This window comes from Lissotriton vulgaris, unplaced genomic scaffold (genome assembly GCF_964263255.1).
Source record: "Lissotriton vulgaris unplaced genomic scaffold, aLisVul1.2 SCAFFOLD_383, whole genome shotgun sequence".
NCBI classification, from domain to species: domain Eukaryota; kingdom Metazoa; phylum Chordata; class Amphibia; order Caudata; family Salamandridae; genus Lissotriton; species Lissotriton vulgaris.
In genome coordinates this window covers 971,888-1,116,066 of record NW_028242037.1, presented here as the reverse complement: position 1 = coordinate 1,116,066, position 144,179 = coordinate 971,888, and the positions used below count along the sequence as shown (strand labels likewise).

The following is a 144,179-nucleotide window of genomic DNA, read 5'->3' as shown; positions in this document are numbered from 1 at the left end:
CACCAACACTTCACCTGGGTCCCCTTGCCTCACGGGGACCTAGGGCTTGGCGACGCTCTCCTCGCTCTGGCGGGCCGGCACCGACAGCGTGCCCCGGCCCCGCCTTCCCCACCGGCCCCTCGCGTGGGGCACAGACCAGCGGGGTGGCCTCCCGCGACGGTCGCTTCACTCGGGGTTCCCTCCTCGTCACGGGGGCCCCGCAACGGAGCTTCACCCGGGTCTCCTCCCTACCTCACGGGGACCCGGGGCTTCGATTTCCCTTCTCCCGGCCTTCTCGGCCGATAACCAATCCCTGCGCGGCCTTCAGGGGTCACGGCCGCGCAGGCCAATCAGTGCGTGGCGGGGCGGGCCGATGACGCGGTCAGGCCCCCGTCACGTGACGAGGTAGACGGCGGCTTCAGGGCCCAGCGCGGCCCTCACTCCACTTCGGCGGCCCTCTCCTGGCACCGGGGGCCGCCGCAACGAGGCCCTCAGCAGTGGGGGGGTCCCACACACGCCGGACCGCGGCGGTGAATCCCAGCGGCGATAAGGGGTAGGCTCCCTTGTAATTAATTAATTATATAGCGGACAGCGCGCCGAACCGAGGGTAGGCTCCTCAGCGCTAGTCCTCCTCACAGTTTCCTCAGCGCCCGCACAGCGCGATTCTCCTCAGCAGATGGCGCTATTTACAGCGCACTGCTCCTCCCTCTGCACGCAGCCAGAATAGAGACAGTTCAGTCAGGCTACACAGTACTTCAGCGCTTCACCGTGGTCGCAGTTCTCCTCACACAGCTGGCAAAGGGGCCACAGCTTCCTTGGGGGCACCAACCTCCCCAAAACAGCGCTTCCACAACACAGCGTCCGGTAGGCACACCTCACAGGGGCTCAATCCTCCCCAGGCGGCTCCACCCGGCCCAGCACTTCCAAGGGGGGGCCACAGCTCCTCCAGAGGGGGTAGACAGTCCCACTGCAGTTCCTCAGGGGCAAACTCCTCACCTCCTGGGGGGAATCCAATTAACTCCTTCCCTTCCCAGTGCTCTTTCAGCGCGGCGCTGGCATGGTTCAAGATCCCAACTGTGACAGGGACCTGGGTAGGGCCCTCCCTTGTCAGGGGCCCATGGGGACAGCAGCGGGGGGGGGTTTTAGGGGTGCAGGGCCCAGCTCACAGGCCCATGTGGCGGTCGCACCTCACAGCAGGTCCCCCTCCCTTCCTTGTCCCAGCGCTGACTAAAACTCTGGTGACACTTTCCCCTATTTATACCCTCCTCCCAGGCAGTGCCAGGACCTTCTAGAATGTTGGCACATCTAGCCTAAACTGGTTCTAGGGGAGGGGGTGAGCACCCTGGGTGCCAGGCTTTCCCTCCAAAAGCTAGGGGTAGCTGGGTAATGTTATCTAGACCGCTGACCTATGTCAGTCCAGTGGCAAAACCCATGGCCATGGCATCCATTTTAAAAACAATACATTTCAGTCAGGTACATTTCCAAAATGGGGGTGCAGTTTAAAATGGGGGATTTTACAAGTGCTCACATTATGTCAGGTAATTACATGTTTCAAAAGGGGTCTCACACCACTCATGGCCTATACAGGTTTAATCCCATGGGGGAGACATCCTAGGTAAGGGGGTCAAAAGCGAAAAATTTGGGGGAAAAAGGCCAAGTCCAACAGGCAGTCAATAGATGAAATGAGGATTTTAATATCATTCCAGAATTTAGGGTCAGGACGGACAGGACCATAGATATTGAGTAGCACCATAGTTTTGCTTTGTATAGACACTTTTGACATAACCCAACGACCCTCAGAATCCGATTGAGAGGATAAAATTTGAACATCGAGACCTTTACGGAATAAAATAGCAACCCCCCCTTTCTTATCAATCGCAGGAGAAAACACCACTTGACCCACCCAAAACCTTTTGAGTTTCAGCGATTCGACATCTGAACAATGCGTTTCTTGGAGAAAAGCAATCTGAGCATTCAATTTGGATAAGTGGGACAATACCTTTTGACGCTTAACTGGGTTGCCAAGACCACGAACATTCCACGTTACGAAGTTACACATGATGGGAGGTAAGGGAGGAGGGTAACAGTTGGGTCCGGTACACTGCAGGTAAGGAACTAAAGGGAGATACAAGGAAGACAAACATGTTAGAAATACAAATCGGGTAAATATAGGAGAACAAAATATGAAGGAACATCACAATCCATATAGCGAGGCATAAATAACCATGAGGAACACTAGAGACTACGAGATGAAAGACAAGAAGGGAAACAAAGATGATAACTGAACATGAATGAGCAAGGAATATGCAACATTGGCCTGTAAAAAGGGAGAAAAAGAGAAAAGAGGAAAAGAGAAGGAAACAGCTAAGAAACAGATCAAGGCAAGAATGCCAGACCTGAGAAACAAGAGAAGAGCTAAGTAAAGGAAGCATGGAGACGCCAACGCGGGCGCCTAGCCAACAGAGCTAGGAAAACGCGGGAAAATAAGTAAGATATATTCGATAAAAAGTGAAAGGTTTAGCAAGACAGGACAGGAAAGAAACCGGGACAAGGCCACAGCAGTCGTCAAGACATTAGAAAAACGATTGCAAAAAGTAGAAGAAAGTTAGTTTCAGTCATTGGTGTCCATCGTCGGTGAAGAGACGGTGAGAAGATAATCTCGAAGCTTCTGAGGATCATCAAAGGTACGGGTGCGACCATTATGGGTTATTTTGCAGAGGCAAGGGTGAAGAATGCCATATTGAATGTTGAGCTCTCTCATGCGAGGACGTAGATTAAGGAATTCCTTACGACGTGCATTGGTAGCATTCGAGAGGTCCTGGGATATATAGATGGTGTGGCCCGACCATATGAGGCGACGTTTTGCTCTTGCAGCCTTAAGGACAGTCATTAATTCGGTGAATTCCAGAAACAACAGAATGATACCTCTGGGTTTGGCCGGGTTGGACGTTGGTCGACCCAGACGGTGTGCACGCTGAATGTTTAGTGGGGTAGATTCAGGTTGAAGACCCAAAAGTTCATATAGGAGTTTGCGGACGAAGGTCACCATATCGCCCTCCCCATGGGACTCCGGTACACCATAAATTCGAAGGTTGTTTCGCCTGTTACGGTTTTCAAGGTCCTCAGTGTGAAGTTTCAGCTGCTGTATCTCCTTTTCGACGAGAGGAATTTTTGTGGATACGTCCTGGACATCACTAATACGTTGTTCCAGTTGCAGGACTTTGTTTTCCATGACAACCCATCTGTCTTCAATCTGTTTGAGCTTCTCATTAGTTGCCGTCATGAAAGGCTGTAGGCCACGAACCTCTTCCAGAATAGAGTCCAGCACCGGGTTTTGAGAGGTGCGAATTGGGGACGGAGGGTCATTCTTGAGGCGTTTTGGTTTCGTTCCGGTGACAGACGCTCTTGCATGGCCTGCGTCCTGAGACATGTTGCCAACAGAGGGGCAAACTAGGAGGACCGCAGGAATAGAAGCCAATTCAAAAATGCAAAGTAGTAAGACCCTAACAGTAAATAGGTAAAGAGTACTTGGTAAAGGAGGTCGTGGCCGGGGTAACAGGCAGCCCTGGAGAAGCACCAATTTTAATGCAGACGACAGGTGTCAAGAGGCATCAAAAGGCAGAAATTCACAGCCAAAAAGTCAACTAGGAATACATTGGAGAAGACAGCAGCATAGCGTCCATGAGGAATGGAAACGTGAGGGTCACTCCGTGAGCAGCGGGAGGCTAGTGGTGACAGAAACGAAGGTGCATCAGAAGTGCGCAGGTATGACCTCAAAATGGCCGCCGGGAGGCAGAGCTAATAGCACTAGAGACGCTGAGAAGAACTTTGGTGCCAAGGGTCATAGAAATGCAGAAGAAACATGATGCGCAATAGTTATGACATACCTTTGTCTGAATGCGACCTGTGGCAGCAATATATGAGCAGGGATATTGCTGGAATCGCCAGAAAAAAACGGAACGCGAGTGCGACGGCACAAAATGGCGGCCGCTCGCGTCCGTGAATGGAAACCAGAAGCTGCAGCTGAAAAAGATGTCAAAACGGCATTTTCAAACGCCGCTATCGCTCGCAAAGCACGGGGACCATGTTCCGCCGTGCGTGGGCAGCGTTTCCCGATGTCCGTAGAAGGAATGGAGGCAGAAATCCAAGAATGACTCCCGCGTCGTCATGGAGCTCAGCCGGGCAGCGCCATCACACGCCGGCGCGTAAGCCACGCCCTCGAGTTTTGCAGGTCTAAGCCGGATGGTCAAGGGCCCTACACATCAAGCCGGCCACATTTTGGACGGAATTTTTACTAACTTTGACTCATTCGAAATTAAGGAGATTCTACCAGCGATCTGGACTGATCATAGTGCCATTATCTTTGAGTTTGATCATTTATTTAAGGGCCAACCTAGCCTATCCAATCTGTCATCGAAATCCTACTGCAATTGGAAACAGGTAGACAAGAACCTGCTCAATTTCCAGCTCTCACGCTTACAAAGAAAACTACCTCAAAAAGCAGAACAAGCCTCTATTCATTTCAAGCAATGGCTCACATCGACTGCCTATAAGATAGCTCCCCTTAAAAATTCCTCGAGCAATAGGATCACTCCATCAGCCCCCTGGTTTTCGGATACCTTCGGATCGAAAAAACAGGAGTGTTGAAGACCGGAGAGATGTTGGAGAAGAAACTATGATGAACATGAACTTGTAAAGTACAAAATCCTATTAGCCGATCATAAAAAAACTGATCTTGTCTGAAAAGGGCTCCTACTTCTCTAATCAAATTAAGGAGGCAGAAAACTCCTCCAAAGAGCTCTTTCGATGGTGACTAAATTGTCCACACTCCCCGAAAGAAAGGGAAATTATCATTCTCAGGAATTCAGTAATTCACTAGCACAGCACTTCCAAAGCAAGGTGGAGCTAATCTTTAAAACTTTTGATAATAGGGAAAAATCGGATACTTATAATTAGGGCTCCCAGTTTTCAGTTTTTACTGATTTTTACAGATAAATACAAACAGAAAATAACTTTTTTCCTGTCAGTATTTATTATTAAATACAGAAAAATACGGAAAATATGTCTTCTTTGGATGTTTTTTCTACTGTCAATCATGAGTGCCAGGTCAGTAGGTGTACACATTTGGAGGTAGGGGAGATGAAAAAAGACAATACATTTCCTAATTAAGCCTAATTAAGTGCAGATCTACAGTTATTTGTGCTAAACTGCAATGCAAGTGTTTTGATAAACCTATTGCACTGTATACTGCTGAAACCTTTTAAACATTCAAATGCGAATGTACATTTATAAGTCAAATAAATGTGGAAAAATACCTATGGCAGCTTTATTTATACAGAAAAAACTAAATAGAAATGGATAAATACAGACAAAATTAGCAAAAAATAAATATGGATAAACACAGACGGAAATGTAGAAAAAATAAATACCATAAAACCGGGAGCCCTACTTATAATAACATGAGACTACAACACCCAAGTGCCCCCACCTTCTTAGAATTCAGAGCAGTAACTGTGGATGAGATACCTACCCATATTTTAAAAACAAAATTGGACTCTCCCCATGATCCTTTCCCTCTGATGATATTTAAACAAGCCCCTGAGACCCTAGGCTCAAGTTTAACCTCCAACTTTAACGTAATGTTAACAGAAGGTGTTTTCTTTCTATCTGGAAGAGAGCCTCGATGTTACCCCTTCAGAAAAAATCCAGCCTGATGCACTTGACCCAAGCAACTATAGGCCTATCTTGCGTCTTCCATTCCAGCTAAGTTGCTAGAAAAAGTTATGAATAACCAGCTCACATCATATTTACATGAACATAACTTGTTAGATGAGTCCCAATTTGGATTCAGGGCAGAACATAGCACTGAAACAATCCTTATAAAGGCCACCAATGAAATCACAGCAGTACTGGATGCGGGGGGCGCTGCAGCTCTTGTCCTGCTTGATCTGTCCAATAAATCAATGGGGTTCACCCACAGAATCAAAGGACCTGGGTATGAATAGTATAAAGAAAGATGGTCCTTGACTATGAATTACATAGACACTTAAATGAATTTCGTTTGTTTTTCTTATGCAGTTAAATTCGCATACATTGATTCAATCAAAACAATGGGAGAGATATAGTCAGTAGTAAACAAAACCCAAAGGGTTTGACATAAATGATTTAGAAAAACCCAGGGATTGCAAAAGCAATCAAAACATAACCACACTATGTGTATTTGTTATATCAAAAATTCAATTATTTATTTACAGTTAAATAAAACAGTTGTCTAAACGGCACAATAGACTATCAAGAGTATAGTCAGTGAAGAAGGTAAAGGGGTGCTCAAGTGAAAAGGAAATTTGGAGGAAAAGAGACAAAGCTAATGAACAGTTATATTATTTACACAGAACAAAGCGGGATAGCCTCCGCTGTCTCATATGCCTGTCCCCTATGGTTGTCAATTGGGGGGTATGGGGGGGGGTGGACACAGGGAGGGATACAGGCAGGTCAATTGGTAAGCGTCGACGTTTCTACCCTGATGCTCTTGGGGTACCCCATACCCCCCAATTGACAACCATAGGGGACAGGCATATGAGACAGCGGAGGCTATCCCGCTTTGTTCTGTGTAAATAATATAACTGTTCATTAGCTTTGTCTCTTTTCCTCCAAATTTCCTTTTCACTTGAGCACCCCTTTACCTTCTTCACTGACTATACTCTTGATAGTCTATTGCACTGTTTAGACAACTGTTTTATTTAACTGTAAATAAATAATTGAATTTTTGATATAACAAATACACATAGTGTGGTTATGTTTTGATTGCTTTTGCAATCCCTGGGTTTTTCTAAATCATTTATGTCAAACCCTTTGGGTTTTGTTTACTACTGACTATATCTCTCCCATTGTTTTGATTGAATCAATGTATGCGAATTTAACTGCATAAGAAAAACAAACGAAATTAATTTAAGTGTCTATGTAATTCATAGTCAAGGACCATCTTTCTTTATACTGCTTGATCTGTCAGCAGCATTCGACAAGGTAGACCATAAGACGCTGCTTAACTGTCTGAACTCTCTGGGCATTTCTGAAAAGGCATTGGCACTGGTCTCCTCTTTTTTAGTTGATAGGATTCAATCAGTTGCCCTGGGCGACTACACCTCTCCGTCCTTCACACTCCTCAGGGTTCCTCTTTGAGCCCTACACTCCTTAATATATATGTATCTCAACTGGCTGTATTAATAAGATGCTTCAGGATGGCACTAACAACCTACGGGGATGACACCCAAATTATTGTATCCATCTGTAAAAACACCCAACCGTCAGTAAAAAGATTTAGGGACTGCATGATAGCAGTCAACTCATGGATGAGATCCCACTGCCTTAATTTGAACTCAGGGAAGACCGAGGTAATACTGTTTGGTAATTACTCCCCCTCCTGGTCCCAGATCTGGTAGGCAGATGAACTGGGAACTGCGCCTATCCCACTCCCTAAAGCCAAAAATCTGGGTGTAATGATAGATGAGAGGCAGGACTTCGAAGCTCATGTAAAGGCAGTTTCATCATCCAGCTTCTTCATACTCAAATCGATTAAGAAAATCTTACCTTTGATTCCAACAGAAAGCAGGAAAGCTGAAGTTACAATCTTTGTCCTTTCCAAACTGCATTATTGCAATGGGCTATATCTTGGTATACAGGCGAACCACCTTCATAGGCTTCAGATGATCCAAAATGCAGCAGCAAGGCTCCTCCTAGGGATTTCAAAATTTCAGTCAGTGGGAAAGCACCTTCAGAGTCTGCATTGGCTGCCAGTCAAAAGTCCTATTAAGTTCAAGACCCTATGCATTACACATAAGGCACTACATGGTTCCGGCCCTCAGTTCTTGAAGCGGTCACTGCACTGGTAATCTCCAAACAGATGACTTCGATCACAAGGGGCAAAATTGATACTCTCTCAGAGATTTTTTAAATCAAACTGGGGCGGTTGAAGTTTTGTGGTGGGGGCTACAAAGCTCTGGAATACCCTCCCTATTACCATCAGAAATCTTCCCTCCTTGACATCCTTAAGGAAAGCCATTAAGACCTGGTTGTTCGTTGAATAGTGTTCCCGCTCGCTTCTTGATTGTTTAGCGCCAAAACACCATTGGTATTTGTGCACGGTATACATTTATAACATAACAATCGATTCAAGAGCATGGGAATCTTTGGCCTCTCCCAAATGGTCACAGACACAACACACATCGGTGGACACAACTTTGACCCCATATTCACAGCCAGCGACAGAATGAGTTACAGCCACGCCACCGAAATCGCCTGGTCTGACCACTCCATTGTCCACTTCCAAATCACAATTACCCCTTCCGCACCTGCCCCACCCTCGACTCCCCCTACAGCAGCTGGAGCAAAGTAACAGATTTCCTTTGGACCAACTCCCTCAATGCCTCTTCTCCTGATGCCACCACCTACCTCAAGGCCACAGTCAGAAACTTAAATTCATAGATCAACAAATGCACCTACAAAGTTGCTCCTCTCAAACCCACCAAAACTGGACAATCCTCCAAACATCACAACAGGTTCACAGCAGCGCTCAAGTCCTACAAGCGCACCTGTAACGACTTGAGAGGGTTTTGTGCACCAGCAAGACAAACATTGACCGTGACAACTTCAAATGTGCCCTCAACGGGTACCACCACCAACTCTAAACCACCCAAAAAATGCCCTGGCCTACAGACTGGACGCCAACACGAACCACAGTATGGAACTATTCTGCATAATCATAGGATTCTACAATCCCGCAGCCACTGAAAACACCATCACCTCCCTTCAGGAGCTCCTTGACACTCTTGCTGACTTCTTTTACACCAAAATCACCACCATCTATGAAAACTTTGACCCACAACCACCAGTAACCAAACTCAACAGACTCTTCAACAACACTGACCTCCACAAAGGCTTACTAAGCTCATGGGAGACTCTCTCTGAAAAAAAAAATTGTCACCATCATGTGCTCCATCCACTGGAGAGCCCCCAAGGATCCCTGCTCCCACCACATGTTTGACCTAGGAAAAAGCACCATCAGCAAGGAACACACCATAATCATCAACGCATCCATCACATCAGCCTCCTTCCATGAAGAATGGAAACATGCAGAAGTCAAATCAAATCAATTCAAAATTATCTTTATTTGGTTTTCATTTGATAGTACAAAAAAACCATAAAAGTACAATTTAAAACAATAATTTAGAAGAGTTTTACAATCTCATTATACATTCAAATTTAAAAATTACTGTGCAAATAACAAACTCATAGTTTCATTATTAAGCACCAAAAGCGAACAGGAAGTGGTAAAAAGAGGTAAAAGATGGACTTATTTGGTCTAGTAAATTCATAGTAGAAAACATTTTTCACATGTTTTTCCTATGCCTAATACTAGATTTCAGAAATTGTGCAATATTTCTCGTAAAACGTTCTGCATCCGAACATTGCAATGCGAGATAGGCTGGTCGACATTGTCTCATGTCCCACATTTTTAAAATAGGTTTCATCCATTTTTTCCTTATTTAGTTTTAATATTTACAAAAGAGAATCACATGCATCGATGATTGGGGTGATACCTCATCACAGGGACAGTTTGATAAGTTTTTAGCGCACTCATTCATTTTTGGGAAGCTGACCAAGCGATGAAATACGTTTAGCCTCAATCGTGCTAGTACGAATCTGTCGTGCCCACTTAAAATGTATGTGATATAGGGTTGAATACTGAGGCTAGTCTACATCATTAAATTATTTTGTACAGTTTGCTTAGTTGCCTCTACTGCAAATCTCAACTCCACCATGTGACTCATGCATTGTTTTTTAATCACCTTCCTGTGGATTTGGGCTAACGCAGTAGGATTACTATAATAATTTAGTAGTCCTAAATCAATCAGGAAGTTTTTTACATACTTGAGCCACCCAAGCTTAAGGACATTCTCGAGGCCTAAAACATCTTTCAAGGCCTCCCGGTCGAATGATGTTTTTGGGCATGACCAAATACGGTGCCATAATCGGACTGGTTGAATTTTTATTATATCTGTGATAAAAGGTATTCCCAGTTCTGTGTTACAGAGAAATGTTGAGGTGCCTTGTGGAACTGCCAATAAATACCTTATAAAGGCATTCTCAACTTTCTGTAGTTCATCCACAGGTCCGTATCGCCAGACTCCTGCCCCGTAGGTTGCTGTACTGACGCACTTGGCTTGATACATTCGGAGCATCTCCATCGGGGGTCTCTTGCCCAACCTCTGTAACAAATTGCCCAACAATGTCGTGGTCCTCATAAATTGTAACTTCCTAGCTTTAATAGCCTGACGACATGAGCCTTTATTGTCAATTAAGATTCCTAGATAGGGATACGTTTTGGTAAACGCCACCTTTTTCTTTTCAATAAAAATATCCTTCTGTTTGCTGAGACCTATTTCACATCTCATTACAAAGGTTTTCTTTTTTTTTTGAAAACCTTTATTTCACAATTTAGTCAAACAAGTACGGGCCTACAACCTACCGGCAGGCCTCAACATCATTTGAAGCACAATAGCAAGCAGTTGGGCGCCTCAGTAGCATATCAAGGCAAGCACGATCAATCTGAGTTACACTGTAAGTAGTTGCGCTACCAAGAAGTAGGAGAAGTGAAGGTTTAATTTTAAAGTTTTTAAAGAATGTCCAAAATAGTAAAAACTAAGTAGGATCTGAGTCCAAACAATCCATCTAGGACATAAGTGGGCAACGTTCCTCAAAGAAAGTCAGCGGGCATTATGTACCAAACAAATGGCTGAAGGCGAGTAGCACAGGAGAGATATCAAGCAAACAGTGTAATACGCCCCAGCCACCACCCACAACGCCTCAAACCACCCAATGACCCAGGGAAATAAGAGAAGAAAAGAGTAAAAGAAGGAAAGAAAAAATGAAGGCCCATAGGAACTGAAACGAACAAAGAAAACCCCCCCCGCCTCCCCCCACCCAACACGCATGCAGAGGCTACGGCCTACCCCCCCAAGCAGTGTGTCTGTCGCCCCAAAAGAGTACCCGAAATTCAGAAGCAGAAGAAAGAAGGAAAAAGAGAATCACATAAGACAGGAGGAGGGCCAGAGAAATGACCAAATCAACCAGCATGTGTACCCTCGGCCACCCATCCCCCGGACCCCGACCCTATACCAAACCAACGTGTACCTCCCATAACTGTCCATTACAGTCCCAGCAATGCACACAACGGGATGCAGCAGAAGGGGAGAAACTCCCTCAGCCTTGTCCCCTTCGATCCAGCATGTCAACGATGTCCAGTTCTAAAGCAGCCATCTTGGACGGAGAAAGCAAATGGAAGGTCCACAGTAGAGCAAGACACCATCCACAAAAGTCCGTCCACCTCAGAGCCAAATGGTAAGCGGGCATCCAAGAAAGAGCAATGCACGACAGCAATTCTTGAAGGGCAGACGGCCAAAACAGTAGCTGCAACTCCAGGATAGAACAGAAAGACCCACCACAAGGCCACGAAGCAGTCGTGAGGCGAGGCGTCCGGACACAAACCTCCAGCCGTTGCCAAGGTCCAAGATCCCCACTCGTCTCTCATCAGTAATGGGTAGCGCGGCAGCAACCATATCTCTCGTCCCCAGCGCTTCCACGTACATCTGGGCAGGCTGGTAATCACAGTCGAACAAAGGGTGTGGCGAGGTGCACAGCACAGGAGGATCAGCACGGCCATTCGAGGGCTCTGCAAGCGCAGCGGTATCCAGTCGGCTTTCTAGGTCCTGGGCCGTGTCACGTATAGCCACACGAAGATCACTCAGGGCGCCCAGAATATCAGCAAGCCTAAGGGACGCCTCAGGATGAGAGGGCGCTGCCGTCTTGCACACCCTAGGCTCGTAGTCACACCGGAGCCCTCGAGGCTGTTCGCCGACGGCCATCGTGAAGGCAGCCCACAAGTATCCAGCCCACAAAAACTTCCACTCCGGGGGTTACAATAGCAAGTCGGTCCTCTTCGCCTGCCACCCGGCTGCAGTGCAGCGCCAACCGCAATAGACACCCCAGATAGTCTCCAGGTTTCGAGAGTCCCAGGTGCCGAGCGCTCAGTTCAAGATGGCACCCATCGCAGCGCTGAAGAACAAGAAGACGATCAAAGCCATCCACAAGCCGGAAAGAGCGATACAATGTAGCACCGGCAGCATTGATAGAAGGCAGGCGTGGGAGCGTGCGGGGCAGGGCGGCTCGCTGTATCGAAGAAGTCAATGCAGTAATCGCTCTCCTTCAGCCAACCCCGCCCTGCTACAATGTCCGCTGTTGTTGCAATCTGGGACGGCCATCTCCGGAGAACAAAGACCCGGCCTCCACCATGCAACACTGAAGCGAAGACTGGGACTCCTTGCTTCTTCTGCCGCGGGGATCGAGCCGGGGAGCACACCGTTGGACACAGGAGCGCCACCCGGTTCCAGGACGCCGACAGGTTAGCAGGATAGCTTGCAGGATCAGCGGCGTTTTGGAAGGGGAACGGGAAGGTCGGCGGAGCCGAGGGATAAGGCGGCCATCATGGTCGCGGGCTAGGCTCCTCCCCCACAAAGGTTTTCTTAATATTTACTCTTAGGTCTAATTTTGCCATATATTTATGGTAGTTATTAAGGGCACGTTGTAACCCCAGCGATGTCCGAGCCATAATTACGGCATCGTCTGCATAGAGAAGGGCAGGTATATAGCGTTTCTGGAGGAGTGGTATGTCCTGCCACCCTTCCAACAAGGCTTGTTCCAGGCCATTTCTACAGAGTGTGAAAAGGAAGGGTGCCAGGACGCAACCCTGCCTGACCCCCCCTCTCCTCTTTGAACGGACCCGTATACTCCCCATTAGCGCCGAACCGCACCCTAGCGATAGCATTTCCATAGACTTCTCTTAGGAAGTTAATTATGGGGATCTCCACACCCATTTCTTCCAAAAACCCCCATAGCTTGGCATGGCTTACACTGTTAAGTCCCCCGTTTGCATTTACATATTTGCCCCTAAGAAGAGCAAGGTTGAGGCCTTGCTCAATAGATCGACAGTACATTTTTATCCTCAGCCCATTGTGGGAGACGGTTTAGGACTATACGGCCTGACACTTTGCCCGATGTGTCTAATAATGAGATGGGGCGGTAACAGGCCAGGTTCTGTTGGTCTTCCTTCTTGAATATCGGGACCAAAATTGACTCTGACCATGAATCGATAAGCCCAACAGTACAGGAAGCTTCTAACACCCTTGTTAGTATTGGGGTCCATAGGTCCATGCTATATTTGAAGAGATCAACTAGGACCTTGTTGGGTCCCGGAGCCTTTCCCCCTTCACTAGCCTTAGGGGTGAGCTCAACCTTGGTTAGAGTGTTGCGGGCTATAGGGAAGACTATCGGACTGGCACTGGAACTGATGTTAGCTGTATCTACTTTCGTGTGAGTCTCCTCAGTAGCCAGGCCAAATATGTGGGAAAAATGATCGACCCAAAGTATTTCGTCTATCGCAATTTCAATTGACGGGGGATCCTCGGCTACTGAGAAATGGGGTGCTGTTCTTAATAATACAGCTTTTATGCAACTCCTCCCAGGTTTCTTTTTTTAATTAGCTTTTTCTTGATTTGACTGCCTGGTTGTAGGCTTTTCTAAGCTGTCTAATCTCCAATACGTCCCTAGCCTTTTTATGTAGAGCTGATTTAAGGTCAGCATATGCTCTTGTGCAGTTCTTATTTGAACCATCCCTTTTGCTTGTTTTTCCTCGGTTTCATTTGGATTCTCAGAGTTTCCCTAATTACTTTAGTTATCTCCACATAGCTTCTTAGAACCTCGAAGTATGGAGTTGAAGGGCCTAAGCACTTCTTAATTGAGGTTAGAGATTTTTGTACCACTACTTTTGTAAACTCCTGTGGTTCAACTTTGTTCCATTTTAAGGAATAGCCATTTGTTTTGTCAATTTCCAAATTTTTTAGCCAATACAACCTCTTATTTTTGCTTCTGTTGGTCGTCTGAGGACAGGACAATGTCACACTAATTGGAGAATAGTCACTAATAGCAATTTTATGCGTACAGAATTTCAATAGGCGGGGGCCATACTGATTTGGTATTAAGATGAAATCTATAATTGTGCTTGCTCCTCTGCCATTAAATATCTGTGAAAATGGGATTGGTGGGGAGGACAGATCGTTCGCAAAACCCATTTCCAGGGCAAATAGCATCTCATTTAAACAGTCACCATTGGTTGTGTGAGGAAAATGAGATAAATTACTATTGTACTCATCAGTAACGCCACATGTTAGTGTATCATTTTTTGAACATAGTGATAAATTAACCCCCCCCCCCCCCCCGACAAATAATACATTTTTAGTACAGGTATTCTGGATTTCCATCAAAATATTTCTATGTTGTTTTAACACAACCACCAGATGTTCCTTTTTTACATTGTTGTAGAAATTGATCAGTACATATATATCTTGTTTATTCATAATAAGGGTTACTATTTGGAAATTAGGCTCCGATTTTGCAAAAGTAATTTCCTTTATTTTCAACAAATTGGAGATATATACTATTGAACCCCCCTTTGCCCCCCCAAAGGTGGACGGAATGGCTAGTGTAAAGTATGTCTTGTAACCCTCAATATGAATTTCAGTAGTGGCCCAAGACTCTTGAAAACAAAGGATGTTGAATTTCCCCACAGTCCTGCCATATATGATTGATCAATTTTGACCTCAAACCCGCTATATTCAAGAATAACATTTTAAAGGTTGATTTGTTAATGCTAACATTCTGTTTACAATCACTTATGATGCACCTAGGTAGGGATACAGCTGGATTCTTAACTGCAGCCACACTTATACTCTGTTCTACCTCTAAGCTAGAATTTACTATTGGCCCACTACTGATCAAAATGTTTACTGTGGTCATGGTCTGTAGTTCTAAAGGGTAAGCGTTTTCTAAGTGTGGTCCGGGTAGGCTAGAATGCAGAAGTCAAACCGCTCCTCATAAAACACAACTGCAGACCGCAAAGTATTCAGAAACGTCCGCCTCACATCCATACTGCCATTACTAGCCAAGATGCTAGAGAAAGCAATAAACCTCCAACTCACTTCCCAATTGGCAAAGAATAACCGACTGGAGCCTTCTCAATATAGATTTCGCTGAAATCACAACACCAAGACTGCCCTGATTACGGCCACAGATGACCCCAGCCCTGATCCTCCTCAATCTTTTTGCAGCATTTGACTCTATGTTCCACCAAACCCTCCTGCATTGTCTCCACCAAATGGGGATCCAACAGAAAGCCCTTAAATGGGTGTCATCCTTCCTATCCAGATGAAACCAAAGCATCCGCCTCTCACTTTTCAACTCAGGACTGAAAAACATTATGTGCAGCATCCCGCAAAGATCCTCTCTAAGTCCGACCCTTTTCAACACTTACATGGCATCTCTAGCCACCCTGGTCAGATCCCACAACATGAACATAATCTCCTCTGTGGACAACACTCAGCTCATCCTCTCACTCTCCTCAGACCTGGCTGACACCAAACCTAACTTCCACAGGTGCATGACCAGCGTCGCAAGCTGGATGCAAAGCAGATGCCTTAAGCTCAACACAGACAAAACAGAAATACTGATCTTCGGGTAAAACAACTCCCTGTGGGACAATTCCTGGTGGCCAACGAATTTTGGCCCCACACCCACATGCAAACCCAGAGAGCTCGCAAGAAACCTCTGAATACTGCTTGACAGCAAGCTCTTGATGGGAAAGCAGATAAACTCTGTCTCCTCCTCTTGCTTCCTCACCCTGCACTTGCTCATAGAAATCTTGACATGGCTCCCCCTTGAAGACGAACACACTATCACCCAGGCCCTCATCACTAGCCGCCTAGACTATGACAACTCTCTCTATGTGGGAATCCCTGCTCAGCTAATAAAAAGACTATAGACCACCCAGAATGCAGCAGCCAGGCTGCCAGGCTTGTCCATGACCCATGAACCGTACCCACATCCCCCCACCTCAAAGCTATACATTGGCTTCCCATCATCACATGGGGCCAGTTCAAGCTTGTCACCCATGCCTACAATGTCCTTCTCAACAAGGGACCAGCCTACCTCAACTATAGAGTGAATATCCAACAACCTACTCTCAAACTTCTCTCTTCATGCCTCTCCTTGGCCCACACACCTGCATTCCCAGAATCAAAAGCGGCGGCAATGCCTTCTCACACCTGGCAGCTAGGTTCTGGAACAGCCTCCCCATCCACCTCTTCACATCCTCAACCCTGCAGGAGTTTAGGAAGGACCTGGATACCTGGCTTTTTGGCTATTCTTCTCAGCAGCAACTTCCTCCATCTCCCCACCCACAAGCACCAGGATACTCGCATGGGTGATAAGCAGACCTTTAAAAATCCTGTTGGATTGATCGATTGATTAATTGATTGAGTGTATGATTGGTGTAGAGTGTCAATGAAAAGTAGTTATAATGAAAAGGATATGCACCTACAGTTTCAGCTCGAATTCTGTAAGTTCATCATTGTCTAGATCGCTTTGTGTTTCCAAATTATCTCCTGACACCGCCTTCCTGAGGCTAGTATATAGTTCTGTCTCCTCCAACATCATGGCTGTTTCTTTGGCTGCCTGATCCCAGGTTGAGTGGTCATGAAGTTTACAGTTTGCTCACTTTGTGTTCCTTACTCATGGAGTCCTTGCCCCAGGATGCAGTTGCTCATTTTGATACTAGTCACGTTTGTGCTTTTGTTGGTGTGGCAAAGAAATGTTCCTTGGTGTTGTCCATAACCAGTAGTTCTGCCGGGAACATTAAGCAGTAACAAATATTAATTTGCCTTTATTGCTTTTTAGTCTCTATCCATGATTCCCAGTGATGTTATACTTCTGTAGCGCAGTATGGAAACATTTTCACTTTCCAATTTTGTACTATCCAGAGGCCCTTGGAATGTGAGGTCTGTATGAAGTGGTCTCCATCGCGTTAGTTAAAAAGTCATCACACCACTGGTGTGGAAGAAGCTCCTAGGATTCATGGTGTGCTTGGACCTCTATTGTTTCATTCCACTAGGAAACATTTGGATTGTTTACCAGCAAGGACTGTGTCAACAAACCACAACACAAGAAATAGTTCCATTCTGGGGCCTTCCACACACTCTGGGAGGCAGAGATCTAGTGAAGTGAGACCTTATGCAAATTTGACACTCTTGGGGCCATTGTGTATATTTGTTGTATAGTATACAAGTAAAACGGTTCTCCTTTTGCTCACCATTGTGCCTGTGGGGGAGGAGAAAGCTTGGTTAAAGTGCCCCCCCCATCAGGCCCTATCTCACACTTCTGAGAATTCCAATCTCTGTTGTTGATGAAGGAATACATTAAGGGTCCATGCAATCTATCATGTGCATCCTCTTTCCCACAGTTCACACAACATCACAATGTAGTGACAGGGGTGGAGAATGTTGATTCTCAGAGGTTTCACTGCTTAGAGAATCGTGATTTTATTAGAGACAAGGATGTTAGCATTATGCATAAACCTTTATTTACCACTTCCAAGCAGCACCTTTAAAGAAACTCAAATAGAACTTTAAGAATCAAATAATGGAATAAAACCTACAGTCCAGTATAAGCCTCCTGCTCACCATCTTCTTCCTCTTTTGTTTTGATTCATTCTGTCAATCCTCTTCTCATCCTTTAATTTGACCTTTAATTCTCTGTGAAAGAACACAAAACACATCATCATTCCATTCTTTCTCAAGGCTTCAAAAACATTTATTAAAAACTTGTTATTATGTTTAACTATTTCTTTACTGCCTCAAATTCTAAGAAATTCTTTTGAACTAAAAACCTTTTTCAAACTAAAACAAGCAATTATTTAACAATATTTCCAATCTAACCACTTATATTCCTCATCCCTACACCTCATAATGCTAGCTTCCTTTTCTTGAATAAAATCTCGGTATTCTGTGCAGTGAAACCTCTGAGAATCGACATGTTTTGGTAAGACGGTAGGCTAGCTTTATGCATGTTCAAAGCTTTGTAACACCTTGTTTGAAACATGATCCTCTGGCCTGAAATAAATTACTCAACATTACTCAAGTCAGACACTTTCAGAATTAGTTTTGCTAACTATCTCACCTCTTACAGATTGAAGCATAAAATGTTGTGAATTCACTACAGCCTTCTTCATGACTTTTTTCACCCATCTTGCTATAGTAGCTGCTGTCACTCCACTATGTGGTTTCACATAGGAAATCAATAACTGATCCGTACCATGACTCCTATATTTACTCACTCTTGATTCCTAATGTCTTAGGCAAGCACACAACACATAACTTTAAATTCTCATAAAAAGAAGACAGACATGGTCTTTTTTCTTTTCCAAATCTCAAAAAGCACTCTTTCAGGTTGATAAAACCTTCTACTTACCTCCAAAGTGTACCTTACCCGGTGGGCCCACAGGTAGGTCCAATTCGTTTCCCTGCCTATTGTTCAACAAGGCTTAATTCCTTTAGAAATCAGATTTAGACACAGTGCGTGCCCTTAACAAATATAGCCGCCCACTCTAAGGCTATATTGCAGCCAAACCAGGCAAAATGCCTGCACTTTGAAGAAACTATGAGCACGAGACGCTGTCCTCAACCTCTGGCCTAGTAACAGCAATTAAACTCTCTAACTATACTTTAAATTCTTACAGTGTGACCTGTAAATACCTTAAACACTACAGGTCTTATTAACAAGCCCCATGAGCCGCGATTGTATTTTTTTTTTAAGCCCCGGTGGCGCAGTGTGCTGGCCTATATTTACAAGGTCACGCAAAGCAGCCCTGTGTGGCTTTTCATGGCCTTGTAAATATGTCCCCTTTTCACAAATCACTTTGTGTGAAGGGGCGGGCCATGGATATTGCTGAGGGTGTGACCAAGCAACATCCATGGATTCTACCGCATTCCCAGACTTTACAATGTTTCGTAAACCTGGGAATGCATCAGTATCCAACGCCTACCTTGGGGAGGTGTAAGGAGGCGCAACATGGAGAAATAATTTTACTTCTCCTCATTTTTTCCTCTTTCTATGTGCAGCACGCATAGAAAGAGGAAAATGCCATGAATTATTGTTTTTGTGCAGGAATGTCTTCCTTCCTGCACAAAAACAATCATCCTCACAACGTAGGCACCCTTGCAACATGACGCAACAGTGCCTGTGCTGGCCATGGCAGCCAACTGTGTGTCAGCACTGGGGAAAGCGCAGGATTGTATCATATGGTTGCTAATATGATGAATGCTTGTGCTATGGAAATGGAAGCGACGCAGTGGCATTGCAAGATGGCATTTTGTTGTAAATGAGGCCCTACCTAATTTGCTAGCACTAATCATCTTAAACCAAAAAACACTTATCACCTCATTAACTTGAAAACCCTTTAAACATAGTGGGCCTGATTCACAGAACTAATCTGAGACAACATCCGAAACGTACTACTTTTGGTATTCAGATTAGGCATTTAGTAGTACTAAAGTTAGGATTTTGTCTAAAGTTTGACTTAAGACAGACTTAAGACAGACTTAAGGCAGACTTAACACAAACTTAAGACAAACTTAGGACAGACTTAAGACTGACTTAAGAGAGACTTAAGATAGACTTAAGACAGACTTAAGACAAAAGCCTAACTTTACTACTACTAAATGCCTGTAGTAAATAGCAAAAGTAGTAAGTTTAGGATTTTGTTTCAGATTAGTTCTCTGAATCGGGCCCTATGTCTTATTTCTAACAACTACACCTAATATTAATCCAGTATACATTTTAAAAAAATATACACGTTCTTAAAATGATCCCCAATTAAAATATATTCTTTTCTGATGGATACATAGGCCTGTGGATTCCTCACCTTTTTCATTACCTCCATGTGCAACATTCTACTGAAACTTTTCTCTATAGCTCCCCCACGTCAACAAAAACGTTACAATGCATCAACTCCACACGTGACTCTGTGTGATGTAATCGGAGCCATAAGAAGACCTCATCAGCATGCTTACCTCAGTTCTCTTTTTTCAGCGCCATTGACACGTAACCGTTTTTTTCCAGACTCTCCAGGATTTCTTCGATTGTCTTGCTGCAACTTTGTTGTTGTTGAAGATGTCTCCTCCAAGAAAGTCGGATTTAAGCAGTGTAGAGAATGTGGTGGTCTATTACTGACCTGCATGAAGATTGCCTCTGGTGTTTATCATCAGACCACAAGGTCAAGGCCTGTTTGTTATGTCACCAGATGAACTCTAAGGCCTTAAAGGAACGAGAGGCTGTTTATGACCAGGGTTAAGGAGCAGAAGAGGGGTTGTCTGAGGTCTCGACCTCGTTCGAAGCCGCCATATTCATACACTTCAAGGTCTTCGAAGAGAAGGTATTAGAAGAAGCAGCACCAGGGGTCTCAGTGTAGTTTTTCTAAGGATGATTCTCTGAAGTCAAGACCCCGGCATGGTGATGGGATACTTCTGACTCTGTCATCAAGGATGCCTCCTGCTTCATCTCTGGGTCTGAGGTCTAACATTCCTTCTCCAGGTCCAAAGCCTGTGACTTTGCCTCCAGCACCAGGGATGATGACTCCGACTCCACAAAGAGAGCTAGATTTGGTGGTCCCTCATGCAGCCCCACAGCCCTTGAACCAGGATCCAGTGTATTAGATGTTCCACACTCCTGGATCGGATCCATCAAATTTTCTTAATGCTATGTTCACCATTTTTGCAAGGACTTCGACCCCATCTATTGCGCCTGCGAGCCCCATGGGTCCACTTTCTTATTAACTTGTAGGCTTTCCAGCTTACTTCCAGCAGCCTCCTTTCATGTGTTTGTCTCCTATGGCCTGGCCTCTGCTTGCGCCGAGACAGTCGATATTCATGCAATTGCAGGAAGGGTGTGGCTCTTTGGTGTTGAATGAGCCATCTCCAACACCTTCTGGATCGGAACTGGCGGTGGTTCGTCCACAGCCAACTCCACCTTTGAATCATCTTTTGTTTCCGGTATCAAAGTCTCCGGTGCTGCCTTTTGCACTGACAACACAGTGAATCACGTCCAGTAGGGAGGCTCAGATGTTGTTGGAAGAGGAAAGGCATCAGGAAGAGCATGAAGGTGCCCAAGAGGGAGAAATTGTGGATTTTGGAACCTGATTTTGAGAGATTAAAGGAAGCAAATGGATTGGATACCTCCCCTTAGTGGGAGTTAGTGTCTCCTAAAGGTTTGCCACCTCCAGAAGGGACATCTTATCATGCAGTGATAAGAAAGTCTGCAGAAATATTGGATTTGCCTCTTCCATTTGCTGATTTGAAGTCTTATATCCTGACAGAGTTACTTAATTTGTTTGCCTCTTCTTCAGTACCTTTAATACCTTTCAATGAGGCATTAACTAAACCATCCTTTAGATCTGGCAAAAGTCTATGACCTCTGCTGCATTTTCTAGGTCAGAGGCAAGGAGAAATAAGGCAGTTCCAGGAGACACAGCATTTTTATCATCTCACCCTATGCCTGAGAGTCTAGTAGTTCAGGCTTCATACTCCTGGGTCTGGTGGCTTAGTGGACTAATGCATCCAGTGCAGGGGCCTGTGTTTGACCTTATGGTCACAGGTTGAAATCCTGGTGGGTCCACTCAGCCTTTCATCCATTTGAGGTCAATAAAATGAGTACAATTGAGTTGGGTTACAATAAACATCTGTTACTCAGCGCCTTGAGACCCCTGGGTGATAAGTGTTCTTTACAAGTGTTATGTTATGTTACAAGTTACAAGTTGTCTACTGGCTCTTTACCTACTACACCTGCAGATAAGAAGACCAAAAGGATGGAGCAGTCACCCCAAAAAAAAAATTTCTGGGAGTATGGCCCTTAAGTCTAGTAATGCGACTTGTCTACTGGGGCGTTAATGTACATACCTTGATGAAATCAGTACAGGAGGTTGTCCCAAAGTTGTGGAAGGATCTTAAAATTCATTTTTCCTAACTGTTGCCTGAAGCTCAGGCTGCTGCCCGCCTGGTTATACTGTCAGGGCTGGACACTGCAGATTGGTCGGCAAGAGCCATGACCTCTATGGCTACTAGAAGTCATGCCTGGTTCAGGGGAACTGGCTTTTCACCTGATGTCCCGCCTACTCTTTGGACTTAACATTTGATGGGTCTGGTTTGTTTGAGGTCAAGGCTGTCTCTGCCCTGCAGAGATTTAAGGACAGCACGGCGGCTGCAAAATCATTTTGACTTCTGACCCAGCGTAGGGACTACAGGCGATATCACAGTTTGCAAGGATTCTCAAGGAGCCTGCCTTTTTGGGGGAAAAGTTGGCAGCAGCAGCAAAAGCAGCAGCAATACTCAAATCCCTATTACAAGGGTTTCAGAGGAAAGGGCAGAGGTCATCTGCGTGGGTCTACCTATCAGCCGGCCTCCTCCTCCTCTTCCTCTCCAGCTGTTGTTGTAGGAAAACAGCTCTAGCTTCACCATCTTAGAGCATGCTTGCTCCGTGGGAAGACAGGTGACCTATTTTCTACTGCACTGAAAGTCTGTCACTGCAGAGCTCTGAGTATTAGACATTGTGGAGAGTGGATATGCCCTACACTTCCAGGAGTGTCCCCCACCTTTTCCTCTTTGACAAGGCATTTGCTTGAAAGAGCATCTTCTGCTTCTCCGGCAGGAGGTGAAATTGCTGCTTCAAAAGGGCGCAGTAGAGTTGGTTCCAGAGCAGGAAAGAGGTCAGTGGAGTTACTCACAGTATTTCCTGCTTACCAAAGAGGACGGTTGTTTATGGCCGATTCTTGACCTCAGTATTTTGAATTCTTTCCTCAAACAGGAAAAGTTCTACATTTTGATGCTGGCACAGGTTCTCCTTGTGCTGTAGAAGAAAGTCTGGATGGTGTCGATCGATTTGCAGGATGCATATTTTCACATTCCCATTTTGAAGTTGCATCGGAAGTATCTCCATTTTATGGTGGGGTCTCAGCATTATCGGTTTGCGGTCCTTCCGTTTGGCCTTACTTACACACCTCAGATCTTCACAAAGGTGATGGCTGTGGTGCCAGCACACCTCAGAAGGTAGGTAATTCCAGTGTTCCCGTATCTAGATGACTGGCTGCTCAAAGCGAAGTCACCAGAGATGGTGTTGCGCCATGTGCAGTTGACAAGGTAACTGTCGTTCAGCTTGTGGTTTTCAATAAATGTACCCAAATCTCAACTGGAGCCCTCTCAGTGTAACCCAGTGGTTCCTAAACTTTTTCGGCCCACGGCTCCCTTGACCTATTGGCCATAAGCCGCGGCTCCCCATTATGTTACTTTTTTTAGCGAGTCGGGGAATGTAAGCCCTGTCTCGGGAGAACTTCCATTTTTCTCAGTGAAAATAATTTCCATGAGCTGATGAAGGTATTAAAATCATAGATGCAACAAAAAAATATATATCATAGTTGTTTAATAACATACTTGTATTGGTTTAGTCACAGTGCATTCAAAACAAATTTAACCTTACAGGCCAGTGTAGGCAATGTATTGTGATGAATGCTGCAACAGGTGGCTCAATAATAGACAGTGTACGACCCTGACTGTTCATGGGTAGCAGGCAAATAACCTGAATTCTTTGTTATTAAATCATAATAAATATTAGTATTTAACTGTTAAAATTCAAGACTGACGATACCTAAATACAAAAGATGTTGAGGAAAGTCATGTCAATGGCCTCTTAAAATTGTACTGCATTCTAGTGTCAAATACTACATTATCCGCTATCCATGCCATTCCTCAAAATTGCCAAAACATTGAAGGTAAAAAAGAGAAAAAATCTGAAAATCTTCCACACTACTTCTGGACCCCACTTGTTACTCTTAGATTTAATTTTCCACCACTTAGAACAGATGGAGCCCCCCCATTTTGAGTTGGTTTACTGAAAATTTCCTACAGATTTCTGTTGAGAATGGGATATTTTGCATTCAGCACAAATGTTGTTGATCTTGTCTCGACATTGCTCTAGAGAGGGAAAAATGTGCAGTCATCTCTTGCATGCTCTGAAGATGGTGGGACGAGTTTCCAGGTATATTAAGATATTCACATTTCAGCAATTATTTAGAAATATGTTCAGTATTGGAGTCTTGAGTTTTTTTTATCCTAATCAGCTCAGATCGCTCACATCAATTACATCAGATTTCTGTCATGTTTTTATGTTGTAAAAATGCAGACTTCCTGTTCAGAGTGACCATGATTTCTGCGTTTAAGAGCTATGTTCAAATATGCACAGGATTGCAATTGAAAATACAGGGCTTCCATAAGTGCCTCCAGGAATCAGAAGGTGCCATGGAAAGCTTCTCGCTGCACCATTTTGGAATGGGACAGGTTAACTGATGAAAACTGTGCAGAGAAGTATCCCCCGTGAGCACTTATACCACACCACTTTCACACCAGATTCGGCACTGGGAAGTTTACGCCTGAATCAGAATTTGCACAAAAATAGGAATAATTGCCAAAATATCAGAATTGTGATTGTTTTCAAACGGATTCATATCTTGTCATTATAAGTGCAATAGCATTACTTCTTCCTTTGTTATCCTATCTTCAAACCGCTCCATGTAAATGTGTTTAATTGAGAGGGCTTAGAATGATTTTAAGTTATAATAAAGTAGTTTTTGAGGCCGACATGGAACATTTCTGGATTGCAGGGTTGGGTTTTTAACTTGCTTAATTGTTTGGCTGAAACAGCAACTTGATATACCTGGTCATCAGGTCTGTGACAGAAAGCGAGGGCTGTGCCAAAAACATGTCTACAAACTGGTATTGTTTTTTAACGTGTTTATGACAGGCCTGTACTGTGAGGGAAAAAACAACATAACTTTTGGGACCAGATAGTGCAAATATTGGTTCAAAACAATTGATGCAGCCAGGAACTTATTAAAACAATTGGGGGAGAAAAAGTCTGCGTCGTAAGACGTTTTTTTCCTGCAAGATGCACGTCTCAGGCAGCCAGAGCTATTCAGCCTCTTGTTCATGGAGAGAGAAAAAGAATGCAGAAAGATGAACAGAGGGTTTCAAAATATTCCTGCCTGCTCAGTTCTGATACAGGGGTGAAGGTGGCAGGGTTAGGTGACATCATCTGCTGCTCTGTGCGCAGCTCCGATTGTTTTCCCCTTTTAGCAATAACACTTTGCAGCCCATGGTGTGCCTTTTGGCAGTGCATGAAAAGTTATTTATTGGGAGTTTCTGATGTATCTTTTGAAGCCAGTTTCTCACGGCTTTGGTAGCAGAGCTGTGCAGTTCTGAAGAAGAGGTCAAAGGCCTTGACTGTAGTTCCAAACTGTGTTCATGGCGCCCTTGGCTAGTTTTGATGGCGCACCAGGGTGCTACGGTGCACAGTTTGGGAACCACTGGCGTAACCTGTTCATAGGGGCAGTTCTGGACACTACAGTGAGTTGTGCCTTCCCGCCTCCACAGAGGGTTCAGGACATTCAGGCTATGATTCCTATGTTTCATAAAAGAACCTTTATTCCAGTCCTGATGGTCTAGCACCTGCTTTATCTGTTTGCTTCCTGCATTCTGTTGGTCAACCATGCACACTGCCATATGAGGGCTCTACAGTTGTGCCTCCACAGGTAGTGGTTTCAACATAATGGAGATCTTGAGTAGTTAACCAGAATCTCTATAGACACTGCGGCACATCTGCAATGGTGGAGTGTTTCCGGCAACCTGTCTCAAGAGAGGCCAATTCACCCTCCTTTTTCTGTGGCCACAGTGACAACAGATTCCTCCAATTTAGGGTGGGAAGCTCAATTTTGGGATCTGGAGGTCAAAGGTCTTTGGTCTCCATAGGAAAGATTATTGCACATCATTTTCTTTTAGTTGTGGGCCATACATCTAACTCTCAAGGCCTTCCTCCCTTCCCTTCACGGTCAGCCAATTCTGGTCTTAACAAACAACACTACGGCAATGTGGTATATCAACAAACAGGGAGGAGTAGGGTTGTATCTTCTCTGCAGAGAAGCTCTTCAACTTTGTTCCTGGGTTCAGGGCCATCAGATTTGCATAGTTGCAAATCACTTGGCTTGAGTTCTGAAAGTATATGCGGACAGTCTCAGTGGCATCTCTATCTGAAAGTGGTACACCACAATTTTGAGATGTGGGGGTTTTCTCAGTTGGACATTCATGAGAACACACACTGCCTGTCATTCTGCAGTCTACTGTATCCAATGCAGGGAGCGTTGGTTGACACATTTCAGTTAGATTGGGGCTCCCAGCTTCTTTACATTTTTTACCCCATATCCTTGATTCCTCGAGATCTGGGGAAAGTTTGCCAAGACCGGACCCAAGTCATAATAATAGCCTCATATTGGCTGAGTATGGTGTGTTACACAGGCTTTCTATTCCTCTCATTGTGCCCTCTGCTCCAGCGTTACAGAAGGAGAGTAACTTGTACATATCCTCAGAAGCAGCAAACAAAAGAGGAAGAAGATTGCGGGCAGGAGGCTTGTATTAGAGTTCTATTTCATTGTTTAGTTGTTAAAGTTCTATTCAAGTATTTTCTATGGTGCTGCTTGGAAGTGGTAAATAAAGACGTATGCATAATGCTAGCCTGCTGTCTTGCCATAAAATCAATCATATTCTAGTCAATCAGTTTTACAACAATATAGGCACCTTCAGTGGGGAGTGGTGGGGGCTCTTTGTATAGGTGGGTGTAGTTCTGTCAGGGCCAGGGACAAGTGTACACCTTTTAGTACCAGGTGAGCTCCATGGATGAGTACTCCTCCCAATGACACATCCCCACACTGCACACACATCAGCATTTTATAATTGCTCTGTCGGGGCAGAAAGTGGGGTGGTAGGGATAAAGAACAGTGTCTCCCCCCTGATCCCTGACCTTCTGGTAGGTCGCTCCCCCCTCCGCTGCAGCGCCTCCAACGCCAGTGCCTTGTGCCCTCTGCGGCCGCTCCTGCTGACTCCCCTCCCTGGTGCCACGATCGGTGTCACTGCCGCCTCCTGAGTGCCCATGCCCACCCCTCTGTCCTCTGTACCCTGACTGCCTGAGCCCCGCTTTTCTTTTTTGTTCCCCGTGTGCCTGCCTCTCCTTTGCCCTACTGGTCTTGCCCTTGAGTGTGCCTGCCTTCCCTTGGCATCGCTCTCATGGTTTCCGCTGCCGTATTTTCCCGCCGCTGCCTCCCCTGCGGCCCCACCCCCGTGCCTTTCTCTGCCCCTTTCCGCTTCCCACCTGACTCTCCCTCCCCTCCCCCTCTTCATATTGCTGCACGGCCGTGCCACCAGCACGCCAAAGGCGCGCCTAAGGCAAGCCCGTCTGTGCCCGTCCACGCCTGGACCGCGCCCAGCGCCAAAACCCCTGGCCCCCACGCCAGCGACAAAGCAGGACTCCACTACGACGCCCACACTCTCATCGCTCTCAATCACGGACGGACCTCCAACTGCTACAAAGCCACCGCCAAGCGCACCCACGCCCCTTCACCTGCCGAAACTGCACCTTCACCTGCACCAACGACGCCAAAGCACTGACAGCAACGGGATCCAACCGACTGCGATGCATCTTGCTCAACACCCACTCCGCACGCAAGCAGGCCGTCGAACTCTGGGACCTCTGGGACCTACTCTGGGGCCTTCCTGACCGAGACCTGGCTGAACGAAACCTCCGCCCCAGATATCGCAGTGGCCATCCCTGACGGATACAAGATCTCCCGCAGAGACCACACCAACGGAGTCGGAGGAGGAATCGCCATCGTCCACAAGAACACCATCAAGGTCTCCACAAACACCAACAACGCCCTCACCACCGCCGAATACCTGCACTTCAAGATCCACACTGACCCCAAGACCACCCTCAGAGGTACCCTCGTCTACAGACCGCCCGGCCCGCATCCCCAATCCTGCAACTCCATCGCCAACTTCATCAGCATGCACGCTCTGACCTCTACCAACTACATCCTGCTCGGCGACCTGTACTACCATCTGGAGAGCAACAACAACAAAACTCTTCCACCCTGGTCGGCAACCTCGCCACCCTCGGAATGAAACAGATCGTCACCACCCCGACCCACATCGCCGGCCACATGCTCGATGCCATCTTCTCCTCCAGCCCCCAAGTCACCTTCAGTCACGCCTCCGAACTCACCTGGACTGACCACCACTGCGTTCACTTCACCTTCCAGAAACCCGTCACCCACCACCTCACCCTACAGATCCCCCGCAGACGCTGGGGCAAAGTCACCATGGAACTACTAGAAACTCACCCCGCACTCAACCCACCAACCAGCTCCATCGACCTAGATGAGGGGGCCCGCACTCTCAGACTCTGGATGGAAGACTGTGCCAACACCGTAGCACCTGCTAGGCTACCCACCAATAGAGACACCAGCCAGAGAGCCAGCTGGTTCACCCCGGACCTCCTGGCCTCCAAGCGCACCTGCCAAAAACTAGAAAAAACCTGGATCAGCAATAGAACGCCCGCCAATCGAGCAGCCCACAAAGACGCCATCCGCAACCATCACCACCTCATCAGGACCACCAAAAGAGCCTCATTCACAGACCGCCTCGACAACAACGCCCACAACAACAAAGAGTTGTTCAACATCGTGAACTCTCCAATCCCAACTCCTGCACCAATGACATCCCGCCTTCACAAGCCCTGTGCGACACCCTCGCTGCCTTTTTTCACCGCAAGATCGCCGACATCCATGACAGCTTCAACCCCCGACTGAACCCTACGGACCCCGCTATGGGAAACACTCCTATCCCCACCCACCATGCCCTCCTGACCACCTGGACCGATGTCAGCACCGAAGACATAATCAAGACCATGAACACCATCTACTCAGGTTCCCCATCTGATCCTCTTTCCCACCACATCGCCAACAAGGCGGACAGCCTTATCGCACCCCACCTGCGTAACATCATCAACCTCTTCTTCGGAACCGCCATCTTCCCTGAGAGCTGGAAGCACGCCGAGATCTACGCCCTGCTAAAAAAAACTAAGGTGGACCCGAGCGACCTCAAGAACTTCCGGCCCATCTCCCTGCTTCCGTTTCCAGCAAAAGTCATCGAAAAGATCGTCAACTCCCAGATCACCCGCTACCTAGAAGACAACAGCATCCTAGACCCCTCCCAGTCAGGCTTCCGCAGCAACCACAGCACTGAGACCGCCCTCATAGCTGCCACAGATGACATCAGAATCCTACTTGACAACGGCGAGACGGCGGCCCTCATCCTCCTGGACCTCTCCGACGCTTTCGACACCGTCTGCCACCACACACTCCCCACACGCCTCTACGACGCAGGGATCCGAGACAAGGCCATGGACTGGACCTCCTCCTTCCTCACCGACAGAACCCAGAGAGTCCACCTCCCCCATTCCATTCCGGAACCACCAAAATCATCTGCGGCATCCCGCAGGGATCCTCCCTCAGCCCGACGCTTTTCAACGTCTACATGGCTTCCCTCGCTCGCATCGCCAGACGACACGAAATCAACATAATCTCCTACGCCGACGACACCCAACTGATCCTCTCCCTCAACAAGGACCACCTTACTGCCAAATCCAACCTGCACCAGGGCATGAAGGCCGTCGCCGACTGGATGGAGGCAAGCCGGCTTAAGCTGAACACAGACAAGATGGAGATCCTCATCCTTGGTCCCAACCCATCAGCCTGGGACGACTCCTGGTGGCCTGCATCACTGGGAACCCCCCGGCACCAACCAACCACGCACGCAAACTAGTGGTCATCCTTGACTCCAAGCTCAGCATGACCAACCAAGTCAAAGCAGTCTCCTCCTCCTGCTTCCACACCCTCTGTATGCTCCGCAAGATCTACAGATGGATCCCTGCGGACACAAGGAAAACTGTCACCCACGCCCTCGTCAGCAGCAGGCTCAACTACGGAAACGCCCTCTAAGCCGGAGCCCCGTCCAAACCTATCAACAGACTCCAAAGAATCCAGAACGCCTCCGCACGCCTGATCCTAGACATCCCACGCTGAGACCACATCACCCCGCACCTGAGAGACCTACACTGGCTCCCCATCGACAAAAGAATCACATTCAAACTCATGATCCACGCACACAAAGCACTCCACATGAGCGGCCCAGCCTACCTCAACAACGGACTCTCCTTCTACGTGCCCAATAGGAAACTCCGCTCCACCGACCTGTCCCTTGCCTCCGTCCCACGCATCCACAGAACCACCGCCGGGGGCCGATCATTCTCCTATCGTGCCGCCAAGACCTGGAACGCCCTCCCCCTCCACCTACGACAGACCGCAGACCTCCCGGCCTTCAGAAGACTGCTCAAGACCACTAGCAGCAGCTCACCCCCCCAACGCCTTGAGACCCTAACGGGTAAGTAGTGCGCTTTATAAATTCCCTGATTGATTGATCCGATCACCCTCCGCCTACTCAAATCTCCAGGGTTAGGCTCCATTTACTACACTTCTTCGCTTTCCCTGAGGTGGAGCGATACTGCTAGGCCCCAGTGTATGACAGGTTTCCTATATATGCATTATATATATTGTGATGCTTAGAGCATAGGGCACCAAGGACTTAGCAAGATTTATGTCCAAGCTGGTTCACAATATTCAGTGCTGTGCACCACCACAAATCTCTTCCCATTCCGATGCCAACCTCAACCCGACCACATGTCACCTTACTAGAGCTGCGAGGAAGCTCTAGCTCAAACTGTCATACTGCTACTACTGCTGCCCACAGCAATTCAAATGTGGGCAATGGCGCACTGTTGTGTAGTCTCGGAGCATCCAACCTCAAATTCATGCAGTGAGAATTAATATAGTGGCAAGAAAATGATTTTGAGATAATTGCTATGGAGATCTGGTGCATCCTAAATGGCCGCCAATATGACTATCCCGTTATTGGCTATTGAATCAGAAACATTCTTAGGGACACGTAGGTTTGGTAACTGTCTTTTTGCTACTTCTGACATTATCTAAAGGGTGGGCGTAGTAGGCGTAGTGGGGCTTCGCAAAGCTAAGCGAAGTGGGCAAAAAAGTACGCCCACACATGCACTTCGCGTAGTCCCACTACGCGCCACCCGCCTCCCTCCCGCCTTCCCTAAATGCTTAAATTACCTTAAAAATGAATTATAAAACCACTTACCTTGTCCGCTGCCTCCCCGGAGCTCCCTCTTATCCTCGCGCCGCTGGCACCACCGTCTTAGCTACTATTGCGCATGTGCGGCCACCCGCTCATACGCATTTCTCGCGAGAAATGCGCATGCGCGGGCGGCCGCGCATGCGCATTAGTATCTAAGACAGCGGCGCCGGCTGCGCGATGACGAGAGGGCGCCTCGGGGACACAGAGGATAAGGTAAGTGGTTTTATAATTCCTTTTTAAGGTAATTTAAGCATTTAGTGAGGGCGGGAGGGAGGCGGGTGGCGGGCAACTTCGCTATGCTGGGCGTAGTGTTGCCTGCTTCGCCTACTTTGCAAAGGGCGAAGTAGGCAATGTATGTTTTTGCCCTTTTTAAAGGAAAAGAGCGGTTTTTGGATCCCTAGATGTTCAATGATTTTCCAATGCTTTTGGATAATCTTTTTTATTTTGTTGGCTTTGGGATCAAAATGTCCAATAGTAAGAAAAAATTTAATTTTTTGGATGTTTACATCCAAGAAGAAGAAGGGCACTTAGAAGTAAGTCTGTATACTAAATCTACAGATCGGAACACACTATTACATTTCTCCAGCTGTCACCCACGTACATTAAAGGAAAATTTGCCCTATGGTCAATTTCTCAGGGTGAGGAGGAATTGCAGCAGAAAAGAGGATTATTTTTAAAGTGCAGAAATCTTGAGGGACAAATTGGTAGCTAGAGGGTATCCGAAAAGATTGGTTAAGAATGCCATCAAAAGAGCCTGGTTTACACCAAGAGAGGTCCTAATGGTACCTAAAGTCAAAGAAAAAGAAACTCCATTGACGTGCGTCCTCACTTTTGATCCCAAAGCCAACAAAATAAAAAAGATTACCCAAAAGCATTGGAAAATCATTGAACATCTAGGGATCCAAAAACCGCTCTTTGCCTTTAAAAAGGGCAAAAACATATGGCAATCCCTTGTAAGAGCAAACAGGAGAGAAGATGCTCCATCAAATGACTTGAGAGGGCTTTTAAATCTTCCACCTATAACAGGACATTATAGATGCCAAAACTGTGTGGAGTGTAACCAAACGGCAGACACGAAAGAGTTTGAGATAAATGGAGTGAAACATCAACAAAAAAGTTTCTCGAATTGCAATACAAGGAATACAGTGTACTGTATCAAATGCCCTGGTAACAAGGCCCATATTGGGCAGACTACCCAAATAGTCAAAAAACGCATTTTGCAACATAAATCTAGGGTAAAATGCAAAGTCCAGGGTGCCCCGGTAGTTCACCATTTTGAAACTCCCCACCATCCTGAAAAGATATTTCTTGGACAGTATTATGGGGTCGATTAGGATCGCGGACGGACTTGCGTCCGTCCGCGACCCCAGAGCAGGAGGGAACCTCCGCATGGCATGCGGAGTTCCGTCCTGTGCAATTAGGATGTGACCGCCACCCTGGCGGTCACATCCTCTATTTTTAACATTGCGGCGGGTGCAGCTTCAAGCTGCACCCGCGGCAATGTTAAAAATGCACGCATTGCATTTGCATGCAGAAAGAGGCAGGCACCGCGCGGTGCCTGCCGCTTTCTGCATGCAAATGCAGGGGGGTACCATAGGTACCCCCCATGTGCACCCCCCACCCCCCTTCACCTAGGGGGCCCGCAACGGACCCCCGCAGTGAAGTTCCGTATGCTTTTCCGCGGCGGAAAACCTGCCGCGGAAAAGCATACTTTACTGGCCATCCTAATATGGTGGACGGTGTCTGGAAGACACCGTCACCATATTAGAGCTTTTCCGCCGCGGTTGTAATCCGACCGCGGCGGAAAAGCTGCGGACGGAAACCAGGACCCACCAGCCATCCTAATCTGGCGGTGGGTCTTTGGTCAGTCCGCTGCAGATTTTCCGCATCCTCGGGGCCGGCGGTGGCTTCCGCCGGCCCCGAGGATGCGGAAAATCCGCAATCATAATGACCCCCTATGTGTGTTGGGTAAAACTAAACAAGAAGAGGTGGAATTACAACTAAACAGACTAGAGGCAAGACTAATAGAAAAATACAGAACAGCGAATAATGGGTTAAATGACAGAGATGAAATTTGGGCCCTTTTATAGAATGGGTTTAAGTGATACTTTTTCCTTGCTGTGACGGACTGTGATCGGTATATTTAGCATTGCATGTACTTAATGCATAATCTGACGATCTTAGAGATTTTATATTGTGAGGAGTGGCTGACATGGGTATTTCCTTTTTGAGATTTTCTCTACTCTCTTATTATTTTTCTAATTATTATTCTGTTCAGTTATTTTGTTGGTGCCGTTTATGAAAGTGAAATATTGTCTCCTCGCTATATGTGATGTGTCCTCTGATATTCTCGAATCAGTCACTGTAAGAGTTAATATGATAGTCTGCGTGGAGGTATAATTGTTCCTCCCGTATCGCCTAAAGAAATGGAATGGATAGTCCCTTGTTAGTGTTTACAGGGACGCTGCCACTGATGAACGAGTCCGTCTTTAGTGTCACCCAGAGGTAGGAGGTTATTTCCGGGTGAATCAACAACATAGTTGGCGTTTGGTGAAGCATTCGAAGGACCTCGCCGTGGAGGGACTTTCTTTCTATTTGCAAAGTAAGTTGGGGCTTGTTATAACTTGACTAAGTTTTGTTTAAGAGGTAATAGCCACCGGAAGTATACTGATTCTGACGGTCACTTTTTTTATACACATTCTCTACCGGTAGATATCGTGAATACAAATCAGCCCGTGAAACCTGGCCTGATGTCTTAGAGACACACGCGACGAACATTGCCCAAATAGGTAAGCCTTTACTTACGTTTTGAGAATTGGAAGCATAAGCAGGCATATGCACTTAATATAAATGGGGACTTAGCATATTCGGCCTTTATAATTATTTCTTAGATACAGTGGCTTATCATCTTTGCAGTATCCACGAAGAATACTACCATTAGGAAGAAAATAGGATACCCCTATCGGCGTGTGCTTTCACACACCACGGTAATGAACGAGCCTTGGTGGCCATTATTAAATAGGTGATCACAAGCAACTGGTTATGGATGAATAGTTAGGTTTGTTGACACGTTTACTTGATTTCTTCTTTCTTTTTTCTCCTTTTTAAAAAATCTCAAATCACGGGTGGTGCGATATCCTTGCACTGTTCTCAGACGGTTTGTGTGATTCTTTGCTATTGTATAAGGTGGATTACTTTTCGACACTTGTTCCATTTCGGGTGAATGTCAGTCCACTCACAGCTTAATTACTTGAATAAATAATTGAATATGTATATATGTAAAAATGTAGATAACCCCTGTCTTTGAGCATTTTGACAATACTTATGTGTACATAGTTATATGTGATTTTGTTTGATTCCGTAGACGGATCTTAATTAGCCCTTGTCCTGATGAGGCCCATACTCATGGGACTGAAACGCGTCGACATTTCAAGGAGACACCAGCAAAAAAAGGATATCTAGTATAATTTAAGGGCATATTATCAAGGGGGTTTATCTCCGCTTTTTTGGCTTTAAAAGCCAAGAAAGCGGAGATAAAATTATCTCCCTATTACCAAGCTGTCGCTAACACCAGTTAGTGACAGCTAAAAGGAGATAGCGACCATCTTGGGCCCCACTTTGCATGTCAGTGATATTTATCACTAATGACATGCAAAGTGGGCGTGCCAAGATGTTAGCGACTGGAAACAGTCCCTAACATCGCTATCTCCTGTTACCAACTTTTGGAGATATTCGCGCTAAGCGCGAATATCTCCAAAAGCTAACACCTGCCCTGAGCAGTTCTTAGCCATGTTATCCAATGGGAGGTGGATAACATGGCTAAGAGCATTTGCTCGATAATGCATGAATATCGCTGACTTTTCAGCGATATTCATGCATTGCGGCCGTTTTTTATCGCATTTGCGATAAACCTTGCTAATAGCAAGGTTTATCTGCGATAAAAATCGCCGATGTGCGGCGATAATTTTTGTCTCTAAACAAGTTAGAGTCAAAAATTATCGCTAGTTGTTGGTAATATGCCCCTTAATTCTTTAGGAGTTGAAGAATTGGAAAGGTTTAAATAAGCTATACCTTATTATTTTTTCTCCGCTTTATAGTTCTGGTAGATCGTGTGTTTATAGGAATGCTTGGTTAATTTTGTATAAAGCATCCTTTTCTCAAAAAATAGGGCTACAGTTTGGAAGAAAGATATATGAAAAACGTCATAAAGGTATCAATGTGTGTATATTGTGTATATATAAAATTGTGTGTATAATGATGTACATATACATGTTTGTTTTTTGTCTTTTGTAGTTGAAAGTTCAGGTATACAAATCAAAATAACCTGGAACCAATTATTCTAGTTGATGCAAAAAATATGCAAAAAATAAACAAATCAATCAGAAACGTGTATCGTGTTGTGTACCTCAGATGGACTATGGAGGACTGTAAATGAAGTAGAATTCGTTGTTGTGATGTGATATATTTCACATAGGAAGAGACAATTAATTTCTCTTATCCTTTGGAAAATAATTTGTCTTAACTTTTTTCCCTAGGCATCACCTTTCTTTAAATATTACACAAATGTGTATTGGACACATGCCTAGGATCACAATTGGTTGTGCCTCTGGACATTGATGTATTGCTGGACCCGTTAACGGCCCATGGATATTGTTGTCCCCATTGACTTCCATTGCTGATTAATGCATTTCTTGATGCTTTAACTCCTAGTGACTTGGACAACAGCTCTACGATACGCATACAGGATGCAGTCTCTCCCTCAGTGGCAGCTGTGGTAACTGGATGGAATCATCTTTGCTCCATATATCTGCTTCAAGGTGTGCCTCTGGGATTGTCTTATGTGGTTATGGACAACAGCAATGTAGTCTGCCACTCGGAGCACATGAAATTATTGGCCTTTTCCCTGAAGCAACAATTCGGCTTGTTCTATAAACAAAATTAGTCCAAAACAGTTTTTGTTTTATTTTTTATTTTTCTAGGTACCATGGCTTTTGGAGTATAATAACTTTAAGGTTTTACGAATATTTTAAACAATGTTAAGAGTAGTTTTTACCTTTTAATCCATTTTATGATATACCAGCTTTTTATATGACAGAAGTATTCTCTGTAGCATAATAACGTATGTTGGTGGGTTCTCTTAATATAACAAAAAAAGAAAGATGTCTTGAAGCCTTTCAAATGGAGTACAGGCGTCACTGTCAGAGTCACCGCCCATATGCCATTAGGAAATCTTTTTAGAATTAATCAGTGTCAAAGCTATTAGTTATTAGCCCTCAATTACTATTGCTCCTCAATGTAAACCAATTGCAGTCCTCATTTTACCTAGGCAAGCACAAAGTTATCAAATTGATTGACCAATACATTTCCACATTTTAATGCTTTTCAACGTGCAGAGCTTGCAGTATTTCTTTAAACAAAACAAAATTGGATGCTGTAGTAGCACTTCTTGTTACTGGAAATCTGATGACGCTGATGCAAGAGTAAGAGGGTGACCTGGCTGCCGTCACTTGGCAGCAGTTGCACTATTTAGTTTTCACACCTGGAATATTTGCTGTCAGACCTCCTGCCTCATCATGCACCACATTGTCCTCCTTCCTTCATCACCAAGTTCCCCATGAACTAGATAGGATCACTGACATAATATCGAGGGACATAATATCAACTAGCAAAAAAATCAGCGAAAAAATATCGACAGAGAGAATATCGACTTTGTATCTACAAACAGGTAAGTACAGAAATATTGAGTAAAAAAAATCGTTTACAAAAATATAGTTTGTAAAAATATCGACTTTATTAAAAACAATGTTAAATTAAATTAATATTAAAAATTAATTACTAAAATATACTTAAAAATACTTAAATTACCTTATAATAATTAAATATGTAATGAAAGTTAGAAAAAAAAATGTTTACAATCATATTTCTTAAAACAAATATATATAGTAACATAATATAATGCACAAATATCCAATATTATTACCGTAGGATAGCGGAAGTGTAGAAATTACTATTCCCACTCCAGAGAGTTCAACAGTACATGAGGCGTTGGTTAGCGTAGAGGTAAAAATTACTATTCCCACTACAGAGAGTGCAACCGTAGGGAAAGTGTTGGATAGCATAGGGGTACAAATTAATATTCCCACTCCAGAGAGTGCAACAGTAGAGAAAGGGTTGGATAGCGTAGGGGTAAAAACTACTATTCCCACTCCGGAGAGTGCAACAGTAGGGAAAGGGTTGGACAGCGTAGGGGTAAAAATTACTATTCCCACTCCAGAGAGTACAACAGTAGGGAAAGCGTTGGATAGCGTAGGGGTAAAAATTACTATTCCCACTCCATAGAGTGCAACAGTAGGGAAAGTGTTGGATAGCGTAGGGGCAAAAATTACTATTCCCACTCCAGAGAGTGCAACGGTAGGGAAAACGTTGGATAGCGTAGGGGTAAAAATTACTATTCCCACTCCAGAGAGTGAAACAGTAGGGAAAGCGTTGGATAGCGTATGGGTAAAAATTACTATTCCCACTCCAGAAAGTGCAACAATAGGTAAGGCGTTGGATAGCGTAGAGGTAATAATTACTATTCCCACTCCAGATAGTGCAACAGTAGGGAAAGGGTTGGATAGCGTAGGGGTAAAAATTACTATTGCCACTCCAAGAAGTGCAACAGTAGGGAAAGCTTTGGATAGCGTAGGGGTAAAAATTACTATTCCCACTCCAGAGAGTGCAACAGTGGGGAAAACGTAGGATAGCGTAGGGGTAAAAGTTACTATTCCCACTCCAAAGAGTGAAACAGTAGGGAAAGCGTTGGATAGCGTAGTGGTAAAATTTACTATTCCCACTCCAGAAAGTGCAACAATAGGTAAGGCGTTGGATAGCGTAAGGTAATATTTAATATTCCCACTCCAGATAGTGCAACAGTAGGGAAAGGGCTGGATAGCGTAGGGGTCAAACAGTGCATTTGGTCTCATAGTTGCACAATTTTTTTTCGGTGTCGGTCTTATCTATTATGTGTCAGTCCTCTCTACCATTCGGTTTAATTTTTTCACATTGTCTGGGTAAGTTTTGACCTAATATGAAGCTCATAATTTATGCCTATGTTCAGAACCTTTCCTCAGTGTTGTTGGTATTCAGAACTGCCTACATAAAAATTGTAAATAGTGAATTGAACTTGTTGTACTAATCATTAACATCGAAATACAGTGATAGGTTGTTGATACTATGTTTTAATTTTTTGCAGTGCCACTGAAGAAGGGACCCCCTGAAATGCATTGGGCCTTTTCCTCAATTTTGTTCTATAATTTTATAAAAGTCATTTTTTTGCTGTAATCATTCTAGTATGACAATTGTGTGATAATGCTTTCATAACAGTTACATGACATTTAATTTTCTCAAATTATGTATGAACTTGTTTTTGATGGTAATTTTGAAATTGCAATGAAAATGTATTGATTCAAAAAATACATGTTTATTCTTCGCAAAGAGATTTCTCCGAATGATCACTTGGTGTAAAAACAATAATCAATTAAGTTTTTCATACTTGCTATACTTTAACAAATAGTAGTGTGTTTGGTATACTAGTGGAGTTTCCACCAGTGGTTGATTATTATATTCTTAGATTTACCATTAGTGGTAGACTTGGGAATGCTTCAAAATGCTACTGATCCCCAGGTATCTTTATTTCTCCTCGTTTTCCCTTTTTTTGAGTGCGCTGCATTCTGCAGCACATATAGAAAGAGTAAAATTCCTCTCAAGATTGTCTTGGGCAGGAAGGTGTGCCTTCCTGTGCAAAAACTATCCTGCCTACAATGCAGGCACCCTTGAACCATGACACGAGGGTGCCTGCATTGGCGCTAGGCAGCCAAAAGTGTGCCAGCACTAGCAAAAGAAGGAAAGCACAGTAACATTTTAAATATGGGACATTGCTACCCTTTTTCTTTCATGCAGCACAGTGCAGTTAGGTGGCTTGCTGCATTTCGTAGCATTAAGAAATGATAAATATGGGCCATAGTTTTCATTAAAACGAATTTAGTTTTTGCAGGGCCTTTCATAGCATTGCAGTTCATAGAATCACAACAATAGAACAGACTGAGTTATAGATTGGGAGGTTACTTTAGGATGATAAATGTCACATGGTGGGTGAGTAGAGATTTTGAATGACTGTAAGAAATTGGTTTATTCGTTGTGCAGGATGTAAGTCCTGTGTACGTATAGGTCCACAATAAACTCCCTAATGAGAATGAAGGGGCGTATGTACAAGCGAATGATGGAGTGTGGCGTTAAGAAAACATTGCTAACAGCACGCTCCGCCATTCCCGAAACGCAGGGATGCTCTGTATTCACAAGAATGCTGTGCAACCCTGCATTTCTTCCAGCACTGATGCTAAACTAGCTCCCTAGTGCCAGCACAGGCACCCTTGCACCATAGTGCAAGGGTGTCTGCATTCGGGGGAATTATCTTTTATGTGGAGGAAGGTGTCCCCTCCTGCACATGAACAATCCAGAATGATGATTTGTAACCTCTTTGTGTGCTGCATTGTGCAGCACACATAGAATTAGCAAATCGTAATTCTTTTAATGAATATTTAGGTGCAGGAAGGTCTTCCTTCCTGTACATCAACAATCATTCATGGTGTTTTGCTGTTTCTATGTGTGCTGCACAATGCAGCACACATAGAAACAGTAAAAATGAGGAGAAAGTACAGGTAAGTGAACATAAAAAAATAAAACAAATGTTGTTGCGCGCACTGCATCCCCAAATGCGATGCAGTGCGCGCAACGAAATTATTTTTATTTATTTATATGTTTACTTAACTGTAATCGGCCGTAATCTATAGTTTACTACCCCCTATCCCGCCCCTCCTCACGTCACCACCCGGCAGCTACTCCCACCACCGACCGCTACTAGTATTCACGTATAACCAACCCAATGTCCCTTACCCTAGCTGCACTGGAAATCCTTGTATGTAAGTCTGAGGACTCACCCACACCTAAGGGCACTTTTAGTAAACTTTAATGCAGTTCAGGGCAGCAATTGAAGTTGCTTTGCTGTATTGGGTGAAAAAGAACACGCCAAAATGCTCTATATTTACAAAGATATGGAGTCTTTCTACTCTCTCCTTACGCTGGAGCAATGTGTGCAAGGGTGCCTGGGTTACAGCAGGATTGTTTTTTGCACAAGAAGAGACACTTTCCTGCATCAAAACAATCCTTAAAAGGCTTTTTTCTCTTTCTATGTACGCTGCAAAATGCAGCACATGCGGAAAGAGGAAATAAAGAGTAGGAATAAGCATATTTATCCTTGTTATGCCTCACTTGGGAATGTGTAGCATTTTGATGCATTTCAAGGTTTACAAGGTTTTGTAAATCTGGGAATGCACCAAAATCCATGAGTGAATGCATGGGAATGCCTATGCTCCACCCATGGAATGCCTCTCAAATTGAAATATACCATAATGAAGTTCTGGCAGCTGCCTTGAGTTATATTTCTTTAGAAAGCCATGCATCCAACATTGCGTGGCTTTCTTTGATGCACTGGCAAAGATTTGAATGCTGTATATCTTGACTCTTAACCCGTTTAGCGCGTCGAACATTCCGCCCCAGTGCGGACGTTCGATCGCGCTAACGGGATTCGGACGTCCAACCGTTGTGCGCAGCACCAGCGAGGTAGTGCACGCGACGACCATTGGACGTTCGCAGCACGCAAGGGGTTAAGGGAAAAGAGATTCTCTTTTGTTATCCACTGAGCTCCAGTAGGAGTTCACACACATAAATGCACTAGTATAGTAACACACATACACACATTTGGCCAAAAGCTGCTATCACACATTGTGCTATATTCTGTGTAGCCCCAAGAACACATCATAATCTTCTCCCAGAAACCATAGGAACCATAAATCATAGATTTTCTAGAACCTCTAATTAATAAATGTCACCCATAATGAGTACATTTCAATGAGGCAGCTGGGTGTAGTTTAAGTCAAGCTTTTCTTTTTCTTTTTGTAGATTCTTTTGTTGCTGGTTCCCCTGAAGAATTGGTTGTTAATTAGTAGTGGTTCCTTCAGTTGTGTAACTTTCTTGATTTCAAATCTGGAATGATTTACACTGATTATCTGTAGATGCAAGTGATAAACAATCAATTCCTGCTATTACGTTCATACCATCAAATAATTATCATGGACTTACTATTTGTAGCTTACTGCTTCAGTGCTGGTTGTAATTTTTCCTTTTCCAGTTTCTGTTTTTCAGTAGTTAGCTGGTTTGTGTATGGAACCCATCCAGGTGTGGAGCATGACCGTTGTGCTAGCCCATTTGTGGCCTTGCATAAGTGTTGTTGTTGCCACCACATGCTGATCTTGCTACCTCAGTCCAATTCTGTCTCTAAGATTCCTTTCTCTGCTCTATGACCTGCTAATGCTGCTGTGGCATTTTCAATAGATCAACATAAACGTGTTAACCTTTCGTTTCCTGATGACCTAGAACATTTGTACTTTGACAGGTAAGGGAACAAACAATAAGCATTTGCTTAGAAGTGACCACAATTGACGTTCGCCTTCCCACACTTCTCTTCAAATATTTTAGTCAATGGTTTCCTCATCTTGATCAAATAGAGAACAGCTTTCTACATGGAACATGCACATGGTTTTAGTTCCTCTTAAGCATGAACTCTGTGACCCAGTGTATAAAGAAGTGACTAGGAAAGAGCCCTATCTTATTGTCTAATTCAACATTAGGACAAGTCTACTTCAGTAGAACCAGAAAAAAGAAACTCTTCAGCAACAAGAGAAAAACACTTTGAAGTACCATCTTGTTCATAGGCACATGATTAATGAGTTAGCTTTCACTTCTCTTGATCCAACTAAAGTTTAGGTGGTGTTGTAGGTTTTGATAGATGCATGGTTGGGTACGCCTAAAAGGCAAGACTGCTATCTCTGTTTACTTAAATGTTTTCACAGGCACCTGGCGCACATGCAATCAGACAGCTACTTACTGACGTTCATATACAGACAGACAGACAGACAGCCAGAAGAGTCTCACAGTTATTTGCATAGATTGAATATCAAAGGAGTTACTGAAGATTTTGACTTGCTCTGCTAAACATGGCAAGAAGGAGAATAGGACTTAGACTTTACAACAGAAGACCTAATTTCTCGGGGTTTTCAAGCACCATCAAGACCATGTATTATTGCCTGATCAGTTCTTCTAGAGAACGGTGCTGCCATATTACAAATGTGAGCACACACGCAATTTGGGAAACACCAACTTGGAAGTTACAAATGGGGGTGGGGTCGCACACTACTCACACACCGGCGGTGTCGCCCCTAAGGACTCTGGTCAATGTAGGAAAGTGTTCGCGATGCATCATCTTTCGATCTTCTGCTATCTTCGCAGTCTTCGCCATCCCTGGACACGTGTTTCGGGGTATTACCCCTCATCAGCAGGGATAGGCAGTGTTCTGGGGTTGCCGATGGCTGCCAATATCTGCCAGGTATAGTACCACTCCGGCGCGTAGGTGCGGGATCCCAGGCTCGTCAGCCCGCTGCTCAAGGGAGCTTTAAAGTTACAAATGGGGGTGGGGTCGCACACTACTTACACACCGGCGGTGTCGCCCCTAAGGACTCTGGTCAATGTAGGAAAGTGTTCGCGATGCATCATCTTTCGATCTTCTGCTATCTTCGCAGTCTTCGCCATCCCTGGACACGTGTTTCGGGGTATTACCCCTCATCAGCAGGGATAGGCAGTGTTCTGGGGTTGCCGATGGCTGCCAATATCTGCCAGGTATAGTACCACTCCGGCGCGTAGGTGCGGGATCCCAGGCTCGTCAGCCCGCTGCTCAAGGGAGCTTTAAAGTTACAAATGGGGGTGGGGTCGCACACTACTTACACACCGGCGGTGTCGCCCCTAAGGACTCTGGTCAATGTAGGAAAGTGTACGCGATGCATCATCTTTCGATCTTCTGCTATCTTCGCTGTCTTCGCCATCCCTGGACACGTGTTTCGGGGTATTACCCCTCATCAGTAAGAATAGGCAGTGTTCTGGGGTTGCCGATGGCTGCCAATATCTGCCAGGTATAGTACCACTCCGGCGCGTAGGTGCGGGATCCCAGGCTCATCAGCCCGCTGCTCAAGGGAGCTTTAAAGTTACAAATGGGGGTGGGGTCGCACACTACTCACACACCGGCGGTGTCGCCCCTAAGGACTCTGGTCAATGTAGGAAAGTGTTCGCGATGCATCATCTTTCGATCATCTGCTATCTTCGCAGTCTTCGCCATCCCTGGACACGTGTTTCGGGGTATTACCCCTCATCAGCAGGGATAGGCAGTGTTCTGGGGTTGCCGATGGCTGCCAATATCTTCCAGGTATAGTACCACTCCGGCGCGTAGGTGCGGGATCCCAGGCTCGTCAGCCCGCTGCTCAAGGGAGCTTTAAAGTTACAAATGGGGGTGGGGTCGCACACTACTTACACACCGGCGGTGTCGCCCCTAAGGACTCTGGTCAATGTAGGAAAGTGTACGCGATGCATCATCTTTCGATCTTCTGCTATCTTCGCTGTCTTCGCCATCCCTGGACACGTGTTTCGGGGTATTACCCCTCATCAGTAAGAATAGGCAGTGTTCTGGGGTTGCCGATGGCTGCCAATATCTGCCAGGTATAGTACCACTCCGGCGCGTAGGTGCGGGATCCCAGGCTCATCAGCCCGCTGCTCAAGGGAGCTTTAAAGTTACAAATGGGGGTGGGGTCGCACACTACTCACACACCGGCGGTGTCGCCCCTAAGGACTCTGGTCAATGTAGGAAAGTGTTCGCGATGCATCATCTTTCGATCTTCTGCTATCTTCGCAGTCTTCGCCATCCCTGGACACGTGTTTCGGGGTATTACCCCTCATCAGCAGGGATAGGCAGTGTTCTGGGGTTGCCGATGGTTGCCAATATCTGCCAGGTATAGTACCACTCCGGCGCGTAGGTGTGGGATCCCAGGCTCGTCAGCCCGCTGCTCAAGGGAGCTTTAAAGTTACAAATGGGGGTGGGATCCCGCACCTACGCGCCGGAGTGGTACTATACCTGGCAGATATTGGCAGCCATCGGCAACCCCAGAACACTGCCTATCCCTGCTGATTATTATTATTATTATAGGGGTTTGTAAAGCGCCTGGTGACGCCTCCCGGCGTGTCCCCGCGCTGTGGAGAGAGAAGTATTTGAGGGGTGGAAGCCAGAAAAAACAAGCTATTGGAGAGTAAAAAGATGAGTTTTTAGCAATTTTCTAAAGGATGTCTCATTTTTTTCCTGTCTGATATTCATGGGGAGGGTATTCCACTTCTTAGCCGCAAGAGTGCGAAAGGACCTGCCTCCCAATCTAGCCTTTTTTGGGCGCGTTGTTATGAGTAGACCTGTTCCCTTGGAGCGTAGGGATCTGTTGGGTTCATAGAGCGAAGCTAAATCAGACATGTAGGAAGGGGCTTTATGATGAATGATCCTGTGGCACCAGAGGAGTGCCTTGAATACTATCCTCTTGCTGATAGTCCGCCGGTGTGTGAGTAGTGTGCGACCCCACCCCCATTTGTAACCAACTTGGAAGTGATGCTTTTTTAGTGCAATCTCTATGGCACCTTTTTGGAGGAGGCAAACAGGGTGCCACGCCTCCACCACCAGTGAAAATGGTTACTGTGATCCCAAATGGCAGACTGTGTTTATCTTCGGTGAAAGATAAAGTGGTAGTTAGACTCTCTTATTTCAACATGCACAGGGCACACCCATAGTGTGGCTCATAGCCACAAACCAAGACTGTGCAATCACTCTGTAATCGTGCATATAATTTCTGTCACTTAACATTGTTTTTTATTTCGTTTTTTTCAGGTCATTTTGTACTTTGTATCTCTCAATCTAATTATATGTACCTTTTGTTTTTTTTCCTTCAACAGGCTATAGATGGCTATTTCAGCGAGGAATCAGAAGATCAACATATACCGATATATCGTTTTTATTTCTGTATTATGTGGAATATGGATTTTGTATTTGTTTATAATAGCTTTAATATTTCTTTCTGTATAGTTTATAATAGTTTTGATATTTCAATCTGTACCTTGGCAAATAGAAATAAAAATGTGAGACATAAACACCATAAGAAACAGAATTGAAAATAAAATTTTTAATAAATAGGTACCTTCGGTTACTCGTATTTACCTGACTTACTGTAAATTGAAACTTTCAAGCAAGTTGGCATTTGAATAACGTAAATAAAAAAAACAATGTGTTGAAAGTACCAAAACTGATATATGTCCAGATTAGTTGAAGGGAGAGAAGAACTATGGGGGTGGTCAATATTTCAGAGATTCACCATGTGATTAGAAGATCAGAATATATCATCATCATTCAGATATGAAGCCCCTAAGAGAACATATAGTCAATCAAATGCAATGATTAATAATGGGTCATCCCGCTGTATAAGAAGAAGACAATCCCTCAAAACCTTCATAAATGTCTGAAACAGGCTCCTTGTTTTTAGGGTCATATAATACCAATAAGCATAGATTTCTAGGTTGAGCCTGCGCAGCACATGCGCTGCTCTGCGAGGCATGCTGTATTGAGGAAAGGAATAAAATAAAAACTCCACTGATTTCCCGCCCATCTTTTCAATTGGTTCCTGGTACAGTCCTTTCAAAATAATTGCTTTTGATTAGTGAATAGGCCCACTAGTCCCTCCTTGGTACCACCTTGTCTGCATTTGTAACCTCCACATGACGACTGGACTTTTTACTTGTGGTCTTTCACGGTCTGCTTTATCTAGTCGGTCAGCACAATTTTCTTTAATGGTAATTAATGTAAAGAGCACAGAAGGCTCGCCAGCTTTGGCAATGGGGGCTGCTTCTTTTTAGGGTATTTGCAACGTGCTAGGCGAGCATTCATTTTCGCTTAATGGGCGTCGATATAAATATGCCCCAACCCACTGCACAGACACCTTGCGAAGCAGGCCCAGTTAATTGGAGAAATCTGTGGACGCTTCCGCCATTGTTTTCACTTGTGGCTCACAGCACAACTTTATATTTTTTCTTCTTCAATTTGTTTACTTAATTTTCAGCAGTAACAATGGTGGATGCGCAGGTATGCGCAGCTTACCAAAACTGTTTTTAGAGCTTCCTCCATGTTGCATTGTTGCCCCTCCCTCCTCCATCCATGCCCTTTGTGTGGCTTCATTTAAAAAAAAATATTAATTAGCAGACGCAGTTTCCATTTTATGATGTATACGTTTTTTTTTCTTTTTTCCTATTGGGGTAGTCCACAGCTTCTGTTAAACTCCCTCATGCATCTCCAGCACACACAATGCAGCTTCTCAAGTTGCAGACCCACCTTCGCCGCTTTCAGGATTGCAACCCAGCCATGGACGAGGGGGGGAAGGAAGAGAAAGGATCCATGAACCTCCCAGGGTGCGGGTCAGAACGTGGTTAAACTAAACACAGACGTGGAAGAGTTGTGTATACATATAAGGTATTTTTAATTTATATTTATTAATCATTTTTGATCAAACATACTTGGTACTTTGAGTCTATTTTTTTATTTGTGGCTCACGTTTATTTTGACCCTTCCCTCGCAGTTGCCTGTTCTGTCTTCAGCAGGCGACCTGCCTTTAGAGAGCTGTCTCCTCTTTCTCATGGGTTGGGCAACTAGCAATTCAAATGTTTTATTTGTATCTATTTTTTTGCATTAGATTTGAATTACACACTGCTCTCTTTTTTTAGTGAACTAAACTACCTGATCTTCTGCCTTGCAAACTGAGTCACTTAAAAACGTTTCACTCACATTAGTCTTTAATATGTCATAACGACCTGATGCGCGTCCTCTGTGATATGCTTGTTAGACTATGACTGCATATTTGTGTGGCTCATCCTAATTAATTACAAGCATTTGCCATGCAATAGGTCTCACATTTATGAGAGTATGAGCAATTGGCATAGTAAATGGCAATGCTTTTTATTTATTTGTTGGTTTTTAAAACATTAATAAAAGGCATTGTCATTTACAAAGCCAATAGCTTAAACCCTAGAAAATGCGAGAACTATTGCATTGCAAATGCTTGTTCCCTATTGGATTCCATCTGGTGATCATCTAAGGTAGAAAATCTCAATGCATGTGCGAGATCATGGAACAAACATTTAAAGACAGTTTCTAATTTTTATCACTCCAATCAAAAAGGAAACATGCTCGTACACAAACATTTACATTTTGCCCTTTTTCATCACAAAATGCATCCTCTCATGCAAATTGGACACAATAACTAGAAACAGTGCTTAATGCTGGTTTTGCCTTTTGCCAAATTTTCCAAAATGTGTGCTGAATTCAAAGTAATTACACCAAAGCAAATTATATGTATTTCACCCACATATCACCACAACATTTTTTGCATGAAGATATTCTGCTGATGTGAGTCCTGTCTGTGCCCAAAAAATGTGCAGATTAAGATTATGGGAATCAAAATCTGCCACTTGTGGGTTCAAATTTACAAACATTTTGCGATGGGCTTGCATCATTAAATGACACAAACCATTGCAAAATATTTCTTTTGACTTTACTTCCCAGTGCAAACCTTGTTTTGTGCTGGAAAGGTAACTCAAATTTGTGCAAAGCAGTGGTTTGCATTGTTTTGCATTACTTTGCTTTGGGGGCATTCCATGGGTGAGACATGGGTGTTGCCAAGCAACCACCCGTGGGATTTAATGCAACGTCATATCTACTAACAATTGAAGACAGGGTTGCAAAAAATAATATTTCTTTGACATTGGAGTCAACTTGGAGAAATGCTTGTATTTCTCTACACTTTTCTGACTTTGCATGTGCACTGCACTGTGCAGCAGACATCCAAATTTGTCCAGGCATAGTATTTTACACTGGACAGGTTTCCTTCTAGTAAAAACCTATGCTAGACATGACGCAAAATCCTTTGTACTAAGGTGCAAAGGTTTGTGTGTGGCACCTGGCAGCCTGACTGTGCACCAGCCCTAGAAGGACAGTTCCATGTTTTAGTAGATATGGTGCTTTAGTGCTCTCTGTCTTGTAATGCAGGGCAGCAGCTTTGGTCTAATCTTGCACAAGTAAAAAAATTGCATTTGAACCACTGAGCAGTTTTATAAAGACTTTGGTTTCTGCACTGCATTGTGTGACCTGTTCGTAAATCATTACAAAGCAATGGGGTAAACCTGTAGGGTCATGGGACCTGTGTAGGAATTGGAACAAAACGCAGGGGTCCCAGCGACAACCTTTCAATCAATTATTACTTAGTACCCATTATTTTAATTACACCTCAACAAACTGAGTTGCATTAAAATGTTTATTAAGGGCGTTAGAAGATCATTACAGTTTATAACATTTTATATTATACAGTTGCTCCACAAACAGTGGAAAGGGTGAGAATAGAGGTGCTCATGAAAAAGTGAGGAGTGTAAGAATAGCACGTGAAGATATGGTATTTACAATATATAAAAAGATATACTGAACGTGACCTGACTTGGAGATATTTAAATGTCATAAGTTCATTCCACAGTTTTGTAGATACATCATTGGCATCATATGTTATCTAGATGTGGAAAAGAAATCAACTTCAGGTAAGCCGATATTGGAAAGTCGATGTTTCCAACCCCCTAAAGTGGTGTGGCGGCAGATCGTTCTCCCACCTCGCCGCCAAAACCTGGAACACCCTCCCCATCCTTCTAATTCAGACCCAGGACCTACTCACCTTCAGGAGGCTACTCAAGACCTGGCTATTCGAGCAGTATCAGCACCCCTCCAGCCCAGCGCCTTGAGACCCTCACAGGTGAATAGCGCGCTTTACAAATGATTGATTGATAATAAATCTCTCATAACAGGAGGAACCAGGAGTTTATTAGACAGGTCCTGCTCACGTACTCCTAACTCATGTATGTGAAAGTAAGGGGGTATGCAGTTCCTAAGTGCAGGGGAGAGTTCAGGTATTTTAAAGAATGCCCCTACTCACCCCAGATGATGTCATGCTTCATCATTGAGCCTACTCCTCATCAGGCCAGTGCTGCAATGCCCGACGGGCACTCGCGACGAGGCTCTATTGGCGGAGATCTTTTGAGGATGAAGCTGTATGGTGTGTGCGAGTATGTGGGCTGGGTAGTGCGGTGAGTGTGCAATACGATTAAAATAGGTCTAAGGTAACTCCTTCAAATAATTTTATTCCTAGGGGGCACTAGCCTAACTAAAATAAAGTAGCCCCAGCTGGTTAAAATGATACTACAGGGCACGTGTGGTGTGTGTGGTCGACATGTTTCATGCCAAAGATAGCCCCTAGCAGGACCGTGTTTGAGAAATTAATCTTTACCTCTAGCACTACCTCATTACTGGTTCATGGATTTGCATGGTGTAGTAGTAACCAGCCTTGGAGTTGAAAACCAGGTCAAATTTGGCATAGTGATCTGAGAACTGAAAAAGACGGATAAAAACAAGAACCAAAAAGTAGACCTGTATTAGGCGATTTTTTGGCAGCATTATCGTAGTGATTTAATTACACAGTGGGTCCTTGGAATTGTCGCCGAGGTGAGCGAAAAGAAGGACATCTAGTGATAGGAGGTATCTCTGATGCTTGGCTGATCGCTATCCCTTGTATCTTGCCTATGCGACTGACTGATAGTTAAACATTACTTATTTAAACATTGGGAAACTCCCATGTGATACGACCGCAATAATGTGCTGTGGGCATCTGATGTCTCAGTAGTGAAGTGGTCCATTCTCATATTAGTGGACTTTACTTTTATAATGAGTGCCTAATCGCATAACATGCGCTTTCCTAAAACATGCCCTTTCTTTGCAGGGTCACATCGGTATCATACTCGGGACTGTACACTAGTCGTACAAGCAAAAAAAGCAGAAAACAACAACACGAATAGTGGAGTATAGAACAACAGGAGTTGTTACCATGTATGTGTGAACATAGTCAGAGGCAGCAACCCTGGATAACCGCCTGACCCCTAGGTGTTGCCTTGTACAGGTGCACACATTTTTTCTCAGCAATCTAAGAAACACATAAGCTTAGGATTACAGGATTTGGTCACCAACATTATTATTATTTTCTTTTTTACTATTACTGACTTGCCACACCATTGCACATACACACATCCGAAACATTTATATGATTTGTCCTTTGTTCTTGAATAAAATATTGATCATTGACCATATTATTTGTTAATTGTTTTCTATGACATTGCAGAGGTTGTGATTCTGTGGGCATTTTCCAAATTTCATAGCATAATGAGTGAGGTAAGCATTGGCTATATGTCTGATTGAAATGATATTACTATTGGCACACGACAAAAGATCCAAACACAAACATAGTAATGACTAATATGTCATACTTTACAATTTAGTTGGTATTTTTAATTATCTGTCTTCCTCACCAATGAGTAGGCCATTCCCGTATCTGCAATTCTTGAACTGCTCATTGATGGTACTGTGGTGAAATATATGTAGACATGATGGGTACTTCCAGTATACTTGGCAAAGACATTGATGAACACTCCGTTTTGATCCACTGTTAAATGGATGTTGATTCAGTACCTGTTTTTGCAGTTTCTGTAAAAGTGCATTGCAAATGCAGGTGGCACACTTTGCACATGTGGAAAATCAATTGCACCAAGCACATGAGGGAATCCAGCTATCTTGCTGATGTCATTTGAAAATATCCTGAGGTCGATATTGTAGCACAGACATCAATTACATGTTTAGTTCGGTGGCATTGGTCCAGGCAGTTTCTGGCTGGAGACTTGGCACTATCTTCTCCAACATTTCTATGATAGACACCCTCTTTAGTCTGTATAGGTGGATGACCTCCTCCCCCCTGAGTTCAATGAGGGCTATGCGCTGATGTAAAACACCTTCCTTCCTCCTTCTCTGCCTACGTGGTTGTCTCCTACCTACTGGCCACCTCCATGGCATAGATGAGCTTCCCAAAGTGTACTGTAATGGTGAGATTGATATCATACACTCACTATGTCATGCCTGTGTTGACAATGCCCAACAATGATGCATTTCTATTGTTGTGTTACACTACTCCACAATGCGTGATGCAGTGATACAATGCGTTAGATTTGCATTGAAATTTACACGGGAACACTTATATTGCATAAATTAATTCCTATGTGACAAAGCCAGATTCAGCGCAGCAGTTCCACCATGCAATTGACTGAAAATGACACTTTAGGGCTCTTGTGTTTCTTGATAAATTTAACTTACTGCTTGTGGTGCCCTTGCATCACACTAAGTGACATAAGGCTGACACAAGCCAGTGATAAATTTGCCCCTGGATTTCAGAGGGGTAAAATCTGCTATTCCCACTCCAAACAGCCTAACAGTAGTGAAAGTGTTGGAATTTGGAGTGGCAAAATGTATTACTTCCACTCCACTCTGCAACAGTTCGGAAAGTGTTGGATTTCAGAGTGGTGTAGTGTATTATACCCACTCCGAAGAGCACTACAGTAGGGAAAGTGTTGGACTTCAGATAGGTTATATTTACTATTCCTACACCAGTCTATGCAACAGCAAGGAAAGCACTGGACATCAGAGGGATAAATATACTATTCTCACTGCAATCTAAGCAACAGCAGGGAAAGCTTTAGAGCTTGGAGGGGTTACATTTACTATTATTACATGTTTGAATAACCCTATTAATTTAAAATACATTTTGACAAAATAAAAAGAATTAATTAAATTAAAAAACATTATTTACTATTTTAATATTAATGAATTACTATTTTAAAAATAATTGTAATATTTGAATACTATTTTTAGTTTTTACTTAATTTACTTCCCACCCCATATACTTACAAGTCTAGTAGCCCACACCTAAAATAAAGCTAAACTAAACAAGTATATCCAAATTTGCATAGTTATTCATCAATTAATTATCAATTATTAATACATTATTAATTATGTATTAATTATTGAACTCCACACCTTTTTCCCCTACAAACCCAGCAGGCCACACCTAAATATATAACTAAAATATATAGAGTTTACACAATTTACATAATTAATAATCAATTAAATAACTAATAAACAACGATTATTTAATTATTAATTAATTATTACTTTACTCCCCACCTTAAACTCCTAAAAACCTAGCGACATACACCTAAGACATAACTAAAATATATAAGTATTACGCAATTTACATGATCAATTACATAATTCTAATTGTTAATTATTTATTACTTAATTAACTTTTACCCGAGACCCCTAAACACCTAGCATCCTGCATCTGAAATATGACTAAAATAAATCAGTATTACATAATTTACATAATTAATATCACCAGATAACTAACTGAAATGTTTTAATTAAATATGACTTGACTTTGCCTCCTATCACCCTGCAAACCCAACAACCTGCTATGACACTATAAATTACTTTTAAGAATTTAATATACATTCTAAATCACTATATTAAAAAAATATTAACAATTATACAAAAAATAGAAACACAAAATTAATATGTGAACTAAAGCACGTTAACATATTTAATCAATAATATTTTTTGCAGCTATATTTTTCAAAATAATAGTAAAAACAATTATATTCTTAAAAACAATATTACTTACCTAAAAACTATATTCTTGATAATTGGCATGGCCCTGTTTGTTGGAGTCGGTGTCAGCTCACGCTGACCCCCCCTGAGCCCTCCCTGAAAACATCCGCGTATTCCTCAGTTCTACGGGGTGGATTAATTAACGCACGATCCCTTTCCAAGAATGCCCAGAACATTAATGATCTCATCGTGGAGACTAATCTTGACTGGCTCTTGGTCACAGAAACGTGGCTAAAACCCTGGTGTAACCCCGACTTAGCCATAGCCCTCCCGCAGAACTTTCTCATCCAACGCTTGGATAGATCTGAATTACGGGGAGGGGGCCTCGCTATTATCTACCGTAATTCTCTTAAGTGCTCCACTCAAGAATTGGCGGATATTAAAGGGGCAGAGGCGCTAGCCTTCTCTTTGGGCATCCATGACTCTTTTACCTTTTCTGGCGCCCTCATCTATCGCCCTCTGGGACCTCCAACAAAGTTCCTGGAAACTGTGGGCGATGCACTGAGTGAACTAGCACTTAGATTCTCCCATTTCACAGTACTGGGTGACTTAAACTTGCATTTAGACTCCCTTAAAGAACCTGGAGTGGGTTGCTTTATGGACATCATTGATGTGCTAGGACGTACGCTTCTGACTCGGGAACCCACTCATCTGGCGGGACATCTACTGGATTGTATTTGCTCTAATTCCACTAACCTGAGAGTTAAATCCCCCAGCCCCCAGACTTGGACCGACCACTTTTTCATCCCTTTTCATATCGTACTGAACCCTACATCTATCACCACCTCTATAATAAGTACTAAAAATCCCAAAGTTAAACCCACTCCTAACTGGAAAGTACTACCCAGTAGACCTGATGTTGTAGGACAACTAAAAGCCAGTATACCGGCTCCATCCGGCCATACCTCTGCAGATAATCAGACCTTTTGTGACTGGATTGCCAGAGCGGGGGCCTTGTTAAGCTCAACCAGCAGTAATAATTCAAGAACCATTAAGACCAAAAAAGGTACCCCTTGGTTCTCATTGACCTTGAAATTAGAACTGGGAGAGATAAGAGCACTGGAACGGAGGTAGCGTAGAAACTATGATGCCACCGCCCGTAATACCTATAGGTCAGCGAGACGGAAGTATCATGCTGGAATAAAATCTGCTAAGAAAGCCCATTATTTACAGGCCCTTTCCACGGCGGGCCAGGGACAAAAAGAAATCTTCAAGATTGTAAAGGACTTTATGAATCCATCAGCTCTATCGCAGGAGATTCCCCCTTCTCAAGATCTTTGCAATGCGATATCTGATTATTTTGACAACAAGATCCTTACCATTGTGAAGACTTTCCCTTCAGGACCAACTATGTCGGCGGTCTCTGAACAGTCAGGGGAGATGAAGACCTCTGCCCGTCTGGAGGAATTTGCCCCGGTATCTCTTGAAGACACCTCCAAGGCTATTCTGGCCAGCAAATCTGGATCCCCTTTTGACCCCTGTCCCCCTCTAGTGTTACAGACCCTAGTAGAGATGGTTAATCCTATAAACAGTAGGATTATTAATTCATCTTTAGCCACGGCAGACATTCCCAACGATTGGAAGCTTGCAGCTGTCAAGCCTCTCCAAAAAAAGGCACTAGCTGACCCTACCACTCTTTCCAACCTGCGCCCTATCTCCCTGCTTCCTGTGCTGTTCAAACTGGCAGAAAAGTTCGTTAATAGTCAACTGACGAGCTTTCTGGAGAAGAACAACATTCTCCACCCTAACCAGTCAGGGTTTCGGTCAGAACACTCTACCGAGACGGTCCTGCTATGTACAGCAGCGACCCTACGAGCGGCCATGGATCAGGGAAAGAAGGCTGTCCTAATCCTACTTGACCTGTCGGCAGCCTTCGATATGGTCTCACATAACATCTTAGTGGACCATTTGGCTGCCGCAGAGATAGGGGGGCAGGTCTTGGCCTGGCTCAGGAATTTCTTTAGCAGTAGACGCCAAGTCACAGTGTTGGGTCAATACCAGTCTGAAGCAAAGGTCATCAGCTCAGGGGTCCCTCAGGGCTCGAGTCTAAGTCCTGTACTTTTTAATCTGTACATGGTACCCCTAGTGGAACTGATCGCATCATTTCAGATCAGTTCAATATCATATGCCGACGACACCCAACTCATCCTGGTGTTGGATAGGGAACGGCCGGGTGCCGAGGAAGATCTTAAGGAATGTCTAGCAGCAACATTTAAATGGATGACCAACAATCATTTAAAATGTAATGCTGGAAAAACAGAAATCCTGCCATTTGGGAGTCATAATCTGTTCTCCCCAAAAATGTGTTGGCCTGCGGATGCAGAAGCCCCTCCCAACACAATTACATCTGCTCGCAATTTGGGCATCAAATTCGATGACCAACTGTCTTTTAAACATCAAGCGGTGGCAGTAGCTGGGACGTGCTTCCAGATTATAAAAGCTTTGAGGAAGTTCTTCGATCTTCTCCCGTTGTCGGCCAGAAACACAGTTGCAGTGGCCTTAATAAATTCCAGGTAGGACTATTGTAACGGCTTATATGCTGGAGCTAACAAAACCGTTCTCCACAGGTTACAAATGGTCCAAAATGCAGCGGCCCGCCTTGTATTATGCTGGCCTCACAGGTCTTCAGCCTCAGCAGCACTTAACACACTCCACTGGCTACCAATAGGTAAAAGAATCCTGTTTAAGATCCTTATAATTACCTTCAGGGCATTCCATCAGCAAGGTCCAAAATACCTATGCAATGGTTTTAAAAGATACCACCCGACACGCTGTCTGAGGTCTGCCAGTCAGAATCTACTTACAATTCCTCGATTCAAGCCGGTAACAAAAGGTGGCAAATCCCTTTTTGTATTAGGTACCAAGGCCTGGAATAAGCTCCCGCCCTTTTTACGATCACTGTCCCAAGAAACCCATTTCAGGAAGGCACTAAAAACTTGGGTCTTCTCTCTATCCGATGCGGCATGTAGGGCGTTGGTGTAATATGTGGTGTAGTGTGCAGGTCATCCTTTTCCCTCCAACCCCTCCATCTGGGTTGGGTGAGCGCCAAGATACTCCTTGGAGTGAAAGTAGCGCTATAGAAGTGTCTTTTACATTACATTACAATAGTTTTGCATAACGATATTTTTGTATCACAATATTTCATTTCCAATATTTCTGTCTGACAATATTAACAACTCAATAGTTTATCCAAACACACTTTTCTTGAATGTTGAGTACCTACGTTTGTTCCTTCAGGTTCATTAATGGTATCAGTCGTTACATTAAGTATGGAATCACCCCCGACATCATGGAAGATCTAACCAATGTTATATATTTCCTCAAGGTTCACGAAACAACGGTTATGTCAACTTCACAAGAGGTGGAACTATAATCTTAAATGGTGAATGGCCATTTAGGAAGGAAAATGTTCAAAAGTGCTCATTCAGTGCAAATGAATCAGTTTGTGCAATCTGATATTGAGACCCAAGTATTATATTATTATGGGCTGCACTGACTCAGCCTAGAGCTGAATGCCTGGTTAGTCTGTAGTGTGTAAGATTAATTAATTGAAGACACTAGTTCTCTGAGTTACACACAGCTGGATTTTCAGACTGTTAAGGTCGGAAACAGTGAGCAAGGGGGGCCTTTTCTGAGTTGTGCTGTCTAAAATAGTGCAATAACTAGGAGAAATATTGGGTTACATGACTGCACTTTAGACAATGCAAGCACATACATTAATAAGCAGTCAGCTCTGCGCTGGGCCCGTTCAGCCCACCATGACACAGCACCAATACCTAGGCCACAAGTTACTACACTTTGACGCAATGCTTCACAGCAGGGGAAGTTGCTGTTCTGTGTTACGTCATTGGGGGATAGCAGAAATGTGCCATCTATACTAAGATAGGGCACAGTTCTCTCTCGTAGGGCTGGTGCACTTCTGGCTGCCTAGCACCATCACAGGTACACTTGCACCATGATGCAAGGCTCATGCATTGTGGTTATGAGAGTTTCTGTGCAGGAAGGAATATCTTCCTGCACAAAAACAAACACAAATTTAGAAGGCTTATTCTTTTCTGTATGAGCGCTGCACAATGCCCTCAAATGCAAAGAGAAATTAGCATGGAGAAATAAAGGTATTACTCCTCATTACACCTGCTTTGGTTTGGCACACCATTCTGGGAAAACACATGTTTACTGACTTCATAACATGTGTTTGCCTTAGAATACATGGGTGGATGCATGGAAATTCCAATACTCCACCCATGTAGCACCTCCCTGGTAGAAGGCAATCAAAGGCAGCACTGTTTGCTGTGTTGCTTTACGTTTTTTACAAAGTCATAAAAAGCCATGCAAATCAGGTTCTGCGTGGCCTAACAAATACCCAAAAAATTGATGCAACCCTGTGCCCTAATCTTGATGCTTAAAGTAGCAGATAGTAGTGAAAGGTGTAAATATGCACCCCCATGGTCAATTGATATAAAGTGCAGAGGGGAGAATAACTCTTTCATAATTCTCTGCCACATACTGAGAATTTGTTTACCAGTGGCAAAAAAAATAAACATCAAATTGCAAACTACTTTGGGCTCCTTTTTAGGTTTCGCCTCGCCGAAAGGCTGCGCAGCAGACTTTCGCGCAGGGCGAAAGCTTATGTCTAGAGATGTGTACTCATGTCCCACCCCGCTATTTCATTGGCTAGCTCCATAAATGGAGGCTAGCCATTGGAACAGAGATCTGTCCGTCATGGCCGGAGCAGATTTGTGGGCGTTCCGGCCACTTTTACTCATCCCGCCCCCATGCTATCGTCATGCGGCGGTGGGCGGTGTTTATTTATTTTTTTTAGAGCTTTGTTTTCCACCATTTCGGAAGTGTCCTTTGCATGGGTGGGTTGCGCGATGTCCCGCTCTCCATTCCCGCCCCCCTCCCGCTGTCCGTGTGCCCGTTCCTGCCCCCCTCCCGCTGTTCGTGTGCCCGTTCCTGCCCCCCTCCCGCTGTCCGTTCCGCCCCCTCCCGCTGTCCGTGACTTTCCCGCCCCCCCTCCCACTGTCCGTGTGCTTTGCTCTCCTCCGTGGAAGATCCTTGGCTGGCAGTCACGCCCGGGACTCAGACTGCTCACGGCTACTGTAGCACCAGCAACCCACGGGCTCTACACACAGCTCCAGCCATGCCTCTGGAGTTCCAGCTGTGCCCGGGCCGTGCCATCGGCGGCGACCACCCCTGCTTCATCATTGCCGAAATTGGGCAGAACTACCAGGGGGACCTGCACATCGCCAAGAACATGATTAAGATGGTGAAGGAGTGTGGAGAAGATTGCGCCAAATTTCAGAAGAGTGAACTCGAGCATAAATTTAACACTGCTTTGGAGAGACCTTACACCTCCAAGCACTCCTGGGGAAAGACATATGGAGACCACAAGCGCCACCTGGAGTTTAGCCACGATCAGTACAGGGAGCTGAAGAAGTACGCCAAGGAGATCGGCATGGATGAGATGGCCGTTGAATTCCTTCATGAATTGGACGTTCCTCTTTTTAAAGTAGGATCTGGGGACACCAACAACTTGCCGTTAACCCGCCCCCCTCCCGCTGTCTGTGTTTCTCCCGCCCCCTCCCGCTGTCCGTGTTTCTCCCGCCCCCCTCCCGCTGTCCGTGTTTCTTGACCCTGCCTCGCGACAAAAGGGCTGGCGGCTGTAAGGCGCCAACCGCTGAGTGGGGGCAGAGCCGGCGGCGGTGCCCCCGAAGACTAGTCCGCAGGCAGTGGAGGTAAGCATGGGGGCAAGGCTGATAAGGCCTGGAGAAACTTGCTCTGGGGGGGGAATCGATGGTTACCGGGGCTATTGCTCAGTAGTAGAGCACAGGATGTGCAGTCGGAAGCCAGGTTCAAACTCCCCCCTGCGAGTTAGTCAAGCTACGCAGAAATGCTTTGTTTTTTAATATTCTCACCATAGGGCGCTTGTCTCCTTGCCGGGTGGCCACAGGGTTCTAGAGCGGCATGCCGACCGTGGCCAACCGGGGCCAGTGGCATCAGGTAAGGCGCACTGTTTAGGCGGGAGACTCCAGAGCTTCGCACACCCCTCCCTCAGCGGAACTATTTTGGGCATGCTCCGAGGGCAGTTTAGACTTAAAACAGAGGGGGCAGGCTCGAATGCGCAGCTTACACGACATAGCTTATTGCCAGGAGCACAGGGTAGTTTGACTTCTAGTAAAATACTTTTCCAGCTATCTTCAATGAGCTTTGATCTAGGCAGATGACTTGTAGTTTGAATTATCTCGGATGTTTACCATGTTTAGTAAAACCGTGGCTCTGTGTGTGTTGCTGGTTCTGTGTGTGTGTGTGCGGCTGGCTCTGTGTGTGTGTGAGTGCGGCTGGCTCTGTGTGTGTGTGGCTGGCTCTGTGTGTGTGTGGCTGGCTCTGTGTGTGTGTGGCTGGCTCTGTGTGTGTGTGTGCGGCTGGCTCTGTGTGTGTGTGTGTGCGGCTGGCTCTGTGTGTGTGTGTGCGGCTGGCTCTGTATGTGTGCGTCTGGCTCTGTGTGTGTGTGTGTGCGGCTGGCTCTGTGTGTGTGTGTGCGGCTTGCTGTGTGTGTGCGCGGCTGGCTGTGTGTGCGTGCGCGGCTGGCTGTGTGTGCGGCTGGCTGTGTGTGTGTGTGCGGCTGGCTGTGTATGTGTGTGCGGCTGGCTGTGTGTGTGTGTGCGGCTGGCTGTGTATGTGTGTGCGGCTGGCTGTGTGTGTGTGTGCGGCTGGCTGTGTGTGTGTGTGCGGCTGGCTCTGTGTGTTTGTGGGGCTGGCTCTGTGTGTGCGGCTGGCTCTGTGTGTGCGGCTGGCTCTGTGTATGTGTGTGGGTGCAAATGCAATAGGTCTCACATTTGCGAGAGATCAAACTAATGGCAATGTAAATGACAATGCCATTTATTTATCTGTTTTCAAAACCAACACATGAATACAAATGTTGTCATTTACAATGCCAATAGCTCTAACTTTTCCAAAGGCGAAACCATTGCATTGTAAATGCTTGTTTAGCCATGTTATCCGCTATTTCAAGTGGAAAAAAAGGAATTCAGAAGTAGGAGCTCTCTGTTCTCGGTGATACAAAGATTCGGAACTGCTCAACCTCAAAGCCTGTTTTTCTCAGAGGGCACAGCTGCCTTCTGGAACTTTCTGCATGTTCCTCTGAGGACCAATGGGCACATGTACGAAGCATGTATGCTTTTGGAAACAGCTAATCGCGTAGTTTCTGACTGCAAAAATGCTTTTACATATATACAAAACACAAATGCGGTTCAATAATAAGTTACTGACTCGCAATTTGGCTTTGCGATTTGGTATTTAGAAGCAGGGCCGGACTGCCTACCGGGCAGTTGTGTGTGCTGCCGATCTGGGGGCTGTTTTCGTTGATAGGGACCTGCGTGTGAAAAACGAATTTTGTTTTGCTTTTTTTATTTCTATGTGCACGCAGGTCCCCATCAACGAAATAAGCCCCCACCACAGAGAAATTAGCCCCCAGCTCGGCAGCACACACAACTTCCCTGTAGCCAGTCTGGCCCTGTTTAGAAGGGGCTAATTTAGGGTGTCCCTTCTAAATACCAAATCTGAATGGGATGAATAAATATTTTGTGACCAAATTACATTTGCAAAACATTCATTTTTTACGGACTCATTGAAGAAGGTGGTAACCCATTTGCAAATGGGAAGGAGTGGGAACAGGGGCGTAACACAGGCCCCCGCAGCCCTCGCGTTCGGGGGTGGCCCTGGGGCCCGGGGTAAGCATGGGCGAATTTTGCAAATCTCGCGTTCGCGAATTTTGCGGATTTGCGAACTCGCAATCCGCAAAATCCGCGAATTCTCGCGAATTTGAGGATTTTTTTTTTGTGTTCGCACGGGTTTCTGCCAGTTCACGAGAGTTTTGTACAATTTCGCAAACGCGAACTTACCTGTCGGGTCGCAAGTTTTGCGAACTTGTTGTTTCTACGTGTCCAGCCTGTTTGGGACACTCTTCTTCATCACTGCCACTCTCTGTCACCACTGCCACTCTCTGACTACTCATGCCACCCTCTGGCCCACCCATGCCACCCTCTGTTTCATCACAGCACCCTCTGGTTGTCCAGTCAGTGTACATTATTGTGGCAAAGCAAAGCACACCTTCCCTGCCTCAAGTGACCTGAATTAATTTGGGGCTGATTAATGTGTCACAGAATATTTTTTTAGCTGGCACCTGCTTCCTTAGTGCTTCCTGATTAGTGATCTTTTGCACTTGCTAGGTGCTTTCATTGTTGCAAAATTAGTACAACACCTGCCCCAACTGACAATAATGAATTAGGGGCTGATTAATGGATTTGAACTTCCAGCCTGGCTCCTGCTTGTCTCCCTTAGCTGTAATTCAGGACCTTTGTGGAATATGTGTAACTATTCTGAGGTTCAGAGCAGGGTCACATAATAGTTGCAACTGGCAACTGAACTCTGGAGGGGCCCCTCAGGAAGCACTACAGGAAATGGCTACTAATGATGATCCTGAACTTTTGAACCTGGTAAGTAGTTTCAGTTTTGCTAAGATCGTATTTCTGCAATTTAGCGCTTATTCGCGGGGCGCGAAGTTGTACTGGGAACCAGCGAACTCACGTGAACAGTGCGAGCAAGCCACAAAATCCGCTGCTCGCGGATTTGCGGATTTTGCGGGAGATTCGCGAATCTCGCGGATTGCGAATTTACCGAAAATCCACAGAATCCGCGAGCGAAACGGATTTTCCGCCCATGCTTAGCCCGGGGGCCAGGGGCCTTGTGATGGGGGGGCCCCTCAGCAGAGCCAGCAAGTGCAGCGCAGAGATCCCTGTAGTGAAGTGAAGCTGTGCTTTTTTATTTATTTTCCTACTTGTTGAGAGCTCTGGATTCATTAAATTCTTCTAGATCACAATGCGCAGGCAGGCAGGGTCCGGGCTAACATGTGCAACAACCGGAGCCCCCGGGGCATGCACAACTTTGAAAAGGCCGGGAGGGATCAGTAGCGTGCACTCTCGCCGAGTCCCCAGCCCAACCGCCCCCTCCTCTCGCGCCGGCGCCTGTACAGCTTCCGTTGCTCAGAGTACTGCTGATGTCGAAAAGGCACTGGTTGTAAAGGGCACAAGGAAGGTGGTAAGATAAGAAAGCAATGGGCCTGACATTTGCCCCCTCACTCCGCCGAGGCCATGCCCAAGGACACCTTCAGCTCTGGCTTCGACTGCAGACAAGCAAATGTAAATCACAGTCCAGTGTGAGGTGAGGCCAGTCCTGAAGGGGGCGGGCGGGGGCAGCTCTGCTCACCCAGGGCGGCAGCAGTCACCTTTTCCTGTCACCCGTTTTGAGACTTCAAGAAACAGGTATTACCTTCTCTTTCCTCCTTTGGTTTATTTGCTCCCCTGTGAAATGGATCCAAAAAAGAACTTTTGCTGGAAATCTCATCTTTTTCTGAATTTTTTCAGTTGCTAAGTGCAGCCTCGAGGTGATAAGGAATAAAACATTTAAAATATGAAAACCAACTAACTTACTAAAGTAAACTAAATGTTGCAAAAAAGGGTTCATTTGGGTTGAAATCACTTCTGATTCGTAAAGAGAACCCCTTACCATAGCATTACATTTTAAATTCTGAGTTTGTGTTTCTCCAGACCAATCACTATTAAACTATGCTGCCTACTAGTATGGTTGTCATGTGACTCCTACACCTTGTAGTTAATGTTAATGTTAAAAATATTTGTAGTGCGCATGGCTGCCCCAGCAACGGGGTATACCAGCGCGAGGATGAGCAACAAGAGAGACAACAGCACCTAAGAAAAATTAGATTTGGGAGAACAGCCATGTCTTTACCAACCATCTAAAAGTGAGGTAGTTCTTTGTCTTATGTAACATTTCCTATACAGTGATTTACACACGTATAATATATTGTCTATGTGTTGTGTGTGATGTAAAGTGCTCTGTCACCCTACACTGGTATTAGTGGTGCTGTACATTTTCTAATACTTTATTATTTTTACATTTTTACACATGCTAACAGTCTCTGCAAAGATTTTCCCTTATTAGTGCCAGTGGAACATACAAGTGCAGCAGTGAAAAAGGCGACCAGTCAACCTTTGCAGAGGGCCCTACACTTCATAGCAGCACAAATCACATTTTTTAGTAACTTTTGAACTGTTTGTGCTATAAACAATTTATTAGTTAAAATCGTCAGATTATACAGCAGATGATGTATTATGGCAAATATGGCAGAGCCATAATTATGTGGAAAACATTTGCAAACAAGGATATTTTGCCATTCATGTTTGAACTGCTCTTGTGGGAAAAGGGAAGAGAAGGGCTGATGATAGAAACTCCATTGCTGGGAGGCAAATGGCTTGTGATTCTACTTTTAAGGCTCTCGTACGCACTGCCGCCCTAAAGACACCACCGGGTTTTGGAGGGAGGTTAAAGATCTTAGAGCATTCAGCTCTAATCTAACACCTATCAATTGTAACATCACGGGGGATACATGGGCCGAGCACTTTTCTAAAATCTATGCTGTCTCAGGGCCCACCATTGATATTGCCTTCCCAGTTAGGCCGTTGAAGATTGAGTTGCGTAGAGGACGCCATATCAGAAAGCGCAGGCAATAAAGCCCCGGGCCCTGATGGTCTCTCAATAGATCAAATCAAATCTGAAACTAGTTTTTGGGCACCTCCCCTTTGTAACCTTTTCATCAATTTATCTGATAATTCCATCCCAGACTCATGGTCCAACAGTGTTATCGTTCCGATATTTAAAAAAGGCGATAGATCCGACCCCAGCTGCTATCGCCCGATATCACTGATCGACAACACCCTAAAGGTTCTTGGGAGGGTGCTTTTCAAGAGGATAAATAGCTGGGCAAACGATAATGATTTTTTACACCAATGCCAGCTCGGTTTCAGATCCAATGTGGGCACTGTTGAGCAATGTTTGAACTTAAGTCTGAAAACAGCAAAATACACTATAGTTAAAAAGTCCCCCTTGTATTTTGGTTTTATGGATTTGAGTTCTGCTTTTGATTTTGTTAATCGCTCACGGTTATGGTCAATACTCCTTAAATATGGTTTAGATGACTCTCTGGTTTATGTTCTCTCCTATTTGCATAGGGACTTGAAAGCCCGCGTCCGCATCAATAGCGAGGGAGAGCTTTCTAAGGACATTTTAATTGGTAGGGGGGTTAGACATGGCTGTGTGCTCGCCCCCCTGCTTTTTATCCTGTACATTAATGAGCTGAGTAACACTCTATGCACTTTTACTAATGATGTTCCTATCATTAACGGCACCCCTATTCCCGCCCTATTATATGCGGACGATGCCGTGCTTATGGGCCGCACACCCAATGCCTTACGTATCTTCGGGCTTTGTCTCCTTTATGGCAGACTTGGGTTTATCCACCAATATTAATAAATCGTATATCATGAATTGCGGCCCTAAAAGATATAATATTACAACAATCAAATCTGGAGAAAACACCCTAAAAAGCACAAGCACTTTTCCATATCTGGGACTACTTTTTTCAAATTCTGGATCCTGGCAACCGCATGCTGCGTATGGGAGAAACAAGATTGGGAAATCTATTAATTCAGTTCTTTCCCTTCGTCAACCCAGACATGCAGATGTTGTCTCCTCTCCTATAAAGATTTATCGCACCCAGTGCCAACCCACTGGCACGTATGGATCAGAGGTGTGGGGATATTCCAACTGCATTCCTATTCAATCTGAGGAAAACAGATTTTGTAGAAAAGTATTGGGGGGAGTTGTCTCTGCTGCAACGTATGTCTGCCATAAAGAACTTAACCTCCCGTATATAGAAGACTTTATTCGATCAAGACCAGCACTATTTTGGCTAAAAATTTGGCTTAATTCTTCAGCCATTCTAAGGCGCACAATATTAATGGACTGCTTACAAAGCGATAGGTCCCATCATATTCCATGGCTGAACGCGGTCGAAAAAAGTCTCACTAGTGCGGGGTTTGGTTCTTTATTTACTTCCCCTAACACCATAGATCATTCCCACAAGAACAAAATGAAAGGGACTCTGTACAGCCTGTATAATACAGAATGGACACGACTTGAAAACCTAAAGCCATCCGTTACTAAGTACCTCTCACTTTTTGATTCTAATGCTGGTATATTAGTGACACCACAGAGATATCTGCTTACTACATTAGGCAGATGGAACAGGAGCCTTTTGTTCCGTTTTCGGGATGGCAGTATTGTGAATCTGTTAAATTTCCCCTTGGGATATAATAAACATCTTGATGAGCTGGACTGTCCCTGTTTGACGGGAGGTAAACAAAGCCTGGTGCACTTCTTCTTTTTCTGTAACTTTTACCGGTTGTATACCACCCGTTATTTAATGCCGTATTGTCGTAGACATGAAATTAGAGACTTTAATTTGGCATTACAAACTTTTCGAATGTTGAAGTCAGATGAGGAGACATTTTGTGCAAGCAGCTTCCTTAAAGCCGCAGTTCGCTCCCGTACCTCTATGGAGGTAGCATGATGAAAAGAGTTAAAATTGCATTTTTTGCACAAAACCTTTTCGGCACATTTCTGATGGGTGCCTGTTATGATTGTACATGTTAAAGCTCCCTTTTTATGAAATGATATTTTTAAACTTTTAATATAACTTCTGTACAAACCATTATTTGTTTATTATTGCACTAATATGATGTACCTGTTGTTTTAATCATGAAGAATTTGTATGTATACTGTACTTTTATGGACGTTTTTTACTCCGAATAAAGATCATTTGACTTGACTCTACTTTTAAGGATATTTGGGACATTCTGTGATTGGAAACGTATCCCACTTTGTGAATTTATTTTAATGTCAATAACACATTAAACCTTAAATAAGCATGTGTAGCCATTGGTTAAATTAAAAACCGTAATAAGCTGAAACCGGTTAGTGAAATGGGAAACAAATACAAACAATTTGGATATTTTGCTCTTTCTGCCACACCTCTGACTCTGCCCACTGACCCAACCCACAGGTTATTCCCGCCCTCTGATTCTCCGCCCACAGTTCCCCTACTTGTTTTCCCCCACTTCGACCACTGGGTTTAACTTACATCTGAAATTCTTACACTACTGTCAGTAACATGATGAGTTACTTCAAGTGTCTGGCAATGTACCCTGCATTCAGACAACTCACTCCTTATTCTCGCCCTTCACTTTTATGCTCACCCTACACTCACAGCAATCATAATGCACTCACACAGATCACCATGTACTCCCACCATTCATCCGCTCACTCTGTACTCACAGTGATCACTCTGCACTCACAATGCACTTGCGCTGTTCATCCTGTACCTCACCCTACAGTCCCACAAGCACACTACTCAGTCTGCACTCATGTCACACTTCACTCACCTGTCCCCCTCACTGCTCAATCTGCACTGCAATCTCACTCAAACAAGCCCATCACTAACCATGTATTCTTTCGTCCCACTCTGCACTTACATCTGCACCCAAGTTCATATGGTCACCTCATTCACCCTGCAGTCACTCCTCTTACCCTACTCTCACACTGTCGCATCACTCACTGGGTTCACATGGGCACTTCTACCACCCACAAAGCACAGAAGAATAATGTGCCTGCTACAAAGAACGTGTACTATGCAGATCACAGAACTGAGGGTGAGTAAACTATGAGTAGCGCTATAAAACCATAAAATGTTTGTCAGAAAGGTGCTATAGAGAGATGAGGTGCATTGTTGGTGAGTGGTAGTGAGGGAATTCATGGAAAAGGAGGACATGGGGGAGGGGGCACCAAAAAAGACTGTTGCACCATGTGCGACCAGTGCTAGAGACAGCCCTGGCTGGGAGTATTAGCCCACTGAAGTTCGGGTCTAGTAGCGCCCCCTGGTTTCAATAGCCCAGTCAACTAAGGACTTTTGTTCTCGCTTCTCTAATTTGTTATCTGAGGCTTAGGTCGGTGATGGCCACTGGGGAAGCAAGGGGCAAAGCCAATTCTTGAATGGGCACAGGTGTATATTATCAGTCATGTTTTTATGGAATTGCAGGTTTGGGTTTGTCTTTCAAAGTTTCACATATAGTTGTTCTTCAGCCAGAGGAAGGTCCTGAGACAATAGAATCGCTCCTTGGCATTGTTCTGATTGCTGCCTCAGTTAAATAATCTGCTTTTGTCATTATTGTTACAAATGGTGTAGCTTATATGTTAAGAGTGTTTCCCACTTTCTCATTAGAACTTTGAGAAAGACAATATAGAGGCATTTCATTTAAATGTTGGAGGTTTCAAATCAAAATATGCCAGATTTTTGGGTGGTGAGGCAAAGTGGTAGGTGGTGGGCTGGGCCGCCTGGGGGGCCCCCTCAATGTGCTTTGCAGGGGGGGGCCCTCAAGTTTCGTTACGCCACTGAGTGGGAACCCCTTCCCCTTTGAGACTGTAGAAAAAGTATGTCCTCTTCCCCTTTGAGACTGTAAAATAAATATTTTTTGAGAGCTACTCTTAAAAAATGAAAGTGCAAAGTTTCATTTTTTCTTTTTAAACGCATCCCATTGTCCTTTAACGAAAATGGGTTACTTTAAAAAACAAAAGACTGCTTTATTTAAATGCAATCACAGACATGGTGGTATGTTGGCCTCTGCAGTCCACCATCTATGATGCTGTGAATTCCTAATGGGTCGCAAATTGCGACCAACCTCATTAATATTTATGAGGTAGGTCTACTTGCAACCCACTAGGAATCACTCAGGAAACGCAAGAGAGTTTCATACATTACAGATTTCCTAATTGAGATTCAGGGGAGAAACACAATTAGGAAATTGGAATTCCTATTGTTAGTAAATCTGGCTCCAAATCTTTTTGTATTATTTTAGGTAACATTTTTAGCCCAATTTTTACTGTATGTCTGACATACGAAAGCTGTTATTGTTCCAGCTTACCCCTTCTCTTCTCAATGCAAGCTCACAGTTTTGTCAATTACGTGCAGGGAAGTTGTGAACATAGGGCCTGATTTACAAAAATAACACACTTTTGAGTAAGATGACTACTTTCTTGATATTCACAAAATCTGAGTGTAAATTACACTTTTAGAGTAAATTTACATTTGGAGTAGTAAACGTACTGAGAAGTGTAAATTACTCATAAGTGTAAGTTACCTTTGTGAATAAGGCCCACAGTGTGTACTTTCTAGTTTTAATGTTAACTAAAGGGTGTAGGATAGATGCACCTGGAGCAAGGAACAAGGTAGATTCATACCTGTGTCGGCAAGCGTGTCCTTGCACTGGACACAAGCGTCACAGATAATCCATGGTGCCTTTCTTTTGTCATGCTTTATTATTTTTTCCATAAACAAGTATTTTTTCACTAGTAATCCAGCCAGTTCCATGCCAGCGCCATGACATTAGATCCAAGGCCAATGCCGCATGTCAGTTTTCATATGTAGAGATCCGAATTCCCGGGCAGCTATGATTGTGAAGGGAAGTTGTAAACATAGGGTCTGAGTAAATTTACATTTGGAGCAGTAAAGGTACTGAGAAGTGTAAATTATTCATAAGTGTAAGTTACCTTTGTGAATAAGGCCCACAGTGTGTACTCTCTAGTCTTAATGTGAACTAAAGGGTGTAGGACAGATGCACCTGGAGCAAGAAGCAATAAACGAAAAACCCTATGATCGGAGGTTTATAAGGGCTTGCCAAGTTTGATTCATACCTGTGTTGGCAAGTGTGTCCTCGCACTGGGCACAAGCCCCACAGATAATCATTGGTGCCTTCCTTTTGTCATGCTGTGTTATTTTGTCCATAAACAAGTATTTTGTCACCGGTAATCCAGCCAGTTCCTAAGTTGGTTTTTCCCTTTCATTTCAAGCCTGGAGCTAAACTGTGCCTGTTAAATAGTATTGCAAGATCTCCTCTATAATAACATTTCCTGTTGACTGTTGACTAACTGTGCTAATTTGGGTTTATTTATTGTTTGGTTCACTTTCGATGTTCATTTGTTCGCAACTGTTGGGACTTCTCGGCCCAGTGTTGATTGTATTCCCTGTAATTTTCCTCACATACTTTACGTTTGTGTTTGAGAACATAACCTTTCCCTTTACAAAACCTTTTGACTTTTTTCAAAATGTGTTAAGTCTGCAAAATGTGTTTTAGTTTTGATTACTATATAACATCGTTGAGGGTGGACTCTCAGATTTAGGATTACGAAATAACAGCCCTGTGTCAGACCACCACCCAGCTGTTTTGGGGTTTTTCAATTTCTATTCCATCACAAATCATTACTTTAACCTTCAACTACTTTATTTTCATCATCTCCCAGTGCTACACTTTAAAACAGCACAGCTATCCCTTCTCACCTGTTTATGCTGCACTCTTCTTTCATACTTAAGATTCCCATGCAAACACAAATACATTCAAACCATTGTCTTCTAAACCATCAATGCTGGTTCTAAACCCTCAAACCATTGTCTACCATACCATCAATGCTGGTTCTAAACCCTCAAACCATTGTCTCCAAAACCATCAATGCTGATTATATACCCTCAAACCATTGTCTACCAAACCATCAATGCTGGTACTATCAAGGCTGGTTCTATACCCTGAAGCCATCGTCTCCCAAACCATCAATGCTGGTTCTATACCCTCAAACCATTGTCTCCCAAACCATCACGGCTGTTCTAACTATCAATGCTGGTTCTATACCCTGAAGCCATTCTCTCCTAAACCATCAATGCTGGTTCTATACCCTCAAATCATTGTCTTCCAAGCCACCAATGTGGGTTCTATATGCTCAAGCCATTGTCTACCAAACCATCAATGCGGGTTCTATACCCTTAAACAATTGTCTCCCAAACCATCAATGCTGGCTCTACACACAAACTATTGTCTCCCCGACCATCAGTGTTGGTTCTAGGCAAGGAAGTAGTAATTTCGCCCCCCCCCCCGTCCCCCGGGAGTCATTATTTGGGAACAGTAGATCAACCCTACAAGCATTTGATTCGTTTGTGGCGATAAAGCTTTCAATGGCTTTGCCAGCCACCAATCAAATTATGCACTGCAGACACAAAAACGATATCTAGCTCATCCATCAATTAATCATGTTTTGCTCCTTCATTCATGTGCATAGGCTCGCTCTCTCATGCTCACCGTCAGCACAAGTTTATGTACCGCTCTTGCCCATGGCTCTCTGTTTATTTGTTTCTCAAGTCCCACATTATTTTCTATGTAACAAAAGCATCCTCCCTCTATCCAATCCTGTCTGAAGGGCCAATAATGACAACAATGGAGTAGCACACAATAGGGCATATTTACAAGCATCTAACGCCACCAGAGAGTCACTTTTTATGACTCTCAGGGGGCGTTGCTTCATACCCCATGTTTACAAGTTGGTGTAAAGCCACCTAATGTGGCTTAACGCCACCTTGTAAATATGTGACTTTCCACAGCAGTCCACTGCGGCAAAGGGGCAGGCAATGGGTGTTGGAGTGGGCATTCCCCCGCAACACCCCTTGCTTTTTGATGCTTTCCATATTTACAAGAATGGGGCAGCACCAAAAACTAAGTCCAGGTATGACATGATTCTAGGATGGCGATACGAAGAGAAATGTTAATTTCTCCTCGTATTTTGTTCTTTCTATGTGTGCTGCAGAAGAAACAGCAAAACACCTTTTAAGATAGTATCTGTGCAGAAAAGTGTCCCTTCCTGCTCATAAGCAATCTCCCCTGCAGAGCATGCACCATGGCAACATGGCACAAGTGTGCCTGCGCTGGCCTAGGCATCTTTTTCAGCTCCACCATTAAGAGAAATGCAGGGATGCGCCATATTTATGCAAATATGGCGTATCCCTGCATTCTGAAAATGTGGGAGCGCAGCTTTGATAAATTTGGCGTAACATCCTACTCCGCCATTTTCTTCTACATATCCCCCAATGTCTAATTTGAAGGGTGGGGAGTTTTTAATATTGTCATCATGCCATCCATATCTACAGATAAAAACCTCGGCATAGGGGGATGGCATTAGTGGCATCGAGAATGTGTTAAAAGGTGATGCAAGGATCAATGTCAATACCAATGTTAACATTAACATGCCATCTTTGTCTTGGCCCGGGACCCGTGAATTTTCATAGAAAAAATGGAAGCAACTATCAGCCATAGACCTGCAAAACCTCACTCTGCTGCTTTAAAGCAATATAATCTGCAGATATGGTTTCACTAATAATAAAAATAATCCCAAAGAGTGCTACAAAATACTATACCTCAATAAATTCATTAGTGACCAGAAACGACCCTTGAAACCATGATGTTCTGATATTGTCCAACTGAAAACAAAAACAAAAAACACATGTTATGAGTAGACCCCCACAGTACCTATGAATTGATTTCCCATAAGGATATCACTGCAGGTTTTTTCATTTGTAACATGACAAGCTTCAGAGATGATTACCTAACAAAATAACTTTAGATAAAGCCCTCGGCCACTACTGCTGAATTAGCAGTCTCCAATTGTTGGTCATATTTAAGCAAAAGCATTGATAGCAAACAAAAGCACATTGTTCATCGACCTGGGGCTGTATTACGCATTGTCGTTGTTTGCGACCGGCGCACCTTTTAAAAGTGCGCCCCCTGAGAGCTGCTTTGCCTCTGCGCCCACGTCTGTATGATTATTATAGACAGAGGGGTCCCGGACTTGAAAGAACAATTTATATACAATACAGGAAAACAAATCCAAAGTGCGATGTTTTTATTCACAAAGTGCTTTGTGAATAAAAACATCGCACTTTGGATTTGTTTTTCCTTTCTTTTTCTTCCATCTATACTAAGTCCTTGTATTGTATATAAATTGTTCTTTCAAGTTCGGGACCCCTCTGTCTATAATACTTATCCACCCAGGTCCCAGTGACTTTATTTGGGTTCAACCCTGTTCTATGTAGCACGTCTGTATGATGGCACAGGCCAAGAGGCAGAGGAATTCCCCATTTGCATAGGGCACGCCCTTAGGCAGATGAGGGAAAGCCCCTGAAGGTAGAGTTGGTGATTTAAGTGCGCCAGCACCATCAGTATTATCGGCGATGCACAAAGTGGGCACAAACGACGTTGCCTCCCAGGGACACTTTTTGTAATACGGCCCCAGTCCCCTTTTGAGCAATACATTTTAATAAAGGCAACTGGAAAGAAATGACTGTGTGACGTTTTCCACATAATTATTGATTTGCTGAACATGCCACATAATCCATCAGCTTCTGCATAATTTGCAGATTTTAAAACGGATCAAACGTTTCCACGAACTCAGTCACACAGGTTGCCGTGCAGTAGCAGGTCACCTTTCAGTTGCTGATATTTGTATTTTGGTGTTCAACTGATACTAATGAGGTGAACCCTTTGCCCAGAAAGTGTTAACATTGCAAAAATGACAAAATATTGAAGTAATAAGGGCAAACGTGCCGCACTACGCCACATTATTTGCTTTTTCTTTACGCATAATGTAGTCAACCCTGCAACATAATTTGGTCCTTTCCTGTTGCATAATTCCAGTGGCCCTCAATTTAATTAATTATGGCTTGTTTTAAAATGTGTTCTTAACACTGAAGTGATTGACACTACCTTGCTGAGCACATTGTTTATTTAACTCTAGTAAACAGGAACAAAAGCTGATAGGTAGATATGTGTATTTCTGTCTGTAATTACTTTTTTGTAAATTATATCTATTCGATGAAGAGAAGTGCTTTGCTACTTCGAGGTGTTAATTAGATTTTAATGTGATAGAAAGTTCAGATTTGATTAGCGGCTTTGTTTGCTTGTCATTCATCTTCAGCTTTCCAGATGGTAAGTTGTCTAATTTTATGGTCCCTTTGTCAACTTTATTAGCTGTATCTTGTGATTGATCTCGACATGCCAGGGAAGAAATCAATTGAATGAAAAGCAAAACAAAATTATACCTTGGCGGAAATACTCCGCACCTTGCAGAAAATAAACAGACGGGACAGCACAGCCTACATTTTACTGAAATATGAAGTCCTTCAACAGGACAACATCACATTATCCCTAAATATGTATCAACAAAAAAAAAATATGCAGTCAGCATTTTCTCACTAATGAATAAAATACATCTTCTGAGGTGAGCCAGGCTCTGAACTTCAGAGTTTTACTCTCGCTTATCACGGGGAAATGGTTGGTTAGATTCCCTTGGAAAAGTACCCTGCATTGGCACGTGACCTGGATGAAGGGGTTACTAGGCAACAGGTGAGTGGCAGGACCGACAGGGAACAAAAATCAGCCACAACAAAAATGTTTACATTGCTGCACATTTAGCAGTGCTGGAGCGAGTGTGATCCCTTCCAGTGAATTTGGGAGGTCGGGTCAGACCTCAAACTAGGCCCCTAACATGTATCCTAGTGGATGAATCCCAGAATGCCTACTTAGTCACAAAGCCCTGGTGAGTAGGTGTCTTGTAGCGCTTACACTGTGAACTGAATCGCCTATAAGGACTGTTGTCAATTTAGGATAGTTATTTAAGAGGTTTGAAAATGCTAATCATTGCAGGCCATGAAACCTGAAATCTTCCCTTCCAGTGTCAGTGTCTCTAGCTACCGGGTAGGCCCTTAAAGCAAACCTCCCTATGGGACTGACAAAAGTACGTTAGGTAGGATCCCACTGTAAGGTGGTTTTGGGAGAAGGTAGTCTAAGTATTGATCAAAAGATGGATAGCCAATAGCAGGAAAGGAAAAATGGAGACAAGGGAGGATAGTAGTTAGTAGTAGACTGTAATGTGGATGGAGCCTCATCTCACTCTCTTCAATGCGGATCCTTAAAGCACACTGCAAATGTGTCAGTTTCAGCATGTCCATGTGTGGATGAAACTAAGAGAGCGACTGCCAACCTGAAAATGATCAAGACAACAGTAAAGGGTTTCATTGAACCCTTTAATATCCATTATCCCTTTTAGGATCTCCTAGACCATCATGCAGTCTTTTCCAAAGACACACTAAGGCTTGATTACGATAGTGTGCATACAACGTGCAAGTGGCCCCTCCGTGAACAACATACTTATCTTATCCTAATTGCCATCCCTTAGGCACCAAAGAAAGACATAAGGCAGATAGTTGGTCATCACTGCGTAGTCGTTTATTACACCTTTAAAGCAGAGTATTCTTTATTGTTCTTAACTGAAACGCGTGACCATTTCAAAACATAGATAAACCAATCAACACACATGTTAGCCAAAAGAGGCAGGTTATTTCAATTCCAAGGAATACATTTTGCAAAGATATTATTTACATTCTAAGCATGGCCTTAGTCATCCGGATATCAATACACGCACTTAGTTAATGAATTCCCCCGTGCTTGCTGTGCCAGCAGGCTCCAACTTGCACTGTTTTTATCCATAGTAACTTTCAGTCCTCCATCCCAGCGAGGCACTGAACACAGGACACCGCCTCCAAAGTTTAACACAAAACCCCGGCATCTCGCATTGGGCAGGAGAGTCCAGGACCACCAGCAGGTCAGTCCCCCCTCCCGCCAGCTCGGAGCCCCCATTGAATACTCGCCCTGCTCCAGGGTCAGACAGTCCATGCCAAAAAGGAGTCCACACCATTTTTGGTGCCCGGGACCCCGCCAATCTGGACCTTATTCTTAGGGATGGGTGGGTGGGTAACTTGTTGCTGGTCCGCCACCTCAGGAGCTCCTGAAAAGGACAAAGAGGGCTTCCTTCCCCCTCCGCACGATTTTTATCCTTGTCGAGGGGTGGGAACGACCAACTGCCTACCCCCTTTGATGACGCTGAAGGGGGCCGCCCACAACACTTTTCACTTCCGGCCTCCCCTCATGTCCCTCCTACTAGAAAGGACCGAAATGATACAGGCTCCTGCCCGAGATACCACTAAGGGTGCCAAGCCCCTAGGTTTGGGTGGCGCCGCTCATATTGTGCATACAACGTGCAAGTCGCCCCTCCGTGAACAACATACCTGTCTTATCCTCATTGCCACCCCTTAGGCACCATAGAAAGACATAAGGCTGATAGTTGGTCATCACTGCATAGTCGTTTATTACACCTTTAAAGCAGAGTAATCTTTATTGTTCTTAACTGAAACGCTTGGCCATTTCAAGGCATAGATAAACCAATCAACACACATGTTAGCCAAAAGAGGTAGGTTATTTCCATTCCAAGGAATACATTTTGCAAAGATATTATTTACATTCTAAGCATGGCCATAGCCATCTGGATATCAATACACGCACTTAGGTAATGAATTCCCCCCATGCTTGCTGTGCCAGCAGGCCCCAACTTGCACCGTTTTCATCCATAGTAACTTTCAGTCCTCCATCCCAGCGAGGCACTGAACACAGGACTCCGCCTCCAAAGTTTAACACAAAAACACTGGCATCTCGTGTAGGGCAGGAGAGTCCAGGACTACCAGCAGGTAGGTCGCCCCTCCCGGCAGCCCAGAGCCCCCATTGAATACTCGCCCTGTTCCAGGGTCAGACAGTCCATGCCAAAAAGGAGTCCACACCATTTTTGGTGCCCAGGACCCCGGCACAGGGCGAGGAGCTTACTGGCACACCCACCCTCCCCCACCTATAGCCTGCTCACCTGACCCTCCTGCCATGGACCCTAGCAACTACTGGATGACCAGTTCGAGCCCTTTGTTAGACAAATGCACCTCATCTGGTAGGCACAACTCTGTTTTGGATGTCTGCATACAATGTGCTTGCACATCCGCAGGGGTGACCCAGTCAATAACATAGGGACTGACTGGTTCAGTGCCCCCCCCCCCACCTGCAGCCCTCACTACCTTCAGAAAACCGCGGGAACCTAAAGGGACCCTCTCTTCCTAACATACGCTATTCCCACTCCAGGCACAACCCGGTACTATAGTTAGAATCATGCCAACGTGGATGTGCCAGTGATGCCAGGAAGATGATCCCCGAGCTGAACAAAAGGTGATACTTCTAACTAACTTGAATATGTCAAGAGTAACAAAGGTTGCCATACGTGGATTGCCGCCTGGGCACCTAGCCTTGTGTGGAGAATTTGTGGCTGACAATACTCCCCACCTCTTCTTGACATGGCCATGGGTGGGAGGATTTGCCAAATGTCACCCTTAGTAACAGGGGACCATATTATCGCTAGGGCCCCCTGCCCTGTGGGTGTAACTATGCACTTACTGTGTCTATTCCTTCTTGGGGGAATAACAGGTGATCGGATTATTGGTGGGGCACCAGACCATGTTGGACATAACTATGCACTTACCATGACTATTTGTTTATTGGAGACCATAGCCCTTCTTGACGGAGGGTTTACCTGAACGTGATCTAGCTAAAAACGACCCACCCACCGATCTGCAATCCATATTGCACTCACCCTAGCCTGGGCTATCAGGGGAACCACAGCCACCTTCCTTGGACAGACCTCCATAACGCAGCAGATTCAATCAAACATTCAATCAAAACATTTGTATAGCGCGCTACTCACTCGGAGGGTCTCAAGGCGCTTGGGGGAGGGGGTCTGCTACTGCTCGAACAGCCAGGTCTTGAGTTGCTTCCTGAAGGAGAGGTGGTCTTGGGTCAGGCGGAGGTGGATGGGGAGGGAGTTCCACGTCTTGGCAGCCAGGTAGGAGAAGGATCTTCCTCCCGTTGCGGCTCGTCGGATGCGGGGGACGGCGGCGAGGGTGTGGCTGGTCGATCATAGCTGGCGGGTGGGAGTGTAGAAGGTCTAGCGGTCGTTGAGGTATCTTGGGCCTTGGTTGTGGAGAGCTTTGTGTGCGTGGGTGAGGAGTCGGAACGGGATTCTCTTGCTGACGGGGAGCCAGTGCAGGTTTCTTAGGTGTTCGGAGATGTGGCCGTGTCGGGGAATGTCAGGATGAGGTGTGCTGAGGCGTTCTGAATGCGCTGGAGGTTTTTGTGAAGTTTGGCTGTGGTTCCGGTGTAGAGGGAGTTGCCGTAGTCCAGTCGGCTGGTGACAAGGGCCTGGGTGACTGTCTTCCTGGTTTCCGTGGGGATCCACCGGAAGATCTTACGTAGCATGCGTAGGATGTTGAAGCATGACGTGGAGACGGCGTTGACTTGTCTGGTCATGGAGAGGGAGGAGTCCAGGATGAAGCCCAGGTTGCGTGCGTGGTCTGTGGGTTTGGGTGCACTGCCCAGGGCAGGGGGCCACCAGGAGTCGTCCCAGGCGGAGGGCGAGGATCCCAGGATGAGAACTTCCGTCTTATCTGAGTTCAGTTTCAGGCGGCTGTTCATCATCCACTCGGCTAAGTCTTTCATCCCTTCGTGTAGGTTGCTTCTGGCGGTGGCGGGATCATTGGTGAGGGAGAGGATCAGCTGGGTGTCGTTGGCGTAGGAGATGATGTTGAGGTTGTGTTGGCGTGCGATGGCCGCGAGGGGGCTCATGTAGATGTTGAACAGCGTGGGGCTGAGTGATGATCCTTGTGGTATGCCGCAGATGACTTCGGTGGCCTGGGATCTGAACGGGGGGAGGCGGACTCTATATGTTCTTCCGGCGAGGAAGGAGATGATCCACTCCAGTGCCTTCTCCTGGATTTCAATGTTGTTGAGGCGCTGCGCTAGGGTGCGGTGGCAGACCGCGTCGAACGCCGCGGAGAGGTCCAGGAGGATGAGGGCCACTGTTTCCCCGTTGTCGAGCAGGGTTCGGATGTCGTCGGTGGCTGCGATGTGGGCGGTCTCGGTGCTGTGGTTGGCCCGGAAGCCGGACAGTAAGTGGTCGAGGGATCCATTCATCTCGAGGAAGGCGGCCAGCTGTCTGTTGACGGTCTTCTCAATGACTTTGACAGGAAAAGGAAGGAGCGAGATGGGGCGGTAGTTTTTGAGGTCGGTGGGGTCTGCTGATGGTTTCTTCAGTAGGGAGCTGAGTTTGGCGTGCTTCCAGCTCTCTGGGAAGGTGGCGGTGTTGAAGGAGGCGTTGATGATGTCCCGTAGATGGGGTGCGATGACGGAGTCGGCCTTCTTGAAGACGTGGTGGGGGCAGGGGTCGGTTGGAGACCCGGAGTGGATGGAGTTCATTCTGCGGATGGTGTCTTCGGTGTTGACCGGGGTCCAGGCGCGGAGGGTGGTGGTGGGGGTCGTTGGTACGGTCGTAGGGTGCGTCGGCTGTGTGCTGAAGCTGTTGTGTGTGTCTGCGATCTTGCTGTGGAAGAACGCAGCGAGCGAGTTGCAGAGGTCTTGCGAGATGAGTGATGTCGTTGTTTCCGGCGCTGGGGTTGGAGAGCTCTTTGACGATGTTGAAGAGTTCCTTGCTGTTTTGGGTGTTGTTGTCTAGTCGTTCCTTAAATGCGGTTTTCTTGGTGGTGTGGATCAGCTGGTGATGTTTTCGGGTGGCGAGCTTGAGGATGGTCATGTTGTCTGTAGTTGGGTCTTTGCGCCAGGCTTTCTCGAGGTCCCGGCAGTTCTTCTTGGATCTCTTGAGTTCGTCAGTGAACCAGGATGCTTTCTTGGTGCTGGGTCTGGCGGGGGGGTCTTCAGTGGAGCGAGGTCGTCTGCGCAGTTGCTGATCCACTTCGTGAGGTTGTTGGCGGCTTGGTTGGGGTTCGCTGAGCTGGCAGGAGGGTTCTGGCTCAGGGATATGGCGAGCTTGTCGGCTGTGATCTTGTTCCAGCTTCTGCAGGGGACCTGTTGCGGGTGGTGGTGGTGCGTGGTCTTGCTGAAGCTGAAGTAGATGCAGCTGTGGTCTGTCCAGTGGAGTCCGGAGGCATGGCTGAAGGAGATGTCCTTGCTGGAGGGGAAGACGGGGTCTAGTGTGTGGCCGGCGTACTGGGTGGGGGTGGTCACCAGTTGCTTGAGTCCAAGGTTGGCGAGGTTGTCCAGCAGGGTGGTGGTGTTGGGGTCGTTGTTGTTCTCCAGGTGGAAGTTGAGGTCCCCGAGGAGGATGTAGTCAGCGGAGGGGAGGGAGTGCGGGCTGATGAAGTCGGCAATGTCTTTGCTTAATTGTGTGCGTGGTCCCGGGGGTCTGTAGGTGAGGGTGCCTCTGAGGGTGGTCTTGGGGTCAGTGTGTATCTGGAAGTGCAGGTGTTCGGCGGCTGTGAGGGTGTCGTCTGAGTTGGTTGTGATGCGGATGATGTTCTTGTGGACGATGGCAATGCCTCCTCCAGTCTGGTTGACGCAGTCCTTCCGGGTGATCTTGTAACCGTCCGGGATGGGGATGGCGATGTCGGGTGCCGAGGAGGTTCCAGAGTTCCACGGCGTGTCTGTGGACGGAGCGGGTGTTGAGCAGGATGCACTTCAGGTGGTTGCTGCTGGTGCTCGTCTCGGCGGGTGCGGTGCAGGTCCGGATGCAGGAGAACTTGCAGGATTGGCAGGTGAAGGGTCCGTGGGTGCGTCCTGGGGTGGCTCGGTGCAAGCCAGGGATCCGGCCGTTGTTGAGTGTGTTGAGGGTGGCGTAGTTGTGGGTCCGGCGGGTGGGCTGGCATCCTCGGGGGCCAGGCAGTCTGGCGCTGGGCGTGGTCCAGGCGTGGACGGGAGCAGACGGGCTTGCCTTTGGTGCGCCTTCGGCGCGCCATCAGCGCGCCCGCTGCGCGTACGCATGCACTCTGCCATAAATGGAGAGTGGGGGGGCAGGCGAGGGAGGGGTGAGGGAGGGGCAGCTGGGAGGCAGGAGCGGGGTGGCGAATGGGGGGGGGGGCGGTGAGGTGATGCGGAGGGGGCGTGGGTGGGGCGTGGGGGAGCAGCGGCAGGGAGCGGGGTGGGGCAGGGGAACAGCTGAGATGAGACACGGAGCAAAAATACAAAAATTCAATGGAGACACGGAGCAAAAGTACACAATTACAATGGAGACACGGAGCAAAAGTACACAATTACAATGGAGACACAGAGCACAAGTACAAAATTACAATGGGCACATCAGAAGGGCAACAACAGGCGGAGGGGCAGGGGAACACTCTGGGGAGCACAGGCGGCAGGGGAGCGACGGTAAAATCAACAAAACACGGGCAAAACATGAATGGTAACAGGCAAACCTTAGCAGGCACGAGAGAGCGGGCAGGGACAGGGGGCCACTCCACACAGGGACAGAGACTCGGCTTGGCAGCGGCGGCGGGGGGAGGGACCGGGTCTGACCAGGTCAGGTCAGGTCAGGTCACCAGGTTCCGTGGGCACCTGACAATACACCGGTGATGGTGTCATGGGGAGGCCTGAAGTGGCTGAATTAGGAAAATGTCACCCCGCCTGAAATTGTGGAATACCTTGGAGACCTCTGTGGTCTTACCTTATACTGACTGGTACGGCATATTGCCTGACACATATCTTGCTCCAGATTTACCAGATTTACCAGAAACATCTGAAGTACCCCCTGGCCTGCCCCATGTCTAAAGCAATTAATAGTGGAAGCATACCCTTGATGGGGTGATACTCCTCACACAGCATACCAAACCCTCTCCAAGTTAGATGGTATCCCTGTAAAACGCTATTTCTGGAACTTGCTTATTGTACCACTATTAAATGACTGGTCACTAGCATACAGCCAGCATTTTGCCTGGGGCCATACATTTGGTGCCTTAATGTAACTGACAGCCAACCATGGAAAATGTATATATCGGTTGTTTCGAGAGGTGCCCCATACGATCTTTCATAGACATAGCCAACACCTGGAAACCTCTGTGCCCCTCCACTATTTGTAGGAGGCGAGGGTAGCTCGCCAAGAGAAATGATGGAAGGTCCTGCGTAGACCACTCAATTGTTTCTACCCTCTTGCCTATGGATCTCAACTGCATGTCCACCAGCTCCCCCGCACCGGCAAGTGCATGTACTAAGGTAGGCCGAAACTACTTAAAATTTATCAAGTGGTCCAAATACCACCAGGGGCGTAGTTGTGCGCATCACCATGTCTTTGCATCATGTGTGCAAGAAATGCATCCTTAAGTGCAAAGGACTGCTAAGCCCCATTCTTACTATGTAGAAATTCAGGTTGCCTTACCAAATACCAACCGGAAGACCTAGCCTGAACCAGTGGCCTTTCACCCCTGTAAACTGGCATCCCTGAGCTCCTCTGAGCGTTCTCGCCATGCCTGGCACCCCTGCTGAACATATTCCTTCTGGGTTCTCTGGTCCATTTCCTGCGACCAAGTTGCCACCACTGTAACGCGGTTCACCTCCCAGTTATCGTAGACATCAATACCATGTAAAATAAGTAGAGATACATATGTTCAGTGCACACTGTAATTGCCATAAAGAACAAGCTCACATACACGCTAATTGTTTGCTTCATGACTGCTCTCCCCTTTATAGCGTCCACCGAATCAAGCCCCATCTCAGAAACAGGAATACGCCACTGTAAGGAAGGGTAGCCATCCTCCTGTCGTGCAGCACCTAGGGGAGGTGGCAAGAATGTGAAAATTATGTGTGCATGTATTGGAGGTAACTGGAGGATGCTGGTTGTTTTGCAGGGCCTGTCCTATGTTGTGCCCCATTGAACCATTTGCTGATTACACAGCTAGCTCCGCCCGTGCAACTGACCACCTATTTTTGAGACCCCAGTAGGAAAGGACGTGACAAACCCAGTTATCATTGACCTCCCTGAGGCCCTACTGCTCATCTGGTGATAACTTAACCTGCCTCATGGTGTATCGGCCACCGCTATTCATGAGCACCTACCCAACTAAGAGGCAAAGTAGGATTTTTACCCCCTCAATGTTTAACCTTAGCACACCAGGCTGTAACCACATCCTAGCTAATAGTCAAGTTCCGCCATCAACTGGCATTACCTATCCATCCTCCCCTTATAAATGTGTAACCTGACTGCATTGCTGTGAGACTTTATCTTGCGATTGCATGGTATGCCCAACAGGTGCACTCCCATGGAATTTACTCCAAACATCATCAGTATAAGCTTTCCTGCAACTACCTACTTGCTTTCTCCCGGTCTTTAGGTGCCTCCAGAGAGATGGCTTTTCCTGTAATAGTGGGTAATTCTCACAAGAAGTATGACGACCGAGAAGCTTGAGAGCTGGATACTGTGACCCTAGAGGACCAGTGGTAAACCCTTTCTTAACTGTGTCATCTTGTGCTGAGAGCATTGTTAAACTCCTCACAAGACTTATCACAAGACTGGGGATGTAGCATGGCCATAAACCCCTGCCGAATAGCAGGGGGACTCCCTGTCAGCTGAAGGCCCAGTAAAACAGAATGAGGAAAAGGGGGCAGATCCTGAATTCGTGCCTAACTAGCTCCAGTGTGGTACTGAAAATTCTGAACCCTTGTTGTAAATATCGTCGTATCATGACGATGTTGGTATCAGCAGACCGCAAATGGTTAGAATACTATGCACAAGCATTTTGGTCATATTCGAGTGACGAAATCACCCGGAAATAAGAGTTTCCGTCCTGAACCCTCGGGTTCCATTTTGTGAACGGCAGCCATTTTGTGATTGCCCTCACACAGGCCAAATGACTAAGGCCGAAACGAGTCTAAAGGACACGTACACCTTTGCTGACTCCTCTGTGACCTGGGCAAGCTGACTCCAGTGCCTGAAGCCGAAACCTGTTCTGCTAGTTCCTTTCCCAGTGGCCGAATGAGATTAGCATCAAGGCGCAACATGTCATAAACCTTTCATCGCACACAAACCATGTCTAATCTCACTCACACCTGTCCCTGTTTCTTTCTTTATGACTTGCTTTACGAGGAGGAGGTGCCCGTTTTTATTGGGGGTCCGTCGATATCTGATGAAGATACCGGGCCTTGCCGAGTAATTGATTGTGGGCTGGACAAGCTAAAATATGGGTTTGTCATCATGACTCTGCTTTTCCTTTGTAGTGAAAATATGTGAATGGTCAACTGTAAAATTAGGAATGTTTGCTTAAAGCACAATATTTTGTATAAAAGAGAAGGCTGGCTTTGTAAGATTGAGCAGTCTCCTGAGAATATACACCGTGTTGCACTTCTAGGATATCTGTTACTGGCTGCAGCCAATAAATTCGATCTTTGACTTCACCAAGAAGACTCTGTGTTTCTGTAGTCTGAAACAGGAAGAACTCAAAGTCTTTGGGTGTGTTCCCTGGCACCGCTGGGTTCTTAAAAACCCGATACTTTAGTTGGCGCCCAACGTGAGGCAATATCAGCGGTACCGGTCCAAGCCTGAGGTTCGTGAGGAGCTTCGTGTGAAAATTCTGGAGGAAGGCCGCCACTTCATCGACCCCTGTATGTCTATGTGGTCCGAAAGTCTTTGCTGCGAGGTTCCCCGCTTCCCGACGGCTACGGAGGACTGCTGCCCTGACTATCGCCCTGTTTTGGACCCTTGATGATTGGTAGAGCGAAACGTTAGACGAGTCTTCTGGTGACGTCATCGATACCTCAGTTAAGTATGAGTGGAGCGTCTCCCAGTCCTTAGTTTGGGTCTTAGTTTTTGGGTATCCTTCGGGATCGCTTTGTTTGGAACTTGCAAGTGCCAAAACCGAAGAACTCGTGTATTCACGAGACTATCGTATTCGATAATCCTTTGAAGTTTGAAGCTAGACTAGAGAGCGAAGATGCCTGGTCCTAGCAGACTTGGAAATCTGTTTTGTCTTGGTTGTTATAGGGATTCCCGATTGGAGGACTCGTGTGCGGTTCCTCCGATTGGAACTCCAACCTATGAACTTTATGTGAAGCATGGCATAGGCCCTATCGCATATAATTAAGTATGGATCAGATATACCAGGAAAGATGGTGTTTTAAAATGGCCTCAATATGGTAGTTTTGACGCAGAGATTTTGGATAATCTAGAGGTCAAACTTTTTAAGAAGAAAGCCCGGCCGGCAATGTTTGACTCTTTCCGCCTATGGCGCAAAGAAGCCAAACAGAAAGAAATTAAGTTAGCGAAGAGGAATAAACGTGAACGAGGTATGTCAATGGTACAGGCTGCTGTTGCGTTTAGGGATAATGAAGAAGAGCAGGAAAGCGAGCAGATGCTTAGAGTAAAGAAGTTAGCGGTAGATAGATGCTACCCAGTCTTGCCGCCAGAAGAGCAGGAAGAGAAGAAAGATCTTGCGAAAGATCCTTTAATGTCACATCTCTTGAGTTCACAACCTCCTTATGCACAGAGAGCTACGGCACCACCGCCACCAGTTGTGGCTGTGCAACCTCCGGTTGTTGTGCCACCCGTAATTCCTCCACAGCCAGCTCCTTTTCCGTTGGCTACTGTTCCTTTGGCGCAGCCTCCTCAGGGGAACCAACTTTGCCTTCCCCTTTGTCTGCTACTACTACGCCTGTCTGTAATGTTCCTTCTGGTCCGACTTTGGATTCTTCAAATGTTGTTCCGTCTTCTCTTATTCTACCATCTTCTCCTTCCACTAGACAGCGTATGACCGCTGTTTTTTCTGGTTTTCTGACTCCTTTGTTGGGACAATTGGGTATGTCTCCTGTGAATGTGGATAGACAATTACGTAGTCAGTTGTCTGATGCAGATGAGCGTGTAGTATTGGATCACATGGCACGAAGATGGGTTACGTATACTTCCCAATATGATCTTGAGGTTAGTATGCATGTTTTCCGACAGTGGAAAGCACCAAAGCAATGGTACGTTTTTGAAATGATGTGTGTGTTCCTCCATGAACAGTGGGTGAACGAAGTGGGTAAAGCGCCTGAAGAATTATATCGCGTGCGTTCCGATTTTGCGAAAGGGACGATTATGAGTCTCCTCGACATCGAGAGAGCGGTGTCGACGTTGTTGTCGTTTCGTAATAATGCTCCTTCTGAGCGATTGTTTGAGCCTGATTCGTCAGTTAGGAGAAAAGCGCGTCAGTATCCGATGCGTGAGGTTCCTCCAGTTTGGAGACCTACTGATGGTAATGTTCCTGCGCACTTTCAGCGAGTGTGGGCACATGTTCCTTGGAAGCGTGCTGAAGTCCTAGCTCTTAAGCAGACTTTACCTGATCCACGCAAAAATCCGGCGGGATATTATAAAGAGCTCACTCAAACTCTGGGTTTGTGCGTCATGAATTTAGCGGACATAGATATGTTGTTTGGAAATGTTGTTCCACAGCCTATTTGGAGTAAGATTAGATATACGGATCATGATAACGAATTGGGTGATACCTGGGCTAATCTTGTTGCTGCAGATGATAGACAAGTTGGAGGTGCTAAGCCTGAAGATCTTATTACTGAACTACCTGGTAGGATCATTAATTTCATGAAGACTTTGATGCCCGAAGTGCGTGTTAATTGGGACAAGCTGTCTGCGTGTAAGCAGAAGAAAGACGAGACAGTGTCTGATTTCTTCACGCGGTTTGAAGAATCTTTTGTGGATCATAGTGGTCAGGATATGGCTACCGAAGGTGGCCAGAGATTGTTCGTCGACAAATTCGTGCATAATTTGCTTTCCGAGTTGTGCACTAAGTTGAAGGATTCCGAGAGTGCTTGGCCCGTTTCGACGTCAGCACAGATTTTAGCTACGGCCCAGTACTCTGAAAATAGGCACAAAGATGAGTTAGAGAAAGCGGATAAGAAGACTAAGGAATTGAAGACTAAAGTTCTTCTACAACAAGCTTATCCACCCCGTACTAATAGTCAGCGCGATTATCAGCAACCTCAGCAGTATTCGAGAAACTCGCAAAGGAACAAGTTTTCTCAACAGCGTCTCCCATATGGGCCTAACCAGTGTGCCTATTGCAGAGAAGAGGGTCACTTCAAGAATAGTTGTCTGGCTTTGTTGCAGCGTAGGAATGGTGTTTTTGGTGTTAGAGGTAGAGGTGCTCAACAAGCGCCTAGAGGTAGAGGTCGCGGACAGAATGTACTTCCTTTGCCTCCACAGAACTCGATGAATAGCTTTGATCAGCAGCAAGGTTCGTCTGGTAGGACAGCACAGTACTATGTGGATGATTACTATGTTGAAGGTCCCGAAGCGAACGGTAATGATTGTTAGGACAGCCATGGACAAAGAGAGGGAGTTGTTTCAGTTCCAGTGGATCAGAGTGGACCCTATGTTGAAGTGATTGCATCGGGTGTCCCAGAGCCTTTTCTGCTGGATACTGGTGCTACAAAGAGTTCTATTATGTACTCGAAACTCCCTGGCGCACCTTTGTCTGGCGAAATGAATGTTTCTGTAGGTTTTTCTGGCGCCCCGTTACTAATCCAATTTCTGCTCCATTGTCTCTTTCTGTTGGACCGCGTAAGATCGAAGCACCCCTTCTATTGACTACAGGTTGTAATGAGAATCTGTTGGGTTTGGATTTATTGAAGAGATTGTATGTGACACTGTATTGTTCTCCGTCAGGAGTTCATCTTACCTTGAGTGAGAGAGTGATCTCTCCGATGTATCTGTCGAAGGATAGTATTCCATCTGAATTGTCTTCTTTACCGGATTCATTATGGGCTATTGGTCCGAATGATGTGGGCTTGTTGGACATTTCTTCATATGTTGTGACACTTAAGGCGAATGCTAAGTTACCGCGCATTCCACAATACCGCATCTCGAGTGATGGTGAGCATGCACTTTTAGCGATCATTCATGATCTGATCGACAAAGGTGTTGTTGAGGAAACGAGAGGTAATGTATGCAATAGTCCTGTTTTGCCTGTCTTGAAGAGAACTGATTCTTCACAACCTCCTGTATATAGGTTTGTCATTGATCTTCGCGAAGTGAACAAGATTGTTGTTCCACAATTTCCCGTTGTGCCTGATATTACTGCCTTGTTGACTTTGATTCCGGCTACAGCCACATGGTTTTTGGTGATTGACTTGAAGAATGCTTTCTTCAGTATCCCGATTGCCATGGAAAGTAGGGACATCTTTGGATTCTCTTTAGGAGGACGAAGTTTCCGCTTTAAGCGCGCTCCTCAAGGCTATTGTGAGAGTCCATCGATCTATAGCCAAGCTTTGAAAACACAACTGGATTTGTTGGTTTTACCTGATGGTGCAGCCCTTATTCAGTATGTTGATGATTTGCTAGTTGCAGCTAATACTGAAGAGATTTGCAAGGAAGCCACTTTGTCATTACTACGCCACTTGTCTGATTGTCAGCATAAAGTTTCTCTCTCTAAGTTACAATATTGTCGACAAGAAGTAACCTACTTAGGTCACCTCTTATCGAAGGAGGGAAGGAAACCGACCCCAGAGAGAATTCAAGCTATTGTGAGAATGAGTGTTCCTAAGACGCAGAGAGAAGTGCGTGCCTTTTTGGGTATTACATCGTTCTGTAGACAGTGGATCCCTAATTTTTCTTTGTTAGCGAAGCCTTTGATAGCCCTTACTGTGAAGGATACTCCAAATCCTATTCCTTGGACGGACGAATGTCAAAAGAGCTTTTCAGAATTACGCAATGCGTTGTGTTCGGCTCCTGTGTTGGGTACTCCCGACTACAGTAAGCCTTTCACATTGTATTTTCACGAGAGAAAGGGATGTGCATTGTCAGTCTTGACTCAGCAGTTTGGCAATAAGCAACGCCCATGTGCGTACTTTTCGTCGACTTTAGATCCTGTAGCTAGAGCGTTGCCGAGTTGCTTGAGAGCCACAGCGGCAGCGGCTGTTTCAATTCGACAGTCTGCTGGTTTAGTCATGGACAACAAGTTAGTGGTTATGGTTCCACATGCAGTGGATACCTTGTTGAACCGTACGAAGACACATCATTTAACTAGTGCTCGGTTGTCGGGTTATGAGTTGATGTTGCTAGCGAGTCATGTGCACATTAAACGATGCAACACGTTGAATCCAGCCACGTTGTTGCCAATTACAGTTGAGACAGATAGTGAAGAACAGCATGACTGTTTTCTGAGAACCGAAGAAGAGACGAAAGGGAGAGTAGATCTTAGGGATACTCCTCTTCCTGAGTGTGATGGTACTTTGTGGGTTGATGGTTCGTGCTTTAAGTTGCCGAATGGTGATACGGCTGCAGCATATGCTGTTACGACTTTGCATACGATTGTTGAAGCTGAACGTATCCCACATAATTCAGCACAAGCAGCAGAATTGATTGCACTTACGAGAGCGTGTGTGTTGGCGAAAGGAAAACGAGTGAATGTATATACCGACAGTCAATATGCTTTTGGCGTGGCTCATCGTTTTGGACGTTTGTGGCATGAACGTGGATTTTTAACTTCGCATGGAGCTAAGATACAGCATGGTCAGTTGGTGAATGAGCTTCTTGAGTCACTGACCTTGCCGTTACAAGTTGGGATTGTAAAATGCAGTGCCCATAAAAAGGTTACTGATGATGTTGGCCGCGGAAATGTGTTTGCGGATGAAGTTGCTAAAGAAACTGCGTGAAATGTGATGAGTCGAATGTACGTTGCAGGTCCGGCGAGATGGGTTTCAGAGAAGAGTATGTGTGAAGATACGATTGAGAGTGTGAAATCCATTCAAGCTGAAGCTACAGAGAAAGAGTTGAATGAATGGAGAGAAAGCAAGGGTAGATTGGATTCGAATGGTTGTTGGACTGATTTGTCAGAGCATCAGAGATGGTTATTACCCAATGCGTATGTGCTTGCGGTTGTGACAATGGCTCATGGAATGTTTCATGTCAGCATGAAAGGGATTTGAAAGTTGTTAGCTCCAGTATGGCAAAATGCTGGAATTCCTAAGTGTGCAGAGAATGTGGTCAAGAATTGCATGGTGTGTCTGAAATACAATCCTGGTAGGGGAACCCCCAACTCCAGCTGGTCATTTTGCTCCTCCTACGTATCCGTTCGAGGTTTTGCAGCTAGATTTCATCCACATGGAAAGGTGCAACAATTTGAATTACATACTCGTTGTTGTTTGTGCCTTTTCAAGATGGGTAGAAGCATACCCCCTGAAAGACAATACTGACATATCCACAGCTAAAGCCCTTGTAAAGGAATTTTCCCCTAGATTTGGAATGCCGAGAATGGTCTGGAGTGATAATGGAAGTGAATTTGTGGGTCGAGTGATGAAGTGTGTGAGGGGCTAGGTATCCAACAAAAGTTCCATGCTGCAAATCACCCCCAATCAGCTGGATTATAGAGTGCTATAATGGCACGCTAAAACTGAAATTGGCCAAGATTCAAGCAAGCTCTGGTCTTAAATGGCCTGACGCTCTGCCTTTAGCACTCCTATTGACAAGAATGACTGTTCACTCAAGAGTGGGACTTAGTCCCTATGAAATTGTGTTTGGCCGTCCGGCCAACATATGGGGAGTGCCAAGGCCGAGAAGGTTTAGTGAAATCAAACACCCTGTACTGCTTGATTATTTGTATGAATTGACGGCTAAATTGCGTGTTTTACACCAACAGGTGCACAATACTTTGCCTCAGGTCTCTGAAGCTCCGGGACATCCTATCGATCCTGGATCATGAGTGCTGGTGAAGAATTTCCAACGGACAAAGAATGACCAGCCCCGTTGGACCGGCCCTCACCTTGTCCTTCTCTCAACAAGATCAGCAGTTCGAGTGGAAGGGAAAAAGCACTGGATCCACGGCGTACATGTCAAGAGGGTCCCTTTGCCTCTACCGTACGACCGGCGGGTCCAGGAGGGAATAGCTGACTCTAAGACTGAGACTGTGCCTCATTTTTTGCCTTTTAGCGATGCACGTATAAAGGGAACAACTTCTGAACGAGAAAGTGACAATATCTTGCAAGAAGCTGTGCCACCGTCACTTCGATTGAACACTACAGAGCCTGAACTTTTGTTCCAAGACCAGACAGTACCTGGAAAAAGCTGTTATAATTTGAGGCCGAGAACTATGGACAAAAAGAAATTATTTTTTTTGCTATTTTTTGAATGTGCAGCTCTCTCATCTGAGAAACTTGCTTATTTTTGTTTTTCGGACTGCCATCCAGTTCAGCTGCTAGGGTCGTGGTTGCCGAAGTCTTTGGAGTGCAGCTGAAGACGTTAGGTCGACAGTTCTGGTTGGTCTAAGGGAGTTGCCCTGGACTGACAGAAGCATTCCTTAGCATAGAACACCCTACCGCCACGGGCAGCAATTAGAGAGGATGGAGTTTTTCGAGATGGAGAGACCTGCCAAACAGATGAACTTTAAAGCCAGAATGTGTATATTAATGACGAAGAAACGATTTTTGATATTATGTGTTTTCATGTTGCTTAGTGTAATGACATTTTTAATAGGATATGTTTTATTCTCTTTTCAAGTGACCTTTGCACCCACTACACAACCCATACCTCCTCCTACTGTTTCCTCGCATTCTTTTTACCCTCTGCCTGAGCATGAGTCCACTAGGAGATTAGAGTTTGCCAACAACTCTTTTGTTCAGCTCCTACACCAACACCAGTTAGTAGTGAACACAACTAATTGTTGGGTGTGTGCTCTTATGCCACATACAACGGATAAGGGTATCCCATACTTGGTCTTGCCATTTTGTTATAATGGTTCTTTGTGGGCATTTCAGACGATGTTCATATATGCCATCGAACCGTATCCACCGCGTTCCACAAGAGGTAACTCGAGTAACAAAGCATTGATAGTAGGAATCACAAAAATGAGCAGAACAATTGACTCGTATAGAACGATTCCCAGAGATGAGTTACGACCTTACGCTAGATGGAATGTAACAGAATATGGAGTTACTCTGAGTGAGAACCAGCGAGTGAAGAGATCCTCCCCGATTTGGATTGTACCCCATCAGGGTCACCTATGTCTGCAAGGTAATGGCAAGAATCCCAGAGCTCAGTTAGGGAGAAGTATCTGTACTGAAACATATGTTTTTACGTCTCAGATTTCTCCTTCGTTTCTAGCAGCTAAGGGTACCTATTTCATCTGCCATGATAGAGCCTATACATGGTTGCCCCCTGACTTCTCGGGCACATGTTTTGTTTCGTTCCTGTTGCCTTACACCTACACGGCTGCGGCAGATTACCATAAGACAAGGATAGTTAGAGGTGTCATCAGCGAAGAAGACACTGCAGGACAAGAATTTGGAGATTTTGTAAAGGGTTTTCTGCCGTTTTGGGGACCTATGGTTAACAGCAGGAACATAAGGCAATTGACAAGGGTGGTTGAATCCACTGTAGTTGAAACTGCCGGTGCCCTTAGAAAATTTGACGGCTGAGCTCCAGTCTGATCGCCTTATGACTCTTCAGAACATAGTTGCCTTAGACATCATACTTGCAGACCGAGGTGGGGTATGTAAAGTGATCCAATCAAGTTGCTGCATTTTCATCCCAGATAACACTCTGACAGTTTTCCAGGCCATTTCCAAACTGCATAAGATCTCTGAATCTATGCACGTGGATAAAGGAGACTGGTCATTGATGGGATGGTTCTGGGAACTGATATCTGCCTGGGGATGGAAAATTTTGATAGTCATTGGGATGATCTTAGCCATTCTTTTTCTGTTCTGTCTGTGTGTACAGTGTGCTCCTGCAATATGTGGCCTCTGTGCTACATCGTGTGTAAGGAAGCCTGTATAGAGAAACGAGCTAAGTAATAGGATGATGCTACAGCAACATCTCAATGACTTTATGAATATAGACCTGGACTCAGATTAGCGTGAGTATGGGGTAAGGCCTGTGTAAGGGCAAAAGGAGGTCTGTGGTACTGAAAATTCTGAACCTGTGTTGTAAATATGGTCGTATCGTGATGATTTTGGAATCAGCAGACCGCAAATGGTTAGAATACTATGCACAAGCATTTTGGTCATAATCGAGTGACGAAATCACCCGGAAATGAGAGATTCTGTCCTGAACCCTCGGGTTCAATTTGTGAACGGCAGCCATTTTGTGATTGCCCTCACACAGGCCAAATGACTAAGACCGAAGTGAGTCTAAAGGACACGTACACCTTTGCTGACTCCTCTGTGACCTGGGCAAGCTGACTCCAGTGCCTGAAGCCGAAACCTGTTCTGCTAGTTCCTTTCCCAGTGGCCGAATAAGTTTAGCATCAAGGCGCAACATGTCATAAACCTTTCATCGCACACAAACCATGTCTAATCTCACACACACCTGTCCCTGTTTCTTTCTTTATGACTTGCTTTACGAGGAGGAGGTGCCCGTTTTTATTGGGGGTCCGTCGATATCTGATGAAGATACCGGGCCTTGCCGAGTAATTGATTGTGGGTTGGACAAGCTAAAATATGGGTTTGTCATCATGACTCTGCTTTTCCTTTGTAGTGAAAATATGTGAATGGACAACTGTAAAATAAGGAATGTTTGCCTAAAGCACAATATTTTGTATAAAAGAGAAGGCTGGCTTTGTAAGATTGAACAGTCTCCTGAGAATATACACCGTGTTGTACTTATAGGATATCTGTTACTGGCTGCAGCCAATAAATTCGATCTTTGACTTCACCAAGAAGACTCTGTGTTTCTCTAGTCTGAAACAGGAAGAACTCGAAGTCTTTGGGTGTGTTCCCTGGCACCGCTGGGTTCTTAAAAACCCGGTACTTCACCAGGCCTGCAATATACACTGAATAAAGCTTCACTAATCGGTCTGTTTGTTGCACATTCACCTCTCCCTTGAACAAAGGCCAAGTGCTATTGGTTGGCGCTTTACATGAGCACCTGGTACTTTATACTAGTACTTTACCGGCACCATGAGACAGCAGGCAACATATCTGGGTTGTGCCACATATAAAACGTGATGCATGCAGCACGTGCTGCGAGGATAAGGACACAATAGCAGCAGAAATGTACTCTCCAAATGCAAGATACAACACAACAGGTCAACTCCTGCCTCTTCTCTTGCTTTTGTTTGAGTTTTCTTATTTCTATGCTTTGCTTTTGAAAACATGATGCATTTTCCATTACAATTAATTGTTTAGGGATTTTGAAGGGTTCTCTGAACTTTACGGTGAGAATGCGTCTGGCCTGTTCAGAAAGATAAACTGGGACTGACTAGCTCGCTCAGCTTGTTAATGTTCCTGCACTGTGTGTAGCCTGAGTGATCAGTTGTGCGGCTGGTTCTCATCTCTTCCTGCAGCATTTACTGTTCATGAGTGGGAAGAGCCAGAGCCAATGTTTAGCCCCATTTATTTCATGGATGTGGTGTTAGCTATCCATCACTGCCTTCGTAAGCCCATTAGCCCGCTTCTCCACACCCAACCTGCCCATTAATGTCAGGGATGCTGTCACAACATCCGGCTGCCTGGTTGTAGAGTCGCCGCTCTAGTTGTTCACGCTGCGTGATGACGTAGCGTGAACGGCGGCCATCTTGAGATCGCGCAGCCCTGAGCGCGATCAGTCGGGCGCCGGAGATTGTCGAGGCAGCACGCTCGGCGCTCTATGTGCGATTACACTATTGTAATAAAACCCTTACTCCCCAACAATAAGGGTACTGTCTTCATTGATAAACGCTGATCTTTACACAGGTAATAAAATGGCTCTGCATTGGCACAGATTTGGCTCCATGGTGTGTCCAAGTGCTGCAACTGCAGGCTTTGCTTTACAGCTCATTAAATACAGTATTTCACAAAGAGAAACACAATCAAGTTCTTGAATTCCTATATTGTACTTTTTATGCCTCAAGGTCTTAGTTCTAGAGATTGTCACAGTTCTGGTCTTAAAAATTTGACATCACGCTACCCGAAAACGTTCTCACAAGCATATGGGCAAAGGACATGACAGAGCTTGTACTAATGTACGGATGTGCAAGTCTGAATTCATTATTCACTAAATGCATCCGAAGGCCGAAACCCTCAGTTGTGGAGACATTGGTACTCTCTAGTAAGCTTGGTATCAAGTGCGGGGGATTTTCAGTGTTACGCACATCTACCATTTACCCCCACAACATATAGCATGTTATCGGGTGCAATGAACGGTGCTCCTTTGGTCACTGACGCCATGCTTGACCCTCTAAATAGTGAGAAAGAGTCGAGCAGGTTGGGAGACCTGGTCGACCTTTGTAGTGCATTATCCAAAATGGCCACCATGAAATCTTTAATGGGCCTTGTAGCTCTTTGAAATGTTTTATCATGAACATTTTGCGAGCCAATACTTAAAATATATGCTCCATGTGATATAACCGTCATACACATCTATTAAGCAGTGAACAAGGAATAACAATAACAAACATGATTCAGCCCCATCTACCTCCTGCTAAACTACAACCAATCCGCATACTAACCATGATTCTGAAGATCTTGCCGGGATTTCGCCACCAAATGCCTCGTGCGGCTGCTGCCGGCTGGTCGACCCTCCAGATGTGCCGCCGTGTATTCGATGAGGGTGACGAAACGCAACCTCCTGGCCTTCCTGTGTCTCAGGCAGGCTCTCTGTTCCACCAAGCCTCGACCTGCCGGCATATAACGAGGAGAAAAAAGTTGTACAGTGAGTGTTTGGATAGAGCATTCACGGCCACGCTCCTAGAAGTGCCTTCCTTCGTGCTCCTCTATTTACCTTTTACCCTTTGTACCCATGTTTGTACTTGTACCTGGCAGGGCTCTAGGCTCATGGCGGCCCTGGGCGAGGAGCGTAGGTAGGGGGCCCCCGGAGGAACGCAGGCGCGGAGGCCAGGGAAGAGAGGGGGCAGGTGTTTGGAAGTGGAACAGAGTCGGAGGCCGCGGAGGCCGCCAAATCCCTGCCAGGGGCCGGCGCGCAAATATGTATCCATCCTCAGAGGATTATTATATTAAGGATATATATTGGCGTGGTGGCCCCTGGGGTTTGGTGGCCCTGTGCAGGTGCACAGCTTGCACATGCCTAAGGCCGCCCCTGAACCTGGTTCACCCCTAACCCTCCTATGCCATGCTGGCCCTTAGACCATGCGCCTGGTCAGACGCTAGTTGCTGACGCATGTTGAGGTATCCGGTGCCTTCTACTCGAGAACTAGTTACGTTGCCGGCGGTCGTATCCATTGTGCTATGCAACACCAAAACTTTTGGCCATGACCCCATATCACTGAACCCATTATACCAAACAAATATAACTATATATATATATATATATATTTTAAATCCCAGACTATGTTGTGAGACCCTCTCCTTTTCTCCTGTGGCATGAACCAGACTACTTGCATCCTTTTCCCACCAATAGCGCTCCGTACACCACCTACCAAGAAACCCACTCGATCATTGTGGCAGCCTGTGGTTGAGCGCGAACGCTAATCCTACTCGTAACTTGTTGATGGTCTGCCGCGTCAGGAGCTCCTGGAAAGGACAAAGAGGGCTTCCTTCCCCCTCTGCACGGCTTTTATCCTTGTCGAGGGGCGGGAACGACCACCTACCTGCCCCCTTTGATGACGCTGAAGGGGGCCGCCAACAACACTTTTCACTTCCGGCCTCCCCTCATGTCCCTCCTACTGGAAAGGATGGAAATAATATATGCTCCTGCCCAAGATGCCACTAAGGGTGCCACGCCCCTAGGTGCATGTGTCGCCGCTCATTTTTGTTGTTGTTAAAAGGTTGCAGTATTAAATCGTTGTTAGACTTACAAGTCATAGCACTATTAAGGGGAAGCACAGGCCCCACAGTCATTTTAAAAGCAAATGGATGAATGCTTTTATTATATTTAATACTTTAAATTGTTCATGCTTATTTCTTACTGCACACATATGAAATATAAAAAAAACATATAGAAGATGAAAATTAATGATTTATTAATGTGCCTGCATGTAGGTGATTTTCCTTTTCCATATTATGATCGTTATTATTAATAATATTTTATTCCCCCATCATCCTTAATCCAAATGACTGACCAACATAACCACCACTCAAAATACTTTCATATTTCACTATACTAACTCACCACTAATCATTTATGGGTTCCGGAGTAGCGTTCTACTCACTGAAAAAGCACTATGACGCCTCGTCAGGGGTAGTAAGCGCTATATAAATGCAATTACAATACAATATAATACAAAAATGTTGGCTCCAAAACATTGTGCTGATAGAATATCATAGACAAAACAGCCAGGACCAAAACAACAAGAGGTTAAGTATATAAAGGGAAGCATAGGTTTACTTAACTTACCTCCACATTTATGCATTTTGATGGTATATAGCTCTTTAATGTATGTAGATGTGCAGTTAAGAATGGGAAATCTACACTTACCTATATGCATTTAACTCCTTGATATTTTTATCTTCGATATTTTGGCCACCTTATTTTGGTAGCACAATGATTTTGTTGTAGATATTGTGAAATAAATCAATAATTATGATAATAGTGATAATAATATTAACAACTGATGGGTTTTGCAAAGGAACGTCCATCTGTAATGCAACTGGTGCTCATGTAAATCGCTCTGATACCTTCATTTCAAGTTCACACTATATAAAACTCTGAAAAAAAGAAGAAAAATGCATGACAGCTTCAGGGGTTTTCAGCTCGGAATAAAGGAAAACACGTAGTACTAACAGGTTATCCCACATCCTGAGGGGCTTTCCTCAGAATGGAGAGACAAGACCGCAACCTTTCCTTCAGTGTTGATATTTACATGGTGCTGTACATACAGGTATTGTAATTTACCTGAAGTGGTAAAAATAGGTATTGTAATATACCCGGTACAATAAATATATTTTATTTATTTTATTATGCTTGATTAATTAAAACCATTGCACACATTGATAACATAGAAAAATAAAAATATCTTGCTCATATACAATAAATATAACACTGTTAAAATACACCCTTTTGCCACCAGTACAACAATTTAAATATAGTAATTAAGGGATTGGCTCAAAGTTATTAATTCCTTGTACACCATGTTCTTATAAGTATAGAAGGATTGTTTCAGATAGTCCCCAAGTCTGTTGTAATAGGTTGAGTCGTAGCCAGCGTGGACAAGATTTTAAATAACTTTGCAGCTTTATAAAAAAAATTGTAAGACAGCAGTTTAGCTGCACTATCTCAGGATTGAAGCATAGCATTGCCGCCTGTCTGCAGGTTCTAACTCCATACTGTCTGAATATTGGTTTCAACATGGTTATCCTTATTTCCCTTCAGTTGTTACAAATACGAATGACGTGAGCGAGCTCCACCACACCACGGCCGTACAAGCGACAGAGCTATTCACCTCCTCATCTCTCACAAGGAGGTAGAAACGGGTTAATATGGCCGACTCCCAAGCGGTGCAATAAATATAGTTATTGTAATTTATCTTGTATGGTAAATATAGGTATTATAATGTATCTGGTGTGGTAAATATAGGTATTCTAGTTTACCTGGTGTGGTAAATAAAGGAATTCAAAAATACCTGGTGAGGTAAATAAAGGTATTGTAATTTACCGGATGCAGCAAATATAGTTATTGTAATTTACCTGGTGTGGTAAACATATTTATTGTAATTTGCTTGGTGCTGTAAATATGGGTATTGTAATTTACCTGGTGTGGTAAACAAATGTATTGTAATTTACTTGGTGCACTAAATATAGATATTGTCATTTACCTAGCTTGATAAATATAGGTATTTACTTTGTGCGGTAAATATAGGTACTGTAATTTATCTGGAGTTGTAAATACAGGCATTAGTATTGAATGCCCACGTGCTTGGCACTTATGCAAATTTGACCATATAGCTATTTTTACAATACCATAATGTGATGCAGCGCTAGGCCAACCCTCTTATCATTGTTATCGGCTGGACCTTCTTCGCTGACTTAGAGATAAGGGGAGTTAGCATTAAATCAAACAATCTCAATAACAGTGCAATCTATTTGGCTACACAATAAGGACCAGGAATTAGTGACTCTAATTTAGAAGGTTTATTACAAGTTAGCAGTTAGGTTAAGAGAGATAAATCTCAATACCATGCTGTAAAGATACAGAATAACAACTAAATAGCCCAACCTCCTAAAGAAGTTCAGTCGTAACAGAATAAGGCAAACAAGAAGTTGAGTCACAGCAATACAAAAGATCAATGATGGAATTTGATGCTCATAGAAGTGTTTCTGGTTCTCTCTTTCATACAAAGCGTCTAGATTATGTACAAACTAAAGAGGATGTTTAAAACCCCCAAAAGATCTAAAAAATCAGGGAAATACATAAAAATAGGAAAATGCAGGAAGGTACGGGAAGGTGTTAGCATTTCAGAAGTTCATTCAAGAGTCTTCATGGGACAGGGAAATGGTGTTAGTCTAAGCCACACTCAGCGAGTTCAGTAGGGAAACCATAGAGGTCTAAACTTCTCAAAGTTCAAAGGAAAGTGCAGCAACCACAAACAGTGTGATCATCAGCTATTTTCACCAGAATCCCCAAAGTAGCACCCCTCTGTACGCATCATCAGGGACACCATTGCTTTTCAATTTTCACGTTGTGAGCTGAAACATTAACAATTCCACCCACGCCCGACATGGGAACGACATCATCCTTGCTCACCTGTGACTCCTTGTAACATTAATAAATGGACACTTTCAGTGGATGCTCTGGCTTTCCATGTTCCTTGTGAAAGTCTTTTCTCAGGCTCTCTCTGTTGCTAGTACAGTGTTACATCTATTCTCAAACAAACCATGAGGCTATACCTGCAAGGAAAAGGCATGTAAGCAGAAAATCGAAAACAGCATCTCATGCAGAAAGAAATACTGGCCTAGTTATGACAAGTAAACATATTAAATCGATTGCACAGAATGTAATATACATGTGCATATTCAACTACAAATGAATGAAAACTCTCAGTGCATTAGATTAATACTACATATTGCACACAGATGAAATGACGTGAGATGTGACTAAGATCTACATTATAAATGCAAACATGAAACATTAGTGCACACATTACATATGTCTTTTAGTTTCTGAAATAATACATTTTAATAGTATATGGATGGTTTAATTATATCACCGAAGCAACAAATTTCATTTAACACCATTAAAGAACACAATGTATATATGAGTCTCTAATCATTAAGTGAATGCACTTCAATAGTGATGTCAAGTGCAACACTTGACATTAATAATGTTAGGACACACAAGTATGTACTCCGAATAGCACGTATATATTGCCTATTTATGGCGTGTAAGAAATGTGCCAAAGTTGCACTGCTCCAAATGCATGTCTATAAAACATTTTCCTTTAAAACACTGTAATAACCTTTCCAGAGAACACACTTTAGCAGGTGAAGAAACTCTTTAATGCCAATGGTTACAGTGCTTTGTCAGAGCTTAGAAAGAAACACAATCATATATAAATATCATACGTGACTAAAGGTTAACAAGGCTGGAGATTTTTCAATCGATCTCTGCCACACGGAAAAAGTAGACTCACTCTGTATTGAAGAAAGAGACAATGACATCTTCATTTAAATCTCAGCATGACAGGGTGTACTAAATCCCATCAAAGACAGCTGTCAGGAGAATATATGGCCAGATGTGAAAAACAGCTGCAAGCTCTAGCTCAAGAAAACTACTTCTGCAAAGTCCATCGAGCCCCCTAGACTGTATCAAAATGTCTTTGTACTCTGCACCCCTTTCAGGGTTTTTTTCAATGAGATTTATATTTTGACAATTTTGTTACATGGGAATGTATATATATATCCAGCAACTATCAATAGGGCATGATTACGAGGGCATATTAAAGTCACTGCTCTAAGGCAAGACGTACAATGCTTTTTACCGGTCACAAATGGCCCATTGGGCTGTTTTCGACCAGTAAAATGCATTTTTCTATGTGCCAACCCTATTTTTTTAGTTAGTAACCTATTACCGACTCGCAAAATAGTGTTTGCAAGTCGCTATTAGGAAAGGGCGTATAAAGGGCGCCCCTTACGAATAGCAAGTTGCAATGGTATGTATGAATGCTTCGCGACAGGGAATGCGGTCTCAAAACATTTGCAGATGACTACCAATTTCAAATTGGTGGTAAGCCATTTGGAAATCGAATTGGGTCCCAAGGGACCCCTGCCCCTTTGTGAATTGGGTGCCAAACTTTTTCAGAGCAGGCAGTGGTCCCACGGACCACTGCCCACTCTATAAAAATGAAAATAAAACTTTTCATTTTAATTTCTGAAGTATATCCATTTTTCCTCAAAGGAAAACAAGCTGCATAAAAAAAACTAAAAAAACAACAACTTTATTAAAAAAAGCAGTCATAGACATGGTGGTCTGCTGACCCCAGCAGACCACCATCCCTGTGAGTGCCGGTCATTCCCAATGGGTCTCAAATTACCATCTTCTTCATCAATAATAATGAGGTAGGTCCCTTGCAACGCATTTGGGAATTGCAAATAGGGTCTGAGATGCTGCTGTAGACCAGGTTTTGCGACTCGCAAATTGGGAGCCACTAAAAATCACAATTCGCGAGTTGTGAACTCTGGCAATTGTACATGTGGGCCTAAGTACGTGGTATTTCACGCTGAATAAATAATGTATGGGGCATATTCATAAAAACATTGCACAGTGCACAAACCATGCACTGTGCTGCGATGCACTGAGCTGTTGCTCTCTTTTCCTGCTCTAGTGCCCTTAATGGCTCTCTAGTCCAAACACACAACTTTGCACCATAGTAGTGCATGGCTGTGTGCTTCATGACGAGCATAGGGTGTTCAAAATCCTGTGCTTAGACAAACTTTAAATCTTTTCACACATTGGATGTGTGCCGTACAGTGCAGCACAGATACAATGTTATATGTTAAGAGAAATACATGTATCTTTCCTACTTAACGCAGGTCTCAAGAGGCATACTTTTTAATGCAAAGCTCGGGCTAGCAAGTTTAGATAATTGGGCTTGGAGTGAAAAAACATTGGGGGGGGGGGGGTTGTCCTGGAATGACTAAGAAAAAAATCATGGAATGGCACTGGTCGGAAAGCAGAGAAAAGATCTACAAAGCGCTATTTCCCCTAAAAAAGGGCACTTGTTCAATGCAAAAATATTTTGTGCTGGACAGGAAATATTATTCCAAAACGTTGTGCTACTTTGTGTCACTTTGCATGACTTTGTGGTGATGCAAAGTGTTGATAAACCTGACCTGTCTCTTGATCTGTTCTTTCCCTAGCTTGCTAAAATCACTGGCACGTTGGAAGTCTTTCGTTTTCTATTTCCTTAGCATCTACGAATTAAACATTTATATATGTGATCAATGAAAGGAAAGCAATTTTATTTCTGCCTTCGATACATTCAAAGTGTTCTGGGTGAATAAACCTGCAGATCACATGCAAATGGCTTCCAGTGTTTTCTGCAGTGCAGGCACCACAAGGGCCTTTCTTTAATCAAAAGATCTGACCCACACATTCAGAATGTGGAGTTTCTTGTTTTTGCACCGTAGTGAGAACTACGCATATCAGGAAATTCCCATCAACCAGCCGCTTGTTGCCAATAGAGAGGATGCTCCGGGGAGACCAAGAGTGACTAGGAACTCTAACAAAAGCAAGGGCAACAGGACCCATAGTTCCCATTCGAGCAACAAAATATGACTAGTAATTGAGATGCAGTAGGGCCCTTACACTCCTGGACACCACTTCACTGTTATGCAGAAGGTAGACCACTCTTACATTTTGCATGCACACTCCAAGCAAAGGGCATTGGGAGATGGGGGTGTCCACCCACCCTTTGGGAAGGAAGCCAGTGCATACTCAAGTGAATGGTTGAAGTAATCGACTGCAACCACAGTTGTAGGTGCCTTCCAGTGCTTAATTTGAGCCAGTGGTTTATGGTGCTCCGCACCAGCACTTAATTGGCAACACTGCACTTATAACAGTCTGCCACATGGTGGCACTGTTTGTCTAATTTAGAGATAAGCACAGCATTTAAAAAAAATGTAATATACAGTAAAATGGCTAATAATTGCTACCCAAGCCACTGTTGTAGATTTGGGAACCTGGAATATTCTGAATTGTCCCACTTGCAAGAGTGTGATGGTTAGTAGTTGCATTGGTACTCTCACTGGCAACACTGGCGAGGAAATGGGTGGTGCAAGCTATCATGGCATCCTGAATAGAGCCCTGGCACTTATTTTTTTTTTTTTACAAATTAAGCACTGTCTTCATTATCTCCTTAAAAGTCTGGTTGTGTCTGCATATAATTATAATACCCGGAGACACTGTCATTCTTTCAGGGTTCAGAGAGTAGTTATTGCATTTGTGCACATACTCATGGCTCTGTTTATGATCTGTGACAGATGGAAATGAAATCCTCATGCACCCATCTCAGAGTGTATCTTTGCCCATAAGATGAATGTGCCCAGGAACAGCAGTTTTCCTGAAATATCGGGGCAGCTTGTCTAAGGAGCGCCAGGGTCGTTGTACCACAATGTGCAAATGAGCTGTCATATATGTGTCAAGTAGTGTTCTCTGTCTGTTCTGTTTTGCAAGTAACTTTCTTCGGGTGGAGAAGTAGACTGCTCTCCAGGCATAATGAGTGGCAGCCAACCTGCCTGTCACTGTGAGATGAACAGTTTGCTGTTTCTTTAACCACAGCCAACCCGACATGGGTATACTTCAGTTCTTGTAACTAGTGCTGAGTCAGTGAACCCGGGGAACAGAGATGCAACCCACATGTCTCTGTTTGAGCACTGTCTCTGCCTGCTCTAATCAGTCCAGGTGCTGCAGTCATACTGGTCACGTATACAAACAGTATGAAAGTAGCATTGGGATTGGTCAAGATGATGGTCTATGTATGACACTTGTTTGTGAAGCCATCCGAGCGTGGCACGGGGAGTGCTGGTTGTGGAGCAGAACAGTTTGGCTACAGTTTATTTAAGCTGAACGCAGGCAGTAAACTGAAAGCGATCTTTTAAATGATATAAAAAGATATGGTTAGTGCAGTTTGTGCTGCTAGTTGTGATCGTGCATGGAGCATGAAATGCCTTACCTCTTTCAAAAGTCACCAGCCGCCACTGCTGAAATAGTCTATGATTTGTGTGACTATTTTTCTTCCACTGCATAGCTCTAGAACAAATACATTGATTAATGAGGTCACATAGACCGTGGCCGCTGACCCACCATTCTCAATTCAATTCAAATCTTTATTGCTTGATTAATTAAAATCATACAATGGAAATTCATCAATTATGCAGCCATATTAAACAAGTCATCAATTCCAAGAACCACCTAAAACCAAAGGAAAACAAATTACCAACTGTGGGGAAAGAAACACATAGTATTGACAAATTAAATTCCTCCATAGTACAAGTCATCAACTCATATCTTACTATAAAATGAGGCAAGTTACACTTAGTAAAATCATAAGTTAAGTGCAATTTCTCCTGTGCAAGTTAGTTCTTTTTTTTTATTTTTAACTAGCCATTTTCAACAACCAAGTTTACTATACTTAAGTCACTGGCTTCTAGTTTCTTTTTTGTCAAAATAAGAAATTTTGTAAAGTTTGCATTCATGATTATATCCTTTGGCTTAAATCAGACTACCAACGCTTGTCTACATGATCGTACTCCTCGATTAATAAAATCATTTTTTTAATACATCCGTCTTTCTTCCTTCATTGCTGTACATATACAAACCAAATGAATAATGTTTTCTTCCCATTGGTTGCATAGTCTGCAGGGAATCGACTTAGATGGTCGCAACCATGGCAATGCTTGCGCCAATCCTGGATGATGGCCAAATCTCGCTTTAATAAATGTATTTTTTATTTGCGCCATCCCGGGTGTTTCTAGATAGGGCTGGGCTTTAAGGATCTTGTACTCATTCACAATCATCCATGCGTCTGCTCGTTTAGTAAACTGCTCTTTATCTTTCAGGAGTGACAGACGTTTTATTATTCCGTTAATCGTCTTTTTAAAAGATGTTGGTGTTATAGTCATTTCCCAAATATCATGTGCAGATAGCTCTTTCAGTTCTGTTTGCAGATATTTCCAAAATTGTGAACTTTAGTTTAGCTGTATTTCTTGCCAGAGTAAGCAACTCATTGGATTAGAAGTATTAGTTTTCTTTCGTTTCTATACTTATAAGATATTGACCCATCCTTGCAATTTGCTGATTGCATATTCCAAATTCTAATCTAATTTGTGCAGGTGATGCATTAGCAGGTAGCCAAAACAAATACTTGAACATTTTGGTAATAGCATTATTCAAGAGTACGGAGTCCTTACCACAAAGAGCTACACTACCATAGGTGAGACTGGGCAGCAAGTTTGCTTTTATAACTTTTAGTAGTGGAAGATAAATAGGCCCGCCTAAATAATGATTCAATGATCTAAAAGCCAGAAGTAGGAAGTTACTATTTTTGTAAGTTCTGTTTTATGTTGTAAAAATGAGCCATTGTCATCAAGCAGTACTCCCAGGTATTTATACGTTTTCACTTGTTTCATTATTCGACTTTGCAAATACCAATTGTATTTACTATGTTTCAGTGCTTTTTTATTAACTTCCATTACTTACGTTTTTGCTTCATTTATTACCATCTTGTTCTCAATTGAGTATTTTGATATTTTATTTATAAAAACGCTGTAAGCCTATTTAAGTTTGACTTAACAAACAACGTCATCAGCATATAATAGATTTGAAATACATGTATCTGCCAATTTGGGTGGATGAACCAACTTGTTATCTAGAGTTTCCATTAAATCGGATAAAAATAAATTAAATAGGTAGGGTGCTAAAACACACCCTTGTTTTAAACCTGGGTATGACCCACCAATCTGCTGGGCAGCAGAAACAATGGCATCTGCTCCTCTGGTGGAACACTGCATGCCATATGTAAAGTGAACAGTGCCATGATTTTGAGTCGCTTGAAAAACGTGTTTGTTTTTCTAAAACTTACTCCAAAGGTGCACTTTGTTAAAAAAAAGAAATACAATCAATGACACTGACACAAAGAGTCTTCACTTTGAGGTTGAGGGCCATTGAAGGCTATCACTGCTCAGGACTGTCTTGCCTCACATGGTGGACCTGGAAGGAGAATCCAGTCATTGTTGCTCTGTTTGATTAAGGGTTTCTGATGGCAGAGCCAACTGAAACGTCACCATTAACAACCCTATGGTATCCCACCATTAAACAGTGTGAGGAACCTGTGAGTCTAACAGAAGAGGCAAGGCCAGCATCAAAATTAAAACCGGAGTCTCCTCCTACCAGAATTTAACATAAACGTATTTTTAAAATAGTCCAAACAACAGGCTCCATAATGTTACTAAGTTGCTCAGTTTAAAGCAGACAAACAATACATCAGTATTTATCTTTTTAACAAAAGCTGAATTGGTTAAAGCTGCAATCCTCTAGAGAAATTAAATCACGAACCATCATTTTACAAGCAGTAAATAATGCTTTCACCTGCGTGATAGGCTTTTGGAGGGACTTAAAGGGTCATTTAGAGTTTCACAGAATGGCTAGTTATGTTGTGAAGGCCCGCCTCAGCCACTCCAAATACAGCGCACTCACTCTATTTCAAGGTCACACCCATATGGCATGCACTTTAACATGAAAGTGCTCCTACTTACAAAATGGAGCATTTTTGGTGAAATGCTTCATTCCCACCTTCCTGACACATCACAGTTGACAATGTATGCATTGGAAATGGCCCTTTCTGCTGAGTCACCCGCAAAGCCTGTAGCACAGACAGTGCCACCCACTTAAGGAGCCCTTTAAACATGTTGGCCTGCCATTGCAGAACCTGTGGATACAGTTTTAAACTGCCATGTTGACCTGGCAAGTGAACTGACTTGCCGCCCCCAAACCTCTTTTTCTTAAAACATATAAGTCACTACTACGGTAAGCCCTGAGCAGCGCAGTGGCAGGCTGCAGTGTATTTCAAAAGAAGGATGTGTACTTTTACGTTTTACATTTCCTGGCAGTGAAAAACTCTTACATTTGTTTTCCTACTACTGCAAGGCCTATCTCTCCCATAGGATGACATTGGTATTACCACATTACTTTTGTAAGTGTAATTTTCAATTGGGAAGAGATGGAACCTCCAAGTTTGGTGTCTCTGGAATTGCAATTCAAATTCACAACTCATGGTGAAGTTGTATTTAACATTGTAATTCTGAAAATGCCACTTTTAGAAAGTTGGCATTTTCTTACTTTAGCCATTTGGTGCCTTCTGTCGGTCTCTGAATATATGTCTTGGTCTGTGACGGCTGGGCTTTGTGTATTCTCTCTAGGCAGTCACACACAAAGGGAGCTTAGTCATGACTGATGCGCTGTCCACATCCTAATGGGCCATCCTGGGCAGGATGGGAGCGAGGAGCTGAGACTTACACCGGAATAGGCTGTGTCCTGTTCCCACACAAAGGGCTGTATACTCTTCTGTAGTGAGTCTGGAGCAAGGGTAGGCATGGCAGGGATTCTGTGGGCTTCATCAGCTTCCCTTTGAGGTCTCCCCCACTTCAAAGGCACAACTGGCACAACTCAATACACTTCTGGACCTGTAGATACTCTGCCAGGAAGACTGACTTCTATGCTGCTATAAGGACTTCCACTATGATGGGCTGCTACTCTGCTGGACTCTTGCTCTTCTGCAATGACCGGCTGTCTGCTGCCCTCCTGCCTGGGAGTGAGAAGAGCTGGACCTGCATCTCTCAACCCAGAACCAGAGTGGCTCAAAGGGCTTGTCTGCTTAACTCCTGCTCTGAAGTCTAGGGAACATCAAAGACTTTCAACCACCCTGCTACACCACCTGGACTCTGCCATCTGTGAGTATTGCCCTGCCGCCGAGTGGTGCCTATCCAGTCCTGCACCCTTGGAAGTAGGTATAAAGTGCTGGACCAGTAGAAATCCACTCATTGAAGCTGTTGTGCAGCTTGAAATCAGTGCCTCTGCATCATCTATTATATTTCTTATATCTGGTGACAGTAAAACCTGTAATGTATAGCTGGTAGGAACAGAAATGTGCTATAAAGTGCTATATAACAAAGCATTGGCAAGGCCAACAGAAGGTTTGGCTTATTCATAACTGAAGGGATTTGCCAATGAGTAGTGACTTTGTGTGTGGCTGTCTGAATGAGTTATAAACTGCTCCTGCAACAAACATTGCTCCATGCCCAGTTTTTTTTAAAGGCTTTGGTATTTGGCAGCATTTTATATGGATTTCATTTGTGTGGTGACATGGCCCCATGCACAATATGGACACTTTGCCTCCCAACAAATGCACTGTATTTACCAATGTGTTTGCAGCTGCAAATAAGCTCTCGGGAAACTAACTGAAATGCCTGGGAAAGTGTGGCACAGTCTAGCATCGCCTGAGGCCCTTTTTGGGAGGGAGCATGAGGCCCCAGGGACCCCTCCAGGCATCCCCCTGCAACCACCTGCAGTCATAGACTGTACGCCACTGGTAGACCCATGTCTGTCTTTAATATAAGGTACTCCTGCATGGAAAGACAAAGCGACACACTGAAATTGCCCATCTGTCTTTCAACAATGTTCAATTCCTACTGCAGACACAACTCTGTACATTTATCTCAATCAAATTCAGATCTGTAGAGCAAGGCTAATCGCTGTGAGGGTATCCAGGCGCAGCATTCTTGCTGGGATCAGTCAAAGAGCCAGGTCTTGAGTCTTTTTCTGAACTCAGGGAGAAAGGATGCTGTTCAGAGGTGCAGGGGGAGGAAATTCCAGGACTTGGGGGAGAGCAATGGGGGATTGCCCAGAGCAAAGAAGGACAATGCTCTATTTTGATGCAATACTGCCTAAGAAAGTTTGGTGTTTCATGGTCTGCAGATGTAGTTTCCCATTGGTAGCCAATCCCAAAGTGATTTTACAGGCTAGGCTGTTTTTGTAAATAAAATCAGTTGCATTGCTCCCACTCCAAATAAATCTGGGCAGTGGAACGCCAGGCCAGTCGGATAAGGCATAGCAATATACGACCCGGGAATACCGCTGACTCCTTGCCAGCCCCTAAGACATTACAATGGTTATAGGCATTAAGCACTTTACTACCGGTTCGGCCTTTTTAGATCCAGGACCTAATCTTCCATTGAGGAATGAATGAGGACCTTATTGCAACATTGTGGACCCAGATAAGTGAATTAATGCCTAATTTTCTAATATGGTACATATGTATGACTTTATGCTGGTGGTTGCGATATCGTTGCACTGAACAGGTTTCAGTATTCGACACCTCCCATAGGGCCATATGTATGAAGGTACCCATTTGCGAATCTCAAATAGCGATTTTTAAGAAATCGCTATTTGAGATTCCCAAATTGGTATGTATGTAGAAAATCACATTTTTTATGCGATTTCTTAAAATTCCTTAATTGCGATTAGCAAATTGCGAATCGCAATTAAGGAATACTTTTCCATCCATTTCTATGGGCCAGGAGGCCCATAGGAATGAATGGGAAGTTATTCTCAATTTGCGATTCGCAATTTGAGAATCACAATTTGAGAATAATTTCATGGGTGCAGGGGTGTCCAAAGGACACCCTGTTGCACCCCTGAAATTTGCATGGGTGCTTCACAGTGCACTTTGAAAAATGCAAAAAAGTGCATTTTTCAAGGAATTCGCAAATTACCACCAACTTGAAGTTGGTGGCAATTTGCGATTCCTTATGGCCAATTTGCATTTTTTTAATGCTTCTTACATTGCATTTAAGGAATCGCAAACTTTGCGATTCCTTAAATGCAATCGCAAAATAAGGAATCGCAAATTTTGCGATTCCTTATTTTGCAGACAGATTTGCTTAATACATACCATCAGGCCAAATTGCATTCGCAAATGCCGAAATTCTGTGATTTTCGGCGTTTGCTAATGCAATTTGGCTTGATACATATGGCCCATAGGCTTTTATCCTTTTATTCATTGTCTGTTCAAGTTTAGTGATAGGGTAATCATCTGTAAGGAAATTCAAATATTAGGAAAACCCACACGTTAATGTGACCGTCAGCTACTGAAATATTGAGTTTGAAGTATTATCGCGAAAAAATATAATGATCAGAATATCAACCATCATAACATATTGAAGACAAAGATGTACCTTGACGATATATATAAAAGTATATAAATATATGCATATACAACATCATACCTTTAAGGTAGGTAGATTTTGGGGCTAAAATACGTAAACAAGTCTCTATCACTCAGATGCATCAACAGATGGAATTGCGATTCCTAAATAGCGATTTTTAAGGAATCGCTATTTAGGAATCGCAAAATCCTATGCATGTAGGAATCGCTTAAAAAATAGCGATTCCTACACATTCCTTAATTGCGACTCGCACATTGCGAATCGCATTTAAGGAATACCTCCCCATTCATTCCTAAGAGCCTAGAGGCCCATAGGAATGAATTGGAAGACATTCTCAATTTGCGGTTCTCAATTAGAGAATCACGAATAGAGAATGCAATTTCGAGGGTGGCAGGGAGTCAAAAGGACACCTTGTTGCACCCCTGAAATTGATCTGTGCACATATGTTGCGCACACACATGCCCTAAGGGCATGTGTGTGCGCAACATGAAACTTTGAATAATGCACAAAAGTGCATTTATCAAAGTTTTTGCAAATTACCATGAAGTTCAACTTCATAGTAATTTGCTACTCCTATTAGCCAAATCGCAAACTTTTTGACTTTGATGCATTGCATTTAAGGAATCTCAATTTGGGATTCCTTAAATGCAATCTCTATGGAATCTCAATTTAGAGATTCCTTTAATTGCGATTTTTGCATTTGGGATGATGCATCCCAAATGCAAAAATACTGGTTGCAAAGGGCAGATTCTGAGAATCTGCCCGTATGCGACCGGTTTTTAGCTTGATGCATGTGGCTGTATCTATCTATATATACACACCGCATCACCTTATTATGGCAGTTGATCTTATAGTCACAATATTTTTGTAGAACAAAATTTTTGTCCTTGATATGCTGACATAACCCTTTTGAATGCAAGGATTCTAAACTGCAGCTGTCTCTTGTATTTTCAGGAGTTTTATAACTCACAAAATCAACTCGTGTTGTTTTTACACTAGATGGAAAATCAGGATGCGCAAATCAAGTGAATTAGAGCGTGCATGATTAAATTAGGGAAAATATGTTTGTATACCCTTCCTCCACATTTGGAAGACTCACACTGATTGGCACTTGACATACCCCAATTCTTAATATACTATTGTGAAACAAACAACATACTTTTACATTTTGCGCCTTTGCTCAAATGTCCCTTCTTTCTTTCCTTTTTTTCCTCCTTTATCCCTTTCTTCCATTCTCTCTTTTAATTTCTTTCTTTCCTTCTTTCTTTCTTTCTTTCTTTCTTTCTTTCTCTCAGTCGGTCAAAAATGTTTGTGAATTTAGCCCAATGTCAATTCTCTTTTTCTTGTCAAGAAACGCCAATATGTAATTAAAAGAAAGTTATATTGACCTGAAGATATAACGTGGGCGCTGGCACGAATGTGCATGCCTTCCAGTTGATGGGAAAGGTGATGCATTACATCTCACACGTCCAGGCATAAGTGTCCCTGTGCGGAAAAGGTCGTTTTAATTTTAAATAATGATTTCGGTTGGCCGAAAGAGCTGGCTGAAAGCAAGCTTGATGAATCACCGAGAGGAGCTTCCAAACTGGAAATCGAAGCAGTTTTTTTTTAACTTCTATGCAATATGTGAATGTGCAGGCATCAAATAATGCACACAAAACATATACAGAAAACGTTATTAAAACGTTCAAGGACAGTTGTGAATATTCAATGTCATAATTGATATAATTATTAGCCTTGTGAATGGCTGACTTAGTGTGGTAGGAGAATATTGCTGATGATTACATCTTTTGGACTATTGCCAGAGAGAGGGGTGGTTTTGCTAAAAAAAAAAAGGTCAGTATATGCTTCACCAGCCTTGTGTGTCTTATTAGGATGCCTCTACATATCTGTGTTATGAGCAACCGCTTTAACTATTTCCTCAACCTTAACAGTGAGCATTGTGCATAAGTCACAGCGTAGATCCTATAGCGAGCTGCAGCACCTGAGTGGCGCTCTCTCAAGCAGAGGAATGACAAAGGAGCCACGGGCCCCAAGTCAAGCCAGGAAAATGGCCGCACCCCATGTTGGGTGGTAAATAAAGCAATACATGGAGACCAGTGGGCTGCTCCATTCCCTAAGACCTGATGCCACTGTACCTGCTGCAGAGCTGTGCCACCACTTTCAGTGCCACCTCATGGTTAGCTATAAAAGAGGCTATGAATAATATATTATTCTGTGAAATAAAATGGGTTCTATGTATGGTGTAAAAGAGGCTTTGTGTCTTGGGTGTCATAAGGTTGAATATTGAGGTTCCCCATCACCGTTCCAGATCGTCCCTGAGTTTATCGAAGGTCCAAAGTCTCAGCAGTTGAAAGACATTTGATCCTGATGCTGCATGTGAACTTGACTACACTTTCCCTTTGCTCTGTATTAGACTCCTGCTCGGAATACCTGGAATGCTGTGAAGGGATCGTCAGCGACTGCCCAACCAGCACAGTGATCCTACCAGGCAGGAAGGAGTCTCTAAATAGGTAGACACCCTTAGGGCCACCTGCACAAACCTCTTTATCGGTCTCAAGCAGGCTCATTCACAGAATTGTGCTGTTTGCGAACGCAAAAGGGCATTTTGGCACATACCCAAACCCAAATAGCGATTAGGTAACCTGCGAAATCAGCAACACCAAGCGCATGATGAGGGATTAACTTTCTAACACCAAATCACAGTGGTGTGTATGAATGTTTTTTGACCGAAATGCAGTTACAAAACATTTGCATTTTACCACCAAATTCAATTTGGTGGTAACCCATTCACAAAGGGAAAGGAGTCCCCAAGAGACCCCTTCCCCTTTGTGAATGTTTGTAAAAGCATTTTTTAAGAGCAGGCAATGGCCCCACAGATCACTGGTTAGTCTTAAAAATGAAAACAAAACTCTTAATTTTTGCTTGTGAAACAAATCCCATTTTCCTTTAAGGAAAATGGCTGCATTAAAAAAACAAAAAGATTGCTTTATATAAAAGAACCCCAGCAGGCCACCATCCCTATGATTTTAGCGATTCCCAATGAGTTGCAAACCAAGACCTACCTCATTAGAAGTCATGAGGTAGGTCTCTATGCAACACACTGGGAATCACAAAGGAAACTCAAAAGAGTTTCATACATTTGAAATAGTGATTTCCTAATTAGAATTTGCAGAAAAACACAATTAGGAACTCTTTACTTCAAACCTTTGTAAATGTGCCATCTTGCTACTGGCAGACCATCTGCTAGGGTCTAAAGGACCTCTTTTCCTTAGCTAGTCTCATAATAGGCCACATTCACAAAGCTATTTTATATGCCTAAGGCAAAATTAATTATGCAAAAACTGTAATCTACAACCAGGCATGATATTTTGTGATTTACAGAATCAGGTAATGCAGATATATACTACCTGCAAAAGCACTTACAAATATGAAAAATACATAAGGCATCCATTTACTAAACTTGTTAGTTTAGTAAATGACTGGGGAATTGGAACTTTCCATGACAGGGTTATAGGGCTGACCTTCGGGAATATAGGGAACAAACACAATGTTGTATCTTTGTAGGTATTTAAAAACATGCACATAATTGTTTTCTACTGTTGTAACCAGCACTTTCTGGTTGGCGGAAGGGATGCCCCCAGCCAGGCATAGCCTACCACTCTCGCCAAGGGTGGATGATTACACTTGCTGTATAACCTGGGCTCACCCTGGTTAGCTTGGCACTGAGCAATCAGGCTTTCCTTAGAAGGAATGTGTAAAGCAAAGGCACCGCAGTAACTCTTGATAAGTACACTGAGCATCACAAAAGAGACTTCACACAGGATGTATGTAAACAACGTTTATATTCAACACGCATATTCAATCAGTATAACATGAACATCACATCCTCTTAGGCATAAAAGACATTTGGAAATATTACTAGCAGTACTAGGCCCAATCGTATTGTTATGATATTACTATTATGCAAACTGTGGGCAAATACTAATCTAATTCCGAGAGAGAGAGAGAGAGAGAGAGAGAGAGAGAGAGAGAGAGAGAGAGAGAGAACGAGAGAGAACACCCCAGACTACCCTACCAATAAAATCCCACACAGTTATAGGATACACCCCGGGGCACAGCAATGTCAAAGATATGTACATACATGAAATGAGAACACTGTTTAGCAGCAAACCAAGCTTAAGCCATGTGGGTAAACCTAATGTCAGATGTATTGGGCTTTTGACATAAAATCAACGTATAAAGCGGCACCGCCGACAGTGTTGTGAATCACAGGCAGTCCACAGGCTATCGCTCCCACTCACACCACACTCACTCCTCACCACTACACGGTGTGACCGGTATCAATTCAGTCCATTAGGATCACTCTTGCCCACAAATGCACTCAGCACTCTAATGTGATGCTACTGGTAACCAGCAGGTCAATGGATAACACCCTGCAGACTCCGTCGCCCCAGTTTCCCTCCACCTTCTAGTTCACCCCAATGGTCCTAGACCCGTAGATGAAAGATAACCAGTCCTGCCTCCTGGATACTAGGCTGCACGCTGCCAAAGTCACACTTAGTCTGGGTCCTTGGAAAGCAGGTAGGGATATGTAGCAATTTTTAATTAGGAGATAGACATAAACAAGGGGAGTTTAGCAGCCACTCAGGAAGTTCACCCACAGGTCTCAAAATACGGATGGAGTTGCACAGTTCCTTGACCCGCTTCCGAATGTCTCATAAGCATCCTTCAACCAAGTCAATCTCTCATGGTACTTACTACCTAATGCCAAAAGGTCTTCCGGAGGGGTGAGGTGTGAAGAGTGCAGTTGGTCAGCCGCAATGAGGGTCAAAGGGGAACAACAGATGTATAGGGAGCAACACAGTGAAGCCTCTCAGTAGGAGGAGGCACCCTGATTGTTACGCAATGATCAGGGTTGTGCCCAGGCAATTGGGGCACAGCGTCTGGTGCATGTTGGTATGGATAGCACCAGACACTTCCGGTCTCAAACACAAAGAGTTGCAAATTCCATACCTCCCTGGAAATAAGGCACAATGACCAGTGCACATTGAAATGCGTTGTAACAGGCAATTCCAGTCACACACAATGAATGATTTGCAAATTTTGAACCTCCCTGGAAAGGAGGTACACCGTCCAGTGCACGATTATACAAGTTACAGCTGACCAGTCCAGTCACATACACAGGAACAAGTTCAGCAGCGCCACATAGGTAGAATGAAGCACTACTACGGGTACACCCCCACCTTAGAGGGTCACACCCTGTGATTCAGACACCGCACTCAATGAGCATGCAGTTAGCATGGTGCACGAAAGAGGTGTGGCGCAACTGACGAAACGGGCCACGCAGGGTCCCACAACCGGTGAATCTGCTCACCACCAACTAGACACTTCAAGAGACAGGGTCACTGCGGTACAGGAACCACACACCTTAGATGAGGACAAGATTTCTGGGGCTCTGCACTAGGTAATTCGGTCACCCGAAACAAGTCTTAATTCCATGCTCACCTTGTGCTGCCAGTTGGGATTCAGCAGCCGATGTGGGCACTTGAGAGGGCACAATTCTCCAGATGTCACAGGTAGATGGTGTAGGTTCCTTGTGGAAGCTCTTTGAAGTCCCTGAGATCTCCAGAAGAACATTAGGCCCACCTATGGTCCCTTGGAGAGCACATTTTAAAGCGCCACACTTCAGCAGGTTTTTGACCCAGGCCAGCCACTATTCAGAAAGGACATGTGGTCCCCTTCAAGGGCAGTAATCCTCCTTGTGAACAACAGAGTCCTCTGGCAATAGCACCATGGAGTCTGGGTTATCAGGTCCTGGGTCCCCACAAGCGTATTTCACCTTTTTGCTGAAGGATGTGCTGGGGCGGGATTTTGATCACTATCTTATCACTCTAGATCTCAACCCCGTTCTGGTCGACTGAACCTTTGTTGCCTGTCATTGAGGAAAGAAAGTGCATCTCTTACCAGGTTAGTTCAATCAATAATGGACTCGGCTCGGAAAAACCACAGACTACTTCTAAGTTTAAAGATTTATTATAAAGTCAAGATTAACTGCAGATACAGGCATCTCAAAATGAGATTCACAAGATATACGGGCCCCACTACATACATGTGCTCCCTGAAAGCCCTCAGGCGAGCAAAGAATACCACAAGAACTAATTCTAAAATCAAAAGGGCTGCAAGCATAGACACATATTGTGATCTCTCCGTCATTTACAGCAGGAGTGAAAGGTTCAGGTTAGGCTGTCCCTACCCTGCTCTGGATGGTATCCCTACTTAACAGAATCCCAACCTATCAAAAGGTGTCAGTTGTGAATGACTTCCTAGGAAGATCACTCACTCTTAGTCTCTAGGTGAAAACCTATGATCTCCAGTCATGACCCCTCTCTTCCTACCCATCCGCTCTCTAAAGGGTCCTCAGGCATCTGCTCTAACTCCACCCCGGGGTACTGACCCTAATACAAAAACCCAATTACAGTTGGAACGCCCCTCTCGAGACGCCCCTCACGTGGTGTCTCTTCTGGCTTTTTCCATGATGATCTTCATTTGGGCCTCGTGCGTTAGAGTTGACCTTGCTTCTCAGACTCTTCTCCGGCCCGCCGATACCCCTCAAACATTCCTGAACCCTCCTCCATGTCAGTACCAGTCTCCTAAACAAAACTCTATTCATCCAATATTTAATTGGATCCCCCCTCGCACATGCAGACAGACATCCGCAGTTAGAATCCCAATTCTCATAAACTTCTAACAGAAGTTTGCAACATTAATTCTCGGTACAGCTTGACTTGTACCAATACGTGCAAATCAGAAGTCCTTTCATCATTTCAGGCCTACATCATTTCTCGCAAAGCTAAACTAAAGTATCAGGTTAGCATCTTATTCTTATTTAATGAGAAAACACATCTATGCAATATAAATCTAACTAATAAACAAATCATTATAGCATTAGTGCAATCCATATTGATGCAAAAGAACCCCTTTCCCAAACTCTTTCAGCTCTGGCCATGAGGCCTATTCCGTTCTGTGCTCTGCAGCCTGTCATTTCTTCCATTAGCAGCTACATAATATGGATCAGGATTAATCACGTTTAATAAGGTTATACATTTTCCACACATTTCTGCATTAGTTCCACTTCTAAATGAAATCTTTAGATTAACTACACATTCCAAGATATAGGGGAATATACTTCAGCACTCATAGCATTTCTCTTTATGATTTGTGCGTACTACTTGCAATTCTGATGTACTCATACATTTTGTTCAGTTTGCGCTCTCTCAGTTCCCCCCTTTGATGACCTCTCGGGGTCATCACTAACATTTAAACTGAACTAATTGCTAATGCTCCTCGTTTATGCGTTTCTAGAGCCCTCAGGCTCCTGAACTGATTGTCTTGTATTGCAGCTAATCTCTGTAGCTGTTCTCTCCTGGATCTCTCCAATCTCCTTGATCTATACCATTGGTATGACCTCACCAATCCCCACAACATGATCACACAGATCACTATTATGATGATAGGCTTCAGCACATACCACACAATGCTCTTTCCTAGGTTGGCGAACCAACCTCCAACTTCGCCCATTCCATGGCCCACTTTTTCCTAAACATTTTCTTTAGTCAGGTCTTCGATCTCTTTGTGAATGTTAGTTATATTCATAATGACTTTCTCCAGGGGCTTTGAATTGTCTGGAATGTAGGTGCAACATTCCTGGACCTTCAAAGCTTTACAGACTCCGCCCTCTTTTGCTAGCAGGACGTCTAATGCAAGACGGTTTTGAAGCACCATGGCCCTTATCGATTGCATCTCACCTTCCACCAGCATTAAGGATCTAGCAGTGCTGGCAGACAACCTGTCTACGACTGTTGCCAGTCTCCTGATTTTGACATCATTCAGGATCAGTCCTAAAAGAGGAAATGCAGCTCCAAATACATCTCCAACTATTTCTGCATCTCCCAGGTCTCTTCTCCCCCTTGCTGAGGCTTTGCCCTCGATGATCTCTAAGTCTTGGGCATGGTATATTTTGGGGAAGACAATTGCCAGGTAACATGATCCATACCAGTTGTCAGGTAGTCTCACGTAGGCATTTCTCCCACATACAAAATATACATTGGGAATCACTTGCATTCCTTTCAAGAAATCCTTAGTGTAATATTCTAGTCTAAAAGCATGTTCACAACTGACTTCCCCTACGAATACATTTTCGTAGTACGTTTTACTTCTGTGAAGGCATAACTTCCCCCTCTGTGTGCGATCCAAAGCTATTGGACCACTACTACCCTTCCTCTTGTGTGCCTTCTCTTCCTCGGTCCAATCTGTTTTCCACTGTCCTGATTTCTTCAGGATCTTTTGCCTTCTGTATCGATCATCCACTTGCCCTATAAACTTCTTCTCGACTTCTGACACTTTGCATGTCAGGTTATTTCTGCGGGCATGTGAAGTATCTAAGGTATCCCAAGGAATGAAGAACTTGGCCAATCTGTCTTCACTCTTCCAGTAGTCCCACTTGTTCATCTGCTTGTAATTTGGGACTTCTGGTAACACTGAATCATAATTGGAGAAATAGTATTCAAAACTATCTCTCCCATAAAATATACTAAGCAATAAGCTACATGTAATGCCATATGTCAGCGGGAGGTGATGATATCTAATGCCTTCATCTACAGACGCCGGCAACTGCATGCAGACGTAGCAGTCCTTGACCTCCATGGCATCCACGTATTCATACAAAAGTTTAGCATAAGCATTTGACCTATAGTCGCCTTGGGACTCATCCATGTGTAACCTACGGGCTTCTGCTGCCAATAACGCTTTCTCCTGTATGTTTTCTACTTTCTTACCAGCAACAGTGGGTTTTGGTGTCACTACAGATTTTTCATCTGTTACCTTTGCCTCACTCTCATGTCCCATTACATATGATACTGTAACTACTAAAGCTATTAAAAGTATTACTCCTACTATTAGTGTGCCTATTATACATTTGGCTCTACGATTCGGGGTGCCGGCCTCCATTTCGTCAGACAGTATGATTGCTTCTCCTTTTCCAACACAAAGTTCTTTTCTTCTTTGTTCCTTTACAGTCTCTCTTGATCATTCAGTCTTTAGAATCACACAATTGGAAGCTGGCAATCTCCTTTTGCAAAAGTCTTTTTAAAGCTTCAACACAGACAACCCTAGCCCTTCTCCTTCAACTTATAGGAAAGTCCCTAAGATTCTCTGCTTCCTAGGCGCTAGGTAATCTTCCTTTTTCTTGCTTATTCACAAAGTCTTTAAGCATCTACCACAAGGCTTGGGCCTGCGGCTTGGACAGCATAATTCAATATTTCCATACGAAGAATGTGCTCTTCATGGCTTGTTATCTTTGTTCCAAAGTCGAGGAATTGCAATTCGGTGAAAAACATGTGCTTTAACTTGCTCAAGCGGGGAGGGTTGGGGAGTGTGAACGTTAGTGACCCTTCTGCTTCGACTCCGGGCACTAACAGCTGTACTTCTACTGTGATGATGGGTTCAGAGCTGGACACCAGCACCGCTCTGATCCTCCCTGTCGCTCGTTCCCAAGACATTTGTCGCCAGATATGTCCACTCAGGGGTGGCGTATCTTCTGCTAGGCACACGTACTCTTCTTGATCTTCTTAGCTCTGGTGCTTCAGAGCCCTGAGCACCTTCTTCCAGGTCTGAGTCTTCGGATATTGGAGGAAGGGTTCTCTCTGGATTTGACCTCAGGCTTGAACTCCTTCTTTGAGGCCAGCTGGCTTCTCCACGTCTTACCCTTCTGCTCCTCGTCCTTCTGCTTTGCTCTCGCTCTCTTTCAGCCTGGTCAGTGTCTGATTCGTACTCCCAGCTACTTTCTCCTTCTGTAGCGTCCTCTGTTTCGCTGTTGTACTGACCGTCCTCAGGCTGGTCAGACTCGTTCCCAGCTTCTTCTGGCACCTCCACAGCTTGGCTGGCCCCCTCTATGGCTTCCCGGTCCACAGCTGGACTTCCATCCGAGAGAGGAGCTGTTTCTTCCAGAGGTGCTGGAACCCTCCGCGTATGAGACGCGTGGATCCAATTGGGCAGGCCTCCCACCTTCACAGCAGTGTTCGTGATCAGGATGATCTGGTAGGGCCCACGCCACCGAACATCCAGGCAGCTTCTTCTTACGTGCTTTTTCACAAGCACCCAGTCTCCAGGGCACAGGTCATGGCACGGGTCCTGGCACGACGGAACCTCGGCAGCCTGCACCTGAAGGGACACAGATTGAATGGCATCAGACAGACCCTTACAATAGTCCAGAATCATATCATCTGTGATGTTTAACAGTGCAGCAGTTGGCACAGACGGCAATCTCATTGCCCTCCCCATTAACACCTCGTGGGGTGACAGTCCCGTTCTTCTGTCTGGGGTACTACGGATACTCATAAGGACCAATGGCAGAGCGTCAGGCCAACTCAGGGACGTTGATGAACACATCTTGGCGATTCGGGACTTGATGGTACTGTTTATCTGTTCTACAATTCCCGAAGCTTCTGGTCGGTAACTACAATGTAATTTCTGGTCTATGTTCAGGGCAAATCATCTTCACAAGCTCGCTGTTGAAATGCGTTCCCCTATCTGATTCCAAAGAGGCCGGCACCCCGAATCTTGGTATGAGCTCCCTAAGCAATAACTTAGCTACTGTGAGGGTGTCCCACCTACGTGTAGGGTATGCCTCGACCCATCTGGAAAATATGCAAACAACCACCAGGACATAACGAAGGCGGTTGCACCTTGGCATTTCAATAAAATCCAATTGCATCCTGTTGCATGGACCTCCAGACCTCCCTATGTGACTCAATGCAACTGGTGTTCTCTTTCCTACGTTCAACTGCTGACAGGTCACACAACGCTGGCACACTGCTTCAGCTGCTACTCTGAACTTAGGGTTGTACCAGGTTTGTCTGAATACTCTCAGCATAGCATCTCTCCCTAGATGTACTGGACCGTGTATCTGTCTGGCCATTGGGCTCACCATCTCATTGGGTAGCACTGCTCTTCCATCTGCTGAGACCCAGAAATGGGCCTCACCTATCACACATCCTGCAGTTGCCCATGTTTGTTTTTCAAAATCGGGTGCATTTTCTTGCATACATTTTAGCTCATCCCAAGGGTCGACAGTTTCCAATATCATAGCTAATTCAGTTCTTACATTTATTCCGCCCACTTCCACCTCCGTGAAAGAGCACCCTTGCTCTGCACAATACCTCGCGACTTCGTCGGCATATCTATTGCCTTGTGACACGAAGTCCATATTCCTGGTATGGGCGGTACATTTTACAACTGCAATACCTGCTGGACATTGCAAAGCTTCTAACAGCAAACGTACAAACTCTCCATTACGAATGGGAGAGCCTGAAGAAGTCATGTAACCTCTTTGAGACCATAATTGCCCGTAATCATGAACTACCCCGTAACCATATTGGCTGTCGGTGTATATGGTGACTCGAATTTGGTTGCTTGCCAGGCAGGCACGCGTCAATGCAATAATTTCAGCTACCTGAGCGGAGTGTACTCCTTCCAGGCATCCGGCTTCCACAACTCCAGTAATTGTACAAACAGCGTAAGCTGCTCTCAACTGCCCAACTTCCTCTCTTACACATGAGCCATCGACAAAGAAAACTTCATCGGGGTCAGTCAGTGGCTCATCCACGATGTCAGGTCTCGGTTTGGTGCATAGTTCAGTCACATCAAGGCAATCATGGTCTGTACATACATCATCATCTATGTCACTTGGGAGTGGCATCAAAGTAGCAGGGTTCAAAACAGAGCATCTCTTGAGAGTCACGTTCTCTGCCGCAAGAATGACTTGCTCATAGCGCGTGAGCCTGCTATTGGTCAGATGCTGTGTTTTGGTCCTGGTCATCAACAGTTCAACAGAGTGGGGCACATACACCTCTAACGGGTGCCTCATTACAATATTTTCACAGCGCTCGATACTGACACCTGTTGCAGCAACGGATTTGAGACATCCGGGCAACGCTGCGGCTACTGGGTCTAAGGTAGCCGAGAAATAGGCGACTGGTCTACGGGCATTCCCATGGATCTGAACCAAAACAGACAAAGCACAACCCTCTCTTTCACAGCAGTAAAGCAAGAATATTTTATCGTAATCAGGCATTCCCAGAGCAGGAGCACGACACAAGTCCTCTCTCAGCTGCAGGAACGCCATCAAACAGTCCTTGTCCCATGGTACCGGATCACTCACCTCCTTGTGCGTCAGTTTTTGCAAGGGTTTTGCTTTCAGTGAAAAGTTCGCGATCCACTGTCGGCAATAACCCACCATCCCTAGAAACATCCTGACCTCTCTCTGTGTCTTAGGCACATTCATCTTCATGATCGCCTCTATTCTGTCTGGTGACACTTTTCGTTTACCTTTCTCAATTCTGTGCCCCAAGTACTGCACTTCTGTCAGGCAGTACTGCAATTTTCCCGGGGACACCTTGTGCCCATTAACAGCTAGGTGATTTAGCAAAGCAATGGAGTCCTCCCTGCAAGCTTCTTCAGTTTCTGACGCCACAAGTAAGTCGTCTATGTACTGAACCAGAACTGACTTCTGGGGCAGCACTAGACTTTCAAGATTTTTCTTCAACAGCTGGTTAAAGATCGATGGGCTCTCTGTATACCCCTGAGGAATACGACACCATGTTAGTACGCGACCTTCCAGCTTAAATGCGATTAGAAATGGCTCTCCTCATCCAGAGGGATCGAAAAGAAAGCCTGGCAAAGATCTATCACAGTGAACCATTCGGCTTGAAACGGTATCTGAAACAGTATCACTGATGGATTCGGTACCACTGGACAACATGAGACAACTATGTTATTAATTTTTCGGAGGTCCTGCACTATCCTGAATTTCCCATTTGGTTTCTGCAAACCCATAATCGGGGAGTTGCATGGACTACCCACGATTTCTTTCAATATTCCCTGCTTAATCATGGACTCGATCACGGGTTTTATACCTGCAATCGTTTCTGGAGTCAGTTTATATTGGGGTGTTCTCGGGAACTCAGCATGCGGTTTCACTACGATTTTCACTGGGTCCACTCCCTTGACCAGTCCGATCTCCTCCCCAGTGAAATCCCACACTTCTGGTGCCACGGTCTCTCTTAGATCCCATGGGAGCTCATCCACTGTCAAAGTGGGATACAGCTCCACACATATTCTTGAATTTGCGACTTTGAAGTCAGCATCATCATCATTGGTCAATACCTCCACTCCTTGTGGTGTGCAATATATTGTACAATTTAATTTGCACAAAAGGTCTCTTCCTAACAGACATACAGGACTAGAATCACAAACCACAAACTGATGTTCATCGCTGTATTTCCCTATTTTCACTTGCACTGGTTCTGTCAATGGGCTGGTTATTCTCCTGTTTGCAACCCCCACCACTTGAATGGTCTCTCAAGACATGGGCAGGCCTGGAACTGCGGCTGATCTTATTGTGGATCGGGTGGCTCCTGTGTCTACTAAGAATGTCGTGGGGCACCCTGCCACTTCGGCCTCAACGTAGGGTCCCCTTTGGTCCACCTCTAAGGCTGCCCCGAGGGTACAGTCTTCTCTCTCTACTCTCTGTCCTGTCAGGGGATCAACATAATAACACTCTTCTCCTCCTACAAAAAGAGGCATTTGTCTATAGGTCTTTCCCGTTGTCCCTATTCTGGGTGGCTGAGGGAACTGGGCTCGTGGGGGAGGGGTCCCCCCTTTGAGCACCTTTCCTTGGTATGGTGTTACCCCTCTCGCTGGAGTACTCTGAACCTCTTCCTCCTCTATCTCCTGTTCTCCGATTTCAACGTTGTAGGGACACTCGCGTTTCCAATGCCCCACCTCGTTACACTGGTGGCACCGAGTCGTCTTCTTCAATGCGGCAATGTCTACCCTAGGTCTAAAGGTGGAGTTCTCCTCATTGCCCTTGTTCTGCTATACTGTTTCTTACCCCCAGTTCCTGTTCCCTGTTGCTGTTGCTGCTGTCCACCCTTACCAGCTGACTGCATCTGTACTACCATCAGTTTTTCTTTCAACTTCTTTGTCTTTGAGTCTATCTCATCACAGCAGTACCTAGCATATCTCAGAATTTCATCCAAAGGTTTATTTTGCCAACAAATCAAGTGTTGCTGAATCATTAAACTAATATCCGGTCTCAAGCCCAAAACGAACTTAGACACAAATTGCCCTATGTCTTTAGGATCCATTACATCCAGTCCGCTATACTGTTTAAACGCCTTCAGCAATTTCTCATAATATTCATGAACTGTCTCTTTGGGCTCTTGTCTAGTTCGATCTATTATGACCCAATCTATGTCCTGCATTGGCACCTTGTCTTTCAGCCAAGTCATCACTCTCTCAAATTTTGCCATTACTATCTCGGACGGTCCATTGGTCCGTGCATCTCTCTCTGGTTCTGCTGTGGGCCACTCAGCACTAACCTTACATGCTGTCCACAAGTCTCCTGGTACCACAATATCAAACAGTGTGTTCAGATCTATCCATAATACTTTGGAGATTTTTACGAACCTCTCCACCTGCTTGTACCACTCGACTGGATTCTCCCTTAATTTAGGGAAGGAGTTGGTAAAGGCTGCCAAGTCCCCCCTGCTCCATGGCACATGCACATAGTTCCCATTTGCAACCTCACGCAAAGGGTATGCCTCTACTCTCTGCAGTCCTCCCTCCTGGGACATCCCAAGCATGCTTCTCCTAACGGTCCCCTTCTTGGACCACCTTTCTTCCCATTTATCCAGCGCCCTCCACGTCCTTATTCCAGTGATCAGTTCCCTTATGTGTGTTTTCAATCCTCCTCTCATCTAGGTCCTGGTCTGAATAATGTAGCCTATGGTTACCCTGTAATGCTTTGGTCCTTGACAAGTCTACCATATATTTTCCCGCCAATTCGACTAATTTCTCATGTACTGCTCTCGCCTTTCGAGTGATGTCCTTTGCCATGAACAGTATTTCATCCTGCTCGTACATCTCCATTCTCTCTAGAGGCAAGGTACCATCCACCATGTCATCCAGATCTGACTTTAAGCTGGCGACATCGAGTCTCTTGGCTTTTATCTCAGCTCGCAGTATGTCTTTATTAGGGTATTCACTGGTCTCTCTTCTGTCCCAGCTCCGAGTCCTACGCTTAGGCTCCGGGGAGTTAAGGAGAGTCCTCCCTTGTTCCCATCTCTCTAAGTCCCATGCTCGACCATCCTGTCTTGGAAGATGGTGAAACACGGGCCTGTTTCCCCCAATCCCATTTTGTCCATTCTCTCTGGCCTCTCTTACTTCGTGGCAAGATTCTCTGCTGTTCTCCCTCTGATCGCTATTCTCTCTCTGTCTTGTGTCACTCAGTATTCTGTAAGTTCCCTCTCTGCTCCCCATCTCCCTTGAGCTGCGTTCCGGTCCGTAATCACAGGGGTCATGGCGAGGCCTCTCGCAACTCCCGTTCTGTCCACCATTGCCAGACGCATAGTGGGTACACTTAAAACTATTTCTGTACTCCTGCGTTCTCCTATCCCCTTCGCTGTGACTTGGGCGGGACACCCCCCCACACTCAGGGCTCCTGTTTTCCAGGTTTGCTCTACCCTCACTCCTGGTATGACGAGTGTCTCCGCTTCCATCCTGTCCCTTCCCGTCCCACTCCGGACTGCTTTCATCAGCCCCGCAGTGTGTCCGGGTCCTGCTATCCTGGCTTTCCCTTCCAGCTTCCGCTGCTATGATGCTTTTGTGAGCCTCTACTGCCTCATCCCATTTCTTCATATACTCGCTTAGCTCCTGGAAGGATTTCCGTCCTGATCCCCTCAGATCCATTGGCCATCTAGGGCCCCCTGGATATCCTGTTGGCTCTTCTGCTGTATGTACCGGGGTGCTCCACTCCCTTGGTCTTGGCAACTGACTTGGGGAATAGATTGTATCGTTCCTCCTTGCCATCTCCGCTCTCTCCCTGTCCTCTCGTACCTGTTCCTCCCCTCTAGCTCTCTCTGGGTCATAAATCGATACTATAGGGCCTATAGTAACAGGTACTTGCAGGGCATCTGGCAGTGCGTAGGATGTGGCACGCTCCGTCTCTGGCCCCCTCTGTACCACAAACCTTCCAACTACCTGCTGCACCGGACTAGGTTGAGACAATTCTTTGCTTGCAGTGGGATCCCAATCTGTAATGGGAAGCGGTCCATGCTCCCCTATGGCAGGCCCCCCTTCCCTGCCTGTCTCGACATTCCCTGTCTCTTTATTGTACGGGGGTGGCCTATCTGTTAGTAACCTATTTATCAGGCTATCTTCTGTCTCGCTCTCATCATCTTCTTCCAATGGGCTCTTGTTTCCTGCCACCTCTAATACTGGGTACAGTTTGTTTACTTCAATGTTATGCACTCTCCATCTTTTTGCATCCGCATCCCATTTGGCATCCTGCACTGCCCTTACCGATCGTTTCACCCTTTCCTGTCGTCTATTCAGGTTCCTCTCGTGCGCTGCCCTAATCCATGCATTGAGAGCTTCAAACTGGGTTGGTCTGGGCATAGGTCTCATTGAGGTCATGACTGCTTTTAATCGGTGTAGCACCTCTAATCTGAATGTCCCATACTTTGGGAATGTCAGTTCCTCATTTCCTTCTGTAATCTTACTCCACTCTGAAATCCACAGTATCGTGTGTAGCCCAACATTTGCCGCCATATAATAAGCCGGTGTACCCTCCGGCGGGGCTTCTTCCCCTTCATACGATCTCCGCCTCTCTCTTTTAAAGGCCGCTCTTAACCATTTAAAACATTTCATGATTAAACGTACAATTTCCAGCCTCGCTATTCTGTTTACTTCCTGATGACAATCCACCAATCCTAGCGCGGCTTTGCTAGCTGGCCTATCACAGCGCGGTCTTGCTCCGGCCGGCCAATCCCAGCGCGGCACTTTCTGACGTCACTCGTCTCCGCTTCGCAGCAGCACCCCTCCTTTCTCAGCTTGTCTCCCGGTCATGCATGCGTCCCATTCATACACTGAAAAAAATGACTACTTCCGACCAAGCGGTCACTTCTCTCGACTGTACGTCCACAGTCTATCTGTAATTGTCACCACCTCTGACGAAATATCTATCGTCTCTCTGATAGGTTGCTTACACACACAGTAACTTCCGACCAGCGTCCGTTACTCACGCACTCACTCTTACGTTCCCCCTATCTCGGTCCTGCGGGCGATCAATGGTACCTCATGACCCCCTTCACACTGGTTGACAATTACTCTGGATGTCTGATACACCCGAACCACTTAAGCTCTCTTTGAACTTAAGATTTGCACCGGTTGCGCGCGCTCACAACCTGTTCCACAGTCACTCTACAGGCATTCAACTCCGCCAGACATTACAACATAGATACAACACAAAAACACCGCAATCTAACACGCATGACCCTTTATACTCACTCTCGACCGATACTGCTGCTTTTCTGTCTCACGTCATCCGGACCTTCTTCGGCGGGCGGTTCTTCCGGTCATCGATCTCTAGGGACCTCGGGGTAATCTAACCTGGCCTAGATCACCTTCCTCAAGAAGGCAACCATCCTCTATAGCTACCAACTGCTGGGGCGTGATTTTGATCACTATCTTATCACTCTAGATCTCAACCCCGTTCTGGTCGACTGAACCTTTGTTGCCTGTCATTGAGGAAAGAAAGTGCATCTCTTACCAGGTTAGTTCAATCAATAATGGACTCGGCTCGGAAAAACCACAGACTACTTCTAAGTTTAAAGATTTATTATAAAGTCAAGATTAACTGCAGATACAGGCATCTCAAAATGAGATTCACAAGATATACGGGCCCCACTACATACATGTGCTCCCTGAAAGCCCTCAGGCGAGCAAAGAATACCACAAGAACTAATTCTAAAATCAAAAGGGCTGCAAGCATAGACACATATTGTGATCTCTCCGTCATTTACAGCAGGAGTGAAAGGTTCAGGTTAGGCTGTCCCTACCCTGCTCTGGATGGTATCCCTACTTAACAGAATCCCAACCTATCAAAAGGTGTCAGTTGTGAATGACTTCCTAGGAAGATCACTCACTCTTAGTCTCTAGGTGAAAACCTATGATCTCCAGTCATGACCCCTCTCTTCCTACCCATCCGCTCTCTAAAGGGTCCTCAGGCATCTGTTCTAACTCCACCCCGGGGTACTGACCCTAATACAAAAACCCAATTACAGTTGGAACGCCCCTCTCGAGACGCCCCTCACGTGGTGTCTCTTCTGGCTTTTTCCATGATGATCTTCATTTGGGCCTCGTGCGTTAGAGTTGACCTTGCTTCTCAGACTCTTCTCCGGCCCGCCGATACCCCTCAAACATTCCTGAACCCTCCTCCATGTCTGTACCAGTCTCCTAAACAAAACTCTATTCATCCAATATTTAATTGGATCCCCCCCTCGCACATGCAGACAGACATCCGCAGTTAGAATCCCAATTCTCATAAACTTCTAACAGAAGTTTGCAACATTAATTCTCGGTACAGCTTGACTTGTACCAATACGTGCAAATCAGAAGTCCTTTCATCATTTCAGGCCTACATCATTTCTCGCAAAGCTAAACTAAAGTATCAGGTTAGCATCTTATTCTTATTTAATGAGAAAACACATCTATGCAATATAAATCTAACTAATAAACAAATCATTATAGCATTAGTGCAATCCATATTGATGCAAAAGAACCCCTTTCCCAAACTCTTTCAGCTCTGGCCATGAGGCCTATTCCGTTCTGTGCTCTGCAGCCTGTCATTTCTTCCATTAGCAGCTACATAATATGGATCAGGATTAATCACGTTTAATAAGGTTATACATTTTCCACACATTTCTGCATTAGTTCCACTTCTATATGAAATCTCTAGATTAACTACACATTCCAAGATATAGGGGAATATACTTCAGCACTCATAGCATTTCTCTTTATGATTTGTGCGTACTACTTGCAATTCTGATGTACTCATACATTTTGTTCAGTTTGCGCTCTCTCAGATGGCTCCCACAGGTATACTGTTGTGTGTTTTTGAAGTTAGGGGTGGTTTAAGGATTTCCCTTTGAACCACAGATGTCTCCCCTAAAATGTAGGTTTGTCTTCCATTGGGCTGTGGAATGCTTATCTAAAATCTTTGGTGGTCCCTAGAGGCTAAATGTAAAACCTCTCTCTCCAATTCTATCCGCTACAGAAACAGTTTGTTGTTCTATTGGTATACACATGGTTTATACCAGTCCCTGGTGAATGCACCGATGTGCTCCCCTGACCTGGAATTGAATTTTGTTTCTCCTTTTATGTAATCATTTGTATTTCTAATAAAAATCGAAACTGTATGTATCTATCTTGGTTTTCATGGAGTAAAAAATATTTTTTCCAATGAAGCAGGATATACAGTTTACCAAAACCGCATTGTGTTGTGGTTTCCCACAGCCACCACAGCCAATCACACAGACTCTTGGTCCCATGACTGTGTTTAATTTTCCCTTCTTCCTCAGTTAACTCAGTTACATCCACTTTTCAGAGGTTGGTGTAAGTTCAGGTGTCTTCAACTATCTAAGGCTTCTCTTCCTTTTTCGGTTTTCAGGGTCATGAAAGAAACAAGGAGCAGTGACAATGTCTGAACCAAAAACATGCTTCCATCATCTGTTGAAGTAAACCTATAAAAATCAGTAACCATGCATCCTTTTTATATTTGTAAATGTTGCCATGCTAATGACACATTGTTAAATTCAACTAGAGTTTTTATGATGTCCCTCTTTTACATCTCCCATTTTACGCTGTCATCCATTAATTTGTAATCCATTTCCTCTGTCTGTCCTTCTTCTCTCTCCGTGGCACTGGACTCCTCCTGCACTAACCATTGTGATGGAGCAGTTGTGGCTTTCCGTACCTTTAAAGCTTGATGTTTTTTCCTGCATCGTTGTGCCACCAATGATCACTTACCCTTCCGTAGAGTGAGCTGATGGATATTCAAGTCGGTTGCCGTTTCTGAATACGAAAGCCTACAAATCATTACCATATGAGGCTTCCACTTCTACAATTTCTCCCGCTCCATGGGCCCACCAGCTCTACATAGTGGATGACTAGTCCGCTAACTACTTGAACGCAATAAATGGACAATCTTATCAGTACCCTTGGTTACTTGGAAGAGAGGGTTTGTCTATTTTTCAAATATCACAACATAATCTTGAGCCTTGAAAAAGTCGTTTTACGACAAAACACGTGTCAGCTGTCTCATTGTTGCAACAACGTGTCAACAGTGGTGAAGATCTCAGATTACCACATATGTTTTGTCATTTGCTTCTATTGTCATTAAATTGAATCCTGACTTTCATGAATCAGTAGATACCGACTTTTTGTGCTCTGCGCTGTCAATTAATGTACTAATAAAATCTGTAACCATGCATCCTTTATATATTTGTAAATGTTGCCATGCTAATGACACATTATTAAATTCAACTAGAGTTTTTATGATGTCCCTCTTTTACGTCTCCCATGTTGCGCTGTCATCCATTATTTTTAATCCATTTCCTCTTTCTGTCCTTCTTCTCTCTCCGTGGCCCTGGACTCCTCCTGCAGTAGCCATTGTGATGGAGCAGTTGTGGCTTTCATTACCTTTAATGCGTGATGTTTTTCCTGCATCGTTGTGCCGCCAATGATGGATGTGCTGCAATAGAACCCAGACGCAGGATGAAATATACTTGCAGAGCTCGGGTTTGAGACTTGTGTATTGCAGAACCGGGCTAATCCTTAGTAACTTCAGCGCCTTCTGATCATGAACACCCGCATCCCTTTGGTGCCCCCTCTGCCCTTCCTGAAAATGTGAACCCCTTCATTGTAGTGACCCACTTTTTGTCCTCCCGTAAACCCTTTCACCAACATTCACCAGCCAAATGGTACCGCTCATTGGTCCTACAGACCTCCCTTGCAGCTTTTCCTGCTTTGCTTGCTCCATTAATGCCCCCATTCTTGTGCATCTGTGTGGCTGCATGCTTCAGCTATGTTCATTTGAATCAAACCTCAGCCTCTGCATGTGTGTGTGTGTGTGTGTGTGTATGAGGAGGTTTTTATCCCCGGAAGGGCTACTTCCCACAACCTCTGCATGATTTTCTCGGTATTGCATCAAATCAACACTGACCTACTGGCAGTGGCTGCCCTGCTGTATACCACAAAGGCATTTGACACGCTGGAGTGGCTCTTCTTATTTTACATCTTGCCGCATATGGGCTTCAGTGACCACTTCCTTCACAACGTCAGATTGCTATATACCAGCCGCTCGGCACGCCTCCGCATCAACGGCCAAGTCTCAGACCCTATCGCTATCACTCGTGGCACGCGTCAAGGGTGTCCGCTATCGCCCATGCTTTTTGCTATAGCGATGGAGCCCCTGGCCGAAAGGCTGCGGCAGCACCATACCCACAGGGGTATTGGTTTCTCGTCCCGTTCCTTGCTCATCTCAATGTATGCGGATGACATTATGCTCTACGTCCGTCACCCCCAAGAGAGCCTTAGCCCTCTTGTCCGTGAGATTATTCATCTTGGTGGGCTGTCTGGCATCCAGGTAAACTGGAGTAAGTCGGTCCTTTTCACACTGACTGACGCCACAGTGCCATTCCCACTCGACTTTCCATTTGGGTAGGCTTCCGGCCCCACACGTTATTTGGGCATCTGGCTTAGTAGGGATTTGGATAAACTGTGGAGATTGAATTTTGGTTGCACGGTAGACTGGCTGGAATCCAGGATCCCATCGTGGAGCCAGCTCCCGTTGTCTTTGGCGGGCCGCATCGCAATCGCCAAAATGGTTGTCCTGCCAAAATTCCTGTACTTGTTTTTAAATATCCCCATCCCCCTCACCGCTAATTTTTTCCACAAATTGCGCTCCCTAATTATTTCATTGGTCTGGGTGGGTAAACAACCAAGAGTAGATTACGATATCCTTACTTTACCCATGTCTGCCGGTGGAATGGGCACGCCTGACTTCAAGCTATATTCCTGCATTTTGGGTCCACCCCTCTCCTTATCAGCCTCACGTCGCCATTGAGGCAGATATAGCTGCTCCCTGGCCCCTGTCCACAGCTTTGTTTGTGCCTGTGGTACGCCCTCGGGCCAAGGTCAACACGGTCGGGACACTTCGATGGGCCTGGTCTGGCCTGCGTCGGTTGTCCGGCATCCCCTTGCTCTCTGCTAACTCCGTGCCCATAGTTAACCACCTGGATTCTCCCTCTCTTCAGGCCTCCAGCATGTCCAGGAGTGCGGCGCGCTTGGGCCTGACGATGGTTGCTGACCTCTATCCGTAGAACAGCTTCTTTACACTCCCTGACGCATCAGGCCACAGGACACACTCCTATTTTACCAGCTGCGTGCCATGTGCCGGCACCTGCACTCCACTTTCCCTCAACCCCCAACCAACATGCCGGCTCTGGATCTAATTTATACCTCCTCGTCCCCACACAAACTAGTCACCAAACTATATGCCCTCACTCTAGCGCCGCCCCCATCTCCTCTGATCGTGCTCGGGAGGCATGGGGTGCTGATCTTGGCACCGACATCACGTCAGCTGACTGGCTCTATTGCTGTAATCAGACGAAAAGGTTGTCACCAAATTCCCGGCTTTGTTTGATCCATTTCAAGTACTTGCATAGGCTTTACCGTACCCCGGTGCAACTTCACAGACTCGGGCTCACTCCTGGAGATGATTGTGTGCGCTGTGCCGCTCCAGTGGCAGATTTTGCTCATGGTCACGGTGTTTAATTACGCCGATGACCTCCAGCTCATTTTTAACCTCTTTGACTCCTCTGATTCTATCCACAACTTCCAGTCGGTGATGGTCTTCATCAGGGATTGGATGAGCTTTAACCATCCTAAGCTCAACCCTGATAAGACCGAGCTTCTCCTCACCGATGGTAAACTCAACCCTTGGTTCCCTATCTTCTGGTCCTTCTCCCTCTCCCTCTGTCAAGACTCTGGGGATTACACTCAACCAGCAACTCACTTTACACTCCCAGATCAGCTCGGTGGTCTCTTCCTGTTTCTTTATTTTGCGCACGATACAAAAGATCTCACGCTTTTTTTCTCTCTCAGCCCTTAAACTGATCCTCATGTCTATGGTCCTTTCCCGTTTAGATTATGGTAAAGTCCTGTACAATAGTGCTCCCGCCTACGCCCTCCTGCGGCTCCAACTGGTACAAAACCAAGCTGCCCGCCTGGTCTATGGCTTACCTAAATCACACCATACTACACCCCTTTTAAGAACCCTCCATTAGCTCCCCATCAGACAAAGGGCCCTCTTTAAAATAGGATGTATTACGTTCCAGGCCCTTGCGGGAACAGCTCCATCTTTTATTAAGTCCAAAATTGAACCCTACATCCCCAGCAGACAACTACGTTCCTCCTCTCTGTCCCTCTTGGTGGTCCCCAGGTTCAAGAGAAGCAGAATGGGAGGCTCTAGGTTCTCTGTCCTGGCCCAACAATTTTGGAACTCTTTACCTCTCTCTATGAGAGCAATGTCTTCCTATCTGGAGTTTCGCAGCACCCTGAAAACTACTCTGTTTTCACAGGCTTTCAACATCTAATCTGCCTACCTTCTAACTCAGGATCCCTCCTCAACAGCGCCATGAAACCGTCTGGTGAACGTGCGCTCAATAAATACCCTTAAATTCAAAATTAAATTCAAATTCAAATCTTGCTTGGCTTTGCCCGAGGGTCTCGGAGTTTTGGAGGGTGGTGTGTTCTACCATTTCTGGCATTACCGGCGCGATGGTGCACCCCAATCAATCAATGTGCCTTCTCGGGTTTGTTAAGTTCTGCCTTGACGCCTCCCGCCTCCTGATCGCATTGCTGCTAGTCCTTGCTAGGCGTAGCGTGGCCATGTGTTGGGGTTGCAGGCCGGCTCCCAAGGTTGAGAGTTGGCTGGCGGATGCCTCTCGGTGCCAGACTCTCCTGTCGGAGTTCTGGGATTTGATGCCTACTACATCCCGACCTGTTGACATCTGGGACCCTCTGATTGCCTACCTCTTTTCCCATTCTCACTTTAGTGGCGCTGCCTCTCCTGCGTTCCCCGCCGGCCCTGGGTCCGTAGCAGTTATCGGTGCTGGTCAGTGACTGCCTCTCCCCCCTGCTGTGTGCACTTCCACCTCTTTCTTCCTAGCCCTTAATTGCCGCCAACGCTTAATCTGTGTTTTCCCATGTGGGAGGGTCCTGGTGGGTATGGAGTTGTGACATTCTCTTCATGTTAATTTAGTGTGATGACAGTTTACACCTGTGTATAATGGTGCACTTGACCTGCTTTCCGTTTTGTATATTGCACTGCGCTATTGCACAATGTACCGTGTCCGTCTTGATTTTTCTCAATAAAAGTTTTTGAAAATTAAAACAAAAAATGTTTCCCCATGTTCCTTAAAAAAATGGCAAGGCATTCCAAATTTATTTTTTTGACAAGTTCCAGCAGTGCACCAACTAAGCAAGGATAATTACTAATATCACATATTGAGCTTGCTAATCTCTAAAATGGCTCTACAGATTATAAAATAGAACAAATTTTAAAGAAAAACATTTTTCAAGTTCCATCTACTCTATCATATAGTCATCAGGTGTTGTCTTGGCAATGAATCAATATCTTTAATACATCCCTACATCCCTCACATGGATACGTCCTTGCGTGACTAAGCACCAACTATATTCAGCAAGGACTTTCATTATTACAAAAACTCAGACAGTGGGGTTACGATGTCGATTCCGATTACGATGTCCGTCATAGAGCCTCTGACCTTAGGTCAGAGGCTTTACAACTGACATCGCCAATTTCAATTCCGATCGACTGATTACGATACAGCCGGTCAAATTGGAAGCTGGCTGGTCATTCTGGCTGGCTTCTGATGGGCTCTAGGAGCCCATCGGCCAGTCAGACCCGGCCTGTAATCGATATAGACGGCTGTTTACGCATTCCAGATTACGATGCACGGTTTCTGGCAGGGTTTTCATGCGGCCTTTCTGACATGGAAACCCTGTCAGAAAGAGTGTTTGGGGGCCCCTAGCATACTGCCACAGGGTGCAGGGATTAACACAACCTCACATTTTCCTATGGGAGCATGTACTATGAGCGGTTTACGACCGTAACACATGCTCCCATAGGGGCATAATTAGGCAGTCAGGATCACTGACCAGAGTTCAGTTGGTCCCTTTTCCGCCACGTTGTCGGTCGGAGGAAACTCCGACTGACATCGTAATAGGCCCCCTAGTTGTCTAGTGCTGAACACCCATTTAAAAATGTTCCCATTCCATGAAATCGACTTGTTTTCCAATTGTTTCTGATTGCTGAGCATATAGTTATTGTCACAGGATGGGGATATTTTAGGGTACTAAGGGTGCATTTCTCCCTACGCTGAATCGTTTCGGGACATTATTGCTACTGTCATCAGCACAAAAAGTATGCAGTCCCTAACTGTGGCAGGAATGATTCGATACAAGAGGTCCCATGCTTTGCCCGGGGCCACTCCTTTTGGTGTCAAACCAAGGTGCACTTGAAATAGAGATTTGCTTAGCTTAATCTTCAAGAACCTTACTAATTCAATATTTAAATCCGGCAGCTGCTTTCTAAACGACCAAACAGCATTACCTGATACTCAAACAATTCAAATCGAGTTTTAAATGTCATCTCCCAGTCACGCCTTATTATAAGTGAATTATATTCTGATCACCCACAAGACTAGTTGGCTGTGTGTAAACCACAGCTAATTTCATCCGATCTAAGCTACCTAATACAGGATATACAGGATGGTGTTTTTACATTGATTCAGTTCAACAGAAGATACTCAGGGGCATATTTACAAGCCCCTATCGTCACAGGAACATCACTTTTAATGACGTTCCTGTGCGATAGGGGCTTTGCCTTATCTATAAGTGGGAGTTAAGCCACTTAATGTGGCTTAATGCGCCTTGTATATAAGGCACCTTTTCACACTATACTTAGTGTGGAAGGAGTGGGAAATGGGTGTCATGGTGGGCATTCCACCGCAACACTCATTGATTTTGACGCTGCCCCCATTTACAAGGGTGGGGTAAATTGGAGACAGTGTCAGAATTAAGACCAGGGATAACTTATTTTTAACATGGATAAACAAGGAGAAATTATTTATTTCACCTCATTTTTGCTGTTTCTATGTGTGCTGCGTTGTGCATTACACATAGAAACAGCAATTACCATGAAGGATTGTTTATGTGCAGGAAGGTGTCCCTTCCTGTACATAAACAATCATTACAAAAATGATGATTTGCAACTTCTATGTGTGCTGCACAATGTAACACTCATAAAACTTTCAAATCACCATTCTGTATTGTTTATGTGCAGGAAGGGACCCCTCGGCCAGTCGGAGGCCAGCTCGTAATCCCAATGGAGACGTTTCCGTCGTTGGGATTACGATGCTCGGATTCTGACAGACTTTCTATGCCAGGCTTTCCGATATGGGAAGCCTTTCAATAGACAGTTTGGGGTCCCCAAGCAGGGCCCCTTTCTCTTTGTGGCCTCCAGTTGGGGACCGTGTTCATCTCTGCACCATGTGGCAGGCACCATGAGGTGACCGCCACGCGGTGCAGGGATGAACACAATCTCCCCTTTCTCTATGGGCGCTTGTGCTATGGCCGGTTTGCGGTCGCAGAACAAGCTCCCATAGGGAAATGGGAGTATGCATATGCGCCATGTGTGGTTGCATCGTAATTCTGTGGTCAGGATCGCCGACCGGAGGTCAGTCGGTCCCAATTCTGTGATGATGTTGGTCAGAGGCAACTCCGACCAACATCTTAATCTGGCCCTAAATGTGGACAATTGCATTTTACAGTTTTTGAAGTCGAATTTCGCTTAAATATCATTGCTGGTGACTTTTTGATTTCCGTTTCAAAACTTTATTTTTGCCTTTCCCTTTTCATTTACCCTTTATTATAAAAAAAAAGTGCACTATAGCTCAGGACTCATATGAATTCACTAATCCCCATGAACTGCTGGGGCCCTTCTTTGAGGCACCTTCTTCCACGTCACATACCCAGAGCTTAGATGTCCTACTCCATCCTCTGCCTCTTATTACTCCTGTACACTATGTTACTGCATTCAGTACTGCATTATGCATTGTGCATTACTGGCAACAACCTATGTTTTTGTTTGTTTTCATGTACAGTTAATTTTACCCACACTTTGTGTGAATACTATGCTTTTCCAGGTCCTTGGCAAGTTGTGGTATACTTTGAGGAGATGACATCGGACTATGCCAGAATAGTCCATGGCAAATTCTAAAATAGGCTTCACGTCTTTTTTTGGACTTTGCTCAGAAGCAAACGTGTTCTTCACACAGGGAGTTCCATCTCTGCCAAAAAAGATAGCCAGGTCACATTAATCAGCAATATCGATAATTGTATTCACACGGGACTACGTGCCTACTTGGTGTTGGAAAAGATGGGCTCTTTTTTTACAGTGTACCTTGGAGTTTCTATGATCCTTGCTAATATACTGGAAAAGAGGTACCAGCTCTAGTTTTTTGGTTTGTTTTCCGTGTATCACTTAAGCTACATAAGCATCGAAGCGCTGCAACAAAGCATGCTTCTATTACACAACCCAGGCCTCACACTGACCGAATCAGAATTACAAATCTTATTTGAATTATTGTGACGTTAAAAACTCAAGATGCTTATGTCAAAAGAAAACTTAAAGAAACAAAAGATGGACAATATTTCAGGATTTGTAGAACGTTTATAAGCGTTTAAGAAATCATACGTGTCCTGAACCCTTATATGGGCATTTTTCTTATTAGCACTAGGACAGGGTAGTAGTTTCTAAAGATCTGGGGATGGTATTGCAAGATAAGGAATTGTGATAATCAGACTGGGCTTCATACGTTTCATTACTGATGACGTCACTAACTTGGGCATTACTCATGAGCTATCAGATTTGTCCACCAAAACGTACCCGTTTACCGCAAGAAGTAAATGTTCAACTTCACTAAATCACTATGATAGGGGGGACTTTGGCTTATCAAGGCTTCCACACAGATTCGCATTTATTTATTTTCCTGTGCTCTTAAGCTGCACTGCAATTTACAGGTTAAGTTATTGCCTTCGTTAGTAGTGATTAAATGTGTTATTACTGGAAACCTGAAATTGAGTTGGCTACAGCAATGAAATCCCGATTAATACACACTGCAAAAGCTATTAACATAATTGGCTGCAAACTTCACCTCTGCTGGCAGTTTCAGCAGCGAAACCAATGATGGATTAGGTTTGGAGATCAAAGCAGTCCCTCTAGATGAGGAGTAAAAGCTATTGGCAAGCAATGTCAAGAAGGTCTGCATTCTGTGAACAAACATCGGCTTGCAATGTTAAGTAAGGTCAACAGGGAACTAAGCTGAACTGAGACACAGCAAATAAAATAGAAAATAAAGTAAAACTTTTCTGTGTTGCACAGCCTCTCTTTCTCCTTTTTTTTAGTTTTAGTTTTGAGAGGGTGTCTCCTTCCAAAAATGATGCATTTGAATTACAGGAACAAAATCTAATTTAGTGTGTATAAAAACTGTATGAGATAAGGGCTCCCCATCTCTGACTATGGCACATATATGTATGCTCTGCATTCTACAGAGGTTGAGTTGGTGTTCATAGAGTCCTTCGAGAGAAGGCATGAAGAGAAGGACTGGTCAACCTCGAGGCACATTTAGGCAATCGGCTGGGCATGGACGGCCCCTCCTTAAAGCAGAGGAGCGTTGCCCCACTGGAAAAATTAAATGATAATAACAGCATGCTATCGTCATTTTATTATTCAGTACTCCTCTCTCGGGGCGGGCTGGTCTGCCCACAGAGCAGGGAGACGAGTGATGGCACTCTATAATTGCTCATGACGGTTTGGCCGGCTATCTTAGGCTGGCCAGGCAGTCATGCGCACTTGGCATGGTTTCCACCGGTCTGTGTTGCACAGACTTGGAGTAGAACATGCCCAGGCTCCTAGTACCCATCTGAGCGCCAAACCACGGTGCTCCGACCGATCACAACAGTGCTATCAGCAGCGTCGTAATTGGCATGGGGAGCCTGGAAGCTTGGGTGCATCCTGTTACTGCATCTACTTCCTATGACGACGAAGAAGACGGAGGAGAAGTGGCAGCCGGCAGGTAAGTTCCTTTTTTTTCCTGTTATTTTTTTAATCCCCACTCCCCAGCCTCACCACTACTGTACCGTTGCAACAGCTACTGGGCTAGGGCTTTAACAGCCAGTGGCCATTAGATCGTCATTTCAAGCATGAAATGTGGCACAATTTCAACATGTGAGGTTCATTAGGATGAGCATCTGTTAAGTCTTTTACCTAGTTAGGCTTCCAAATAAATGCCTTTAAGTTAGATCATTGTGTCAATCCTTAGTCATAGACATGGGACCACATTTACAATTCCAAAATTGCTGCCCACAGGAGAAACTCCAGCACAATGGCTGCTCCTCCGCTAAGGTGGAGGAGTGTCGCCCCACTGCTTTTCAGAGTTAAAAAAAACAGAAAAAGAAAAGGAAAATAACTCAACCATATTATCATTTTATTTGTTCCAACTGCGGTGTCTTGGTGGGGTGGGCGGATCTGCTCTGTTCTCAGAGCAAGGGGAGGAGTGGTGGCATTATGCAAGTGCGCATTAATTTTCTCCACCTAGGCTGCATTACAGCCTGGGTGGATAACATGCCGAGGCTCCCATTCCCTGGCTTAGTGCTGAAATACATCACTCAGACCAATCACAATGCTGCAATGCAGTGTTGTGATTGGCTATGGGGAGCTTGGGAGCCTGGGTGCTTCCTGCGTCCTGTTTGTAGTGAAGAAAGAAGCCAGGAAGAGGATGGAAAGGACCAAGGAGAGGTGGCAGCCAGGCAGCGGACCTGCCGGTAAGTGTTTTTTATCACCCTCATCCTCCACCCCCTCTAACCCCCTCTCCACCCCCCCCCCCCCACACTGCTACTTCCAATGAGCAGCCACCGCTGTTAGAGCATATTACCATCTCTACAGAGATTGACTTGCTGCCTGTGTCATCCCTTGAGAAGTTGATCACAAACAAGCTGCCTTGCCTGACGCACAGCCTTCAACCATGGTGCATAGGCAAGTGAGGGCTTTTTCCAGTATAGGCTTGATACTGAAATTATACCCTTCCAGTACAAATTCCTATACATGGACAAGCTCAGAAGGTTCCCAAAATTAGAAGTGTGCTGTGTACTGCAGCACACATGCAATGTGTCATTTCTTTGAGAAACAAACACATATTCTCCTATTTACAATGACCTAATTTAGAAGTTCTTGGCACTAAAACCAACCTGCTAATTTTACTAGATTGGGATTTGTTCCAAAACCTATAGGTGTTTCCATGTATCTATCCCTTAAAATGCTCTTGACACAACCGACACAAAGTGATGAAAAGTAGTTTTTGCAATGTGAAAAGTTCACCTTTCCAGTGCAAGAAATACGTTTATTACTGGATAGTAAAAAGCACCACTTTGGCTGCTTTGCGTCTTGCTAGTGGCTTCGCAATACCTTAGGATATTTGGGTTAAGTTCTCTTGCTTCAGCCTATGAGAACACCCATTCCCACCCTTCTCTGTCAATCAATGCTTCACTGTGAACACACGGAGCCAATATAAAGCTCAAGGTGTCTAAATGGACTTCTGAATACTCTGCCTTCACTCACTTGTGACAAGCCCACGGATCTACTGAAACCTACATTCTTGAAACAGTACATGAAACCGCAGGGTGTCTTTCTCATGGAAATTGATATTTATTATCCACACATTGGTCACACGCCACCATACCTAAAAGTGTAATTTGTTAATTTGATTTTGTGCCTCAGATCATGCATGTTTACCACCTAAACCTGGTAGCCACTGTTTGCCTAAAATTGAATATTACAGTGACACCCTACAATCACAGTTCCAGACTTGACACTTGATTTAGAGCTTGGCAGAGAGTTTACTCCATCACAAAGTTACAGATATCTCATCCGCTGTATTACAAATGCATTATATCTAGGCTTTCCTATTTTCAGTTTCTATTTTTGGTAACTTCTGGTGGGGTTTTTTCAGTGTTTTCAATATCTTAAAAAACAGTTGTTATCAGTGGTTACACATTTTTGCGCAACTAAAAACAACAGGAAAATGTTTTTCCGGTGTTTATGGAACGTTTTGCTTTTATTATTGCTTGCTTTCTGCACTGAATGAACATGGTATATAGACAGTGTTCTTATAGTGTATATGAGGTCCAAATAGATTTTTGCAAATTAATCTTATTGTAGTACACCATACAATACTTCTTCAGTGAGTCTTTGGGTCATGTGCACTTGCTCTTTCCTTCCCATGTAAACTTCTGTGAAAAGGCCCTCTCAGCATTCATAGCCCCTTGGGCTGAGAACCATCAGCAAAGGAACACAGTTGGGATGACTCTTTCTTTGATGCCACATAAAGCACAAAATTATAAATATTTGCATTTTAGTTCCTGTGCATAAGAAAACAGTGCACCAGAATGGACTAAAAAGTCAATAGCATCCCTCATTAACTCCAAAGATTGTAAAGATGCTTTCAGCATACCATCTAACAAGTGGCAAGGATCTGCTACAGGGAATCACTTCAGCTCGGTTAACAATTTTGACAGGTCATCGCACAACTTTTTTTATATACGTAGCTGAATCACTGCAAATACAAACAATATCACTCCAATCTTTGTTGAACTTGGAAAGAATCTTTTTTGCAGAGCATTACAAGTGAGACTGCGTTCCTTGTTTTCCAAAAGTCTGGTGTCATGTTTTCACCACTATCCCAGATGCTTGGTGATATATACTTGTCACTATACCTTGCATTGAATGTTTAAAGCCTGAGGTGTTGGCAATTCACAAACTATCAATACTGACCCACTAGAAACTATGGCCTGATGTATTAAGGGTTTTTACCCATTCTCTGTGGGTAAATGTGATGACACATATTTGGATTGATTTTTATGAAACCAGACATTTTATCTATCAGTGAAAGAATCAAATGCAGCCGAAATATCAAATATGAGTTTGATATTTCCTGATTCTCTATAGTTTATAAAATAATTAAACTAGACCTAAAACATAAAACTAAACCCTGCATCTTTAGGTCAAAGGCCACAAAACTGAAAAAGTAAAAGGAACAAGAAACAATATTTTAGTGGCATCTCTAAAGAATAAAAATCAAGCTGAATAATGTTACTGCTAGCTTGTATAACGAAGTTACATTGTATTGACCCCTTCAGGAAGAAAAAAAATACTCTTTCACTCTATTTTTCCTTTCTTTGAATGGCATTTAGTTTGTGGTTGTTCAGGTGTTTTTTCAGTGTTTATATGTTTTCACCGGTGAGGGCTATTTTTCTTTCAGTGGGGTTTTATCAGTTATTATAGGTTTAAACCTAAAACCCCACAGCCTAATTATATCCAATGGCACTGGTAACACAGCGGACGGGATATCAGTCACATTTGTGATGGAGTAACCTGTATGCCGAACTCTAAATAAGACCTTTGGTTTGCTTATTTATTTATTTATTTCGAAGCTTGTAGAGTGTGCAGCAACCTCCAGCGGAGGTGTCCCGGCGCTATTTGTGTAAATCAGGAGGTGAAAGCAGAATACCAAGAATTACAGGTGCTAGGGAAGGCCAAAAAAACAGGTTTTTAGAAGTTTACAGAAAGCAGATTCAGAGTTGGCCTTCCTGATGTACTCGGGTGAGGAGTTCCACAGATGGGCTGTTCTTACCGTAAATGACCGGCCACCTAACCTGGATTTTTTCAAAGTGTGGAGTAACAAGGAGTTCTTGAAGAATGGATCTCGGAATCCTCGTCTGATGGTATTTATGGAGTCTTTTCCTCAGGTAGTGAGGGCCCGTTTCTCTGACTGTCCTGTATGCAAGAGTTAGAGCCTTGAATTCTAATCTCCTTTTTACTGGCAGCTAATGCAGGCTATGTAGATTGGGGGATATGTGGTGTCATATCAGGATATTTCTAATGAGCCTGGCGGTTGCATTTTGTATAGTCTGTAGCTTCCTGATCAGGTAGTCTGGCAGACCCAATTACAAATTATTGGCATAGTCTAACTGAGACGTGATCAGTGCATGGACCACTGTTTTTCTACAGTCCTTGGGTAAGAGATGGAGGAATCGCCGCAGGGACTTCATTTTCCCAAAACATGAAGAGGAACCATTGCTTATCTGAGTCTTGCATGAGAGGGCAGAGTCAAACTTGAACCCCAGGTTCCTAGCCGAAGACACAGGTTGAGGGGGGAATTGATCTCGGATGGCCACCATAAGCCTGAGTGAGGAGGAGATGGCTGATTAAAGAATAGAATCTCAGTTTTGTCAGTATTCAGCCTCAGACAGTTGTCGGTCATCCAGGCTGACATATCGATCAGACAATGCCTAAAGTGTGAGAATGCTGCCTTGGAAATATCCCTAAAGGAAAAAACAAGCAGTGTATCATCAGTGTATGAGATGACACTTAACCCATGCTATACAATTAGCAGGGCTAGAGGGGCGAGGTAAACATTAAAAAGAGTTGGGCTTAAGGCCGAGCCTTGGGGAACTCCACAAACTATGGGGCGCGGGGATGAGATGTGAGGATGCAGCAATATTTTCTGGGACTGGTCTTCAAGAAAGGAGTCAAACCACGATAAAGTGCTCCCTGTTACTCCCAGTTGTCTGAGTCTATCTAGAAGGATCATGGGTGACAGCGTATTGACTGCTGTCGACAGATCTAACACCACGATCATTGCACAGATCCAAGTATCCAAGGTCTCCCGGACAGTCTCAGCTATTTCCAGCAACACTGTCTCTGTGCTGTATCCTGACCTGAAGCCAGACTGGGAGTCGTGGAGAAGTTTGTTAGATTCTAGGAATTCGGATAACTGTTTCTGTACTTCCTTCTACAGGATTTTAGCCGGTTCCAGCAGAAGGGAGATGGGCCTAAAGTTTTTCAATTCAGCCAGATCTGCATCCTCTTTCTTGAGGATGGGTTGAACAAGGGCAGGTTTCCAGACTAAAGGATAAATACCTGATTTCAAAGAAGAGTTCCAAAGTAAATTTAGGTGGGGGTTTAATAGTGGAGCCAGAAGTTTAAAGAACCTAGCTGGACAAGGGTCTAGTGGAGACCCGGATTTTGTTTTTTCCAACTGAATGAGAGAAGCTCCAGGCTAAAGGGCCTGAATTCAGACCAGGTGAGAGGAAGGCGAGAGGAGGGCAAAGGTGTAGTTGTTAGTTCCCTTGTGGAGAATGAGTAGTAAATGGTTTGTATTTTTTCTTGAAAAAATAGTGAGAGGCCTTCGCAGAGGGTGGCAGAGGGTACCATGTTGCTTTGCGTTGAATCAAGTTTAATGAAATCTTGACCAATCTTAAAAATGACTTTTGCGGAGTTATTTGAAGATTTAGTTTAGTCTGTGAAAGTGTTTTAATGCTATTCTGTAAGCATTTTTAGACTCTATATATTGTAGGTTTTCCGCCGGACCCGGTCAAGCTTCTTCCATAGACTTTTCTCAGTAAGGAGTTATGGTGTAAACGAGGGGGCCGTGGGTTTGTTTCTAGCCAATTTCATAGTCTTTGTAGGGGCTATATAGTGTCAAGGGATGATGTGACCCAGTGATTGAAGATAGTGGCATCACTGTTAGGTTCATCGGTAAGCTCTATAGGAGTATTTAGTAGAACAGGATCTATTGCATAAGGTGTAACTTTCCTCCAATTCCTTCAATCTTCATAGACAGGTTTCACAGGGATCTTGCACTTGGTCATAGACAGGTTGGTATAAGATTATGGTCTGACTAAGTAAGGGGGATAGAGTCCTTAGTTGTAAGGTTGGAATGTTGGTGAAAATAAGATCTAACATGTGGCCTGCTACGTGTGTCGGCGTGGAGACCTTTTGAATGAGATTTTTTCCTGTAAGAGTGTCGGTCAACTGAGAGGCCAGTGTGCACTGCTCGTTGTCCATTTGGACATTAAAGTCGCCCAGGAATATAACATTTGCGTATTCCAACGAGAGCCCTGCGATAAACATCGCAAAGCTCCTGTATCTCAGCAAGTTTAGAGTCAGGGTGTCTGTAGACTAGTACTCCTGCCATAGAAAAGGTGGGGGAGATTTTAATGCTAAAGGACATTCCTTCTATGAGACCTGTTAGTTCAGGTCTCTTGTGTGAAATCTCCCAGTTATTTCTTGTAATCACAGCCAACCCACCCCCCAATCTATTGCCAGTTCGATTGACCCTAGTTATTTTGTAGCCTACAGGGATGGCCATCTTGATGTCAGGGTTGGCGCTCTCTCTCATCCCGGTTTCTGCGAGAAGTATGAGATCCCAATCACGAGATTCCAGTGTTAGCCAGACATCATCCACGTGTTTGGGGACGGAACCTCCAATTAATTAAACAGGCATCAATAGTAGGTTTCGAGTTGGCAGACGGTGTTGCAGAGGGAGAGGCCGTATCCATGACCATACACTTTTTTCCTAACCATTCTTTGTCGAACTCAAAGAGACACGTGGTACAATATGGTCCCTGGCCATATTGTATCTGTTCAATAGTGTCGGGATCCAGACATATTGGCTTTTGGCAACTTTTTGATCTCAGCTCAAAGATCCGTTCCCTGGACCACACTAATCTCGAATCTGAATGGAAATGGGCAGCATGGCTGGCGCTGGATGCGGATGAACGCAGGCAGGCTTGCCTTTGGCGTGCCTTTGGGGTGCCAGCGGCACCTCCGCTGCGTGTCCTCTGTCCCATCGGCTGATGTAGCGGAGTGTCAGACTAGCTCCACCCTCCCTTAAACCATGATGTTTTCAGCTGTGTCAGCTGTGAGGCAGTAATTGAAATGTCCCGCCCTCCACACAATCAACACTTGCCGCGGTGGACCGGAGCGTAGGACAAGTGAAATGTGCAATGTGCAAAATACGCAGGAATACAACAGGAAGTAAATTTAAGAACAGTAAAAAAAACTTGTTAAAAACCACTTATACCCAA

General features: G+C 44.7%; 1 pseudogene; it reads left to right on the top strand.

The window, feature by feature from the left end:
* Positions 1-57,784: 57,784 nt before the first annotated feature.
* On the top strand, positions 57,785-127,800 carry LOC147669086 (N-acetylneuraminate-9-phosphate synthase pseudogene; annotated as a pseudogene).
* The last annotated feature ends 16,379 nt before the right edge of the window (positions 127,801-144,179 follow it).